Source organism: Drosophila kikkawai, chromosome X, assembly GCF_030179895.1.
Source record: "Drosophila kikkawai strain 14028-0561.14 chromosome X, DkikHiC1v2, whole genome shotgun sequence".
Classification (NCBI taxonomy): domain Eukaryota; kingdom Metazoa; phylum Arthropoda; class Insecta; order Diptera; family Drosophilidae; genus Drosophila; species Drosophila kikkawai.
Window position 1 is genome coordinate 6004027 of NC_091733.1, and position 118323 is coordinate 6122349.

The 118323-nt window shown below is 37.5% G+C and overlaps 5 protein-coding genes across 11 annotated transcripts; 3 read left to right on the forward strand and 2 right to left on the reverse strand.

The window, feature by feature from the left end:
- Nucleotides 1-3735: 3735 nt before the first annotated feature.
- On the reverse strand, nt 3736-54774 carry Sclp (leucine rich repeat containing protein 20 sclp). 4 transcript variants are annotated; one of them, XM_041775118.2, is made up of 4 exons: nt 54369-54774; nt 4349-4492; nt 4109-4276; nt 3736-4048 (listed from the first exon to the last, which is right to left on the reverse strand). In XM_041775118.2, exons 2-4 carry the CDS (start codon nt 4470-4472, stop codon nt 3897-3899), a joined length of 444 nt encoding a protein of 147 aa, XP_041631052.1. In that variant the 5' UTR covers nt 4473-4492; nt 54369-54774; the 3' UTR covers nt 3736-3896. The 4 variants fall into 4 exon arrangements, with proteins under 4 accessions (XP_041631052.1, XP_017026905.1, XP_017026928.1 ...); XM_017171416.3 differs by lacking the exon at nt 54369-54774 and adding an exon at nt 13830-14310; XM_017171439.3 differs by lacking the exon at nt 54369-54774 and adding an exon at nt 6801-6922.
- On the forward strand, nt 38732-50908 carry LOC108083566 (receptor-binding cancer antigen expressed on SiSo cells). Its single transcript, XM_041775119.2, has 3 exons — nt 38732-39127; nt 50376-50510; nt 50577-50908. Exons 1-3 carry the CDS (start codon nt 38789-38791, stop codon nt 50757-50759), a joined length of 657 nt encoding a protein of 218 aa, XP_041631053.1. The 5' UTR covers nt 38732-38788; the 3' UTR covers nt 50760-50908.
- Nucleotides 51041-52192, forward strand: LOC108083557 (uncharacterized). Its single transcript, XM_017179412.3, has one exon. The coding sequence runs from the start codon at nt 51045-51047 to the stop codon at nt 51846-51848; it is 804 nt and encodes a 267-aa protein (XP_017034901.1). The 5' UTR covers nt 51041-51044; the 3' UTR covers nt 51849-52192.
- A 145-nt stretch (nt 54775-54919) lies between the features above and the next one.
- Nucleotides 54920-85784, reverse strand: Vav (Vav guanine nucleotide exchange factor). 4 transcript variants are annotated; one of them, XM_041775117.2, is made up of 12 exons: nt 85689-85784; nt 84763-85377; nt 84514-84695; nt 78933-79007; nt 74936-75580; nt 69573-69681; nt 69309-69476; nt 61412-62241; nt 60572-60949; nt 60359-60511; nt 55421-55592; nt 54920-55364 (listed from the first exon to the last, which is right to left on the reverse strand). In XM_041775117.2, the coding sequence occupies exons 2-12, from the start codon at nt 85018-85020 to the stop codon at nt 55305-55307; spliced, it is 3030 nt and encodes a 1009-aa protein (XP_041631051.1). In that variant the 5' UTR covers nt 85021-85377; nt 85689-85784; the 3' UTR covers nt 54920-55304. The 4 variants fall into 4 exon arrangements, with proteins under 4 accessions (XP_041631051.1, XP_070144197.1, XP_070144198.1 ...); XM_070288096.1 differs by lacking the exon at nt 74936-75580 and having other exon boundaries at nt 85689-85703; XM_070288097.1 differs by lacking the exons at nt 74936-75580; nt 85689-85784 and having other exon boundaries at nt 84763-85113; nt 85232-85377.
- Nucleotides 85785-100078: 14294 nt separating this feature from the next.
- IntS4 (integrator complex subunit 4) lies at nt 100079-103658 on the forward strand. The gene is made up of 2 exons (XM_017168140.3): nt 100079-102261; nt 102390-103658. The coding sequence occupies exons 1-2, from the start codon at nt 100165-100167 to the stop codon at nt 103368-103370; spliced, it is 3078 nt and encodes a 1025-aa protein (XP_017023629.1). The 5' UTR covers nt 100079-100164; the 3' UTR covers nt 103371-103658.
- Nucleotides 103659-118323: the final 14665 nt, after the last annotated feature.

Consider the following 118323-nt stretch of genomic DNA (forward strand, 5'->3'; position numbering starts at 1 on the left):
AATTAAATTTAAAATGTGGCGCCAAAGCTACAAACATACCCAAAATAGTTGGTGTTGTTCTGTATATTCTTGACCCAAAATTTCACCAATTGTTACCATATAATATAAACCGCCCATCTGTACCTTATTTTAAAGATTTTGGATGCCTATACCACCTATAGACATTTTTCGGCGTTAGTTCAGCATTAAAATCTAACCACGGTTTGTTTGGCGATAGTTAGGCGATAGTTCTTCGGTGCAACTCTGATTCTTCTTCTTAATTTGCCAACACTACGAAAGTGTATACACACTTGGCGAGAAACAAATGAGATATGGAATTTAAAACGTGGCGCCAAAGCTACAAGCATGCCCAAAATAGATGTTGGCGTTTTTTCTGTATATTCTTGCTCCAATATGTCCCCAATTGTTACTATTTAATATAAACCGCCTACCTCTACCTTATTTTAAAGATTTTGGATGCCTATACCACCTATAGACACTCTTCGGGGAATTTGCTCTTTGTTAGAGAAAAATCATTAGAATAACAAAAATTCCTTGTCATTTAATTCTTTTAAATGTAGTGCGGATAAATTCTGACACAATCTGTGCCTTTTGCTGTTGTACAACAGCCAAAATAGTTGGTAAATGCTCCATTTCAAATTTGCAACTGCCAATTCGACAGCCTTTGTTTACGTTTTCATGAGCCACAGCTGATCGATCAGCTGTTCGGATGCTAAATGCGCTTTAATGTTGTGTGGGAACACGAGTTTCACATTTGTGAAAAATCCCAAACGTTCCTCACAAATGCGCTGTGTGGGAAGACAGTATTAAAGCGCATCCGCATCCGAACAGCTGATCGATGAGCTGTGGCTCATGAAAACGTTGCATATTTGAAATGGAGCATTTACCAATTTATTTTGGTTTTTGTACAACCGCAAAAGCAGAGATTGCGTCAGAATTTATCCGCTCTATATTTAAATGAATTAAATGACAAGGAATTTTAGTTTTTCTAATGATTTTTCTCTAACAAAGAGCAAATTCCCCGAAGAGTTTCTATAGGTGGTATAGGCATCCAAAATCTTTAAAATAAGGTAGTGGCAGGCGGGGGCTAGAATATACAGAAAAACACCAACAACTATTTTGGGTATGTTTGTAGCTTTGGCGCCACATTTTAAATTTCATTTTTCAATTGTTCCTGTCCAAGTGTGTATACGTTTTTCGTATCGTTGGTCAAATTTTCACTGTTAAGAAGAAGAAATCAGAGTTCCACCGAAAAACTATCGCCAAACAAACCGTGGCTAGATTTTAATGCGTTCTAAACGCGGTCCATTTGAGAAAATTCGGAACGGCAAAACCTTATGGGCAGTTAGTTCAACGGACGGTGAATGCGCTTTGACGGTGTGTGGGAAGACCCTATTACATGTGCTATAGCAGAATCGCCATATATTTTGCTCGGTAGCCAGTGTGACCAAAGAAATTAAGGAAAAGTCATAAAACGAGTTGAAAATGAACCTGTTCGTGGCGTTTAAGGGGGGGGGGGGTAAGGTATTTAATTTTTTTTTTCGTAATTTTTTTTTATTTTTTATTTTTAAGGCCTAATATCTTAAGAATATTGTGTCCAAGTTTTACATCGATCATGGGAAAATTGACGATGTTATGCAGAGTTGAACGAAGGTCGGTTGGTGTTCAATGCATGAGAATCACAAAGTTTAAAGGGCTCTCCTGAAAAATGCACTACTACTACTGGACCGATCGATTTGAAATTTGGCACACACATTCTTTAACTAATTCCTCAGGTATTCACGTCGGCCTTTTTTTAATTTTTAATTTTTATATATTTTTAAATTAAGAAATAACGTTTTTTTTTTAGTCAAAAATCGGGGTTTTGACTTCAAATTTTGATAAAAAATAGGGAAAAAATTTTAAAAATAAAAACGCTTCGTGAATACCTCGGGACACTTAGCCTTTAACGAATGAGGTATAATTTTTGTAGATCGGATGATCCTGTGGACTGTTAGGATGTACACCGCAAAACAACTTTTTTTGGAGGCGACTCGGGAGATTCCCTATAACTTCTCAACCTCTAAATATTTTTCAATACAAAATTTATCAAAAATTATTTAAATGTTGTGTTATTATATGGTATTTAATTCATTAAGCTAACTTTAGCCGTTCCGTGGCCTTTTTTGCACCGAATTAACCTTTGAAGCCAGGAGGAGTCATAAATTGCTGCAATTAAAAAAATATAGGCATCTAAGATGCAACATCTTTGGTCGGAGGGTCAATGTCATTCAAGGGGTTGCAAAGTTCGGACTACTCATATTTAAAAAAATGAATTCGACTTTAAACAGCTGTTTTCCACAAGAGCGAGCAGCCAAATTTTTCACAGTCTTAATTCCGGTGGTCTCAATTAAGTGATTGATCAATTTTAACCATTTAGGTAATCAAATTAAACAGCATTATTTGTAAACAACAACTTTGACATTCCTTTAAAGTCATTAATGTATTCTTTTATATTTTCTAAGTATTTTTAACTGGCTGTATCGTTTCACCAATAATATGGCAACCTTGGCTATAACTTTTTGCGATGAACTTACCGACCTATCGCCAAAAAGAGAAAACTTGTTGAACACGGCAAAAAATTTGTTGGTCAAATCTGAGGTGGGGTCAGAAATAATTTTTTATAAAATAACTACCTGCCAGAATGATGTTATGGTGGTGTGGAATAAACATCAATTGACCACTGAGTAAACTATTTTTTTCCTATTTTAAATAAGATCTGATTTCATATAAAAACAGTCATTTACTTTTCATTCCGGTAAAAAAAAGGTGCACGTTTTTCAAAACGAAAAAATTATTTGTTTTCGGAAACCGGAGCACCGATTTCTCGTCTCCCGTTTTCGATTACCGGAGAACTGAATATTTTTCCTTTGATTTTCCCCCTATTGGGCCTGTAAGAATAAATGAAATTAATTATTGTGATAGCACGATATCAGCTGTCTACTCTCTTAATCTGGCGACGCCATTAAATTTTCGCAGGTATCATTTTTGTCGTCACAGTACCCGCAAAAACGACAAGGGAATAAGTTTTTCTTCTTCCTTATTCACATCGTTTTTTTTTAAGCCTTGTACTCTGACGACGAAAATTCGCTGTAACACGTTTTATAGCGAAATCGCTCTTTATTTGGCTCGGTAACCAATGTGACCAAAAAATTAAGGAAAAGTCATGAAAATGTACCTTTTATGGCGTTTAAGGCTTTTCTTTGGTCACACTGGACAGCTGTTTGTAAACAAATATTCAACAAAAAATATTTAAAATATTGTTGTTGAGCCGGCTTAAGGTCAGGGAGGGGGTGGAGTACCAAAATAAATGAAAAGCTTTAATTCGGATATCGTCCGAAACAAAAACATATAAACAAAGGAAAGGTCGCCTAAAACCATAACTATTTAAAATATTAATAAAAATGGCATTAAAATGTCCTTTGTGGGTTAAATTCCATATTATGGGCTTCGCCTTGACAGCCCCTATCAATGCCACTTTATTCCTTCAACTTTCCCTCCATTAGGGGTGTTAGAATAAAAATGAAAAAATGAATTCTTTTTACAGCACGATATCAGCTGGCAACGACATTCAGTACTAGCAAAAACCGGGAGGTAAAAAGTTCTTCTTCTTCAATTTTCGACACCGTTTTTTTATATGGAGTTTGGCCGCTGTATTGCTAGGCTTTAGGTTAAACCCTATGGTGCCGTCAAATCTTTAATTCAAATTTTTTTATTGGAAATTAAATGACGGATAGTCGAAAATGTTATATAAACTAATGTATTTTTTTAAATATACAATTTTAGGAGCTATAAAAAAATTTCAAGAGCTGTATAGATTAGTTGATGTTCTTTGTTAATAGCTAGGCACACGCGTACTACCAGTCGTCTTCAACGTTGTTGGAAATCTCAAGGCGGAACGACGTTTGAAAGTCCTGCAGCTTTCGCCGAAAATTTCTGCTTAGTGGGTTATACCGAAGATCTACCAAAGCCAGGCAGGCACTGGAAATGGACTCTTCAGTATCGATCTCTGTGATGATTGAAAAACAAATCAATGCAAGGGATCGCGGTCAAACAGCATTTAGCTTACCTAATATAGCATTGTGTTGAGCATCCAAATGGGCAAGACTCTGTAGCTTAAACACTACCTGAGGTAAGACGATAAAGGAGTTGTGAGATATATTCAGCATAGTTAATCTCGTCAAATTGTTGAATTCCTCTGGTAGCCTCGTCAGTTTGTTATGTGAAAGATTAAGATCTAAAAAGAGCAATTGATTAGTATATATTAATTAATTCGTATTTTAATTTGGCAGGGCTAGAAGAGGCTCACCTGTAATCATACTGAACTTTTGCGAAAACTTCGGTGAGACACTCTTTAAAACGTTGCCACTAAGGTTGCAGGTTTGCAACTCTGTGTTTCGCATTAGGTGATAGACTGCATCTGGTATTTGCATTAGTTCACATTTAGAAAGATCTAAAATAGTAAGACCACATACATACATATTTAATATCTAAGTTGGAATGTAGATAACAATTATTAACAAGGAAAAACATTTTTTTTTTTATTTAATGAATATTTTTATCTGTGCACAAGAGTACAGCAACAAAAGTGACGGAGAACACTGTTAACGTCTCTAATATCGATATCCATATAAAAAAACAGATTTACTTTTCTTAAAAGCAAGCCAGTTCTTTTAATAAAATACTTCTAAAGGCTGGTACTAACATTAGACATGTTTAGTTTCGAAGTGCTCCAAACGAAATTGCTACATATTTCGGTCGTAAACCAGTGTGACCAAATTGTTTAATTTGAGGACTAAAATGTTGATGAATCATTGATGAATAGTCGGTAAAATGTTGATAAAACATTGATGAATATTGGGACTAAAGCCTAGTACTCTGACGACGAAAAGCCGCTGTGTAACGTAATACAGCGAAATCGCTGTTTATTTGGCTCGATGAAAATGTACCTTTTATGGCGTTTAAGGCTTTTCTTTGGTCACACTGGACAGCTGTTTGTAAACAAATATTCAAAAAACAAATTTTAAATATTAATAAATATGGCATTAAAATTTCCTTTGTGGGTTAAATTCCATATTATGGGCTTCGCCTTGACAGCCCCTATCAATGCCACTTTATTCCTTCAACTTTCCCTCCATTAGGGGTGTATGCATAAATCAAATGAATTCTTTTTACAGCACGATATCAGCTGTTTACTCTCTTGATCTGGCAACTCCATTCAATTTTCGTAGGTATCATTTTCGTCGTCAGAGTACTAGCAAAAACCGCGAGGCAAAAAGTTCTTCTTCCTTTTTCGTTTGTTTTTATATGGAGTTTGGCCGCTGTATTACGTTATACAGCGGATTTTCGTCGTCAGAGTACTAAGCTTTAACAGAAATGATTTCTAAAATTTTCAGGTTACCTCTTTGATGGAGGACAAATATAAAGAGTGCGCAGCTAAAATATAAAATTTAAACCTAAATTTTGTTCTGATTTGATTGAATATTATAAAAAAAAGCAACAGAAAGCAAAAATAAATATTGTTTTCTTTCATTTATTAATAAATATAAACTAAAAATTATAAAAATATAATTTAAGATCGTATTTAGGTTAATGTTTAGTGGTTATTGCTTATGCAGCTTTAAAAAAAATAATAATAAAACAAAAATATAAAAAATATCTGATATATACATAGATAGTTCTTTCTGATATATAAAATATCATTTTGATTTTGTGTTTCAATTAAAAATATCATCGATACGATATTTTTAAATATTTCGACATCCCTATTCATTGCGTTAAATTTTGATATCGATTGATTTGATCGATTTGATTTTTTTCGAAATTGAGATTTTAATGCAAAATTGTTAGGCACCAATGTATCACTACCCTGTGAAATAATATAACTGAAAACCCTATAGTTCCGATAAAAATTAAGTTTAAATTTTGGCGTATGTTCAGTGCTTCCAGTGCTTTCAGAGATTAAATAAAAAAAGCTTCTCCTGTAAAATTGGATTTTTCAACATACGATACATTCGCGGAAATGCGTCGATATGTGCGGGCCCTTCCCTTCTCTATAAAAAATCGGCGATATTTATCACAGGCCATTTGAAAATCGTGGGCCCGTGGGAAGCACGCCCGTCACACACACACACCCCCTTCTCTCTTGACTGGCCATACATGGACATACATACATACATATATACATATGTATGATTGCGCGTTTTACTTTGAAATGCTCAATATTATTCTTTATTTTTAACAATATCTACCCGACTTACCTAAAACTCCATTTTCGGTAGCAGCCTCACACTGCTCAATCACCTTTACTACCAAGTGCGCCATTTTTATCTCTCTACGTACATATGTATATACATATGTTCGATAAATTTGTTCTCTTATTATTCGAAGCTTATGTTGTCACACGAAGCGGTAAATAAATACTAAGAAAATGAATGAAAATATATTTTTACAATCTAAGCAAGGTACAGCGACCACGAATATGTATATATAGTATGTAGATATGTATGCACATATGAACATAAATACATACGATCGCAAGCTTTGCAGGAACGCAGAGTGTAAGAGCATGGACATTAAAAAGAGAACAAAAATGAACTAAGTATGCACATACATATGTACATATGTACATAGAGCAATTTTTTTATTTCCTACTGACGACTATACTGACAATAATAGGATTCTATTTACGATATTTTGAAGAAATATTTGAATAAAACAAAGTTTATTTTAGCAACACCAAACACTACATTTTTACATACCTCAGTAAAATTGATATACATATGTGCAAATTTTGTTTTCTTTATTACTGTCGTTTTAATAGCGATAGTTCTTTTTTGAGTACACACCATTTTTCTCTTATATATACCAATATTGTTGCATACATTGCTTTTTAGTCAGCTCCCAATTTGTAGTACCGTTAGCATAAAAAAGACAATGAAGAACTGTTTTTAATGGAAAGTTGATAAATGCTTAAGGGGGGATATACATGTAAGCGGTCAAAATTTGGTCATTTTTCGTGAATTTTTTTTATAAGAAATAGTCAAGCAATCGTCGTGAAACTTTGGATATAGTTAAAAGTAGAATCAGAGATGACAAAAAAAATTAGTTATAAACAATATTTTACAAAATGGCGGATTTACGGAACATATGCCGTAGCGCCTCGAGCTTTGAGTTGCCGTACTATGGACACGATAGGGGTCGTAATTCCTGTCCAAAACCCGTAAACCAAATTTGTTTGTATTCATTACACCTGTATCTTCTATTTGAACCTAAAAAACCCAAAAGAAATCAAGACAAAAAAATTAAATTTTGATTTGAAGAAAAAAATGCCATTTTCAGGTGATCAGTTTTCACTTCCCACCCTCTTAAAAAATAGTAATACTCAGTTTTATAACAACCATGTAGGTTCAAATAGAAGATAATTTGATGCTGATCATAATAAAATTTAATTCACTCCGATATGTTACGTAGTTTTTTCTGAATCGTGTCCATAGCATAGGCAGAAATGCAAAAATTAGAAGCTGAGAAAAAGACGTTTAAAGTTTTTTACGTGCCCACGGTAACACTTGTATACTTTGCTTGCATACTTAATTTGAGGCACTTAAAGTTGGAATTCGATGATGATACTTACACAGTATATTCTTTAAGTAATAAACTATTTTTTAAACAAAAAAAAAATTGCCAAAAAAAAATTTTGGTTTACATGTATATCCCCCCTTAAGGGGTTATATACAGTTGTGATGATAAAAAAATCGACTTTTTTTTATTTCATATTCTTCAAGTATATACTGTTGAGAATATTCTCACAAAAATGCATAACGATCGGAGCATTAGAACAGAAGTTGTAGCTATTTATAGTGCACGACCTGCACATCGGCTTGAACAAACTTGAAACTTTAAACGCGATTATCTCAGAAGCGTTTTTTTTCGAAGTTACCTTTGCGGTGGACACGATTACTAAAAAACTATTGATCCGATCAACACCGAATTTTGACCACTTATTTATTATAACAATAGATAGTCCTCTAACGAAGAATTTTTAATTTTTTTTGAAAAATTTTTTTTTTAAAGCATAAAAATCGAAAATGTTATACCTCGAAAAAGTAAATTTTTTGTTAAAACTGTCGCCATTTTTTTTTAATCAAAAGTTTTACAAATCCATGGTCTAGAGGACTAGGCAATACAATATACTAACGAAAATTTGTTTAATTTTTGATTTCGGATGAACCGTTCTCGGGATATGATGTCCACCGCAAGACACCTTCGAAAAAAAGACGATCTTGGAATTCGGCCATAACATTTTTAATATTTAATATTTTTTTATGAAAAAATTTTATAAAGTACCCAGAAATATGTACTAAACAACGTCGGCAAAACATTTTTAATAAATATTTTTTATGATGTCAAAAAAAAATCGGCAAAATTGCATTTTACCCCCTTACCCCTTAATTTACATTTGGAGGGCGACCCGATCATATTCTAATGGAACAAAGTGATTAAATTTGTGTTTTTATTTACAAAAAATTAATTATATTTTATATTGGGCTATTTTTAAAAGAGCTGGGTTAAACGGTACTCCATGATTAAAATCCCACAGAGAACCGAATTAACGGAAGAAGAGCAGGAGGTTAGAGTAAAAACTATGGCTGAATGTGGCGTCAAATTGAGTGTTATTGCTAAAACAAATAATGGGCATCGGAATACAATAACAAAATTCCTAAAACTTTCGCAATAATATGCTCAGAACCACCGAAAAGGTGCAATTCCTAAGGTTGATGGCAGGACTACGCGCCACATTAGAGCCTTGGCAACTGTAAAAAGTACGAGTTGAATTGAACTGTAAAAGTTGAATTTAGATGGGCCTGATGGAAATCAAAAGTATTGGCCAGATCCCAGGCATCCCCGGGTAACTTGCCACAGACACAACCACGGTGGTGGATCTCTAATGGTTTGGGCTGCTTTTAACTTCTTTGATAAATCTCCAATATGCTTTGTGCATTTTCGAATGAATGCCCAAATATGCTCGGATCTCTTGGAAAGTGAGCTGGTACCCCTTTCGGAAGAGTTCCATCACTAGAACTTTGTTTTTCAATAGGAGTACGCTCCTATACACGTTGCACCGTTTCTGAAATCCAAACAAATTTCCTTGATGCAGTGACCCGCTATAATTCCGGACTTAAATCCGATTGATGATCTTTGGGGCATCCTCTCACATAAAGTTTTCGGAGGTGGAAGGCAATTTGGGAACCTAAAGGACTTAAAGGAGGCAATCGTAAAGGAATGGGCCAATATTGATATAACCGTCCTCCAAAACTTAGTTAATTCAACGCCGAGGCAGTTGCAATTATTAGAGCAGCAAAGAGGAGACACTATTTCATATTAAAAACACATTTAAGCAATATTATAAATTTATATAATTCTATTTTTGCCAATAACTCATTTTTGCACATTTATCAATTTTCTACGAAAAATACTTTTAAGTTATTATCTTAAAAAGAAACAATGAGTTATTAAATATTTTCTAAGCTTATTCATTTTGTACATCTACTATCTATATAAAAAAAATTAATTTAAAAATGTCACATGGAGGAGTTAAAAAAAAAACAAGAAAGGAAACTAACTTCGGCACACCGAAGTTTGTATACCCTTGCAGATTGGTTGTCATATTTATATCATAAATTATAATGCCGAAAACAGACACTAAACAGAGTTTCATAACATTTACAGTTATACATTCCCAGCTTTACATTTTCTCTACATCTGCGGATCGCAGATCTAGATGTATGGCAGCTGTATGATATAGTTGTCCAATATTCATAATATTGTTACCAAAATTCTGAAATAATACTAAAAGCGCATGTCTCAAAGTAGATGAAAATACGTTGGAAAACAACGAAGTTATAATTTGTATACCCTTGCAGGGTATTATAATTTCAGTCAGAAGTTTGCAACGCAGTGAAGGAGACGTTTCCGACCCTATAAAGTATATATATTCTTGATCAGCATCAACAGCCGAGTTGATCTTGCCATGTCCGTCTGTCCGTCCGTCTGTCTGTCCGTCTGTCCGTTTCTACGCAAACTAGTCTCTCAGTTTTAAAGTTATCTGAATGAAACTTTGCATATAGTCTTGTATATACTCTCACTGCTATATATATCGGAACGGGCCGGATCGGACGACTATATCATATAGCTGTTATTCCATCATTTTTGAGAAATATAAAATATAAAATATAAAAACACGATGCACATATATCAATTTTACTGAGGTATGTATGTATGTATGTACATACATGTACATCTCTATTTATGTATGTATGTATGCGACTTTTACGATCTTGAATTTTTCGTGCCTGCTTCAGGCTTTCTTAAAAGAGTATATATATATTTAATTAAATTATATTGGTTAAAATTAATTGAAAAAGGAAGAAGTAGAACTTTTTGCCTCGTCGATTTTGCGGGTACACTGATGACGAAAATGATACCTGCGACAACTTAATGGCGTCGCCAGATCAAGAGAGAAAACAGCTGATATCGTGATATCACAATAATTCATTTCGTTTATTCTTACAGGCCCAATAGGGGGAAAGCCGAATGAAAAATATTATTGCAGGACCCAACAATTTTCTGCCCGCGAGGAGAAAGTGGCATTGATAAGTGCTGTCAAGGCGAAGCCCATAATATGGGATTTAACCACTAACCATACAACATATAGACTGGTCATTTCATACAACGAAAATGGAACCAAAAATTTCTTTGCGACAGGCCCCAGAGACTTCGTGTGTGCCCGAAGCGACAGGCCCCGTAGCTTCGTGTGCGCTCGGGTTTTTCGCTCTCTCATTCTTATGCTCGCACACTGGTTGCGTATGGTATAATAGCACATAATGAACATTTTCTTTAGTCATGGCTAAAATGTTTATGTTTGATATTTAAATCGAATTATGTGGATCAATTTACAAGGCATTGCTTTGGTCGGCTATACCCTGACACACGCAAGAGTTTTCGGTCTTCGGTAGTCCTTCTAATTCTCCTTGCATTTTGAGTTGACTGCTACTGCATTTAGAAGTGTTTTCCGTATTAGTTAAAGTTGCGTAAAAATTATATATTCAGTCCTGCTCCGATAATCGAAAACGAAACATTTTTTGTTTTTGAAAACGAAAATCGGTGCTCCAGTTTTCGAAACCGAAAGATTTTTTCGATTTGTAAAACGGGCACATTTGTCTGGCCGGAATGAAAAGTATTTGGCCTTTTTTATATGAAATCAGATCTAAAGCCTAGTACTCTGACGAGAAAAACCCGCTGTCTAAATTAGACAGCGGAATCGCTGTTTATTTCGCTACCGAGCTAGTGTGACCAAAAAAAATTAAGGAAAATCCTGAAATTCCATTAAAAAAGTACTTTTTATGGCGTTTAAGGATTTTCCTTGGTCACACTGGACAGCTGTTTGTAAACAAATATTCAAAAAAATATTAAAAATATTAATAAATATGGCATTAAAATCTCCTTTGTGGGTTAAATTCCATATTATGGGCTTCCCCTTGACAGCCCCTATCAATGCCACCTTTTTCCTTCAACTTTCCCTCCATGAGGGGTGTCTAAATAAATCAAATGAATTATTTAGACAGCGCGATATCAGCTGTTTACTATCTTGATCTGGCAACGCCATTCAATTTTCGCAGGCTTCATTTTCGTCGTCAAAGTACCGAAAAAAACGACGTGTCTAAAAGTTCTTCTTTTTTTTTCGACACCGTTTTTTTTATATGGAGTCTGGCCGCTGTCTAAATTTATACAGCGGCTTTTTCTCGTCAGAGTACTAGGCTTAATACACTAAAAAAAAATTGTTTACTCAGGGGTCGATTAATGTTTATTCCGGATCACCACAAGATCATTCTGGCAGGTAGTTATTTTATAAAAAATGTATTTCTGACCCCACCTCAGATTTGACAAAAAAAATGTTTGCGGTGTTCACCAAGTTTTCTCGTTTTGGCGATAGGTCGGTAAGTCCATCGCAAAAAGTTATCGCCAAGGTTGCCATATTGTTGGTGAAACGAAACAGCCAGTTAAAAATAATTTAAAAAATATAAATGAATTCATTAATAACTTTAAATGAGCGCAAAAATTGTTGTTTATCAATAATGCTATTTAATTTGATTACTGAAATGGTCAAAATTGACCAATGTGGCAGCATCTTAGATGCCTAGATTTGCCTAACTCCACCATTTTTTGCTTATAAAAAGTTTGAGCAGTAAAAAACGATGAGAAAACGAAACATTCCGATAGCAAAAATTTGTCGGAAATCGGAGAAGCTAAAAACAAAATCGTACGATTTCGCCCAAAACAAAATCAAAAAATTTTAAGGTTACCGATGTAGGCCTGTATGTAATAAGGTAAGTGGAAATTATTTGTATTCAATTAATAAATTAAATTGCAAAATTGATGTTAAACATGGATGCGACTAGACAGTGTGAATTAGTACTGGATCAAACATCGATGTTTCTAAAAAATCAGACAATTTAGATTCTAATTGGTGGTGTTGGCAGAATATAAACCGCCTACCTCTACCTTATTTTAAAGATTTTGGATGCCTATACCACCTATAGACACTCTTCGGGGAATTTGCTCTTTGTTAGAGAAAAATCATTAGAAAAACAAAAATACCTTGTCATTTAATTCATTTAAATTTAGTGCGGATAAATTCTGACGCAATCTGTGCCTAGTTGGTAAATGCTCCATTTCAAATTTGCAACTGCCAATTCGACAGTCTTTGTTTACGTTTTCATGAGCCACAGCTGATCGATCAGCTGTTCGGATGGTGAATGTGCTTTGACGGTGTGTGGGAACACGAGTTTCACATTTCTGAAAAAACCCAAACGTTCCTCACAAATGTGCTGTGTGGAAAGACAGTATAAGAAGAAGAAAACAGAGTTGCACCGAAAAACTATCGCCTAACTATCGCCAAACAAACGGTCGTTAGATTTTGATGCGCTTTGATGCCGGTCCATTTGGCAAAATTCGGAACGGCAAAACCTTATGGACCGTTTGTTCAACGGACGGTAGACTGGTTCGGTAACCAAACAGCGATTCTGCTGTCTTAATTTAGACAGCGGATTTTCGTCATCAGAGTACTAGGCTTTAGGTTATTGATGGACCCAGCAGCCGGCAGTAGAAGCCCGTAACATACACTTATGTATAGTTAATTTATCAGAAATATTTAATGCTACCAAAAATGTGCACATAAATCAAATTATGCGGTCCATATATAAATAAGGAATAAATAAATTCAGATTTTTACTAGGAAGATTTTTTTCAAGAAATTTCTTTCGGTTTTCATCTGGAATTCCTGAAAAATTCCGCTTTGAATTCCCCTTGAGATCCCTGTCGAAATTTATTTCCGGTCGGCTTTCGAAATTAGGAAAGTTCCGAAGAAATTTCCATAGAATTCCGACGGAACGTCGAACTCCTGATTTGCTACTCATGCTCTGAGCAAATTCCAGGCGAAATTCTGGAATAGTTCCGGGCGACAGTACTATAAATCCGGGGTAAATCGGGCGGTATTCCGAAGGGTTGGTACTGAAAGGTAGACCATAGGTATGGAAGGTCCCGTAACCTCCGACACTTGCTTGGGTAAGGTAGTGCGTAGTAGACCTCATTAGCTGTTGACTAATTGTTGTTTTCCTATACGAAAACATATAATATATTTGTATATATTATATGAATGTGCAATGGCGCATCAGCAAAGAATAAATCGTAAACTGTAAGAGATTGAGGGGTACGCTAAAAGGTGATCTTACCAAGCATGTGGTTCTCTTTGGCCTCTTCGCATCGCTGTACTACACGGATGACACCTTGGCCGGCGGTCGGCGGAAAGGTACCTATACCACCAATCCTAGCTATGTGCGGCGGAACTCGTGGATCCACATCTTGGTCGGAGCCTCCCTCGTCGCCTATATTTGAGCTTCTGTTGTCGTTGTTTCTGTTGCCATTACCATCGTTAGGATCGTTGTTATCGGCACTTCCAGCATTGTGTTGGATATTTGTGATATCGTTGCCAAAAGGGCGCATGCTTAAGCTGAACTTAACTTTGGGCGTTCGGAAAAACTAAACTCTTCCTACCTCACTTAAAAAAAATATGTTATAATTGGTTTTTTTTAGATTTTAAGTAACTTTTAGTTTATTTTAGTTATAATATTTTTCATTGCGATTATTTGAACGCGAGCTACTACACCTACAACCGTCCGAATGTGACTCTCTTGCGCAGTGGAATATGGAAAAAATGCTTTTTACTTTCGGTTTTTATAGCACGGAAGAATAAAGAAAAATTGCGCACAAGGCGATGAAAATGGCAAGAACAACAAAAATAATAACACAGTTTGGCTGATTCTATTCTATGTCGAACACCTAATGCTCTTTGTTTGGTTCGCTTATTTAAAAATTCAAAAAAATCTACGCTTACAAAGTAACAATTTATTTATACAAATGTTTTCTAAACATTATTTTGCACTATGTTCATTTTTAAATTTGTATTATTTACGAGTTTAAGTTAGTATTTAGTATTTGATCAAAAATGTCAGTGTCTGCGATAAATTATATTTGAAAATATGAAAATATTTTTGTTGTGAAGCCCTGGTTAAGAAAAATATAATATATGTACATACGCAGTTATACTAATGCAGTCTTATGTCTTATGTAGTTTTCCTAAATTAAAATTAACCTGACATTAAAGACAAAGTGCATTAGATATATTTAGTGTTCCACATAGTAAACTTATATGAAGAGTATAGCTGCATAATACGAAATGCCTTGTCATCTCAAGAGCAATAGCCTCTGATATAAACAGTCTTTCTTTCTGTATTCCATAAGCTCATTTTGGTAACGGAAAAGTCTAAAAGTTCAATGTTAAAAAGGAAGAAAAAATACATACATAGATCGGGAAGCGCAAGAAAGAACAAAACGATTCCAAAACGAAAAGCTCAAAATATAAGCAAATTCACATTAAAGTGGACCTGTATAATAAGAGATCGGTATGCAAACTTTAAATATCTGAAATGCATTAATATGCACAACACTTGCCAGAAAAATTATGTGTACAAACAAAATACATAGAAAATGTGTTTATAGTTTTTACAGAAAGTAGTAAATCTTACTAGCGTTAATGGTCTGTAACTTCTTAGTGTCTAGCTCTTTAACTTTAGATAATATAAGAAAATATAACAAATCAAAAATACGTTCAAAATTAAAGACCTTCAAATAAACTGTGATCAAAGTAAGAATTGATAACTGTAAACCAAAGCTTATTTAACATCTACTAATTACTTTTTCTTAATTTATCTCTGACAACACGTGCAACTGTGATGGAGAATAAATTTTAATACAAAAATTTTAGAATAATTATTATTTTTCAATTTTTTTATAATAGTTGAGTTATAACAGTTATTTTTAATTTTTTAAATAATACTTGAAAATGAAAATTATTCTCCAATTTTTATTTCTTAAAATTGAAAATAACAGTTACCTGTCAATTTTTATTTTCAATTTTTTAAATCGCAACAACTTTTCAACGGATCGGTATATCTTAAAGATTGGCATATATAATTAATCTACGTTTCAATACAAAGTATCACCAGTTAAACCCCCCAGATATAGGGGCATAGACTACATATCAGTTAAAAGAAAGCATACATATATATGAACAAAATATGCCCTCCTGGGCTGTGGAGTGCTACATTTTGCCTACTGGCAGCTTGAACCTCCATGGCCCCAGAGAAGCATATGCTACCTCCTCCCCAACTACACATATGCCCAAAACCTTCTCAACCAATTAAATTGCAAAAATACACCTGTAAACAGCCAAAAAAAACATCACCTGAAATTGTAACAATTCCAATTCGACCAAACAAGTAGAGCTGGAAAACAATCGATGTTTGGGACCATCGATGTTTTCGATGTTTTTGAAGAAACCATCGATGAAATATCGATGTTTTCAAATAAAACATAAAAATATCAATTAAGTAGTTTTTTTATTTGAGATCATAATTCTTATTTAAAAACATTAACTGATCAACAATGTTTGATTTTAATGCGCATCTCCTGTCAGATATAATTTGTCCAGCTTTGCTGAACGCTCGCTCTGAAGCGCAGGAAGATGCTGGCACGCATAAGACCTTTTTAGACAGCATTGCTAAGGCTGTTGTATCGTTTGTATGCGTCTAAAAAAACAGAGAACATTTTTGGTTATACGAAAACATTACATATTACATTGATTATTACCGTCCAATACTCAAGTTGATTCACTCCTTTTCCTTTATGTGCTACTTCAATACAATAAAAACAATCGATAGCGGCCCAAGAACCATCGATGTTTACAAAATTTAAGAAACATCGATGGTATCGATAGTGCCATCGATTGTTTTCCAGCTCTACAAACAAGTCAATATCATTTGTACAGAGGGTGCAGCGCTGTAGGAGAGGCTTATAGGGTCTTCTCACACAACGTCAAAGCACATTCACCGTCCGTTGAACAAACGGTCCATAAGGTTTTGCCGTTCCAAATTTTCCCAAATGGACCGCCGTTAGAACACATTAATATATAACCACGGTTTGTTTGGCGATAGTTAGGCGATAGTTTTTCGGTGCAACTCTGAAAATTTGACCATCACTACGAAAGTGTATACACTCTTGGCGAGGAACAAATAAGAAATGGAATTTAAAACGTGGCGCCAAGGCTACAAGCATGTCCAAAATAGTTGTTGCCGTTTTTTCTGTATATTCTTGCCCCAATTGTTACTATTTAATATAAACCGCCTACCTCTACCTTATTTTAAAGATTTTGGATGCCTATACCACCTATAGACACTCTTCGGGGAATTTTGCTCTTTGTTAGAGAAAAATCATTAGAAAACAAAAATTCCTTGTCATTTAATTCATTTAAATTTAGTGCGGATAAATTCTGACGCAATCTGTGCCTAGTTGGTAAATGCTCCATTTCAAATTGGCAACTGCCAATTCGACAGTCTTTGTTTACGTTTTCATGAGCCACAACTGATCGATCAGCTGTTCGGATGGTGAATGTGCTTTGACGGTGTGTGGGAACACGAGTTTCACATTTGTGAAAAATCCCTAACGTTCCTCACAAATGTGCTGTGTGGGAAGACAGTATTAAAATCTGTTAAGCCTCACCTACAGCGCTGTATCCCTCTCTCTTTCTTTACTAACAAGAAAGGAAGCTAACTTCGGCACGCCGAAGTTTGTATACCCTTGCAGATATTATTTCATTAAATTTTACCTATACCTATTATGTTTAGAGTTTGACAGTTACAGTTTTACATTCCCAGTTTTACATTTTCTCTACATCTACCGATCGGTTTATATGGCAGCTATATGATATAGTTGTCCGATTTTCATAAAATTTATACCAAAATTCTGAACTAATAAAATAAGCTTATATCTTAGAGTAGATAAAAATAGGTTGAAAAACACGGAAGTTATAATTTTTTTTTCTATTAATTTCCCGATCGTTCCTATGGCAGCTATAAGATATAGTCGTCCGATTTTCATGAAATTTTTATTCTGATGGCCATATCTAAAAAATGGTGCAAAAATGTTGGTAAACAGCCAAGTTATAATTTTTTGGGAGCTATATGATATAGTCGTCCGATCCGTCTCGTTCTGATATATATAGCAGTGAGAGTATATAGAAGACTATATGCAAAGTTTCATTCAGATAGCTTTAAAACTGAGGGACTAGTTTGCGTAGAAACGGACAGGTGGACAGACGGACATGGCTAGATCGACTCGGCTGTTGATGCTGATCAAGAATATATATACTTTATAGGGTCGGAAAGGTCTCCTTCACTGCGTTGCAAACTTCTGACTGAAATTATAATACCCTGCAAGGGTATAATAACATTGAAATGTTAAATTCTCTTACTGGCCCATGTTCTCTGATTGGGGCTCTTATGGACTAAGGTTGCATATGTAAATGTATGAATTTTTACAAAGCAATAAAATCAGCAGCCCTCTCCCTCGTGAAGGCATGCCTTATTTGAATGGACTCCTCTACTGCGCAGCTGGCTGCCGCAACCTTTGCAATTACAACTGGAACTACAGCTGACCCTGGTGCTACAACTGATGCCTACGCTAACCGAAATAATCCCCAATTTTGACTGCTGCTGCTTGGGACCCTATAGCCGCATTGATGCCAAACATCTCACCTGGCACAAATGAAAGACAGAGCAAAAGAAGCCAATAAACAAGTATAATAATACCCACATTCTGCCTCGGTAGTTTGAACCACTGTGGAGCTAGGGGGACATAAACTTGCTCGTCTCCATCTGAAAAGGTGCCTCTAACATATCCAGGGAAAACCCGAAAAAATCAGCTAATGAAAATAGGTTAAAAAACGCCTCTTGAATTGTTAAAAAATTCTAGTTAATGAGCATGAAATGTAAATTAACAGCATATGCTAAGCCTAACCTGCAGCGCAGTGTCTCTCGCTCTTACATTACTACTAAGACATTTAATGTCTTACTCTCTTAGCCTGTTAAGCATAATTTTGGGGCTCTTAAATGTAAAAACTATTGTATATGTGGTTGTGAGAAATACTACGAAACAATAAATACAGCTGCCCGCTCCCTTGGAAGCAAGCCTTATTGGTGCATGACAGCGTTCAGCACAAACAGAAATTCCCATCACTACAAAGCTGAAAATAAAATAAATTAAAACACTTCATCCTAAATCAAAAATTAAAAAAAATTTCGTTAGTATATTGTATTGCCTAGTCCTCTAGACCATGGATTTATTAAAATTTTGATTAAAAAAAAATGGCGACGGTTTTAACAAAAAATTCACTTTTTTAAGGTATAAGATTTTCGATTTTTATGCTCTAAAAAAAAAGTTTTCAAAAAAAAATACAAATTCTTCGTTAGAGGAGTAGCTGTTGTTATAATAAATAAGTGGTCAAAATGGTGTTGATCGGATTAATAGTTTTTTAGTAATCGTGTCTACCGCAAAGGTAATTTCGAAAAAACAAGGTTCTGAGATAATCGCGTTTAAAGTTTCAAGTTTGTTCAAGCCGATGTGCAGGTCGTGCACTATAAATAGCTACAGCTTCGGTTCTAATGCTCCGATCGTTATGAATTTTTGTGAGAATATTCTCAACAGTATATACTTGAAGAATATGCAATAAAAAAGTCGATTTTTTTTATCATCACAACTGTATATAACCCCTTAAAACTCTTAATTGTAAAAGAACCCACTACCACATGTTGATCTACCAAAAATCAGCAAATGAGCCGATTACAAATAAGGAACAAGACAAGATAAACAACCTAAGTGCGGAACACAGAAGAAAGACTATGTAACCTGAACGCTAAATATTCTTCCCTGTCAAAACAATATCTGTCGTACTACTTAGCAGCCTCCATAATAGAAGCAACTGACAACACAGCTATATGGGCGCGGCATAAACAGAAGACCGCAGCTAACGTCACCTGCGAATAATAGAAACCTCAACAACCTCCACGCGTTATATAGGAAACAACTCCAGCCTACAAAATCTCACATATGAAAACCTAACTGATACTCATCCCAATGGACAAACCTACCCGAAACGCACCAAAAACAACTAAACAAAATATAAACAAATATATAACACACCTTTAACATGGACACCAACCTCCTTCTGTGGACATGAAAACCAGCACCGAGGAAGTTGAAATGAGTAGTGGCTTGGATGAAAGCACGTACCTAGACACAACACCATTATTGGGAAGAAGGATGCTGCCTACATTAAAACCCACACCCACTGCCTTTAATAATATCAACAAGCAAACAACCAGAAAACGCCGAACTCTATACTTTGATGTCTATATTGCGGTTATTGCATATGCACAATTATGTACATGTACATAAGTGCATATAATAAAAAATTCACCGTTCCTCTCAGAGTGAGGGTGACGGAGGCTCCCTGATTAGCAAATACCTTAATTCATTCGACGAGCGCTCAGAAAATGAAGAATTCGAAAAAGAGCCTGAACTAAAATTGGCGGAAATGGAAATTAATGGATACTCTCCCAAGTCACTAGACCCAAATGCGAACATACATGGAGTATTTGGAGAGTAAAAAATACTCTTATTCATGCCTTTATGCTTTGGCTAAGGTTGTTCATTGTGTTCCTGCTACAGAGGTTTCTGTAGAAAGAGCATTTTCGGCACAGAAGATAGTGGTATCTGACTCAAGGTGCAAGCTTATTATTGCGATTCTATTTTTATTTTCAATTTTTAAAATAAAAATTGACAGGAAAATGTTATTTTTGAGATATACAAATTGGAGAATAATTTTAATTTTCAATTATTTTAAAAATTGAAAATAACTGTTATATAGTTATATAGTTGCCTCAATAAAATTCGGTATACGTCTTTTTACCGAAAATCGAGTACCATTGCAAAGTCGCGGTGGATTCAAATTACGCAATATCATAACAAGAAAGGAAGCTAACTTCGGCACGCCGAAGTTTGTATACCCTTGCGGATTGGTTTTGATGTTTATATTATAGATTTAAATGCTGAAAACACTCACAAAACAGAGTTTCAATACATTTTACCTATACTTATTATGTTTACAGTTTGACAGTTACAGCTTTACATATTATACATATTACATATTATATATATATCGGAGATAACCGTTATTTTTTTTTAACCGTAGTCGAGCCAGCGAGTTCTGTCCGCCTGCGCACTCAAAACGTATCTGTCATCACGTCACTTTTCCTTTAGCCTTTTCACATTTTCTTAATTTTCACTCAAACGTCAATCCTAGACAATCTCTAGCTGTCTCTTTCACTCCTTCCTATTGTTGCGACAGACGAACAGACCTCACTCAGTAACAGACAGTCTACTGTCCTTTTCCTGTTACCGACTCAACTGTCATTGCGCCTGCGCGCCAGCGACACCTACAGGCTACCAATACCTGAGCATGCCGAATAATTCTGTTGCCATAGCAACAAGCTTTCCAAATTTGCACTTAGCAACCAACTCGCCGACACGGCCATCATGACATTTCACGCGTCCTCGCGTGACGTGTCTTCTAATAGCTCTAAACATAACTGTCATTTTCATTTATCATTCTCTCTTGTTTCTCTCTTTGGTCTCAACTTAACATTTCATTTTATCTGTTTTATTCATGTCAAATAAGCTTTACTTTTATTTCTTCTCGCCACTTCATTCTCTTCTCGTAGCAAATCTGTATCTTCTTTCTCTACTCGTACCACAACTCTTACTCAACATCTCTTCATCAATTTATACAGGCTCTTGCTGCACACTTTGCAACGCTCACACGCACCTCTTGCGTCACGGTCTCTCTGGACCCTCATAGCCTTATAAATGATTCCACCAACGAGTGCCTCAGTCGGCGATCTCTCGCTTACACTTCTAGTGTCTTCAAATGTTAGTTTGGCGGGATAACCTTTCGAAACCATAGAGTACAAGCTCTCTTCCGCACAAACCCAACATCTTCAAATGTTAGTTTTGCAGGATAATCTTTCGAACCTATAGAGTACAAGCTCTCTTCATATTTCAAAAGGCTCCGCTTCACATATTCTGACCATAGGAATAAAGTAGGCCCTGTTTCATGTGATCCGACACGGCCTTCCTGACGAATCACACGTCCTCGTGTGTTAACTTTAAATCACAGTATTCTCAAATTTCGGTACTCGTTACATTTTATTGTTAACAAACATTTCATCATTTCATTAATTTTCTAAACATAAGTATTTAGGCATTTAGACAAAATAAGCATCTTGGTTTCATAATAACATGATAACATAACAAATTACATCTTCATTTTAATCATAATTTACAATTCAGACTTCTCTAATTACATAGCTTTATCAACTGGTGTATTTCCTTTTACACCCACATACTGACCCCCGCCATAACAATTCCTTCTGTTATGGTGCGGTCTCCACTGACCCCCGCCATAACAATTCCTTCTGTTATGGTGGGATTCCAAGGCATCAACCGTGCCATCCATATCATCATTCCCCACATGGGAATCAGACGCATCTCCACTTGAGTCGTCTAAATCTTTATCAACGTCAATGCTTATTTGACTATTTGGCAATGCCCTCAAAAACTCATGCGCATACTTATAAGTTCTTTTGCTTGTTAAGGATTTTAACATGTACCGATCTCCATCTTCATTTCTTTATCTCTTTCTTTCTCTTCTCTCTCATTCGTAGTAATTTCAATTTCCAATTTATCCATTTTAAGTTAATCTTGCCTTAACAAAATTTGTGCTCTTCCTTCCATAATTTTACCGAACCGGCATAACGTAACTTTAAATTTCTTTCTCTATACTTTTCTCTGTGTCATGTGGTGGTATCAAGCCCAAAGGGTGGGTCCGATTGGCATCTCTTAAGGGCTTGCATTGGTTGCACTACTAACTGTGCAGTTCGCCGCAAGTTGCACCCCGCCAAGAGCATCTTGCCATCACCTCTGCGGTCCTGGTATCCAGCCAGATGACTACTTTAAAACTTTACACATGATACAACCTTCAACAATCTTTAAACTTAGTCATTTCCAACAATATTGATAAATCTTGCTGAGTCTATTTTTTTTTTTCCACCCAAATACATAACGGATTTATAACCTTGATTAATAATCAACCAAATTTAAGGGACACTACTGGCAGATAACATTGCCTCACACCTCTCTGTATACTACAATACTCCTCTTCGTAACTCAATTTAATTTCAATTATCTTCAGTTGTTTATAAATTATATCAATAAATTCGGAATCCTGATGTTGATCAGTCATTCATTTGAGATTTCTATTCTAAGTTCACACGTTTTTCCGTCACTTTATTTTTATTTATCGGAGTTGAAATCAGTCACGTGAATTCTGCACACAAAAAGAATTCTACATTTGCCTTGCGCTTTCTCTTCCTCTACTCTATTTTAAAATCATACGATTTCAAGTATGTCCATCAATGTTCAGATAATTTTTTTTTTAAATGATTACATTTGCAATAAGTATAGACTAAAAACTCTCATCTGAATGAAATAATGCCAAAAATATCAGAATAATTGCACGCCAACCAATATTTCCAATTCATATAGAGATAGATATCAAGACACATAATTCTACCAATATATCCACAAGAGCTTATATCTGTTTCAAATTATATCGGATGTTGCCAACCAACAAATAACGATTACAGGCTCACTTGTAATAATATTAAAAACGTTCGTTCCAATTTCTGAATATCGTCATTTCACTTAAAGATACTTGAAGTCGAAGAATATGTCTCATGATCTGAGAAAATCGAGGCACACGTTTTTGAAAATAAGGCACCAATTCAATAAATGGTCTTACGACGGTCTCTTAATTGCACCGATTAAAAGGACGGACCTTTAACGTAAGGATTTTCTAGGAATTGGGTCTGATTTCTCCACCGCACACCTCATAGCTCAGATACTGCGTAGTAGGTTCAAGAAACCCACATTTGGTAACGTTAAATGACAACCCTGGTACAGTCAACACATTTAATACAACCTTCAGCCTTCGGAAAGCCTTTTCTTCTGAGTTTGCCATGATTAACACGTCATCTATGTAAACTATCGCAAATAAACATGATAAATTCCAAACGCCTTAATAATTGCATGATGAAGGTAGAAGATGCACTCCTCAAACCAAACGGCACGGCAGACCAAACAGACGGCAACTCGTAATTTTTTAAATTAATTATTTTTCAACAGAAATATTTTCCTTCACAGGGTCTGACATAAGCGGCAAAGGCCACTGTCCGAAACCATTTTCGAATATTGCTCCCGATAGTCTAAGCACAACCTATCGCATTGCACAACATTGCAATAAAACACTTCTCTATTCCCATCTTTAACCAACAACTTTATGTCCAAACCATGTGTGTGGGGACACTCTGCACTATTCATGTCTACTAGGCGAATTTCTAAAGCACCAGTATATAAGCACGCTAAATTTTGGAACTCGACACATGAAGCCATACACAAAACTGTTTAATATTTCCTTCAGCCAACATACAACTACAACATACAACTCGCTGTTATTGTTAATCACATATTCCAGCTTTCATTTCGTATTTTATTAATTACTTCAGCCCCTCAGAGAGCAAAGCGCTTGCTTGAATCAACCAGCCACTACTCGTAGGTAATCTTCAATAATTACATGAAATAGAATCCTCAAGCTGAATTTAGAAGTCTGTATTTTTGCCAACTTTTGCAAATTGCTCTCAACAGAATTCAGCTCCCAAATCAAAGAATATTTGGAAAGGGCTCACCCGATACTGTCAATGTTAAATCACACAAATCAACTCGCTTCTACATGCTGCTGCCGCTGCCGCTCGCAGCCGCCGATACCCATCTCGTGCACAGAGATGCAATGTGACCACTTTTATCACGCCTGAAGCGCGTCACTCCAGCTCTCCGCACTTCAGCCGCAGATCCGCCAGTGTTCTGTTGTTGTTGTCTTCCATTCTTCCCCAAATTTTCTGGCCGACAATGATGACACTTGCAACCGTCCGGCTCAACACGCGACCAGTGCATTTGACTGCCTATCACGGCTCCGGTGTCTTGCACCACGCGGCTGCGCAAGCTTTCGATGCGCCACTGCATTAAATATCGACCGAAAAATCACTTTACAGAATGCCCGCGAGGCTGTGGTGAATCCTACTTCTGATGTCGGAGATAACCGTTATTTTTTTTTAACCGTAGTCGAGCCAGCGAGTTCTGTCCGCCTGCGCACTGAAAACGTATCTGTCATCACGTCACTTTTCCTTTAGCCTTTTCACATTTTCTTAATTTTCACTCAAACGTCAATCCTAGACAATCTGTAGCTGTCTCTTTCACTCTTTCCTATTGTTGCGACAGACGAACAGACCTCACTCAGTAACAGACAGTCTACTGTCCTTTTCCTGTTACCGACTCAACTGTCATTGCGCCTGCGCGCCAGCGACACCTACAGGCTACCAATACCTGAGCATGCCGAATAATTCTGTTGCCATAGCAACAAGCTTTCCAAATTTGCACTTAGCAACCAACTCGCCGACATATATATATATGTGGGAGTGATTTCACATTATCACTTCCTACCACACGAATATTGACGACGCCCTGGACAACGAGAACGAGAAGACGACCCAAGGAAGAAAAACGGCAACGACGCAAAAAGACGACGACGACGATCGGCAGGGAGAGGCCCCGTGCCAGCAACGACGAACAGGGAGAGGCCCTGTCCCGCAGACGATTAACAGGGAGAGGCCCTGTCCCGCAGACGATTAACAGGGAGAGGCCCTGTCCCGCAGACGATTAACAGGGAGAGGCCCCGTCCTGAGCAACGACGAGCAGTACGAGAGGCCCCGTCCCAAGTGAAGACGGGCAGTACAAAAAGCCCTCTGCCGAGGGAGTGAGGGAGAGTTCTGCCAAAGTAAAGACGGAAGTAAGACGTATTTATCCAACGACGACAATTATTGAAGCTGAACAAATAAACTTTTGTGTTAACCTAAATTGAACTTAATATTAATCATATACTTCTAAATAAAACTATCACTATAAATAAAAACACCCCACATTTGGGAGCTCGACCGGAATATAAAAACCATTGAAAGTGAGACGTGTTTAAACGTGTACGACGACGAAAATTCACATAATTTTTCTTTAACGCACAATGAATAATGGCGTGTTTAAACGATCTAATACAGCATAATATAAAAAGCGCATCGAAGGCAGCAATTTGTGCATTGCATAAATTTATATTTGAAGAAGATGGAGACAGAAATAATCGCAAACGTCTGCGCGAATTTACTGGTTTCCTATATGACGAAAATGCCCCAGAATACAAACGCAAATGCACATACATACGCGAACATTTAAACGAACGAGACCTTATATCTATATGTGTAGTTTTGGGCATAAACCACGACGTAGAGAACACATCAGTGCAAATCTTTCGCAATTTGCTGTATGGCAACCTTCTTGCCGGCGACGAAGTTGGTGATATCGGGAGCGAAGGGTCAGAGGAGGAGGACAAAGATAACGACGAGAGTGAAGCAGACGTAGGAAGCCCAAACGCCGAAGTTCCTCATGGAAGACAAAGAAGGAGTGCACACGAAGATATGCCACGTTTTGCACTCAGTTTTCGGGACATAGAGGAATCAATCAAACAGTTCGATGGCGGTGACGAAACTCCAGTTGAGGTGTGGATAAGCGACTTCGAAGATCAAGCATTGCTCATGGGATGGAACGAACTCCAAAAACTAATTTTTGCCAAAAAATCGCTAAAGGGTGTCGCGAAACTCTTTGTGTTGAGTAAGAAGCAGTTGAACTCGTGGAGTGCATTAAAGAAGTCTCTCTTGAGTGAGTTTAAATCAACAGTGAGCAGCAAGCAGATACACAAACAACTCGGAGAGAGCAAACGACGCGCGAACGAGAACGCGCAGGAATATTTGTACAGGATGAAAGATATTGCATCACGCGGAAAGGTTGAAGAAGATGCACTTATTCAATATGTGATCGACGGTATTGACGAACTTTCTATAAATAAATCTGTTTTGTACGGTGCTAAAAACTTGTCGGAGTTTAAACGCAAACTAAAAGATTACCAAATCATAAGTGTCAAATCAAAATTTTCTGAGGGAAATAGTAAAGAAAAGAAATCACAGCCAGCGCACAGTGGTTTCAAGAGTACCAAAAAAGAGATTGTTTGCTACAACTGCGGTGAAAAGGGACATCTTTCTAGTGGCTGCAACAACAAAGAAAAAGGCAGAAAGTGCTTCAAGTGCAACAAATTTGGACACATTTCAAAAAATTGTCCACAAAGTGAGAAAACAGTCGAGGAAAATCAGCCAAACACACGAGTTTTTAAAGAAAACACTAATTTAACGAGCAAGATCGTGTCGATTCAAAATCAAAATTGCATCGCGTTGTTTGATACAGGCAGTAAGTTTAATATTCTGCGTGAAGACTTGTATGAAAAAATAGGTTTACCTAAGTTGAAGGAGTGCAGTGTTTATCTGATTGGATTTGGAAAAGATCGAAGTTCAAATAAAATAAAGCCGATTGGACAGTGCTACCAAAAAGTGTGGATAGATGAGAATAGTTACGACTTAATATTTTTCATAGTTCCTCTCGAGTGTATGGACACTCAAATGATCATCGGTGAACAATTATGCTTGCATGCAGAAATTTATTTTGGTCCGAACGGGTTGCGCGTACGAAAACTTTACAGTCCTGATGAAGAGCAACCGGAAGCAAACTTGATGAAAATTGACGCAGTGGTTAACAACGATGAACTTGACATAAACGAATCAGCCAGTGAAGATGCAAAAAACGAAGTGCGCGAATTGTTAGTAAACTATAAGCCGCGAAAGTCACAGTCAACAAACATTGAAATGAAGATTATTTTAAAAGACGAATCTCCAATTTTTTCACGTCCGCGCAGATTCGCTTTCGCTGAGACGCGCATGATTGAAGAACAAGTTGAACAGTGGCTAGCGAGTGGTATAATTGAGGAGTCAGACTCTGAATTTACCAGCCCTGTTGTACTCGCAAAGAAAAGTGATGGTTCACAACGACTCTGCATAGACTTCAGACGCATAAACAAGGTAATCATAAAAGACCATTTTCCACTGCCGCTAATAGATGACCAGCTCGATCGCCTTCAAGAAGCTATGGTGTTTAGCACAATTGACCTGAAGAACGGCTTTTTCCATGTGCCTGTAGCCAAAGCCAGCAAGAAATACACTTCATTTGTCACACAGAGTGGCCAGTACCAATTTTGTAGAGTTCCTTTTGGTCTGTCCAACTCGCCAGGAGTTTTTCAGAGACACATAAATGCTATTTTTCGAACTCTAACCCGAAGAGGAATTGCTCTGCCATATGTAGATGACATCATTATACCGGCAAAAGATGAACACGAGGCGGTATCAAATCTTAAAGAAGTAATAGCAGCTTGCAGCGAGTTTGGACTTGAGCTTAACATGAAAAAGTGTCATTTTCTACAGACCCGTATTCAGTTTTTAGGGCATATCATCGAGAATAAAACGATTTCGCCGACGCCTCAGAAGATTGATGCTGTATCCAAATTTAAGATTCCCAATAACTTGAAGCAGCTTGAGAGTTTTCTCGGTCTGACAGGATATTTTAGAAAATTCATAAATAAATATGCACTTATTTCAAAACCCTTGACTGATCTTACAACGCAATTGAAATTTTAAAAAAGTACTTGACATCAACCCCAGTATTGGCTATATATAATCCGAAGTATGAAACGGAGGTACATACTGACGCATCCATAGACGGGTTTGGAGCCGTGCTCCTACAAAAATCAGCAGATGACGGTCAATTCCACCCTGTGTACTATATGAGCAGGAAAACAACGGATGCGCAACGTAAATATTCAAGCTACGAGTTAGAGGTGCTTGCCATTATCGAAGCCATTACTAAGTTTAGGGTTTATTTGCATGGAATTCAATTTAAAATCGTTACGGATTGCGATGCGTTCACTAAAACTTTAGACAAACAAAACCTGTGCACTAGGGTCGCACGGTGGGTACTCTTGCTGCAGGAATATGATTACCGAGTAGAACATCGATCAGGCACACGCATGAAGCACGTAGATGCTTTGTCCAGATACCCAATCATGAGTATCGTAGATGATTCAATTACTGTTAGTTTTCGACAAGCTCAATCCAAAGACGAACATTTAAAGACGATCTGCAAAATCATTGAGGACTCTAACGCTGCCTACCAGGACTATTTTTTTAAAGCTGGTGTCCTTTACAAACTAGTTAAAGACTTAGAGTTAATTGTCGTTCCCAGAGACATGCAGAGACAGATCATTAGTAGAGCCCACGACAGAGGACATTTTGCTGTTAAGAAAACAAAAGAATTAATTAGCAAGGAATACTTCATAGATAATCTCGACGAAAAAATCCAGAAGTATATCGACTGTTGCATTCCGTGCATTTTAAGCAACCGCAAACAAGGCAAACAAGAGGGTTTACTACATCCATTGCAAAAAGTAGATTTTCCATTGCATACTTACCACATCGACTTTCTAGGTCCTTTAGACTCGACAAACAAAAATTATAAACACATCCTTGCCGTGGTGGACGCATTTACTAAATTCTGTTGGCTATACCCTACAAAGTCAACGACTGCCAATGAAGTCATAACAAAATTACGAGGACAAAGTAACATTTTTGGTAACCCAGCTTGCATCATATCCGACAGAGGTTCAGCTTTTACCTCTCAAGATTTTTTGCAATATTGCGAAGAAGAAAACATAAAAGTTGTAAAATCGACGACAGGCTTACCACGTGTAAATGGACAAGTTGAAAGAGTCAACGCAATTATTATACCTGTTCTTTCCAAGCTGAGTATAGATGATCCAACGAAATGGTACAGACACGTTGATCGAGTTCAGCAAGCTATCAACTCGACTTTCTCCAGAAGCATAAACACAACACCTTTTGAACTTCTTATAGGTACCAAAATGAGAGCCAAAGATGACCAACAACTCCATGACTTAATCAACAAAGAATCAATAGGTCTGTTTACGGACACACGCAACGATCTTCGTCTTAAAGCTAAAACCCAGATTTTAAAACTTCAAGCTGAAAACAAAAAGACGTATAATTTGCGACGAAAACCTGTAAGGAACTACAACGTTGGCGATCTGGTAGCCATAAAACGTACACAGTTTGGCGGCGGTCTCAAATTAAAGCCAAAATATTTGGGTCCGTATGAAATCGTCAAAGTCAAGCACAACAACGCTTACGATGTCCAAAAAGTCGGGAATTCAGACGGCCCGAAAAACTCATCGACTTGTGCTGAATATCTTAAACCGTGGTCCATCCACGATGCAAACGACAAAGAAGACGACGAAACATTCGAGGCGAATGTTTAGTCAGAATGGCCGAATGTGGGAGTGATTTCACATTATCACTTCCTACCACACGAATATTGACGACGCCCTGGACAACGAGAACGAGAAGACGACCCAAGGAAGAAAAACGGCAACGACGCAAAAAGACGACGACGACGATCGGCAGGGAGAGGCCCCGTGCCAGCAACGACGAACAGGGAGAGGCCCTGTCCCGCAGACGATTAACAGGGAGAGGCCCTGTCCCGCAGACGATTAACAGGGAGAGGCCCTGTCCCGCAGACGATTAACAGGGAGAGGCCCCGTCCTGAGCAACGACGAGCAGTACGAGAGGCCCCGTCCCAAGTGAAGACGGGCAGTACAAAAAGCCCTCTGCCGAGGGAGTGAGGGAGAGTTCTGCCAAAGTAAAGACGGAAGTAAGACGTATTTATCCAACGACGACAATTATTGAAGCTGAACAAATAAACTTTTGTGTTAACCTAAATTGAACTTAATATTAATCATATACTTCTAAATAAAACTATCACTATAAATAAAAACACCCCACATATATACCGATCGCTTCTATATGATATAGTTGTCCGATTTTTATGAAATTTATACCAAAATTCTAAAATAATAAAAAAAAGCTTATATCTCAGAGTTGATAAAAATACGTTGAATAACAACGAATCTAAAGTTTGTTTTCTATTAATTTCCCGATCGTTCCTATGGCAACTATAAAATATAGTAGTCCGATTTTCATAAAATTTTTATCGAAATTCTGAAATAATATAAAATAGCCATATCTAAAAAATGGTGCAAAAATGTTGAAAAACAGCCATGTTATATTTTTTTTTCTAAAACTTTATCGATCATGGGATATGGGAGCTATATTATCTAGTCGCCCGATCCGGCCCGTTCCGACATATATAGCAGTGAGAGTATATAAAAGACTATAGCAAAGTTTCATTTAGATAGCTTTAAAACTGAAGGACTAGTTTGCGTAGAAACGGACAGACGGACGGACAGACGGACATGGCTAGATCGACTCGGCTGTTGATGCTGATCAAGAATATATATACTTTATAGGGTCGGAAAGGTCTCCTTCACTGCGTTGCAAACTTCTGACTGAAATTATAATACCCTGCAAGGGTATAATAACTGTACCAACATTAAGTTGCAAGTTTTGTGGTGGAAAGCCTGGTAACTTCAGAGAGTTCAAAAACTCCGTTGTATAATTTAGTACATCATCGGGATCTGTCATGGAATCAACGGATTTGTATGTTACCAAATCACTAGCGAAATTATTCATTGCGGCAAGAATTGCTCTTAACCCAGCATAATTCTGATAATTCTCACTTATGTTTTGGGAAATGATTTCAAAAAGAGCTAATTAAGAGTCTACAAATCGGCAAGTCTTTGGTAAGAGTAAATAATCCAGATGTCGCTTCAACTGGGACTATTCCATTGTCAACAGCTAACAATTGTTTGGAAAATTGTGCAGCACTTTGATCATTCCGAAATTGAACTCCCATACGCCCATGCAAATTGATTTTGTTTTTTTACATGCACCGACGAATCGGACTCGAAGTGAGTTCGGGTTCCAGTAGCAGTCGGCAAAACGTCGATTCTGTCGTATCGGGTTGATGAATTGTTGATGATAGAGGCCTATTGATGACATGTGGTACTGCAGGGTTGTTATGCGCTGCAATTCATTGTGCTTGTGCGAGTGATTCGTTGTCTTTTGTGTCTTTTACCTTGAGAGCCGGCATGAATCCGCCTTCACGAATGATATTAGCTCCAAAGGAAGTCATGCGAAAGCAGTTATTGTATTCAAGGATTTGTTGAAGAAAATGGCTGGAATCTGGATCGCTTCCATCGAACTATGGTTTCAGTGACTGTGGTGGTGTAAGTAATGGATCCATTTTGACTTTTCCACTTGCGCAGCACAATCCAGCCGTTTCTCTTTTGAACTTATACGCATTGCAATATTGGCCTATAGTCGTCATTGGTCCAATATCTACATTTTCATTATCACTGGGGAATTTGAGCCTAATACTGTGACGACGAAAATCCGCTGTAACACGTGTTATAGCGGCCAAACTCCATATAAAAAAAAAAGGAAGAAGAAATTTGTGCCTCGTCGATTTTGCCGGTACTCTGACGACGAAAATGATGCCTGCGAAAATTGATTGGCGTTGCCAGATCAAATAAATAAATAGGTGGTATAGTGCTATAACAATAATTCAGCCTGGGAGGCTGTTGCCGCGGAGTTAAAAAAAGTTAAAAAAGTTCCTCCTAAGCAAGTAATCGTTTGTATGGGGGCGTCGACCAGTTTTCTTTTTCTCCTTCAGCTCTTTAGCGGCGAAATACATTAAGAAAACACCAAAATCCAATCCGTTTGAATTCATCTTTATTTGTTTACAAACAACAAACTGCTGTTCAGTATTACCCTTTTCATGACGTTTCGTGGCTTTTCCTTAATTTTTTGGTCGCACTGGTTATCGAGCCAAATAAACAGCGATTCCGCTATAACACGTGTTACAGCGGATTTTCGTCGTCAGAGTACTTAAAGGCTTAGAGGGTGAACAAAAGCGGACCAAAAACAGAGCCTTGCGGCACACCGCGTTTTGTAAAGGCAAAAGATGACGATACGTTTGACACTACGACAGATTGACGACGGTTTTGTAAATATGGTGTCATTACATTGACAGCAGATTTCCTATTACTTGTAGACTTGTAAAATCTCTTTTTATACAAAAACTAAAAAAAAATTTGTTCAAATTTTTTTTGCCAGCCTGTGTTAATCGATAGTATTTAATTCATTAATAGGGTCTTCTCACACACCTTCAAAGCGCATTCACCGTCCGTTGAACTAACTGCCCATAAGGTTTTGCCGTTCCGAATTTTCTCAAATGGACCGCGGTTAGGACGCATCTATATCTAACCACGGTTTGTTTGGCGATAGTTAGGCGATAGTTTTTCGGTGCAACTCTGATTTCTTCTTCTTAACAGTGAAAATTTGACCAACACTACGAAAAATGTATACACACTTGGCGAGGAACAATTGAAAAATGAAATTTAAAATGTGGCGCCAAAGCTACAAACATGCCCAATATAGTTGTCGGTGTTTTTTCTGTATATTCTTGCCCCATTATGTCCCCAATTGTTACTATTTAATATAAACCGCCTGCCTTTACCTTATTTTAAAGATTTTGGATGCCTATAAACACTCTTCGGGGAATTTGCTCTTTGTAAGAGAAAAATTATTAGAAAAACTAAAATTCCTTGTCATTTATTCATTTAAATTTAGTTGTACAAAATCCAAAATAAATTGGTAAATGCTTCATTTCAAATTTGCAACTGCCAATTCGACAGTCTTTGTTTACGTTTTCATGAGCCACAGCTGATCGATCAGCTGTTCGGATGGTGAATGCGCTTTGACGGTGTGTGGGAACTCATGTTTCACTTGTTTTAAAAATCCCAAACGTGCCTCACACAGCACATTTGTGAGGAACGTTTGGGATTTTTCACAAATGTGAAACTTGTGTTCCCACACAACATTAATAGGGTCTTCCCACACAACATTAAAGCACATACAACATCCGTTGAACAAACGCTCCATAAGGTTTTGCCGTTCCAAATTTTCCCAAATGGACCGGCGTTAGTTCAACATTAAAATCTAACCACGCTTTGGCGATTGTTAGGCGATAGTTTTTCGGTGCAACTCTGATTCTTCTTCTTAATTTGACCATTCACCACGAAAATGTAAACAAATTGGCGAGGAACAAATGAGATATGGAATTTAAAACGTGGCGCCAAAGCTACAAGCATGCCCAAAATAGTTCTTGGCGTTTTTTCTGTATATTCTTGCTCCAATATGTCCCCAATTGTTACTATTTAATATAAACCGCCTACCTCTACCTTATTTTAAAGATTTTGGATGCCTATACCACCTATAGACACTCTTCGGGGAATTTGCTGTTTGTTAGAGAAAACATTAGAAAAACAAAAATTCCTTGTCATTTAATTCATTTAAATTTATTGCGGATAAATTCTGACGCAATCTGTGCCTTTTGCTTTTGTAGAACAGCCAAAATAGTTGGTAAATGCTCCATTTCAAATTTGCAACTGCCAATTCGACAGCCTTTGTTTACGTTTTCATGAGTCACAGCTGATCGATCAGTTGTTCGGATGTTAAATGTGCTTTAATGTTGTGTGGGAACACGAGTTTCACATTTGTGAAAAATCCCAAACGTTCCTCACAAATGCGCTGTGTGGGAAGCCAGTATTAATGATTTGACAGACAAGAGGACTATATGGCACTCTAATGCTTTTGAATAATGCATTAGCTACTTCATTGCCGTGGAAATTGATAGATCTACATAAAATGTACTAGATACTCGATAACAAAATACGGTTTTATTGAAAGAAATTGTTATGCCCATATGATACTGTAATGCAGTTTTCATTAATTAGCTACTTCATTAAAACCTTGAAAGAGTCAACTATATTGTCATTTTGCTTGGATTATTTTGGTAATACGACTACGGTCACACCGCCCGTAAAAGGTAAACAAAAAAAACGGCCGCCATTCGTGGCGGTTTATTATGAAATTCTGAATTCGTCGTCGAAGTATTATTGCATAAATAGATGCAGAATCCTTTAAATTTATGTTTTTAACCTATAATGCTTAAATTTTTTTTAATTATTAAAAAAAAAATAATTTTAATTCATTTTACAGCGCAAGAACCTTGCTACCGCAAAACATATTATTTTTGCTAATTTTCTAATATATTTTCAGTTCAAAAACCAGCACAATGATATAAAAATAAACTTCTCATTGTGAGACCATACTGTCAATGAGCTGGCTAATACATTTTTCAATTACAATTTTCTTCATTAAACCCGTATTTTGTTATCGAGTATCTGGTATATTTTATGTAGATCTATCGATTATCGCGGCAATGAAGTAGCTAATGCATTATTCTAATGCATTAGAGCCCCATATAGTCGTCTTGCTCGCACTTGTGTAAAACGCTATAGCGCTGTCAAATCTTTAATGAAGTCTCTAATTAATGCGGCAGTGTCATGCCAGTATAATTGAAAGTGTATTAGCCAGTTCATTAGAGCGCGAAACTCAAAGTGGTCTCGCAATGAGAATTTTATTATACCCTTGCAGGGTATTATAATTTCAGTCAGAAGTTTGCAACGCAGTGAAGGAGACGTTTCCGACCCTATAAAGTATATATATTCTTGATCAGCATCAACAGCCGAGTCGATCTAGCCATGTCCGTCTGTCCGTCTGTCTGTCTGTCCGTCTGTCTGTCTGTCCGTCTGTCTGTCTGTCCGTCTGTCTGTCTGTCTGTTTCTACGCAAACTAGTCCCTCAGTTTTAAAGCTATCTGAATGAAACTTTGCATGTAGTCTTCTATATACTCTCACTGCTATGTCGGAACGGGCCGGATCGGACGACTATATAATATAGCTGCCATACAAATGTTCGATAAATTTTTAGAAAAAAAATTATAACTTTGCTGTTTTTCAACATTTTTGCACAATTTTTTAGATATTGCCATTTAATATTATTTCAGAATTTTTGTAAAATTTTTATGAAAATCGGACGACTATATGATATAGCTGCCATAGGAACGATCAAGAAATAAATAGGAAAAAAATTATAGCTTCGTTGTTTTTCAACGTATGTTTATCTACTCTGAGATATAAGCTTTTTTTATTATTCTAGAATTTTGGTATAAATTTCATTTCATCGGACATCTATATCTTATAGCTGCCATAGAAGCGATCGTAAATGTATAAAATATATAAAGTTGGGAATGTAAAACTGTAACTGTCAAACTGTAAACATAATAGGTATAGGTAAAATGTAATGAAACTCTGTTTTGTAAGCGTTTTCAGCATTTAAATCTATAATATAAACATCGAAACCATTCTGCAAGGGTATACAAACTTCGGCGTGCCGAAGTTAGCTTAATTTCTTGTTATACCCTTGCAGGGTATTATAATTTCAGTCAGAAGTTTGCAACGCAGTGAAGGAGACATTTCCGACCCTATAAAGTATATATATTCTTGATCAGCATCAACAGCCGAGTCGATCTAGCCATGTCCGTCTGTCCGTCTGTCCGTCTGTCCGTCTGTCCACCTGTCCGTTTCTACGCAAACTAGTCCCTCAGTTTAAAAGCTATCTGAATGAAACTTTGCATATAGTCTTCTATATACTCTCACTGCTATATATGTCGGAACGGGCCGGATCGGACGACTATATCATATAGCTGCCATACAAATGTCCGATAAATTTTTAGAAAAAAAATTATAACTTTGCTGTTTTTCAATATTTTTGCACCATTTTTTAGATATGGCCATTTTATATTATTTCTAAATTTTGGTAAAAATTTTATGAAAATCGGACGACTATATGATATAGCTGCCATAGGAACGATCGGGAAATTAATAGGAAAAAAATTATAGCTTCGTTGTTTTTCAACGTATTTGTATTTACTCTGAGATATAGGCTTTTTTTATTGTTCTAGAATTTTGGTATAAATTTCATAAAAATCGGACAACTATATCATACGGCTGCCATATAAACCGATCGGTAGATGTATACAAAATGTAAAGCTGGGAATGCAAAACTGTAACTGTCAAACTGTAAACATAATAAGTATAGGTAAAATGTAATGAAATAATATCTGCAAGGGTATACAAACTTCGGCGTGCCGAAGTTAGCTTCCTTTCTTGTTTTTATATCATTTCGCTGGTTTTTAAACTGACAAATATTAGAAAATTAGTAAAAATAATATTTTTTCGGTGGCAAGTTTCTTGCTCTGTAAAATTAACTTAAATATTTTTTTGGTAATCATTAAAAAACTTTTAGGTATTATAGGTTAAACAAGAAAGGAAGCTAACTTCGGCACGCCGAAGTTTGTATACCCTTGCAGATATTATTTCATTACATTTTACCTATACTTATTATGTTTACAGTTTGACAGTTACAGTTTTGCATTCCCAGCTTTACATTTTGTATACATCTACCGATCGGTTTATATGGCAGCTATATGATATAGTTGTCCGATTTTTTTGAAATTTATACCAAAATTCTAGAATAATAAAATAAGCTTATATCCCGGAGTAGATGAAAATACGTTGAAAAACAACGAATATATAATTTTTTTTCTATTAATTTCCCGATCGTTCCTATTTTCATAAAATTTTAAACAAAATTCAAAAATAATATAAAATGGTCATATCTAAAAAATGGTGCCAAAATGTTGAAAAACAACAAAGTTATAATTTTTTTTCTAAAAATATATCGAACATTTGTATGGCAGCTATATGATATAGTCGTCCGATCCGGCCCGTTCCGACATATATAGCAGTGAGAGTATATAGAAGACTATATGCAAAGTTTCATTGAGATAGCTTTAAAACTGAGGGACTAGTTTGCGTAGAAACGGACAGACGGACAGACGGACGGACAGACGGACATGGCTAGATCGACTCGGCTGTTGATGCTGATCAAGAATATATATACTTTATAGGGTCGGAAACGTCTCCTTCACTGCGTTGCAAACTTCTGACTGAAATTATAATACCCTGCAAGGGTATAAAAACTAAATTGAAAGGTTTCATTAATGCGTGAATACTTCGTCGTGGAACTCTGAAATTCATAGTAATACGCTGCGAATGTCGGCCGTTTTTATTGTTTAAGCCTAGTACTCTGACGACAAAAATCCGCTGTCTAAATTTAGACAGGTGTCTAAAAAGGAAGAAGTAGAACACCGTTTTTTTTATATGGAGTTTGGCCGCTGTCTAAATTTATACAGCGGTTTTTTCTCGTCAGAGTACTAGGCTTTAAGAAGAACAAATGAGAAATGCACCGAAAAACTATCGCCTAAAGCCTAGTATTCGGACGAGAAAAACCCGCTGTCTAAATTAGACAGCGGAATCGCTGTTTATTTCGCTACCGAGCTAGTGTGACCAAAAAAAATTATGGAAAATCCTGAACTGCCATGAAAGTGTACTTTTTATGGCGTTTAAGGATTTTCTTTGGTCACACTGGACAGCTGTTTGTAAACAAATATTCAAAAAAATATTAAAAATATTAATAAATATGGCATTAAAATGTCCTTTGTGGGTTAAATTCCATATTATGGGCTTCCCCTTGACAGTTCCTATCAATTCCACCTTTTTCTTTCAACTTTCCTTCCATTAGGGGTGTCTAAATAAATCAAATGAATTATTTAGACAGCGCGATATCAGCTGTTTACTATCTTGATCTGGCAACGCCATTCAATTTTCGCAGGCTTAATTTTCGTCGTCAGAGTACCGGAAAAAACGACGTGGCTAAAAGTTATTCTTCTTATTTTTTGGACACAGTTTTTTTTATATGGAGTTTGGCCGCTGGCTAAATTTATACAGCGGATTTTTCTCGTCAGAGTACTAGGCTTAACTATTGCCAACAGAAGGGAGTCAAATTTATATGCACAACGGAGGTGGTACAAAATGAGAAATTTTGGAAGGACAAAACATTATCTTATTTAAATATGTGATGGAACTCCAGTTAGATGTCAATTATGAGAACAGGCTGTTTTATTAAATTAATTAATAAAACCTGCATTATTGTTGGTTTTTTTTTTGTTTCATCATGTTTTCTTGTCTTATTTATAAATAACTTTGATGTGAATTAGCTATTAAAACAGATCACATCAAGTGAAGAATCAACATTAAACGAAAATATATCGAATATTTTAAAAACCAACCATATCGATAGTGCAATCGTTTTTGTAGCTCTACGTTAATACAACTATTAATTTGTAAATAATATTTTAGAATGCTACAGCAAATCAAGATGCTGGTTTTAGGCATCATCACGTTGTGCCGGCGTGCCTTGTGTTGCTTCTCTAGACACCGCAAGATGAGCCACAGAAGCTCTTTTAATGCCAGCGACCAGTTGACAGCGGTGAATGTGGTCGTTGAGCGAGACGACTTAACGACTGCCTATCCAAGTGGACGCACGGAGGCCAGATCACTGACGGGTCCGCGAGAGCGCGACTGGAACTCCTGGGATGAAAGTCCGCGCACCGTGGAGGAGCACATTGAGCAGTACCGCCAACGTATGGCACAACCGCCAACACCACCAAAGGAGGAACCGGAGCCTGACTTCTTCAGTGTGAGTTTGTGGTTTTACAGCTGTATATTGACCCATCGGTATCTTCTAAGCATTTAATTAATGCTAAGAACTTAATATACAAACTCATTTATTAAATTTGTCCGCCTCCTCTGTCCGTCTCAATCTTCCTTGGTGACTCTTGGCCGACTCCCTCATTTCTCATTTGGTTATACAGTGGCTCACGGCTTATTTCAACCAGACCCAATCAACAACTTTAAGAGCCCGTTATACACTAACCAAAGGGTTTAAAAAAAAACTTTAAGCACAATGCTTGTCTTAGGTTCAAACTTAATATTTATTAACTTCACGTATTTGTAATTTTTTAATATATATATTTTTTTTATTTAAAACGAAAAAAATGCCACAGCTTATTTCATCCAGGTTTATACCTCAAACTATACTTAGTGCTTATTGACTAAAAATAATGTAGTTAGTGTTTTGTATGACAACCTTTATTGTCCACAACCATTTCAAGTCCTTTTGGCCACCACCTCGTAACTGGTTTCTGGGGCTATGTTTGGCACTCCTCGGCCAACGGCTCTTTCAAGTCCTTTTTGTTGGGTATTTTCCGGTTTAGGATGTTTTTATTCAAAATTCCCCACAAATTGTCAATGACACCCACTCACTCGGGATCACGTTACGTGCGGGCAGTTCCAATAAAGCCAAGCTTGCACAATGCCTGTTTTCGGTCATTGTCCTGACAGTAACTGAAGTCTTTACAAATGCCCAGGCGTTTTCGAGCACATTTTTTTTTTCTAAATCTCGACGTATTCAGTTTTCTCCATCGTTGCACAGTACCACCTTTTCTCTTTGCGTTGCAAAAATCATAGCTTTTGAACCAAAAAAGATAATCAAATAATTTAAACGTCATTTGACAGGTAATTGTTGAAAATTTATATATGTACTGCACATTGTGCCACGCCCACAAATATATAAGTGAAAAATTTAATTTTTTCCTATGAAAACGAATTTTTAAAAATAAAAGTTTATTAATTTTTATACCCTTGCAGGGTATTATAATTTCAGTCAGAAGTTTGCAACGCAGTGAAGGAGACCCTCCGACCCTATAAAGTATATATATTCTTGATCAGCATCAACAACCGAGTCGATCTAGCCATGTCCGTTTCTACGCAAACTAGTCCCTCAGTTTTAAAGCTACACTTGCTCTCATATCTCTGCGTACAGGACAATAAAACATCATAACATTGACTTTAATGTCAAATAACTCTGCAAATATTTTGCATTGCGAATCAAAAATTGGTTCAATCTATTAGTCATTCAATTGACGTCGCCTCTTTATTTTTGCAGAATTATGAGCCTAGATGTTTTCTTATAATGACCATTTTGCCCAAACCCCTTTAAAAATAGCAGTCTCAAAAGTTTGCGTACAGCAAAGAAGATCTCTTTATTTAATGTCCAATGCAATTCTATTTTTGTTTAAAGTTCGCTTTGATTCTTTGATTAATCAATTATTAATGGGTAATATATGCATTTGTCACTATGGTGTCTAAGGGAAAGCAGATATGCGCTTACGAAAGAAAAATCATACTTAAACTGCATCTTAAAGGCAAAAGCTACAGGAAGATTGGAAAAACCATTAGCAGATCGCACTCATCTGTTCAAAGAGTTATTACCAATTACGCAAAGTCGGGATCTATCTTATCAGCGCCCAGATCTGGCCGTCCAAGCAAGTTAATGAAAAGAGAAAAATCAAAAATTCTCCAACTAGTCCAGAACAATACAAAATTAACAGCGCACAAGCTTAAACTGGAAGGTGAGGAATGGTTTTCCAAAACCGTATCAGATAATACCATACGACGGGCAATAAAAAAAGGTGGCCGCGTGGCCAGAAGGAAACTATTTATTTCCAAAACTAATAAGAAAAAGCGATTGGATTTTTCAAATGACCACATAACAAAGCCCTGTACGCAGAGATATGAGAGCAAGTGTATCTGAATGAAACTTTGCATATACAGGCCTGCTCTGGTAATCGTAAAATTTTTTCGTTTTTAGCTGCTCTGGTTTTCGAAAAATTTTTGCTATCGGAATGTTTCGTTTTCTCATCGTTTCTTATTGCTCAAGCACTTTACTTGTTCTTTTGGTAAAAAGCAAACAACGTGATGAACTGCCTTTTATATTTGCAATTGCTTATTTTGAAGTCGGGAAAAGGCAAACAATTATGGAGTTAATTAAATTTAGGCATTAAAGATGCCACATTTTTCAGTTTTAATTCCAGTGGTTTCAATTAATTATTTGGTCAAATTTGACCATTTAAGCAATCAAATTAAATAGCATTATTTATAAACAACAATTTTGACTCTCCTTTAAAGTTATTAATGTATTCAATTATATTTTATACGTATTTTTAACTGGCTGCTTCATTCCACCGACAATATGGTAACCATGGCGATAACTCTTTGCGATGGACTTGTTGAACAGGGCGAAAATTGTGTTGTCAAATCTGAGGTGGGGTCAGAAATAAATTTTGTATATAATAAATACCCATAATGATATTGTGGTGGTGTGGAATAAACATCAATAGACCACTGAGTAAACAATTTTTTTCTTTTTGTAAATAAGATCTGATTTCATATAAAAAAGCCATTTACTTTTCATTCCGGCCAGAAAAAGGTGCTCTTTTTTCAAATCGAAAAAATCGTTCGCTTTCGATTACCGGAGCAGGCCTGATAGTCTTCTATATACTCTTACTGCTATATGTATATGTATGTCAGAACGGGCCGGATCGGACGACTATATAATATAGCTGCCATACAAATGATCGATACATTTTTAGAAAAAAAATATAACTTTTCTGTTTTTCAAAATGTTTGCATAATTTTTCAGATATGACCATTTTATATCATTTCAGAATTTCGGTTTTAATTTTATGAAAATCGGACCACTATATCATATAGAGTAAATAGTAAATGTAGAGAAAATGTAAAGCTGGGAATGTAAAACTGTAACTGTCAAACTGTAAACATAATAAGTATAGGTAAAATGTAATGAAATAATATCTGCAAGGGTATACAAACTTCGGCGTGCCGAAGTTAGCTTCCTTTCTTGTTATACACTTGCAACGCAGTGAAGGAGACGTTTCAGACCCTATAAAGTATATATATTCTTGATCAGCATCAACAGCCGAGTCGATCTAGCCATGTCCGTCTGTCCGTCCGTCTGTCCGTTTCTACGCAAACTAGTCCCTCAGTTTTAAAGCTATCTGAATGAAACTTTGAATATAGTCTTCTATATACTCTCACTGCTATATATTTCGGAACGGGCCGGATCGGACGACTATATCATATAGCTGCCATACAAATGTTCGATAAATTTTTAGAAAAAAAATTATAACTTGACTGTTTTTCAATATAATTGCATCATTTTTGAAATATAGCCATTTTATATTATTCCAGAATTTTGGTAAAAATTTTATGAAAATCGGACCACTATATCTTATAGCTGCCATAGGAACGATCGGGAAATTAATTGAAAAAAATATATAACTTCGTTGTTTTTCAAAGTATTTTCATCTACTTTGAGACATGAGCTTCTGGTATTCGTTCAGAATTTTGGTAAAAATTTTATAAAAATCGGACGACTATATCTTATAGCTGCCATAGGAAGTAGAGCTGGGAAAAAATCGATTCTCAGCGAATCGATTTTTTTCGATTTTTTTGAAAATAAAATCGATTAAATCGAAAAGAAACCTTTTTTATTTTTTACTTCAAATATATTCAGAAAAAACCAAAACTTAAATTTATTTACATATTCATTCTTAAACAATAAACCCAAAATGTATTCATAATAAATCAAATGAATTTTTCTGGCCATAACCAGTGATTAATTGATTTTGATTTTTTTTTTTTAAGGGGTTATCCGGGTTTTGAAATTTCAAAAAATGCATTTTTTTCAAACTTTTTTATATAATAGTACAAAGTGTCAGGAATGTTGTCCGAAAATTTCAAGTCGATCGAAGCAAAACTGTAGGAATGGGAGAAATATAAAGCCCAGCGCGTCGTATGAGTCACAACTGGCAATTAAAACTTTAAACGCGTTTTTCTCAAAACCACTTTCTTGAAGTCGGTAGTCAAGATTTCTCGAAAACTACAGGACCGATCGACTTCAGATTTTCCACACTTCTTTTAGACAAGTTTTTCTTGTCTCTGAACGAAGGATTTTTTATATCTTCAATTAGAACCGATTTTATAACCCAAAATATGGCCAAAATTGACGTAAAAAGTGTCATTTTTCATGAAAAACGCTCCCAAAAATGCAATTTTTAAGTTTTTAAAAAATCCTTCGTTCAGAGACAAGCCAGACACATAAGCTAACAGGAAAATTTTGGTTTTTTGATTTCAAATAAAAATTGACGGAGAAATCCTGGCTACCGCAAGGACATCATTTTTTTTTTTGGTTAAGTTCAACCCTCCCTCAACGGCTCATTTGTGAATATTTTTTGTTCAAAATTTTACAGAATTTAGTTCAAACCTTATGTATTAATGTAGAATAAATGAAATTTGCAAAATTGTCATAGGATCTTTTAAAAAAATTCTGGAAAAGAGGCCTTTTTTTGTGGTTCTAAACCCGGATAACCCCTTCAGGAAATATTTTGTTTCTTATTTTATGAATCCTTATTTTAAATAAAATTATTTATTTTAAATAAAATTATTCAAAGCCTTTATTTTAAATAAAGTAACCTAGTTTAACTAAAAATATTTTAAATAAAGGTTCATAAAATAAGAAACAAAATATTTTCATATTATAAAAACAAAAAATCAAAATCAATTATTTACTGGTTATTTCCAGAAAAATTAAATTAAATTAAATGAGATCAATTCAATGAGATCACAAAAAACAAAAGAAAATATTTTCAAATTATAAAAATGAAAATAAATATAAAAATTCTAGACTAGCCACTGGTTTTTGTTGGCAAAAACGAGCTTATTTAAAGTTTTGGGTTTTAAAGCGGAACGTCTATCGGTTATAATACATCCAGCCTTACTAAATACTCGCTCTGCTTCTGTTGAGCTAGCTGAAACGCACAGATAGCGCAAAGCATGGTCGATTAATCGATTCTTTCTAAACCGAATCGATGCATCGACCAAAAAGAAAGAATCGATTTAATCGATGTTGACATCGATTTTTTCCCAGCTCTAATAGGAACGATAGGGAAAGTAATAGAAAAAATTAAACCTACGTTGTTTTCCAACGTATTTTCATCAACTTTGAGACATGAGCTTTTAGTATTATTTCAGAATTTTGGTAACAATATTATGAAAATCGGACAACTATATCATATAGCTGCCATAGAAGCGATCCGTAGATGTAGAGAAAATGTAAAGCTGGGAATGTAATACCTGTAACTGTCAAACAGTAAACATAATAAGTATAGGTAAAATGTTATGAAACTCTGTTTAGTGTCTGTTTTTGGCATTACAATTTATAATATAAATATGAAAACCGATCTGCAAGGGTATACAAACTTTGGCGTGTCGAAGTTAGCTTTCTTTCTTGTTTTGTTTTATTTATGATCAAAAAAAATATTTTGAGCACTGAAAGAAAATTTCATTTTTTTAATATATTAAACCTCGCACGCAAGATAAAGAAGAAAGCCTTATCCACGAGGGAATGAAGGCCAAGGCGCAATACAAGGCTGCCCCTACATTTAGAATCGGCTCCAGGAAAAAGCCACCCTATCCCCAGAGGAGAAGGTAAAGCTTACATGGGAGGAGAAGGTCGCTGAGGGGAGGCTACACTCTCCCACATGAGATCGACGGGCAAATTAGCCAACAAGGTGGAGGAGACGCTTGCCAACAAAAGGCAACGCTCAGCCGAGAGCGCCTGTATGGACGCACCGGGGAGCAAGCGGCAACGCGGGCCTAAGGAGGCAGACCCTCCCCAAATGGCAAAAAAACCCAAAAATACCGCAAAAGTAAAAAAAAAGTGACCAAATGACATTTGATCGTGGCACTCATTGACAGAAGCGATGAAGCCGGCAAGATGACCGAGGCGCGGTGGAAGATGGTGCATGCGCGGCTCGTTGAGTCATTGTATGCACGGATGGAGGAAGATCCCGAAGCTCCCAGGACCACCTTTGATGGTGCGCTGAGTGGCTAAATGGGATCAAAATCCTGAAGTGCATGGATGACCCGACGAGAAAGTGGCTGACGCAAGCGGTCTGCCAGTTGGAGGCGCTGTGGGAGGGGGCCAAGCTGGGTGTGGTGGACCGGTAGCTAATCCCATCCATTCCGAAGGCGAAGGTACTCTTACCCATCGCAATCCAAGAAGACCGGGCGTCAGAATCCGGATATTCAGGCAATGCCATCGTCGGACTAAAGTCCACAATTTACAATTTTCTCCATCCACCAATAGAATAGAACCGCCGTACTCGATCGGATGGGTCTACATGCTAACATTGTCTCACTACAGCTCTGATGACCTGATCGTGGTGATGCCATAGAGCGGAAAAAAGCGCCTTTTGGTAGCTTCCTGCTACATGGCACACGACAGGACGGCACCACCAGAAGAACTCATGAGCCTGGTAGAAGCCAGCCCGAAGGACCAGCAACTGCTCGTGGGTGCAGACGCCAACGCGCACCACTGCGTTTGCGGGAGCCCCGACATAAACGACAGAGGTAAGTCACTCTTAGATTTTATACTCTCAAGCAACCTAAGTATAGCAAACGTGGGGGAAGAACACACCTTTTGTAGGTCCCACCTCCTCAGACGTGCTAGATCTTACTCTTGTAAGGGGACAAGGTACTTTGGTATCAGAATGGAGAGTCCTTGAGAGACCATCCTTCTCAGATCATAAGTACATACGGTTCTAATACGCATTCGAACACTCTCCAAAACAATCAGTCTTCAGGAACCCCCGGAATACTAACTGGGGAAAGTTCAAGGAGATTATCGCGACACGGCTCGCGACCTTTTCGGGTATAGTAAAGTCCGCGGAACATATAGAAAAGTCCCTAGAGACCCTCTCCAAAGAACTGCTAGATGCGTACCACGCATCATGCCTATATCGGACACAAGAAAGTGGACCAGGCCATCCTGGTGGAATAAGGACCTTTTTCAACTACGAAAAAAACTCAAAGAATTCTTCAAAATCGCCAAACAGGCGAAAGATGATATCATCAATGAGGAATACAAAGTCTTACTAAGGGACTACAAGAAGGAAATACGCGAGGTGCAGAGAAACTCGTGGAGAAACTTCTGCTCCAATATAGAGACTGCCCCAGAAACGATTAGACTCCGGAAGCTGCTATCGAAGCAGTCAACCATACAGAGTCAGCTCAAACGCGACGACGGACAGTGGACTGAGGGCAGCGAAGAGGCCCTAACAGCACTAATGCATGCACATTTCCCAGGATGCTCTGAGGTACCCGATGCGAATAGGAACCAGGACCTAGCAACTGGAGAAGAGCATCTCCCAAAAGATCTGATATCGTTTAGTAGAACCCACTGGGCTATAGACTCCTTTGCGAGGATCAAAGCACCAGGACTAGATGGAATATTACGAGCCATGCTGCAGGTGACCAAAGAAGTGATAATCCCATGGCTCTACGCAATATATACAGCTTGTTTAAGCACGGGCTATATCCCTATCCAATGGAGGACCTCTTGGATTGTCTTCCTGCCCAAAGCAGGTAAGTGCAGCCATGTGAGCCTCAATGATTACAGACCGATAAGCCGTGAGGCTTATCTAACTGGGGAATACTCATTTCTACTCGAAAAGCTGCAGGACTTATATCAACCAACCAGCATGCCTATACAAAGGGGAAATCGGTGGAGACGGCACTACATTCGTGAGAAAGCCCTATACAAAAAGGAATATGCACTCGGAGCATTCGTGGACATATACAGGGGAATTCATCACGGACGCAATAATGGATCGCCTAGAAGCGACCAACCGCCTCCGCTATCAACTTGTGGATAAGAAATTGTTTGAGTTGCCGGTGGGTACAATCAGATTGGGGCACTGCTTCCATGGTGAGAGGAGCGCACAGAGGCACGCCGCAAGGTGGGGCCCAATCGCCCCTCCTATGGAATCTGGTGGTAGACGACCTAATTAAGAGATTCGAGAGGAAAGCAGCAAAGATAACAGCTTATGCGGATGACATAAGAATAATTATCACGGGAGTCTGTCCATCGACTCTCAGCTCGATCAGGGAGATATGTGAGTGGAACGCTCAGGGAGATATGTGAGTGGGCGGAGAAGGTAGGACTCAATATCAATGCGGATAAGACGGACCTTATTCTGTTCACCAAGAGTTACAAGGTGCCGCAATGGATCCCCCCGAAAATTAACAAAACTAGGCTGACCCCGAAAACAAAAGTCAAATACCTCGGCATTGTACTTGACAGCAAGCTGACGTGGAAGGCCAATGTAGTAGAGAGGGTAAAAAAGGCCACCATAGCGCTATATGCATCCAAGATGCTTAGCAGCACATGGGGCCTCTCACCCGCTCTAAGGCATTGGGTCTACATATCGGTGGTGCGTCCGACTCTGCTGTATGGAGTCTTAGTGTGGTGGCAAGCCATAGAGAAGAAAACGTATAATAAGCTTATGGAGTGAACCCAGCGGCAGGCACTGCTCTGCATATCAGGGGCGCTGAGGTCAACCCCCACCAAAGCACTCGAAACCATAATCGGTATATATCCCCTAGATATCCAAGCGCAACTGATAGCAGGAAAGGCGGCACAACGTCTGGTTGCAGCAGGAAACTGGTCGCTACAAGGTTTTTATGCACAGTTCAATTGGTCGAGACATGAGCAGTACATCTGACTACATGATACCCAGAACGTGCCCGGATGTAAACACAACAGTATTCATGGGACCAAATGACTGGAAGTCAGGCCAGGACCATGCTCAATACCTCAATATATACACCGACGGCTCCAAGATGGAAGGAGGAGTTGGAGCGGGCATATACTATTCAGACCCTGAAATGAGGCTGTCGTATAAGCTACCAAGCTACTGCAGGCGCAAGTATTCGCCATCAGGAAAGCAGCAGAGCTTGCGCAGAGCATAAACCGTCCACATGAGGCGGTCAATTTGTTCGTAGACAGTCAAGCGGCGATAAGATCCACGCAATCATCAGCGGTCAGTTCCAAAAATGTACTGGCAAGCAGGGAGTCGCTAGATAGCCTGAGCACGACAAAGTCACTAAGGATCTATTGAGTTCCCGGCCACCAACGCATAGACGGTAACGAGACCGCAGACGAACTTGGAAAGGAAAGCGTCGGACTGGCGTGTGAAAGAACAGAAAACGTCCCTATCTCCCTAAGAACGCTCCAAAGCGAGCTAGAGAGACGGGCTGACGCAAGCGCAAAAAGCAGGTGGAGGAGTAATTCCGCAACCTGCAGAATATCAAAAATCATGTGCAAAGAGCACAACGAGAAACTGACCTACTACGCGCTGCATCTTCCGCGAAGGACTGCAGAAGGTTAGCGGGTATTCTAACAGGTCACTGCCTGTCTGCTGCACATGCAGTCAAGCTGGGTATTACCGACAACGCCAAATGCCGGAAATGTGATGAATCCGAGGCAATCGAAACCTTGGAGCATCATTTGCAAATGTCCGGCCCTAACGAGGGCAAGAATGAGATACCTAGGCTCTCCAGTTATTCATATATTTTCTTAAATTTCTAAATCTGTTTTTCACCACAAGCTTTGCAATATTGAAAAAATTCTACACTACCATAGTCAGGCCTTATTTAGCTTCCACTCGGAAGTGAATTGGATAACATTTGCGAATTTCTTAAATTTCTAAATCTGTTCTTCACCACAAGCTTTGCAATATTGAGAAAATTCTACACTACCATAGTCAGGCCTGATTTAGCTTCCACTCGGAAGTGAATTGGATAACATTTGCGAATTTCCCATTAACAAAGGTGAATTTCCTTGGTGTTTTAAGGAAATTTTGTTAAATTTCCCTTAAATTCCCAAATAATTTCAGCTGGGCGCTCTCAACAAAAGAGTTTGCTTTGCCTAAGATTTACTAATAAGGGGCTGATCAAATTTTAGCCCGCTGTAGTCTCCAACTCATAGATAGTAATGAAACACTAATTTAATTAATAAAATCTAAGGAACATTTTGAAATATTTTTAATTGCAATAAGCTGTTCTGGTGGCAAAATGTTCGAGAGTAGAGTTGCCGAGGTTGAATAAAAAAAAAACCCTTCGCATAACATTTAGTTCAGTTTTTAGATTGAATTGGCTGGTATTTTAAACAAAAACACTTTTTCATATACTTTAAACTAATAGCCGATCCTTTAATTGTAAAACAACATAAAAAGTAATTGTTTGAAATTCATCTTAGATATATGCCTTTTTTGGAACGCTGACAACCCTTAAATGGTCCCTTTCAAATACGATTCAGGGGCGGCGGATTTGCAATAATGTTGAAGGTTAGAATCGAACCGATTTCAAGGTGCAACCACAAAATAATTATTTAAAAATCAAGTATATTAACTTTAGGTAATGCAGGTATGCAATAATCTTCCTAAGACCTCAAAGAATAAAATACAATTAACATTTGCCATTTACATGATCGCATTGCATTTTAAAATAATTAATTTCCGGTCTTGCGGATCTGATTCCGCCAGCCAAGTGTCAGTCGGAAAGTTTCCGAGCGGTTTCGCTGGGAAACTTCCCAGAGACGAATCCGTAAGGATTTTTCGGAAGTGAAACATGTCAGAGGAATCCGAATCCGAGTAGATCTTGCGGAAGTGGAAACTAGAACAGGCCTGATAGTGTCAGTAAGCACCTATTCGAATGGATCGCTAAACTAAACTGAATTATTTTGTTTTTATTAGCATCGACCTATATTTGTTAGCATTCGTAATTGCAGACTTGAGGTCAAAGCTAAAGCCGAGCCTTTGATTTTTATAAAATCGAAGCCGGCTATGACCTCAAGTCTGCAATTACGAATGCTAAACTGAATTATTTTATTTATTAGAGACAAAAGAAAACATATTGCCTTTGCAAATAAAAAAAAAGTATAAACAAATGAAAAAATAAATCAATGCAATAATAGGAAATCACTAATATTAAGGGCGAGTCTTAAGGGGGTTGACCCACAAAAAGAAAAAAAAAACTAAAGGTTAGCTTCCTTTTCGAAAAAAAGATGCCCTGATGTAGCTCATAAAATTAACCGCAATTGTGACAAGAAATATATTATTTTGGGCTTAACATTCGTATTTGGATAACTTCGGTAATTCATAGTATTATTTTGACTATTTTAGGGATTGGCGCCAACTATTAGGCCCCAAGTAAAATACTACCTCGACAACGGCTGCAGCTCAAGTGCAACTGGCAGCCTTCACCCAACTGACTTTTCAAGACTTCAGGCCCAGGACCTGGTTCCCATTAGTAATAACGTAAGAGTGCCACACCCAAAAAAACCAATGTATATTTATATTTATTTATGTGTTCTCCCTGTGCAGGCTGATCTCGAAGATTGGGTGGATGACAGTGTCGGTGGGTGGGAGGAGCTGGACACCTCCCAGACAAAGCAGATCCTGCGCGAGAAGCGGCGGGAGTTGCGCCATCAGCGACAACCTGTCAACCGCCCTGCCCCCCTCACCGTAGGCGCGCAGCGGTTGAGTGATGTGCAACGCGTGGCGTAGTTGTTGCTCCACTACCTCATAACCCTCGCCCACCACCAACTTAAGCCCCTTTTTCATTTGACCATTCCAACTCGTTCCTTATCTCATTTTGTTCGGTTTTAGTTTGATTTAGTTGATTGACCGCGCAAAATAAACTATGCCTTCCCTCACTCGCATTTCCCTTCGATCTCGGCTAAACCACATTTCCTGATGGGTCTGTGGTCGGACAGGCTTCACTGGTCTTGGCTTCTGAGACGGGGTCTATAAAAGACACGATCGACAGAGTCGATCAATACTTTCAGTACGATGTTGCTGTCGGAGCTGCTGCTGGTCGGCTTGGTCGTTTCATTCGCGAACAGCTACGACCGCAGAGTTAACTACTGGGACGCCTTCAGTTCTGGCAAGCTCCTTGAGCGCTTGAACGCTCTTACTGACGTGAATCAGTCAAAAGTGGACAAGTTGCCTGAGATTATGCAGGTCTCGACAGCCACTCGAGCACAAGCCAAGACGGATAAGTATTTGGACGAGGATGTGAATGGGGACGCCGATGCGGTAAACGAACAAGTCGATAGTACAAGTGCGGAAAGCAGTCATGGATTATATTCTGGTGAGGCGTACGAACGCAACTACGAAGACTTTGTAAAGCAATACTTTGATCGGGACGCGACTGGGGCTAATATTGAGGACATCCTGGAACTGAAGGAGGAAACTCGAGCTGAGGAACCCACTACCATCAAAGACCATCGTTGCCGACGCGTGAACCGAAAGGATGGCAAGCTGTGCGAGATATGTCTGCAGCTTAAGAACAACGAAGTGTCCGAGACGTGCACCTACTCCCATGAAAACCAACCGGAACAGTACGCCTACGGCAGTGACACCCAGTACAAGCGCTATCGCACCGATCGGCAAAAAAGAAAGGAAGACAACCAGAAGCTGAACCTTGTGGCCCCTAGCAGCCTGTGTGTGCGCCACAAGCAGGAAGACAGGGTCTGCTATGAGTGTAAGGATAGCAAAGACCACAATATCAGACGCTGCTACAATGTGCAGGCCAGGAAGGCGAACAACAAGACCAGTAATAAGAGGGAACACTCTCGCCAACGCAAGCCGTGATCCCAGTCGTAGCAGGAGCAGAACATTTACAAGCGCACCAAGAACGGTCGCAGGCAGACACGGCTCGGTAAAAACGTGAAAGAGAAGGGGGCTATTTTTATGTCTCCAACCTCTTTACTCAGTAACTTATCTGAACATTCTGCAATGTAACAGTTAATAAGAAAATGGTGCGTATTTGTGTACGTGGGATAAAAATTAAAAGAATAACTCTTGAACACAAAATCGAAACCTTAGGTTAGTAGTTAGTGATAAATGATTTTTGTACATGCAATATATTAGAATGTATTTGTAAAAAAGAGTTTTGTTTTATCGAAATAAAATAGATTGTTTAATTACAGACGAAACGGCTTGTATTTTTGTATTTAACAAAATGTTGGGCTTCGCCTTGACAGCATTTATCAATGCCAATTCCTTCTCGCGGGCAGAACATTTTTCGGTCCCACAATTATTTTTGTCCTTTTCCTTTTTTTCCTGTACGAATAAATTAAATGAATTATTGTGATAGCACGATATCAGCTGTTTACTCTTGATCTGGCTTCTTCCTTTTTTCACAGCGTTTTTTATATGGAGTTTGGCCGCTATTACAAAACAGTGTACTCAATGCTATATTTATGTTTATTCCACACCACCACAAAATCAATCTAGCACGCAGTTATTTTATAAATGCATTTCTGACCCCACCTCGGATTTGACAAAAAAATGTTTTCGTGTTCAAAAATAAATTTCGATTTGGCGAATGGTCGATAAGTCCATCGCCAGAAAGTTATCGCCAAGGCTGCCATACTGTTGGTAAAACGAAACAGACACGTAAAAATACTTATAAAATATAAATGAATATATTAATAATATGGAAACCTTGGCGATAACTTTTTGCGATGGACTTATCGACCTATCGCCAAAACGAAAAATCTTGTTGAGCACGGCAAAAATTTGTTGGTCAAATCTGAGGTGGGGTCAGAAATAATTTTTTTATAAAATAACTAACTGCCAGAAAGATGTTATGGTGGTGTGGAATAAACATCAATAGACCACTGAGTAAACTATTTTTTTCCTTTTGTAAATAAGTCTGATTTCAATTAAAAAAATGTCATTTACTTTTCATTTCGGACAGAAAAAGGCGCCCGTTTTTCAAATCGAAAAAATCTTTCGTTTTCGATTACCGGTGCACCAATTTCTCGTTTTCAAAAACGAAAACGACAAAAAAATCTTGCCGTTTTCGATTACCGGAGCAGGTCTGATTATATTAACATTTTTGTTTTATTATCTTAGAAATTCGTTTTTAATTTAATGAAATGGTGTAGCACCGATCGATAGATGTAGGGAAAAGGTAAAGCTAAAAATGTACATTTTTATACCCTTGCAGGGTATTATAATTTCAGTCAGAAGTTTGCAACGCAGTGAAGGAGACCTTTCCGACCCTATAAGTATATATATTCTTGATCAGCATCAACAGCCGAGTCGATCTAGCCATGTCCGTCTGTCCACCTGTCCGTTTCTACGCAAACTAGTCCCTCAGTTTTAAAGCTATCTGAATGAAACTTTGCATATAGTCTTCTATATACTCTTACTGCTATATATGTCGGAACGGGCCGGATTGGACGACTATATCATATAGCTGCCATACAAATGTTCGATAAATTTTTAGAAAAAAATTATAACTTGGCTGTCTTTCAAAATTTTTGCATCATTTTTGGGATATGGCCATTTTATATTATTCCAGAATTTTGGTAGAAATTATTAATTATATTATTAGCAGTAAGCTAGCTCAGAACACAATGGGTGTCGGTACTACACCTACTCTTGCAGGAAGATGTTCAGAAAGAAATGGAGTATTCAACCCAAGAAACAAGATAATAATGTGACTCTACACAGCAGTTGTAAGATCTAAACTAACATGAGGAGCACTTGTATAGTGGCCAGCACTGACTAGGGCATACAACATTCAGAAACAAACAAGAATACAGAGATCGGCCACGGGAGCATTAAGGTCATGTATCGCGGCAGGGCTGAATGCCAGTCTAAACATAATCGCAATGGAAAATTTCATCAAGAACACAGCACTCCAAAGCGCGGTGTGACTGAATGTAAGTAAAAGATGCAAGATCTACAGCACCGGGCACACTGATCCTGGAGGAAATAAACCATCGGATGAGAAAACGTAAAGAGACACAAAATGAACTCTCAGAAGAATACCGGGGACAAAAAGATTGGGTACCCGGATACAATCACATCCCCGGAAACGGGGAAGCTGGCGGCTTTCTAGGAAAGGATCAGAGGGAAGCGCAAATACTGAAGACACTCTAGATTCTCCGACCGCAGTCCAGTCGGAAATTCACGACCATTTCAAATTACTAACCAGCAAGGAATGGTTGATGAACAAGGAGCACAGCAGATTAAAACTATGTTGGCCAGAGTACAATAGAACACAGAGGACAGAGCTGATCTTCAAGAGTACAAAAAATCCCGGCCCCTGGCCAATAGGCACGCGCTCCAATAAGATGGTTCTACCTTTAAACTTACCCTCCTGTGTCGTCACTGCCCAGCACTTAACCAGCTCAGGACGCGTCACTTTGGAGCTCACCAGCTGGGTCACTAGCAGAAGTGGGAAGAGGGTCAGTGACTGCCATCCTCCTTGTAAATGTGACACAGATCGATATTGCGGAATCGTTTTTTTTGCTTTTCAATAATTTCTATATATTTTTTTTTGTTCGAACAAATTGTGGCTGCTTTGCTTTTTGTTTACTTAAAATGTACGATTCAACTAGAGTTTAGTCCAGCACACCAACAATATGGTGGTAAACATTCAATATACGGTATATTCTTTGTATGTTATATTTTGTGGTTTGTATATGGAAATATTTAAAGCATTGTATGGAAAAACGCGCATGGTATTGTGTGTAGATTTCAACGTCTTTAAAGACGTTGCTTAAGCAAGCTGCGCGTATAGTAAAAGAAAACACTTCTTGCGTCGAAAACATTACCATAGACTGAAGCTTAAAATAAGTATAAGCAACTGAAGGTTGACAAAGCAAACATAAGTGTGTGCGTTTCAAATATATAAGTCAAGCCCGTTGAAACCTTAAAGGTAATTTATTATTTTTTTTTCGTCTTCTGTAAATTTTCTTTTTTGTTTTGATTTGGATCTTTGAATTGTCGAAGGATTGGCACAAGATTCTTGAGCTAACAAAAAAAAAAAAAAAAAAATGTTACAAAAAAACCAAAAAACAACGAAAATTAAAAAAAACCTTAATGACAAATAATACAATTTTTGTTAATTCTCATATAGATATTTAACTAGGATGCAATATAGCTCCGGTTGTTGATACTGGTCACCCCCTCCTTAAGAATCCCTCCTTAAACAGATTCGGATTTAGGTCCTTCTTGTGGTAAGTCGGCAATGGCTGCCTTTGTGGGCTTGATGGCTTTGGGTGCAAAGTAGACCTCGTAGTTGTAGTATCAAAGTTCCTCGCTGGCCGGTTTCTGCTCCTGGACGTAGTCCTTTGGAAAGTAACCCACCTGAAATGACAGTCTGGCGTACAATTTCCCCAGAATCGAAAGCCTTGTGTGCTTACCGTGTCGCCGATTTTCCCGCGCCACCAACCCTTGCTGTCGCCATCCTTCCCTATGACCAGAACCTGGCAGTCGGTGCGCAGTTGCAGTTGATTGCTACCGGCCCTCGGTTCGAAGTCATATAAAGCAGTCGCAATTACCTCCTTGTAGGGCCACTGCAGCGACTGATTGAGTCTGAAAAACGGATAATAATTAGGCCTTGCGGTTAGATGTTTAGATATAATGTGAAAGCCCCATAAAAAGTTTATTTTACAAAAGTGTGACAAAAAGTGCAGCAATCCTATTTTTAGGATGAATTGCATTTTCCCAAGTGGTACATTTTCCACATAGATCCTAGCCAATCCACAAAATACGAAACGGTCTGCTTCTCCATCCCAAAGATCCTTTTAAAAGACTCAAGGTTGTTGGCCGGAACATTATTTTTCCAAAATGTTCCAAATCGTTTCCAATGTAATGTAAAAGCGCCTTGTGACCACTTTTTACACACATTAACCGATATCAGTATGCTAGTTTTTAAGATTAAAGAAAGGCGGGCGCTTCATTTTGAGAATTAAGAAAATATGATCGTGTAAAATTAAGAGAAAATAAAAATTAAACAACTCATTTTATTTTTATATTTAATCCACACACTTCGTGGCATTTGCTCTTATGTATATATTGTAATTTCTAGGATGGCGAACGGTACATTCGTGCGGCATAAAGTGCAAAAAAATATGACTAAATCTAGCATTTTTATACCCTTGCAGGGTAATATAATTTCAGTCAGTTTCTACGCAAACTAGTCCCTCAGTTTTCAAGCTATCTGAATGAAACTTTGCATGTAGTCTTCTATATACTCTTACTGCTATATATGTCGGATCGGACGACTATATCATATAGCTGCCATACAAGCGATTGGTAAATGTAGAGAAAATGTAAAGCTTGGAATTTAAAACTGTAACTGTCAAACTGTAAACATAATAAGTATAGGTAAAATGTAATGAAACTCTGTTTTGTGTGTGTTTTCAGCATTTTATTTATGTTATGTATAAATATAGAGCTTTTATATATTTTCTTTTTAATTTCTTAGCCAGAATGGCCCGATTCTTAATGATTCAATTGCAATCTGCAAGGGTATACAAACTTCGGCGTGCCGAAGTTTGCTTCCCTTCTTGTTTAAAAGGTTTTTAATTTTACCAGTACTATTTGCATTTTAAAACAAGAAAGGAAGCTAACTTCGGCACGCCGAAGTTTGTATACCCTTGCAGATATTATTTCATTACATTTTACCTATACTTATTATGTTTACAGTTTGACAGTTACAGTTTTGCATTCCCAGCTTTACATTTTCTCTACAGCTACCGATCGTTTCTATGGCAGCTATAAGATATAGTCGTCCGATTTTCATAAAATTAAAACCGAAATTCTGCAATAATATAAAATGGCCATATCTCAAAAATTTTGCAAAAATCTTGAAAATAACCAAGGTATATTTTTTTTCTAAAAATGTATCGAACATTTGTATGGCAGCTATGATATAGTCGTCCGATCCGGCCCGTTCCGACATAGCAGTGAGAGTATATAGAAGACTACATGCAAAGTTTCATTCAGATAGCTTTAAAACTGAGGGACTAGTTTGCGTAGAAACGTACAGACGGACGGACAGACATGGCTAAATCGACTCGTCTGTTGATGCTGATAAAGAATATATATACTTTGTAGGGTTAGAAAGGTCTCCTTCACTGCGTTGCAAACTTCTGACTGAAATTATAATACCCTGCAAGGGTATAAAAATGCATGCTTTGTTTATACAACAACCTCTAAAACAGAGGGATTATGCTTTGAATTCTGCTTTCACTCTAAGAATGCAAGAGTAGAAATCAAATGCTTATATGTTTTGTAATTTAACTAAAAAGTACAAATTAATATAAGAAGTACGGCGGAAAAAATGTCGCGTGCGACAAGGATTAAAATTTAATTAAAAAAAAACTGCTAAATTTTTTTAAGTTAAGCCAAATGCATTACTAAGATCAATCTATGCATAATATAAACTCATTGCGCTTTAACATCTTCTATCACGTATCGCCTAAATCAGTGCTTATACTGACTTCCCACTCAGAGCATTTGTGAGGAACGGTTGGGATTTTTCACAAATGCGAAACTCGCGTTCCCACAGAGCTGCGTGATAGTTGTGACGCGCAGACGCGCACAAATATATACGTAAGATATAAAATAAGGATGATAATGGATTATACAATAGAAAACTATGAATATAAAAAAATGGAATAGATTTGAATTAAATGCGCGCGCGCGCCATAATCGCGCCCAAAGGGTCACACTGGCCCGAGGAGGGTCTGGCCACACTATTATGGCAAATTTCTTCGGGTGTGACAGCCACACTCAACCGCGCCAGAGCGCTATATAAGGCGGGCCTCAGCCCTTGGAAGGGATTCAGTTTTCGGCCAGCGATCGGCCAAGTCCTCTACAGGAGCAAGGGTAAGCCAACAGGAAGGAGCCGCCTAAGGAGCAAGGACAAGTAAGGTATACTGGTAATAGTAATGGTAATAGTCGGACCCCGACCATACCTTACATCTATAACTTGGAAGACCTTAGGGCCTCTCTGTACGCCTCAATATTGGAAGACCTAAGGGCCTCCGTATAAGTCTCTATATATCTCGGTAGACCTTAGGGCCTCCGTGCACGTCTCAAACTTAGAAGACCTGAGGGCCTCTAAAACCATCTCTCTTTTAGAAGGCCTTAGGGCCTCTAACAACTTCTCAATCTTAGAAGACCTAAGGGCCTCTAGCAACTTCTCAATCTTAGAAGACCTGAGGGCCTCTAACAACTTCTCAATCTTAGAAGACCTGAGGGCCTCTAACAACTTCTCAATCTTAGAAGACCTTAGGGCCTCTAACAACCTCTCATCTTAGAAGACCTTAGGGCCTCTACAAACTTCTCATCTTTGAAGACCTTAGGGCCTCTACAAACTTCTCATCTTAGAAGACCTTAGGGCCTCTACAAACTTCTCATCTTAGAAGACCTTAGGGCCTCTACAAACTTCTCCATCTTAGAAGACCTTAGGGCCTCTACAAACTTCTAAAGATTGGAAGACCTTAGGGACTCCACAAATCTGCTCGCTAACTGGAAGATCTCAGGGTCTCCGCTAACAAGTTATTCCACTAACTGGCAGACCTGAGGGCCTCCACCAGTTATTCTCACTCTAGGAGATCTGAGGGGCATCCGCGCATCGGCGTTTCACCGACACCGTCGACCCGAGCGGGAAGAATGTACCTGGCCCTGAAGTGCGGCGTTCCAGAGCGACTACCCGTGGCAGCAGACTAAATCCAATCTTTTTAACAGTTGTAATGTTCGAGGCAATAAACATATAATAATAGTTACGGTATATTTCTCGGCGTTCTACTCTGGGACCGGGTCGGCATCTCTTTCAGCAACCACCTCATCCAACAAATAAATTTCTGAGACGAACCCTGGCCATCCTTGAGCCACCGGAATGACCAAACCGTCACAAAGTGCACTGCATCCGATTACAGCTGATCGATCAGCTGTGGCTCATGAAAACGTAAACAAAGACGGCTGAAGCGGCCGATGTAGGAGTAAAATGAATAGTGTCTGGTTATGCAGCCCGCACCTGATGACCCAGCGGCCAAACAACAGCAACAATAGATTTGCTCTGCGTAGCAAAGCTTTGCCTCTCCGCCTGCCTTCTGCATAACATAAACTTTATCACTCTCTCGCTCTAGTCCGTAACTTTGCATAGCTGCCCTTGGCCGTCCGCTAACTGCAGCAAAAATTCTTTTCTCAGTTCGTCTTCGCCTACGCTTGAAGGCGATCAGCTTAACTATTTGCCTATAACTATTTTTCGGACCAATTCGGGTCATAAATATCCGCAGCGGCAATTCGGCTCGCCTTCGCTGATAAACAATAGAAAACTTCGTGGCTTAATAAATATTTCATTTAATTTATAACGTTTAAACCAAGTGCGTATTTTTTGGGCCAAAAAGAAATTGGACAATTCGACAGCTATTGAAAAAGCTCAGTAGCTCAACAAATAGTTTATCAACCATTTAGGCTGTTTAACAACAGCAAAAGCACAAATTGAGTCAGATTTTATCCGCACTAAATTAAAATGAATTAGATGACGAGGAATGTGAGTTTCTGTAATGATTTTTCTCAAACAAAAAGCAAATGCCCCAAAGAGTGTATATTGGTGGTATAGGCATCCAAAATCTATAAAATAAGGTAGTGGTAAGCGGTTAATATTAAATAGTAGCAGTTGGGGACATTTTGGGGCAAGAATATACAGAAAAACACCAACAACTGTTATGGGTATGTTTGTAGCTTTGGCGCCGCATTTTAAATTCCATATTTCAATTCCTCGCTATCTTTGTTTACATTTTCGTGGTAAATGGTAAAATTTTCACTGTTAAGAAGAAGAAAGCAGAGTTGCACCGAAAAACTATTGCCTAACTATCGATAACAAACGGTGGTTAAATTTAAATGCACTCTGATGCCGGTCTAAAATGAGAAAATTCGGAACGGCAAAACCTTATAGGCAGTTTGTTAAACGGACGGTGGATGCGCTTTGACGCTCTGTGGGAAGACCCTATTAAACTCCACCATTTCTTGACGGGTGGGTACAATGACTGGCGAATTGGTAAGTGTTTTTTCTTAGAGTGAATTTTAAAATAAAACTGGGGCGAAGCCTTATTTCTTTGGTACATGCACTGCCATAAGGTAAACTTGAGCAACCCCATATTAAACAGGTCGAGCTAAAATACTTTTGTTTCACTGCTTTTTGGAGAGCCCGGTCTTTTAGCAGAAAGGTAAGTTAAAAGAAAATACCTATATATAATAGGCTCAACATTTAAATGCAATCTACCTCAAGAATTTTGATAAAGCTTTAATTAGAAGTAGATTTTTTGATTAGCTCTTTAGCTTACCCCGCAAAGTTCTCTCCAAGATCGTTGCGTTCGTAGTAGGAAACTAGCTCAACAATGGTCTTAAAGTGCCGTCGCGAGGACAGGCAGTAGAGCAATGATTCGCCAGAGTTCTCCTGGTTGATTTTCATATGCTTGATTACATGATCATCGGTTCTACGGAGAATGAATAGAGGTTGCAATAGAAGATTCATTAATAAAAGTCCGAATACTCACTTTAGGCTGAGAGCATACATCGTCTCGTGGGCAGTTGACGGGCCCTGCGGACGGACGCGCAGCAAATAGGTACCGATGCGCCGATTCTCCAGCCGATGTGCTGCCGTCTCTCGGTCCATGTTATCCGCGAACCAGTTAAACGCTGATAGCTGCCTGTCGCATACGGGCGGCGGCACGCTTACAAGATTCTGCTGGCAGCGCCCCGTTGACGAGATACAGCCCTTGTGTACACTGATTTGGCATACTTTGCACCGGTAGCCTTGGTGAATGCGACCCTTGAGAAACTTGCAGCAGTGCCGACACGTAGTTGGCTGATCAAAAGTAAATATCTCCATTTTGTGATCTGTGCTTCGACAGCCGAACGGTTCAAGACTTTCCCTATAAGCAGAGATAATCCGTTTATGGGAAAGTAATTAAATCAAGAAATTAGTCCAGTGCTCCAAGAATACAATGGCCGTAAAACATAGTCTACGTTAGGGTAGTCACAAAATGAAAATGAAAAGTTGGGACTTTCGACTATAGATTATAAAAGATTTAGGTAAAATCAATATCGAGGATCATTTATAAGAATAGATGTCATATGTAGGATATAATTATTTATATACAGCCATTCTTTTTTTTTCAAAAAAAAAATCCTATTTAGTTTAGCTTCAATGTAGTGACAAAACAGTTTGTTCCTATGCTATGTGACTAAGTTATGTAGAAAGCGAGTAAGCCAGACTTTATTCTTGAAAGTAAAATCCAAAACATAATTTATAAAAACTAGCTTTTTTTGATCGTAGGGGGTATAATAAAAAGAGTTCGTCTATTAAAAGATTTTAGCAGCAGTGGAATACTTACATGGCCTCGGTAAGGGCTTTCCGCCACTTATCCCGCTCAGGTTCCGTTTTAAGGTACAGAGTGAAAGCTGTTTTTCCCGATTTGCGGGCTAGCAGGAGTTGATACTTGAAGCGGGTATCGCGCCCGAGCAATCGGCGAGAGGGCCCCTGTTCCACTCGGTAGTCGGCTAAATTGTGCGAGTCACGATAGGTGTATTGCATATCGCCCGTTTTAATGTGGAGGGCCTTCACCATTATAAGGATCTTGTCGAAGACAAAAGCATAGCGCAGCTTAACTTTCTGGTCCTCATGAGCTTTAATGTTAAGTTCACCGTCGAGGAGCAGGCGCCCAAATTGCAGCAGATCGCAACCATTTCCATTCTGCAGTAGGTGAAGGTCGAAGATGCTATCCTTCACCTTTTGAATAATAACCAAGTGATCGGAATCACGCTTCACTTCGTTGATGTACTGCGACACATCGATCATGGCCTCCTTGGCACGCTCTAGCGACCGGTAGTCTTCATGCTGCGGCGACGTCTCCTTCACCAACTTGTCCAGCAATAGGTGATATTTAAGAATGCGCTGCATAGGCACCGACAGAATGTCGCGCAGCTGCAGCTTTCCCACGTTGTAGTCACGCTCGCACTTCTGCACCAGCTGATCGACGATCTGGTTTTTCTTGCACACATCCGCAAGGAAGTCTATAGCGCCAAGCAGGCAGGAACAGTATTCGCCGTAAATAAGGAACGGTTCGCGAAATTCGAGAAAAACCAGGGCCATCTTCTTTTTTGCATTCGGTATTAACGACTCTCTGAGCTTATCTAGGAAACTTGTATGGATGTCAGAAAGTTCCTGCAGAAGTTTCGGATAAAAATAAAAGGCAAAATTTCAGTTTAATTTTAAGTCATAATTCCTTTTTTTTTAATTATTACGAAGGTGTCGATTGGCCATGCTTGAACTAGTTCGTGTATCGGTACCGTTAACTGACCCTAAGAGATGGTTACCTCGTTGACTAACCCTATAGTAATCAAACGTTGATGTGCTCCTCCCCATTTGGTAAACAAACGACGATCCCTGGGTATATGGGTACTATAGTATCCTATAGTAATCGAACAAGGAGCCACCTACCACATGGGCACTCCCTTGACTACGTTAGTTAAGGTAAGTATGATAGGTAAACGCCACAGTAAACTCTTTAGAATAATACAAATTTGAAGACGGAATGATATATTTTCTATGGATTTCGAATTATGTACAAACAAAATATTTGCAACTTAAATTATAAAATAATAAACAGTCTTAACATTTAATAATTAATAAAATACAATAAGCTTGGTAGCTTGCATGTAAAATATGGTAGGACGTGCTAAGCAGGCCTTCCGCCTTAAAGAAATTCCGCTAGATGGCACTTTCTCAAAATTTACCACGTCCTACCATATTTTACATATGCATAACAACAGCCAATAGCGCCATCTGTATATCATATCACTATTTCTTGAAATTTTGAGGTACGATTCGGATTTATTGGTTCAGTTATTCCAGATTCGGGATTAAAATAACGAAATAATCGCAAACTCTTAAGTAAAAAATTATATATATTTAGCTCAGAGAGAGAGAGAAATTCACATTTTTGCTTCTCCTTTGGAATTGTTTAAATTTATGTTCCTGACAGTAGATTTTGATTTGTCTCAGTGGCCTGACCTGGTAAGCAGGTAGTTTATGAATTCTGATACATGGGTTTGAATCCCAGCCGAAATACAAGAAATGTAAGTTATCTTGCTCTCTCTCTTTCTCTCTCGATGTCTGAGTTTTACGGCGGATTTCTTATTCCTTCAATTCTTTATAAAACTTAAATATATTTTACCGTTAGACTAAACTTGGCAATAAAGTGAAATTATATTATGCGTTGAATACACTCACTTACACACACACACACAAGCGTTATAGTCGGTACTGCTGAGGGTTATGGGAAAATGGAAGGGCTTGTTAACATATCTATATATATAAAAATGGAGACAAAAAATGTTAGCGATCAAATCACAAGAGAACGGCTGGGCCGATTTGGCTCAATTTTTTTTCAGTTTTTTGTAATTGCCAGAAGAAGGTTATAACATAAGAAAATTTTGGGAAGTCCTTCCGGAAAGGTCGATAGCGGCTCAACAGATGGACACACTGTTGTATGTAAAATTCTGAAACACCCTACAAAGATCATAGCTGCGTTGAAATTGTGTATCAATGAACTCGGTAAAAAAATATTTAAACAAAAAAATCGAGCTAACGAAGCATTACCAAAGTGAGCTTAAACAATTGGAAGTAATGCCTGCTGTTAGACGATCAAATCTTGGGCGGCGTTCACGCAGTGCAATAAATAATCAGAATTTCCGTAATAGTCGGACGCAAGAGGAACGTACAGAAATAAATGCATCGATACGTGCCCAAATGGCACAGCTTCGCGCTGCACAAAGACCACCTCAAGCCCGACAAAATAATAGAGGAAGACGAGCCGCAAATGAAAACTTGAATCGCGCTGCATTCGCATACAATCCTGAAACATCCTACAAGGATCTTACGTGCGTTGTTATTGGTTCATTATCTGTTGTATGTCAGCATTGTAATGCATTGAAGTTTCGGTTGGAAACCCCCGGCTTATGCTGTGCAGGTGGCAAAATTAAATTGCCCGTTTTGGCTCATCCACCAGAGCCTTTGTACTCGCTACTATATGGAAACTCAGCCCAATCAAACAGTTTCCTGAAGCTTGCACAAAAATATAACGGATGCTTTCAAATGACGTCTTTTGGAGCCGAGGTTGTTCAACAATCAGGCTACAATCCAAGTTATAAGGTAATGGCGTCTCTTTATTATCACATTTTTTCAAAATTGAATCCCAACATTCAGATTCAAGGGGCGCTTTGTTACCACCACAAAACAAAGATCATAAATTCCTTCAGATCTATTTCATTGGTGATTCGGAAGTTGAACTAAATCACCGCTGTGCAATTTTTACTGCAACTAAACGTGAAATTATCGAACAATTGCAAAATCTTCTCCATGAGAATGAACTGCATTGAATATAATGCATTATTACGAACACAAAAATCATTATCAGCGCTGACAAAAAAGACCCACTGCACTATGGTCCAGAATCCGTTTTTTTTGGCATAAAGTCGATTTTTTTATGTTAATATATCGTTGTTTTCTTATTTTAATCTTAAAGTAAATTCATCATACGTTATAAAAATGTTAACTAAATGCTTTAAATGTGCCACCAAAGCCTATTGAGAGCTTTTAAAAATGCGATTGCGATCAGCTCATTTCCGAATAGAAATTCGCGCCAAAATATTTAGTTACTTTATGTTGTGTCAGACGTGTTATTTTGGTTCAAAAAAATCAACTAAAATATGGAAAATAATCTTCAAGGTATGCACTATTTAATGTACATTGTAATTTTTTGTGTAGTTCTACGTATTTAGTGTTGTGTAATGTCAAATTTATGTGTATGTTTTTAGAAAACTATCATGCGTTCTCCATGTTTCGTGGAGTATAACTAATAAGCTTCTCCATGCTGACAGCAACTAATTGGTCCAGATTGTACTCCTGGATGTTGTCTTTAACCACAAACAAAAAACTCATCCCCGTTCGTCCCCCTTTTCTAATATTTTGGTAATATACATAGTTTATTCACAGCGAACTTTTTAAATTATGGAGCAGCAACAATCGAAAAATTCAATCTGTATCGAAGTGACTATGCACCAAAATTAATAAAGACACTGTGAAATACAAGAAAATGAAGGAAATAGATTAAAAATGCAGTAATTTTTATAGTGATATTCATAAATATCTTCCCAAATGTAAATACGTTCTTGAACGGTTAATTTCTTCCAATAATTCTAATTATAAATTCGGAAAAATATCTCTCTTTTTTTTAACAACTTTTTCATTATATATGCGTTAATTATGTATATAATAAATGGTAATTATGTACATATATAAAAATTATAAATTAAATATCAATCAGTTTGCAAGGGCGGCAAGAGTGGGCGTGGTCGTACTGGCCCAATTTTTTGTACACAAGTTGTTAATGCCACAACAATAAAATCTGCGAAGTTTAAACCCTGTAGCTCCATTTTTCGACTTTATGCCAAAAAAAACGGATTCTGGACCATAGTGCACTGGTAGCCATGCAAGACAATTTAATGCTCCCACTATCAATGAAGTCGCAGTGGTGATTGTTGGCGAGAATGTTGAATCACGCGATATTGTTCTTAAGCGTCGGGATAATGGCCAAGTGCAGCGAGTTTATGAGACTCATCGGTCTTATGATGCTCTTCAATACCCGTTGATGTTCTGTCGTGGAGAAGATGGGTATCACTTCAACATAAAGATGGTCAATCCAACGACAGGTTTGTTTAAAAGTCATCACGTCTTTTTAATTCTACAACTGAGTTTGAATTCAAAATTTAGGAGAAGAAACGAATAAGAAGGTTAGTTGTATGAATTATTATGCGTATCGATTGATGATTCGACTTAATGTTGACAATCATCTGTTAAGATACCGCCGTTTGTTTCAACAGTACTGTGTCGACATGTACGTCAAAGTAGAAACGGAACGTCTCAATTTCATTCGTTTTAATCAGTCGAAGTTGCGCTCAGACGAGTACATCCACTTGCGTGACGCCATCGCTACTGAAGGACACGCGGCCAACATCGGTTTTTTGACCATTCTCCCAGCTACTTATGTTGGAAGCCCGCGCCATATGCATGAGTATGCTCAAGATGCGATGACGTATGTCCGGAATTACGGACGCCCGGATTTATTCATCACCTTCACATGCAATCCGAAATGGCCCGAAATTACCAATTTGTTGCTTTCAGGACAAACATCCAGCGATCGACCTGACATCACTGCACGAGTATTCAAGCAAAAGATCACAGTTTCAATAGTAGTGTTTCGACATGTACGTCAAAGTAGAAACGGAACGTCTCAATTTAATTTGTTTTAATCAGTCGAAGTTGGGGCGAGATAAAGTTCGCCGGGTCCGCTAGTATATATATAAAACTGAAAACTGAATATCATTTTGTGAGGGTATTATCGTATTGGGCCTATTTGGGGAAAACCACATAAAATAAAAACACGCCGTTTTCGTTACCTCCGGGTGATGTGGAAATGGGGATTAATTAGACGTGAAAAGGGTATCAGTTTGTATTTGGAAATATTGAGATGTAATAAGTACTTGGAGTCGTACTAAAATTATTAAGATCCAATTGTAAGTTTGACTAGCGTGAGCGTTTAAGGGTCGCTGCAGGCATAGTTTAACATCGTCAGCGGACATAAGTAATCTAGAGTTGGTTGGAACAAGGTTAAAACCAGTAGACCAGGAGGCTGCTAAACAAAACTTTTTGGGTCCCCTCATTTTAATAACTCACAATTCATTGAAGATCAAAAGAAAACTCCATTTAGTCGAGCTTTGTTACAAGAAGAAAAAGTATTAACAAAGTAATAAGCTTACTAAAGTCCATGTAAGTCGCATCACATCACAAATGATGTAAGTTCCAAATGATTAAAAATAAATGTTAAGATGGGGAAATGGAAGGTGTTGCCAGTGACGAGTGATTATATTCTCAGAGTTTTGCGATAACCGACGACTTAGAGATTCCCCTATAGTTACTGGTGTCTGATTTGCTACCTTTTTGTTGAGAGGAATGACAAATAATTCCTTACAAATAAGGGTAAATTCAGAGGTTTCAAAAGATGTGGTAAACAATTTTTGCAGGGGGTCACACAGAGCCTCTGTACCATACCACCGCACGCAGCCCGGTATTCCGTCGGGACCCGGTGAATATACTAGTTTTACACGTTAAAGCCTAGTACTCTGACGAGAAATATTTTTTTTAATATTTGTTTACAAACAGCTGTCCAGTGTGACCAAAAAAATCCTTAAACGCCATAAAAAGTACATTTTCATGGCATTTCAGGATTTTCCTTAATTTTTTTTGGTCACACTAGCTCGGTAGCGAAATAAACAGCGATCCCGCTGTCTAATTTAGACATAAATATGGCATTAAAATGTCCTTTGTGGGTTAAATTCCATATTATGGGCTTCCCCTTGACAGCCCCTATCAATGCCACCTTTTTCCTTCAACTTTCCCTCCAAATCAAATGAATTATTTAGACAGCGCGATATCAGCTGTTTACTATCTTGATCTGGCAACGCCATTCAATTTTCGCAGGCATCATTTTCGTCGTCAGAGTACCGGAAAAATCGACGTGGCTAAAAGTTCTTCTTCTTCTTTTTTCGACACCGTTTTTTTTATATGGAGTTTGGCCGCTGTCTAAATTTATACAGCGGATATTTCTCGTCAGAGTACTAGGCTTAAAGATCCAGACTTAGGCAGCTTTTGTTTAAAATGAGACTAAATATTAAATATTCTAAAAAGAATACGAATAAAGCAATAACAAAAACTAGTAGTATCATGAATTAAAAATCTTAAATTAAGATTTTGGTTATTCTTAATATTACAGAAGTGTGGATACTACTGTTGTCTCAAAAATGGAAATCATAATGTCGTCTCGCTCTTACGACCATTCTTAAAAAATCTATTATTAGCTCAGAGAAAGAGATACACTTTTTGTGTTTGATTTGCCTCATGGGTTTGAATCCCGGCCGGGGATTAAGAAATGTAAGTTGCTTTTAATAAGATTAATACTAATTACTAATTGAAGTGATTTATTAACCATTTGTAGCTCTATAATTACAGATTAAACTAATTCTTTCTCATCAATGTTTAATTTAATAATGTTAGCAAAGAAGCGAGAACATCTGCGAGAGAACCCCTTTTTAGACTATTTCTCTCTCCGAAAGAATTTGACTGATTAAAACGGTTGACCGTTTTGTGCGAGTGCCCTTTATTCTGTAGCAGTCTACATGACTGCTAGTTAGGAATTATTGTACGATTTGATACACTTTTTTTGGTCTCATAAGGGAGAAGATTTAAAAAATAAAACCAAAGCATAATAAAAAAAATAAAATAAAACAAAATTTTAAAAAATGTACTTAAGAAGAACAAAGATCCCAACATAAAATCAGGGATCGCATATAAGAGTTATGTAAAAGTACAAATTTACATATAACTTTTATTTTAAAATTTGAAAATAAAAATTGACAAAAACGTTTATTTTAAAAATGGAAAATAAAAATTGAATTGCAATAACAATAACTGAGCGACCTATTTTAAGGATTGGCATATATAATTAATCTAACTTTCTATACCTTTCGTTTGATGTATTTATTAATTTATGAATTTGACTTATGACTTCGGAATGTGCGTTTGAATAAAATGCATATGCAAAAAAACATGCAAAATATATGAAAACATACAAAGAATGCATAATATATGCAAATATGTAAAGTAAACACATATTACAACATTTAATAAAAGAGATGCTTACGGTGGTAAATAGGTTAAAATTGAATCTGGATCCTAAAAATGCAAATATGCAATTTCCAAGAATCACTACATACATCAAAAGAAAGGTATTGAAAAATAAATATTAATTATTGTCAATTTTTATTATAACTGGACACTTCAATTGTAATATATCAATATCCACATACGGGACCCTTGCATGGGTTGTCAAAACAACGAGGCTTCAAGAGAGACTAAGGTACGGATCTACTTGACTGTCAAATTCCTGCCAGCCGTGAACGTCAATTGCAAAAAGTCCTTGATAGTTTTGCTAAGCACAAATAATCTGGGTGCCGGGATATAATAACCCCCCGGGAAATAAATATAAAAAAAACGGGCCTGGCAGGATAAAAACGATAAAAATAGAAGAAAGCAATTAGCTCATGTAACCAATTTGTAAGAATTTAATTTAAAGTTGAAGTGACGATTTGATCACTAAGATCATTTCTACATACTCTGATGCGCGGGAAGATAATACGCAGCTCTTCCTGACTGAGATGACGCTCCAGTGGAGTCATGAACTTGGTTTTCAGCGCGTTGAGTACGTCTAGATAGTTGGACTCTGTGTCTATCAGCTCCCGAATGACGTAGTCGCGTTGCTCCAAGCTCGTCGGAGAGGTGGTCTGCGGAGGAAGACGGGTATATAGCGATTAGGGTGGTCAATGGCCAGGGGACTGATCAGCAGAGTGTCCACGCACGGACAGGCAGCTCAATTCTACCTGGCTTTTACTCGTCCTGTGCAGTGCGCACAGGTCTTGGTACACCTCCTCTTCTTTGGTGTTGGTGTGGTCGTAACCGGTTCCATTGCATGCAATATTGTCGGTGGTACTAATCAAAAATGAAGGGAAAAGAAAAACCAAAGAAAAGATAAACAATAATGAAAATGTACGATGAAAAATATAAATTAGAAAAAAAAATCTATATAAGTGTACTGAGGATTGTCGATGCTCAGTTTTCTAAAATGAAATGTAATGAAAATGAACAAACATTCGTTTTTTGTCTCTTATGCCACATTAATGATGAGTTTATTTCAGGAACCGTAACCATAAGTGAAAAAATAAAAATTAATGTTTAATGGTTATATATTGATTTTAATATGTTTTTCCTACTAATAATAATTCTATTTTTATACCTTTTTAATCGCTCAAAGAATATTTTGTATTCATTTGGTCAAAAGAATAACACTAAAAAATAATCCTTATATTTTAAGCGTTCGTTTTCGCTTGAAATATCTCTTAAATTGTAATATCCTCTATCTAAAACGTTTCTTCGGAAAAACGTTTACATGATCATCCTATAAAGCCAAAAGAGACAAACCCAAAAAACAAATTTTTTTCAGAAAAAATGTATTATATTAATTCGGAGAATTTTTGTTTGAGAAATGTGAACTTCATTGTACATAGGTTTCACTGTTGTATTCTAGCAGTCCTGGGCCACCATCAAGTTCGGAAAGAGCAGTCCAAAGTCTACACCCCTCGAGGAAAAGCCGGTTCACTTTTTTGTGAGCTCCTTAATTTTATGGAGTAGCATCAGGTGACGAAGACGCAACCATAGAGACAGCCATAGTGAACTTATTGAGGCTGCTCAGCTGTCGTCAATCGCTGACAACTGCAGCCCAAAGCCATTTTACGTGAATATCAATATTATGGAATATTCGGTTCTTAATTTAGTGTAGTAGAAACAAGGCTTTTTTTTGGTCGCCTGTTCTCGATTCAAAGGATCTTAAAATAATAATAATAATAATTATTCTGGTTCTTTGAGCGATTGGGGTAATATATAAAGATCTAGATTTAAGCAATCATTGCGTATCTTGAAATTGTAGTAATTAGTTTTTAATGCGGCTTTTCCAAGTGCATGATTTCTTGATTTAAAGAAAATATTGATAATCAATTCTCACGGTCCCTAGCCTTTTTCTTTTTATTCCATTCCCCCTTAACATATTCATTTTTCAGACCAACTTACAAAAAACGTTAATGGGATCTAAGCAGGCTTAAGGGTTATTTAAATAAAACTTTTTAACTTTCAATAAAAAAAAGAAAAGCATAAAGTTTCTCGTTTAAAAGAATGTTAACTCTACAATGAAAAACAATAACTTAAACTGATACAAGCAAAATAGGTTGCAGGTTGTAGCTCACTGATGAGTGCTTTTTTCGGCGTTTTGGCGCCATGGAAATTTTTTAAAGTAAAATTGCCTCTTCAATTGTGTTATCCTTTTTAAGGATTTTAAGACACCTAACTATTTTCAAACTCAAACTATTTCAAAAGTAAGAGCACTTTTCTCAAAGATATAGCAAGAGATAAGAGGACTTGGAAAACGTTTATACTATTCCATCAATATTATCGGTTTTTGTTTTAACTCTGATAACAGTAGATGAGTGTAACTTTAATAACTGCAACTTTGGCCGCTTGTTATTAAATTTATAAAATTTATATTGTAATTTCTTTTAAGCAATGCTAACTTGTGGTCTGATGATTTGGGTAGCGCCAAAGAAACGATCGTAACCACAGCTGCTACTTGTCTATTGACAAGTTGTTTTTGGCTAGTCAAGCCATTGATTTTTATAAAATCGAAGCCGACTAGACCTCGAATCTGAAGAACTTTGCAAATACAAGAACATATATGTATCAATTCAGCCATTTAATCAATAAATACTGTAAAACGCTTAAATTCTAATAACAAAACAATATTTCTGATATTTCCCATGTAGACGATATTTTAATGGGGTCACTAGTTTGAATAGTAACGGACTCGTGTGTTGATGCCAATAAAAAATTTATGATTTTAGAAATTATATATTCCTAATCAGTATGAACAGGAAATTCGACTTAGTCATGTTTATCTGTCCGTTTATACGCAAACTAGCAGGCCTGAATGTATCATTAAAGAAATCAATATTGACAAACATTTCTCAGTATCAATTTTTTATCTGGTCATTTTAAGAACTTGTGGGAAATTTTTCGTATTCATTAATAATTGCCATATTTGAAGCTTGATCGACGATTTATCGAAACTGTTTTGGTTTATTTTTAAGACAGAATCGGACCGATATGATATGGGCTGATAAGGCCCATTCAAATATGTATATATTATACCACATTCAATATATCCATCTATCTATCTATCTCAAGTTTCATACAGATAGCTTTAATACTGAGAGGCTAGTTTACATAGAAACTGGCAGTAAATCATCTCGACTGTTGTTGCAGATCAAAAATATATATGCTTTATGCTGCTCTGCCAACATCTGACTAAAAAGTTAATATATTTTCTTTATTTTAGATTCATGTTAATTTTGTGACTCAAAAATGTAATCTATTGAAAGGTCTATCGGAATTTGGGAAATATCACGAGCGCTCTATAATTTCATCAGTGATGAATAAACTTTTTAAATCTTTTGCGAACTTTATGCTAGAAATACAAATCACTTAACGGGTTATAAATTTATTTTAACCAATGTCTCGGCCCTAGTGTCACAATGGTTTGCATATCAATATTTCGTTTCTCCATAGCTTCCAGATATTCATACAAACACTCTGAACATAATGCAAGCATGTGTAAAGCAAGAGTCTTACAATACTACTGAAGGTAAAAATGCACAAAATAATAAATTAATCAATTATGTTATTATTAGCTACATTAAACATACAGTACAGGCCGACAGCTTTATAGAACCAAAAACCGTAATGTACAATTCCGAAAGTTTTAGATCCGCTGAACTCGAATCTGGTCTCAGAGAATCGTCTATATTTAAGTTATTCATTATATTTTAACTCAAAAGTGCTATATTAGGGTATATTTAAAATTTTTTTCCAAACGATTGTTACAGCATCTTAAAGTACTGTTTTTGCTTTTCTAAAATTAATTTTTAAAATTTGGTTTCGGTATGGCATATGCCATAAAAGATGTCTTTATGGCAGAGCTTGCAAAAAACTGTCGACAGTTTCTAGTTGTCTGCATATATGTGTCTCTCTCTCACTCTTTACGAAAAGACTCAAAGAGCACCCGTTCATGAGTTCTTGGAATGAGCTCGCGCGCGTTCAGAGCGAACTCGTTTTTTTCTATTCTGTTTTGTTTCGGTTGTCCCATGAACCGTGGTCAGTGAACAAAAGTCTTTTGCGTTTGTATTGGTATACATTCACACGCATAGGCTCGCAACGAGAGCACAGGAAAAACCGCGTCGACAGTTATTTGCAAGCTCTGCTTTATTGAATTAAATTCGTTTGTCTTTCGGAACTTGCCCTCTGTCATCGGTAATTCATCAGGTGAATCATGTATGACAACTTATTTTTGGAACTGTAGGGAATGCAAAGAGAATAGAAACGTAAAAAGAGACTTTAAACATTTTTAACCTCTAAATATTTTTACGCAGATCAAGTCTGATATCCATTGGATCTGATTTGTCTTCAAGCTTCGAAAAAAAATTAACCATCAAGCCCCTAGTACGTAGAAGCGCCAAAACTCACTATCTATCGATTGGGAGATAGTATAACAAGGACTTATACTGTATTCCCACACAGCGCATTTGTGAGGAACGGTTGGGATTTAAAAAAAAAGTGAAACTCGTGTTCCCACAGAGCTGCGTTAAAGTGCATCCGCATCCGAACAGCTGTTCGATCAGCTGTGGCTCATGAAAACGTAAACAATGATGGCTGAAGCGGCCGATGTGGGAGTAAAATGAATAGTTTAAAAACCATTTCGGCTGTTAAAGAACAGCAATTGCGTCAGAATTTATCCGTACTAAATTTAAATGAATTAAATGACAAGGAATTTTAGTTTCTCTAATGATTTTTCTCTAACAAAGAGCCAATTCCCCGAAGAGTGTCTATAGGTGGCCTATACCACCAATCTTTAAAATAAGGTACAGATAGGCGGTTTATATTAAATGGTAACAATTGGTGAAATTTTCGCCAACTTTGTTTGCATTTTTCGTGGTCAAATTTGCACTGTTAAGAAGAAGAAATCAGAGTTGCACCGAAAAAACTATCGCCTAACTATCGCCAAACAAACTGTGGTTAGATTTTAATGCGTTCTATTTCAGAAAATTCGGAACGGCTAAACCTTATGGGCAGTTAGTTCAACGGACGGTGGATGGGTAGACCCTATTAGGGTATTCTTCCAAAACACGTAAGTTATAGTCATACTAAGGGGTCAGTTATGTTCTACTTTCCAATATTTTGGGTCAACATCCTAGTTTTTTTTTTGGTGCAGTAGAGTGCGTAGGGTGTGAAAATTTCGCCATTTTTCTTCTTATTTGTTTCCATTTGACATCTTATTGTTAAATATTTAAATATCTTGTATTCTTTTGTTTTGTCACGATCCGCTAATATTAAAATCCTATTTATAAATCCCATTTATTAAAACTAAATTTAGTTTTAAGTAAATTGTTGTATTCTTTTTTTTTTTTTGTCACGATACCCTATTATTGGAACATATTTGATTTAATATATTACATTAACGTTTTCCTCGCTCGATAAAGCCGCAATACGGCTTTGCTTCCCACAGCAAATCGCCATTTTAACAGGCGGGTATGGTAAAATGTTTTCCTTTCGCCTGCCCTTATCGAAAATTCAATTGACTGAAAAAGGACAAAGGCGTGTGTTCATACCTAGCTCTCTTGCGTACTGAATTGCAAAAGGAGAACCTACTTACTCATGCATTTGCAAAGTGTTAGCTTAAAAAAAAAAGAATAGACTAAAATAACGGTGGTTTTATTACATTTGGAAAGAATTTTAAGACTCGATGAAAACCTAAGGACTATATCCTGCGTCTACGAAGTTATATTAAAAGTGCCAGTGTATATCAACTTAGCTCTACAAAGCCAGCTTGCGTTTGAGCTCACCAATAACTGAAAGCGAAAAAGAACATTTAATTGCAGACATACAAAATAAAGTGAAAATGGAGTACAAGATAAGATTAAATTAGGCGCAATCTAAATTGACAGCTAAAAAAAAATATATAAAAAAATGTTTTGAATTGAATTTTGTATTGTTGCATCGAAATTTTGTGATTCCTCTATCTTGTTGGTTCAGAAATATAGCTTGGTCCCACCCTGCTGAACACAGAGAAAATTAATAGGGGCACACCTCAGGTTTCGCTATCGTCTGGAAGGTGACATAGCAGAGATCCTCGTAGACCTTGTCGTCGTCCTCGCTGTAAATGTAGGCGTACTCGTGCTCCGTGGATGTCATCGAGGAGCGGTAATTGTAAACAGCGGCGGCAGCCTGCTGCAGTCGTTGGCTCTCGCTGACAAACAGAGATGTGGAAGACGAAGAGCTGGATATGAGGCGCTCCATTGATGAGTCGGGAGCATTGAAATCGGAGTTGAAAGCAGGCGAGGCGGCAGCGTCACTTGGGATGAGTGACTTATTTTTTTGGTCAAAAGATTCCGGCGTGGGCGTGACCGCTGCAGAGGCTGAGTCCAAGGTGGAGCTAACTGCACCCAGGGCGAAATCGTACGTAAGGCCTTGAGAATTACTGCCCTGAGTGGCTGCCAGCGGGCCTTTATCCATATTCATTCCATACCCATCAGGATCGATGGTCGAGTCGCACATGTTGGAGAGCGAGTCTTCGATGTAATCGTCAATATCCTCGGTACCGTTCTCGATGGTGATGTCGCTGTTCTCGTCCTCCACCGACAACGATCCGCTCTGCGAGGTGAGGTCGTAGTATTCTGTCGAGGACGAGCCGGAGGCGTCGATGCTGCTTGCCTTCCGCATGTTAAGGTCGCTGCAGGATCGAGGCATCCCCCATAGCAAGACCACACACCAGCAACAAAGCAATCACACATCAGGCATACACGTTTGAGTTCATTCATACAAAGTCGGTCGGCAAAGTAAAGAAAGAGACAGAGAGGTAGAGACAGAGAGAAAATAGAGTGTGTTAGACAGTGTTAGCTGGACACAGAAATTTCTTAGATACAAGGACTCCTCTTTCGTCTTCCGATGCCAAAATACCTTTAACATATTTATAAAATTCGGGAAGATATATCGGAAATAGTTTGTGTACACTGAAGAAAAGAACGCTAACACGAGTTGAATGTTTTCGCGTTTCGTTGGATATTTATTTTACGGTTTATCACAAAAAGGTTAAGTTGTTTAATAAGCTGAAAACAAACTTAGAAAGAAATCCAATGTTGCAGTTTTACACTGTATCCACTTATACATTTTTGTATTTCTTGACGCAATATGCATACTATAAGAGCAGCGATACATCTACATATAAGAGTGCTTTAAGGCCGTCACATGGGTCAACCCCTCAAGCCTTTAATGCTCAATTGTCACAAATTATAAGATAAACAAAAAACGATGCTAACTTCGGCAAGCCGAAGTTTGTATACCTTTGAAGTTTGCAATTGGATCGTAAGAATAATCTTTGGTTTACTCTGACATGTTCGGATTTCTTTGTGAATCTTGTCCGTATCATAGCTGTTGTTTGATGTGTATACTTCGCTCGGTTTAAACTGTAAAGCACTTAATGTTCAAATATAAACAGCTGATTCCCCAAATAATAGACAAATCAAACAATACGTGTTATAAAAAATAATTTACAAAATGGCGGACCTATGGAGTATATGCCGCAGCGCCTCGAGCTTTGAGCTTCCCGGCTATGGACACTATAGAACTCGTAGTTTGTGTCGGAAATGCGCAAACATTTTTTGTTCTCATTACACTTTTATCTTATATTTGAAAAAACAAATAAGAATTATAAAAATAAAAAAATAGCAATACTGAACTTTATTATTAACATTTGGGTTCAAATAGAAGATCATTTCATGCTAATCATAATAATTTATGATTCACTCCGATAAGTTACATGGTTTTTTTGTGAATCGTGTCCAAAGCATGGTAAAAATGCAAAAACTAAGAAAAAGACGTTAAGGTTTTTGATGCGCCCACGTTAGTACTTGTATGCCTTGCGTGCATACTTGTTTTGAGGCACTTAAAGTTGGAATTCCATAATGAAACTTACACAGTATATTTTTTAAGTAATAAACTATTTTTTAAACAAAAAAAAATTTACCAAAAAAGCTTCGGTTTACATGTACATACATACAATGAGTCACAAAAGTATTCGTTGCAAAGGAGGTCTTGAGGAAAATGTCAATTGTCACTAGCTAAAAGCTTCAAAATGTGAAAAAATGGATTACTATCCCAAAGATGTATATTTTGTTTAGCATATGACAAAAAAAAACTTAGAGAAAACCTTTTCAATAACAAGCTACAGACAAATATATAAAACTAAATCGATTTTTATGCTCACAAAAGTATTCGTTTCTGAGATTTTTTTTTTATTATTTTTTCTTTTTTTCGTGGGTTAGTGCAACTTTTTCAGTATTCTGGTTGGGAATACATTTTAAATTTAATTCATGGAAAAACACAACATTTAAGCGCCATTGTGGCTCGTAATCAGTTACAAAATGCCGAATAGTACAGAGTCAAAACATTTTCCAGAAGAAAATTACTTTACACCTACACAATGAGGGTTGATCCTTTAAATATATTTCTGGTATGTTTGATAATAGTCCTCTTACCATAATAGGCGTGGTTTTTCTACTGAAATCAAGAAATTTCCTGGAAAATAAGCCGCGTTTTGGCCGAACATAGAAATTGAAAATCAGAGAAGATAGGACAATTCTTAAAAAAAAAACAGGAAAGGCATACATTTATAGACTGCAAAAATTAACACCGCCATGACCACATCCTAAGGAACAAATGTAACCACTTAAACTATCGGAACAGTTCCTAGAAGCCATGATAAGCATGGTAGAAGCTCTAAAATAAAATCCATGTTTTCACCTATCAATATGCCGAAGCTATTTTTTAATATAACGTATTTGAACCAAACTTTAGAGTATTCAGGGCAAGTAATATTGAGCAAAAAAGCTTTTCAATGTTTAGGGGTCGGATTGAGAAGGGATAGTTTGCCACAAGCCCGGAAAAGCCCTCAAGTTAAAAAATTATACAGCACCAGTAAAGCACATCAGAGGTTCTGTTCTATGTAGTTTGGGCTGTCTGTCTGCCCCAGGGGCTGGAAATATGGTTTTCTTTAGACAGGATAATAATTGCTGATATATATATAAATTTATTAAGGTGTAATTAACTCTCCAGTGGCACCCTAATGTGTCCAGAACCCGACAAGTTCAATTTCCACCAGTACAATAGAGCCGAACAAACGACTTTTAAAGTCAAGATGTGGGTGTTGTACTATTGAAACCAGACTAAAACTCCTTCACAGAGCCCAGACGTTAGCCCTACTGAAAATCTATGACACCATCTTAAGCTAAAATTCCAGGAACAGCGGATTTCTGCCGAAAAAGAAACATAAAGATATAATGCGGAAGAAATGGTCGAATATATCCTGAAAGAGGTGCCCAAAATGGGTAGAGCCAATGCAAGGACGATTATAAGCTATTAAATATAACAAAGGATTGCACATAAGATATAACAAAATAAAAAAATAATAAATATTTAATGGCGAAACAAAAAAACGAACACTTTTGTGACATAAAATTTTGTAGTTCAAATGAATTTCTAAGAAAAAACAGCAATGAAGCTAGTTTTTTAACAACTTTTTGTTGTTTTCCTATTGTTTAATATCTGAGTAACATAAAATAAAAACTAAAGTGATCAATTTGATACTTAATCATTAAAAAAATAACATAATTATTCGTCGGGAACCTTGCAACGAATACTTTTGTGACTTACTGTATGTATATCCCCCCCTTAAGAGAAGTAAAAATAGGAATGACCATCTAGGGTTAAAGAAAAATAGAGTTTTACAGAATAGTATATTCACTATATACTATATTTGCCATTTTGATTATAATTATTAGTTTAATAGTAATATATATTAAACTTGAAGCTATTTGATATGTAAACACCGAGTTCGAACAATTTGATTTGACAAGGTTTAGTTCGCTTCTAGCCGCGTACATCAAGGGCAGAGACTGAGATGAGTTTTGAAATGGCCGCAATTTATAGGAAAGTGTAGGTATTTAAAGGCCCCAGGGGCAGCGGGTCAAGTGGGGAGCCCTTAATATGATTATGACATAGTAAGCTGAAAGCTTACGGATACTCACGTGGAATGCAGGTCCTTGTAGATGGCTTCGTCTGAATGGGAACGCTCGCTTGGCGACACTAGTAGGTTAAAGCCACTGAAATGTATATTTTACATTGGTTTATCAAAACATTCCGTGTGAATTAAAACAATAGGTTATTCATTTATCAATTCGAGTACAGCTAACAGTTGAACATTAAGAGCACCAGCCACTAAGGCCTACTGGCTGGCTGATAGTATTTACATACATATTTACTGTGACTCACAGCTTTTTTCGTGCAGAGATAAACTTGAAATTCAAACTTTTATAGCTGACAAACTATACGAGATATAAACAAAATTAAATGCAGTTATGTTGAGTAAGATTTAAGCATTTTTCGATTGTAAAAGAAAATGACGTGCTGTTTTTATTATATTATAATTTTAGTCAGAAGATTACAATGCAGTGGAGACATTTCCCACCTTATAAAGTATATATATATTCTTGATCAGCATCAACAGCCGAGTCGATCTAGCCATGTCTGTCTGTCCGTACGCTTGTCCGTCGGTCTGCCTGTGTGTCCATCCCAGTCTTTCAGTTTGTAAACTATCTGAATGAAACTTTGCAGGTAATCTTTTGACTTCTCTCACCGCTATATAAGTCGAAACGGGTCGGATTGGACGACTATATCATATAGCTCCAATAGAAATTATGGACAGATTTTTAGAAAACAAATGATTTCTTCGCTGTTATTTAACATATGAGATAAGAGACATGAGATTTGAGATATGGTTATTTTGTACTTTTTCAGAATTTCGGTTTTAATTTTATGAAAATTACTATATCATATAGCTGTTGCACTATGGGCAGTAAAAACAAGTGGACCTTGCAACACCAAGCACGTCCTTGTTCGTGTTAGGTGTTAGTAGGCGCAAAGGAAATAAATAGAAAACAAGAAAGGAAGCTAACTTCGGCACGCCGAAGTTTGCATACCCTTGCAGATTGGTTTTGATGTTTATATTATTATATTATATATGAATGATGAAAACACTCACAAAACAGAGTTTCATTACATTTTACCTATACTTATTATGTTTACAGTTTGACAGTTACAGTTTTACATTCCCAGCTTTACATATTTTATTCATTTACCGATCGGTTTATATGGCAGCTATATGATATAGTTGCCCGATTTTTATGAAATTTATACCAAAATTCTAAAATAATAAAAAAAACGTATATCTCAGAGTAGATAAAAATACGTTGAAAAACAACGAAGCTATAATTTTTTTCCTATTAATTTCCCGATCGTTCCTATGGCAGCTATATCATATAGTCGTCCGATTTTCATAAAATTTTTACCAAAATTCTGAAATAATATAAAATGGCCATATCTAAAAAATGGTGCAAAAATGTTGAAAAACAGCAAAGTTATAATTTTTTTCTAAAAATTTATCGAACATTTGTATGACAGCTATATGATATAGTCGTCCGATCCGGCCCGTTCCGACATATATAGCAGTGAGAGTATATAGAAGACTATATGCAAAGTTTCATTCAGATAGCTTTAAAACTGAGGGACTAGTTTGCGTAGAAACAGACAGACGGACAGATGGACAGACGGACAGACGGACAGACGAACAGACGGACATGGCTATATCGACTCGGCTGTTGATGCTGATCAAGAATATATATACTTTATAGGGTCGGAAATGTCTCCTTCACTGCGTTGCAAACTTCTGACTGAAATTATAATACCCTGCAAGGGTATAATGATACGAGGAAACTACTACTGGCGTGCTCCCGGATTGGTTGCTTGCATGCGTACTTAGTGGGTTAATATTCAAGTTTTTAGTTTCGGAAGGCTATCTACATTAGATGTTATGTTGTACAGGGTGCGCCATCTTTTATGTCGGTATGTAAACATTGAATATCTTTGAAAATAAACAACCGATTTTCAAGTATGAGATATTTTTATTTAATTTGGTTCTGTAGAATTTCTACATACTAATTTTTATACCTTTGCAGGGTATTATAATTTCAGTCAGAACTTTGCAACGCAGTGAAGGAGACCTTTCCGACCCTATAAAGTAGGGGAGAGTGGGGATAGGTGAACCAGTTTTTTTTTTTATTAACATTATGTCTGAACAATTTGACGTAAAAGAACCCACATTCCTTGGAATATTAAGTATATATTCTCTACATATATTCTTGATCAGCATCCACAGGCGAGTCGATCTAGCCATGTCCGTCTGTCTGTCCGTCCGTCTGTCCGTTTCTACGCAAACTAGTCCCTCAGTTTTAAAGCTATCTAAATATATTTGTTTATTTGTTTATTTATTTATTTATTTATTTATTTATTTATTTATTTATTTATATAGTTATATATTTTCATTATACTCTCATTATTTTGCATGCGTTTTTATTTATTTATATATTTATAGTATATTATATTTATATTGTATTATATTTTGTACTCTCCTAATGTTTCCTCGTTCCTTTTCGTCTTTCCTTCTAACGCGTCTATCCAGTTCGCGATTCGTGCCGTACGTCACACGGCTGCGGCCCTCGGTCGGCGGGAGGTGGAAGCGGGACCCCGCCATTTTATATTATTTCAAATTTTCGATTTTAATTTTATGAAAGCGGATGACTATATCTTATAGCTGCCATACGAACGATCGGAAAAAAATAGAAAAAAAACTATAACTTCGTTGTTTTTCAACGTATTTTCATCTACATTGAGATATAGAGAATTTTTTATGATTTCAGAATTTTGGTATACATTTTATTAAAATCGGACAACTATATCATATAGCTGCTATAGAAACGATCGGTAGATGTAAAGAATATATAAAGCTGGGAATGTAAAACTGTAACAGCCAAACTGTAAACATAATAAAAATAGGTAATAATAATAAATAAAATAGGTATGAAACTCTGTTTTGTGTGTGTTGTCAGCATTTAAATCTATAATATAAACATCAAAACCAATCTGCAAGGGTATACAAACTTCGGTGTGCCGAAGTTAGCTTCCTTTCTTGTTTAAGTTTATATTCGTTATTTGCAAAAAGGAAAAAAAGAAAATTCATTATGAAACCATTTAAAAATTGTTATGAAAAATTCACAGGGATTAATTTGTCAAAATAATAGTGCCAACTAGTGTACACAAAATTTTTTTTTTTGTTTTTTTTTTTTGTTTTTAGTATTGTCTTACTTTTAAGGGGGGACATCTGAGTAACTTTTTTTTAAAATCGAAATTTTTTTTTTTGTTTAAAAAATACTTTAGGGTCTTAAAAATAACATATCAAAAGATAGAGTCCGGCAAAAGTTTCTAAGTGTCGAAATTTTCCATTCTGCGGCGATGCCTCACATGTAATCAAACTTTAAACGCGTTTATCTCAAAACCACTTTTTTTTGAGTTGGCCGGAAACCTAACTCGAACAAATCTTAACCGATCGATCTGAAATTTCGACAGTATATTCAAAATACCTATGGCTATCGACACACGTAGGATTTTTTTTTTTTTTTTTTGTTTACTTTTTTTTTATCAACAATTTTGTGACGTTTTTTTCTCATGAAAATTGAAAATTTTATTTAATCACTCACCATTTTGCTAAAAATCAAAATATCGAAAAAATCCTACGTGTGTCGATAGCGGTTGAGATATAGAATCTAACAAAATTTGATTTTTTGTTCTAGATCAAAAATTAAGGACGTTAGGTTTCCGGCCATGGACCCCTTTCAAAAAAATAGGGCCTACGAAGAAATGCTGCACAGCCGCCATTTTGTTTTCGATTTATTAAAAAAAAAATGTATTTTGTACTTCACATATAACATTATCAAACCTACTTAAAAATTTTTCGATTTGCTTTTTCATTTGGCCAAAAAAAAATTCTTGAAAATCGCTTTTTTTTCGGCCAGTTACTCAGATGTCCCCCCTTAAATTGAATTTTGTTTTTATTTTTTCTTATAAAAGCTCAATATTTTAACCCTCTAGGTCCTAAAAGTGCCTTGAGGCACTTATTCACAATTCCAAAAACAAGAAAGGAAGCTAACTTCGGCACGCCGAAGTTTGTATACCCTTGCAGATTGGTTTTGATGTTTATATTATAGATATAAATGTTGAAAACACTCACAAAACAGAGTTTCATTACAGTTTACCTATGTATACTTATTATGTTTACAGTTTGACAGTTACAGTTTTACATTCCCAGCTTTACATATTTTATACAATTACCGATCGCTTCTATGGCAGCTATATGATATATTTGTCCGATTTTTATGAAATTAATACCAAAATTCTAGAATAATAAAAAAGCCTATATCTCAGAGTAGATAAAAATACGCTGAAAAACAACTAAGCTATAATTTTTTTCCTATTAATTTCCCGATCGTTCCTAAGGCAGCTATATCATAAAGTCGTCCGATTTTCATAAAATTTTTACCAAAAGTCAGAAATAATATAAAATGGCCATATCTAAAAAATGGTGCAAAAATGTTGAAAAACAGACAAGTTATAATTATTTTTCTAAAAATTTATCGAACATTTGTATGGCAGCTATACGATATAGTCGTCCGATCCGGCCCGTTCCTACATATATAGCAGTGAGAAAATATAGAAGACTATATGCAAAGTTTCATTCAGATAGCTTTAAAACTGAGGGACTAGTTTGCGTAGAAACGGACAGGTGGACAGACGGACATGGCTAGATCGACTCGGCTGTTGATGCTGATCAAGAATATATATACTTTTTAGGGTCCTTCACTGCGTTGCAAACTTCTGACTGAAATTATAATACCCTGCAAGGGTATAATAATACAAGCATTTACTACGTTTAAACAGTTTTTTTGCTGTTCAGAATATATGCTTAATTATGTATAGAAGCGTTAAAACTCTCAGAAGCTTTAAACGGTTCTTTTTATTTATACTTGCACAGAAAATTAGGGAAATTTCCCCCCCCCCCCCCCCCCCCCCCCCCCCCCCCTTGCAACCTAAAAATGTTACTATCTGGCATGATTATCCTATATAATACTGTACAATTGGCACTATTGAGTATGAAAACACTCAACGCATGGTGACTTTTCATTTAAATCCGTTTATCTCGCCAAAAACGCCTCAACTTGACTGTCCAATAGAATAATTTTCTGTCAATAAGTTCAATTTCCCCCCCCAAGAATCGTCTCTGGATCCGCCACTGCGGTGTACATGATAACACAAAATGACCAACTGGTTTGACATTTGGAACATAACTTTTATAACCAATTTTACAGGAAATTTTGTAATTTTTTATATCATTATTTTTTTTTTTATTTAACAAACGAACTTAAATTTTCGGGATTTCGGCATCCAATATCGATAAGAAATCAGGAAAAATTCGTTAACAACTTCATTATTTTTTTTTTATATCGGATCCTAGACCTCTAATTATTTTTCATTAGATTATTTAACACAAAATGTTGTGTTATTATGTGGTACTTAATTCATTAAGCTAACTTTAGCTGTTTTGCCACAAAAATTGTTTGTAAAGTGTCCCGTTTTGCACCGAATTAACCTTATGATACTAAGCGGGATATTTATCTAATCTGACTTTTTCTTGATACTTCCCTGCTTCGGGGCACTTACACAAGATCCGGGTGCATCAGCTGCACCTTACGGCACTGTGACAACTTTGAAAGCGTGATGAGCACACGATGGAAGTTCGTCAGGTCATACAGCATTGTCGGCTCAAAAAGGTCGGCGTCCCGGATCCCGAAGACGTTGCGGCACACGTCAAGGAACAATTTGATATTCTTGCTGCACAAAAACTGCAATGTGGAAGCGCTCTGTTAGTTATGTTCCGCAAAGAATGCACCACTTTAACTTTTAATTTACCTGTGCCATTTGGGGCTTGCGATGCAGCTCACGTGAATCCATGCTATTAGGTTCCAGATACATGACTAGGTTGCATAGCAGCACACCGTCGCGTAACGTCATCGCCAGACTCCGGATCTCGGCGTCCGACTGAGCAGCTTTGTGGTCGCTCGGGATGACCTTACACCTGATCAGCCATCCAACGCACTCGCGCCACAGATCCGAGTTTACACATGCCACGCCTCCACCAACGGCACTGTTAAAGCTATTGCTTGCCATTGCGGAGAAGAATAATGAAGCTGTAGCCGGAGCTGATGATATGGGCGTGTGTTGTGGATCAGTAGAGTAACTGGAAGCTGACCAGAAGGGAGGCTGGGCGACGAGTAGACAAAACACAGGATGGAGGGGACGGGGGATTTTCGTTCGTTAATGAAAACAATAGAGACTCATCAGTTGGCTGTTGGGTAAACAGCAAGGAAGCAGTGCATACATAAAACACTATAACAGGCACACTGCAAATTTCGGAAAGATTTGTTTCTTGAGATGCACCGCACTGCACTTCTTGATATTTTTTTCTTGCTTGTCGCTGAAACCCGCAACCGAGGGGATGGGGGTCGCTTACATTTAACTGTAAGGCTAGAAACAAACATAACATATGTTACGATTAGGGAATACGAATCGAATGAAAACTAATCGAATTCATGTCGATAAAGTGTTATGTCTCGTTTTTACTGGAACTGCATATGGCTTTTTGACATTTTGCCAAATGCAGTGTTCTGTAAAATCTTTTGCGAAACCAGAATCGAAAAACAAGGAATAGTAACAATTATAGTTTGTATAAATATAATTTATATATAATTTGTATAAAAGTAGGTCTTTTCATTTATATAAACAAAAATTTCAAACTAATTATAATTACTAAATTTTAATATAAATAGCTGTAGTACCATTATTAATTTTCCATTGTCATATAAAAGTTGAGTAACAACTTTGATTTATATGTTTTAGAATAATATTGGAAAATAAACATCTTTAGAGTGTACGTTTTCGTAGTGATTAGTCAGAGTTGCACAGGAAAGAGATGTAGAAAAACATATACCGACATTGATATACAGACCTGCTCCGGTAATCGAAAACTAAAAATGTTTTCGTTTTCGATTTTGATATAAAAAAATCGGTGCTCCGGGTTTCGAATTCGTAAGATTTTGTTCGATTTAACGGGCACCTTTGTCTGGCCGAAATGAAAAGTAAATTACTTTTTTATATGAAATCAGATCTTATTTACTAAAGGCAAAAAATAGTTTACTCCAGACCACTATAAGATCATTCTGGCACGTAGTTATTTTATAAAAAATGTATTTCTGATCCCATCTCAGATTTGTCAAGAAAAGTTGACGTGTTCAACAAATAATTTCGATCTGGCGAGCAGTCTATAAGTCCATCGCAAAAAATTATCGCCAAGGCTGACATACTAATGGTGAAACGAAACAGCCTGGTTAAAATTCTTATAAAATATGAAAGTATATATTAATAACTTTAAAGAAGGTCCAAAAATGTTTCACCTAACTACTTAAATGGTCAAAATTCACCCAAAAAGTAATTGAGACCACCGGAATTAAAACTGTGAAATATGTGACAACTCTAAGATCCCTAGTTTTTCTCAAATTCAGCTATTTCTGCCTCCACCTGGCTTCGAAACATGCAAATGCAAATATAAAGTGCAGTTCTTCATGTAGATTGCTGTTTACCAAACAAAAAAGTCGGCTGTTTGAAAGGTAAAAAATTATGAGAAAGAAAATCATTCCGATAGCAAAAATTAAACAATAACCGGAGCAGCTAAAAACTAAATCGAACGACTTCGCCGAAATCAAAAAAATATTATTATATATATTACCGGAGCAGACCGGATTGGTCAATTTAAGTTTTTACAATTTATTTTTTTAAAACATTGAAGTTTCAAAGATGTTATTTTTAATCATCAATGTCTACTCACATCGATGTTTCTCCACGTTTGTTTTGCATAAATCACACGGCTCATTGTGTGAATTCTGTTCATAATGCCCATATGATACACTAATGCAGTTTTCATTAATTAGCTACTTCATTAGAACCTTGAAAGAGACCACTATATGTGTAATTTTGATGTCCGTAAAATTAGCGTCGGTGAGTTAGCGTCGAAATGGAACGGTGGGAAAATGGAACACTGAGGGATTTTTTATTTTTTATTTATTTCGTTAATAAGGCACTAATTTGAACAAAATAAAGTTTATAAATGCTTAAAAATGAATTTACTAATGATTTTTACTAGGTTTGGGGGGTTTGACCTTTGGGTCTATTAAAAAAAGCATTTGAAAAATCGTGCTTTCGCAATTTTGATTATATCTCGGCTCACAGAGGATATGCAGCAATACCCGATATGCCAGGATATTTATTGTAGTTTTACTCTGCAAAGTTTCATTTTCTTTTGACCGTCAGTTTTTGAGAAAATCGCATAACAGTTAACTAACCTTGGGTCGGCTCCATACAAAATATGGCAGAACATTTTTAAAGTCTTATAACTCCAGTTTAAGAGGATATGCCAACATGCACGGTATATGGGCTTGTTAGGAGAAGTTTAAAGAATATTTGGTGAAAATTTCAATAGATTTTAACCGGCAGATTTCGAGAAAATCGAATTGCAGTGGGTGGTGTAGTTGGGCTGATAACATAGGCGCGAAGTATGAAAATGGAACCAGCTGTGAACTGGGAACTGTGAGCAGAGAACTAGTTGCTGATCCAAGGCACGGAACCATGTTAAAAAAATACTAGATTTAAAAACGTTACCCATTTAAGCAATTTAAAATTAAATAAAGTGACTGCCCAATAAACAACATCGGCATTTTGAGCATTTTGGTACATGTTTTATTAAAATCTGTTCAGTCGATCAAGAGAAAACGGCCATTTTCCATTTATTTCCATATATGTATGTTTCAGCAAAGAAAACCAACGATCGCCAAACGTGTGACGTCACACAACCCATGTTTTTAACCAATTGAATGCGCCAACCATGTTTTCGACGCTAAGTTTCAACAAATTATTTCTAGCTTAAATGAGGATATGCAGATTTGCACGGTATATCAAAAGAAAGGGAATTCTATTCTTAAATTTCTATAAAAATCTTAGGTCGATCTGACCGACAGATTTTGAGAAATTCCTATTTTCCTTTTCCAACTTCATTATTAACACTGGTTCCACATTGACCCTAACGCCACGTGCTCCATACCATGTTTTCGATGCTAACTTTCAACCAAATATTTCTAGCTAAAATGAGGATATGCAGATATGCACGGTATATCAAACGAAATGGAGTTCTATTCTCTAATTTCGAATTAAATCTTATTGAGTTCTAACCGGCAGATTTTGAGAAAGTCAAGTTTTTCTCTTTTCCGACCTCATTAATAATACTGGTTTGATATCGATAGGAGCGGCTCCCACGCCCTATCGATGAGTCCCCGCCAGCTTAAATTCTATTGACAATTTGAAAACTTCTACAAAATTGCATAACTCATAACCGGCATCGCCTTTTGAAGTAATTTGGTAGATGTTATATCAAAATTCGTTCAGTAGTTCAAGAGAAAACCTCATTCTTTCGTTTATTTCCATAATACTGTCTTCCCACACAGCGCATTTGTGAGGAACGTTTGGGATTTTTCACATATGTGAAACTCGTGTTCCCACACAACATTAAAGCGCATTTAGCATCCGAACAGCTGATCGATCAGCTGTGGCTCATGAAAACGTAAACAAAGGCTGTCGAATTGGCAGTTGCAAATTTGAAATGGAGCATTTACCAACTATTTTGGCTGTTGTACAACAGCAAAATGCACAGATTGCGTCACAATTTATCCGCACTAAATTTAAATGAATTAAATGACAAGGAATTTTAGTTTTTCTAATGATTTTTCTCTAACAAAGAGCAAATTCCCCGAAGAGTGTCTATAGGTGGTATAGGCATCCAAAATCTTTAAAATAAGGTAGAGGTAGGCGGTTTATATTAAATAGTAACAATTGGGGCAAGAATATACAGAAAAAAACGCCAACAACTATTTGGGGCATGCTTGTAGCTTTGGCGCCACGTTTTAAATTCCAGTTTTCATTTGTTCCTGCCAAGTTTGTTTTCATTTTCGTGGTGAATGGTCAAATTAAGAAGAAGAATCAGAGTTGCACCGAAGAACTATCGCCTAACTATCGCCAAACAAACCGTGGTTAGATTTTAACGCTGAACTAACGCCGGTCCATTTGGGAAAATTCGGAACGGCAAAACCTTATGGAGCATTTGTTCAACGGATGCTAAATGCGCTTTAATGTTGAGTGGGAAGACCCTATAAATGTACTAAGCGAGAAATATACATACATGCATGCATATGTACGTGTTTAAATACGTATGGAAATAAATAAAAGAATGAGGTTTTCTCTTGAGTACTAGGCTCGTCAGAGTACTAGGCTTAAAATCTAACCACGGTTTGTTTGGCGATAGTTAGGCGATAGTTTTTCGGTGCAACTCTGATTCATCTTCTTAATTTTACCATTCACCACGAAAATGTAAACAAACTTGGCGAGGAACAAATGAGATATGGAATTTAAAACGTGGCGCCAAAGCTACAAGAATGCCCAAAATAGTTGTTGGCGTTTTTTCTGTATATTCTTGCCCCAATACGTCCCCAATTGTTACTATTTAATATAAACCGCCTACCTCTACCTTATTTTAAAGATTTTGGATGCCTATACCACCTATAGACACTCTTCGGGGAATTTGCTCTTTGTTAGAGAAAAATCATTAGAAAAACTAAAATTCCTTGTCATTTAATTCATTTAAATTTAGTGCGGATAAATTGTGACGCAATCTGTGCATTTTGCTGTTGTACAACAGCCAAAATAGTTGGTAAATGCTCCATTTCAAATTTGCAACTGCCAATTCGACAGCCTTTGTTTACGTTTTCATGAGCCACAGCTGATCGATCAGCTGTTCGGATGTTGAATGTGCTTTAATGTTGTGTGGGAACACGAGTTTCACATTTGTGAAAAAACCCAAACGTTCCTCACAAATGTGCTGTGTGGGAAGACAGTATTAGCGATGAAAACGAAAACAATCGTTTGACGCGACTGTGCGTGGGTGTGAGGTTAGAATATCGACTAAGTAAGCAACACACATAAGATGGCGCACCAAATCATGACAGAAGGTGAAATATTTGTAGTGGTTCATCTATCCCCGTGGTTCACCTATCCCCACTCTCCCCTAATATTAAAAAAGGCGCATATCTTAAAGTAGATGAAAATACGTTGAAAAACAACGAAGTTATAGTTTTTGTCTATTAATTTCACGATCGTTCCTATGGCAGCCATAAGATATTGTCGTCCGATTTTCATAAAACAGAAATTCTGAAATATTATAAAATGATCATACCACAAAAAGGATAAAATAAGTTGAAAAACAGAAAATTATAATTTTGTTTGCTGCCATGTCCACCACGCCCGCCACGTCCACCACGCTTGCCATAACCGCCACCGCCATGTCCGCCATGTCGGTCTTGTCCGCCTCGTAAGCCACGTCCACGACGTCCTCCGCCAGTCCCGTCAATAACATGTAAGAACATAATATATAATAAAAGAAAACCATTGTCGACAATGGTCAGTAACAATGTACTTACGTTGTTTTATTCCAAGATGTTGTATAAAAACTCTGCTTATTTTGCTACGCTGTTTTGTCGCTTTCGCAGAATTAACAATTACAGGAATAGCGGGCTTTTCGATAATTTGGTGCTGCCAGACTCGGATAAATCGATAGGGCGGGTTAATCGATATGGGATTAATCGATATGCAGCCAGTGCACAGTGGTTCCGTCAGAGGCCAAAAATCAAAAAAACCAATTTGAAAATATTACAATTAAATTTACACAGTTTGTCTCTAAAATGTCCAATCTACCAAGTTGCAAACCGCTTTTCGCTGGAAACCCAACGGTACATTCTAAAAATAGAATCAAAAGCATGAACACGTGTTCATTTCAACAGCGCATCGGAGCTGTGGTGAAATATTTCGAAGCAAAAGCGCACTTTAAATCTGTCTGGTAACGGTTCAAGTCGATAAATTAATATTATTTAAAATGGATTTTGAAGCTCAAGGTATTTATTTTACTTTATGAAATTAATTTATACTAACTTGATATGAAATTAACAAAATCTAACTTGATATGTGAAACCTATTTGTTTGTACCTGTTTTGTGTGTCTTAAATTTGTTTACCTAAAGTTTTAGTTGTGATCCCCCACGATTCCCAGAAAGGATTTTATTTTTTTAAATTTATTAGAGTTTTAAGATGTTAAATTCGTTAAAGTTAGGTGCGGAAAGTTGCGGATGTAGTTGTAATCGTTAATATTCTAACACGACTTCTTATTTTTTTCAAGGTCAAATTTTGCCAGCGCCAATAATCCGGGTTGATAAAAAATCGGGAAAAAATGTTAAAAATAAAAACGTCATCTGAGTACCTCGGGGCACGTATTCTTTAGTGAATACAATATATTTTTTTGATATCGGATGTTTTTGTGGACAGTTAGGATAGGATGTACACCGAAAATAAACTTTTTTTGTGGGGGCTCAGGAGATTCACTATTACTCGTAAGCATGAAAATATTTTTTAATACAAAAATTAAAAAAAAAAATGTTCAAATGTTGTGTTATTATATGGTATTTAATTCATTAAGCTAATTTTAGCCGTTTCGTCACAACATTTTTTTGAAAAGTAGTGAGTTTTGCACCCAATTAACCTTACCCCCCCTTAATTTAATAAAAATTTTGTATGGGAGCTATACGATATAGAGATCTGATTTTAACCAAAGTTGGTAGGAATATATAAACCTGTACCAAACATATAATCTGTAAAATTGGTTAAGATATTTTGAAAAACAAAAAAGTTTTTCATACTAAATGTTGATTTTTAACAAATTGTTTCTATGGCAGCTATATGATATAGTCGAGCAATATGGCCAATTTTTTGTGGATATACTTAAAACATTTTTCTAGATTTTTGGTGAAAGTTTCATAGCGATAGCACATCTAGAAGTAATTATGGCCGCAGCTCCATACAAGCCGAACCACTGTGCAGTGTTTGTTAATAATAAAGCCTAGTACTCTGACGAGAAAAACCCGCTGTCTAAATTAGACAGCGGAATCGCTGTTTATTTCGCTACCGAGCTAGTGTGACCAAACAAAATTAAGGAAAATCCTGAAATGCCATGAAAATGTACTTTTTATGGCGTTTAAGGATTTTCTTTGGTCACACTGGACAGCTGTTTGTAAACAAATATTCAAAAATAATATTAAAAATATTAATAAATATGGCATTAATGTCCTTTGTGGGTTAAATTCCATATTATGGGCTTCCCCTTGACAGCCCCAACCCTATCAATGCCACCTTTTTTCTTCAACTTTCCCTCCATTAGGGGTGTCTAAATAAAAGCCTAGTACTCTGACGAGAAAAAACCGCTGTATAAATTTAGACAGCGCGCTGTCTAAATTAAAGAAATGAATTCCCTTTCGTTTGATATACCGTGCATATCTGCATATCCTCATTTAAGCTGGAAATAATTTGTTGAAAGTTAGCGTCGAAATTTTCCTACAGCGCATTCAATTGGTTAGAAACACGGCTCGTGTGACGTTACACGTCTGGCGGTCGGTGGGTTTCTTTGCTGGTACATATAAGTATATAAATGAAAAATTGCCGATTTCTCTTAATCGACTTAACCGATTTTGATGAAACAGCTACCAAATTGCTCAAAATGCTGATGTCGTTTAATAGACAGTTATTTTATTTAATTTTAAATTGCTTAACCCTCTAGTGCCCAATTTTTTTTTTTTGTTTAAAAAATTTTTTTTGGATTCAGAATGTATTAAAAGTGAATGTTTGTTTTGGAAAAAATTTTACTTTTGCTCGGATCGAGTTTTATATGACTAAAACCTTGGACCGCATGAAGGCGGTTCTGGGAAGATAGGCCAACAAAAAATTAGGTAAACAATTTTTTTTGTTTAAATGTTTATTATAAATGTCATTGAGACTGTCAGCAACACTGTATAATTTATTTTCCTATTTTTCTTCAGATTAAAAAAAAAGTATTTATATGTTGCATTTCCTACAAAATAATTATTTTGTCAGAGTTGCACAAATTTTCAACTTCAAATGAATACAGCAGCTTTCGCTAGCTCTAGATTGTATTCCAAACGCAACGAAATTAATTTTGGCTAACGTTTTTAAATCTAGTATTTTTTTAACATGGTTCCGTTCTTTGGATCAGCAACTAGTTCTCTGCTCACAGTTCCCAGTTCACAGCTGGTTCCATTTTCATACTTCGCGCCTCTGTTATCAGCCCAACTACACCACCCACTGCAATTCAATTTTCTCGAAATCTGCCGGTTAAAATCTATTGAAATTTTCACCAAATATTCTTTAAACTTCTCCTAACAAGCCCATATACCGTGCATGTTGACATATCCTCTTAAACTGGAGTTATAAGACTTTAAAAATTTTCTGCCATATTTTGTATGGAGCCGACCCAAGGTTAGTTAACTGTTATGCGATTTTCTCAAAAACTGACGGTCAAAAGAAAATGAAACTTTGCAGAGTAAAACTACAATAAATATCCTGGCATATCGGGTATTGCTGCATATCCTCTGTGAGCCGAGATATAATCAAAATTGCGAAAGCACGATTTTTCAAATGCTTTTTTTAATAGACCCAAAGGTCAAACCCCCCAAACCTAGTAAAAATCATTAGTAAATTCATTTTTAAGCATTTATAAACTTTATTTTGTTCAAATTAGTGCCTTATTAACGAAATAAATAAAAAATAAAAAATCCCTCAGTGTTCCATTTTCCCACCGTTCCATTTCGACGCTAACTCACCGACGCTAATTTGACGCACATGTAATTTTGTGTAATTTGGCTTGGATTATTTTGGTAATACGACTACGGTCACACCGACCGTAAAATGTAAACAAAAAAACGGCCGCCATTCGCGGCGTATTACTATGAATTTCTGAATTCCTCGTCGAAGTATTCTTGCATAAATAAATGCAGAATCCTTTAAATTTATGTTTTTAACCTATAATGCTTAATTTTTTTTTTAATTATAACAAAAACATTTTTTAAATTTAATTTTACAATTTCACGCAAGAACCTTGCCACCGCAAAACATATTATTTTTGCTAATTTTCTAATATATTTTCAGTTCAAAAAACCAGCGAAATTATATAAAAATAAAATTCTCATTGTGAGACCATACTGTCAATGAGCTGGCTAATACATTTTTCAATTACAATTTTCTTTATTAAACCCATATTTTGTTATCGAGTATCTAGTATACATATAATATGTAGATCTATCGATTATCGCGGCAATGAAGTAGCTAATGCATTAGAGCGCCATATAGTCGTCTTGCTCGCACTTGTGTAAAACGCTATAGCGCTGTCAAATCTTTATTGAAGTCTCTAATTAATGCGCCAGTGTCATGCCCGTATAAGCCTAGTACTCTGACGATGAAAATCCGCTGCCTAAATTTAGACAGACTAAATTTTCGTCGTCAGAGTACTAGGCTGTATCCTCAGTATGAATATAAGCATGTCATTATATATTTTTGGGGTAGGTATTAAAGATGGAAATATAATCAATTCCAGAATCGATTAATCAATTTTTTCATTTATAAATATACATTTTCAGAATTGATTTAATCGAAAAAGTTGTATACGTATGTAAACTTGTGGAAATTGTAAGTGAAAAGTTTGACATTTTTTATTTTTTAGTTTTAACTATAATTGTTTTAGGAATCCAGAAATTCCGGAATTTGGTATTCTGGATTCCAATGGCTAACCCAATGAAAAGTCAATATTTTATAATTTAATAAATTGTATATTTCCGATGTCATATAAAACGTGAATGACACTAAAAAGCTTAATAAATAAATAAATAATACTAAATTGATTTTTAACGATAACGTGAACAGCGATAAATATTGATGCGTTGGCGCTTTGGACAATTGGTAAACCAATCAAGCCAACACAAACTTTAATCGAAACTCCGTTCAACGGATGGTTGATGGTGGCTTAATCCCTATTAATTGGAACATTGAAAAAGGCTGGTGTGAACCAGTAATTAAATTAAACAAATCTATCAGGCCTGCTCCGGTAATCGTAAAATTTTTTCGATTTCGTTTTGGGCGAAAACGAACCGTTTTCGTTTTTAGCTGCTCCGGTTTTCGGCAAAGTTCTGCTATCGGAATGTTTCGTTTTCTAATCGTTTCTCACTGCTCAAGCAGCTAACTTGTGTTTTTGGTAATAAGCAAACAACATAAAGTACTGCCTATTATATTTACAATTGCCCTTTTTATAAGCCAGAAAAAGGCAAAAATTGGTAGAGTTAAGCAAATCTAGGCACCTAAGATGCTGCCACACTTTTCACAGTTTTAATTCCGGTGGTCTCAAATAATTATTTGGTTTATTTGGACTATTTAAGTAATCACATTAAATAGCATTAATTATAAACAACCATTTTGGCGGTCCTTTAAAGTTATAAATGTATTCATTTAAATTTTATAAGTATTTTTAACTGGCTGTTTCGTTCCACCAACAATATGGCAACCTTGGCGATAACTTTTTGCGGTGAACTTATCGACCTATCGCCAAAACGAGAAAACTGGTTGAACACGGCAAAAATTTTGTTGTCAAATCTGAGGTGGGGTCAGAAATAAATTTTTTTTTAAATAACTACGTGCCAGAATAATCTTGTGGTGGTGTGGAATAAACATCAATAGACCACTGAGTAAACTATTTTTTTCCTTTTGTAAATAAGATCTGATTTCATATAAAAAAAGCCATTTACTTTTAATTCCGGCCAGAAATAGGTGCCCGTTTTTCAAATCGAAAAAATCTTTCGTTTTCGATTACCGGAGCACCAATTTCTCGTTTTCAAAAACGAAAACGAAAAAATCTTGCCGTTTTCGATTACCGGAGCAGGCCTGTATAATCTAGTGTCATAGCCGTAAGCTCTGAATCGAGAGGGTAAAACTGTTTCGCAGCGGAAAAATATTTAGTATTTTTTTTTTTTTGAGGATAAAGCCTAGTACTCTGACGAGAAAAACCCGCTGTCTAAATTAGACAGCAGAATTGCTGTTTATTTCGCTACCGAGCTAGTGTGACCAAAAAAATTAAGGAAATTCCATGAAAATGTACTTTTTATGGCGTTTAAGGATTTTCCTTGGTCACACTGGACAGCTGTTTGTAAACAAATATTCAAAAAAAATATTAAAAATATTAATAAATATGGCATTAAAATGTCCTTTGTGGGTTAAATTCCATATTATGGGCTTCCCCTTGACAGCCCCTATCAATGCCACCTTTTTCCTTCAACTTTCCCTCCATTGGGGGTGTCTAAATTATTTAGACAGCGCGATATCAGCTGTTTACTATCTTGATCTGGCAACGCCATTCAATTTTCGCAGGCTTCATTTTCGTCGTCAGAGTACCGAAAAAAACGACGTGTCTAAAAGTTCTTCTTCTTTTTTTTCGTTTTTTTATATGGAGTTTGGCCGCTGTCTAAATTTATACAGCGGTTTTTTCTCGTCAGAGTACTAGGCTTAAATGACGCGGTCATACATTGTTTACAACCTCCTATTTGAAAACAAGTCCCGGTATGCTTTGTTTTGGAATAATATTTGTCAATCAGCGACTGCCAAGCATCCCTGAGGCGGTAGCCGTGTTAAATAATTCCCAGTCGCCTCAAGGTGACAGCGATGAAGAACCAGGATAAGGGACTCGGATGATTGGATATGAGTTCTACATATAGGCAGTGGTGGATCAGTATCCGCTTCCAGAAGGAACGTGCGAGGACTAGTGGTACACTCCATGAATTCCATCAACGAACCCAGCCACGGATAAACCTGGCAATCAGAAACTAATGCAATCCAACATGAGTCCACGAAGGCGAATTGGACATGCCTGAAAGTTGAACAACCTGAGCCAGGTGCATCGAGATGTTTGAGATTGGCAAGGCAATAAACGTACTGTGGAGCTCTCCCACATTATCCATGATGGCCTACAGCATCCTCATTTATATTTTTACTATTTCCCTCATTTGTCCAATTCCCAAAATATTATACAGTGGCTCCAAGCTTATTTCGTGCAAGAATTTACAACAACTTCAAATTAGCACTGCCGCTAAACTAATAAGGATATTTAAAAAATTTAAACGCAGTATGTTAGAGAAAGTATTTGTTTATTTAATTAACATAAAATTATTTTTCTAATAATTAAAACAAATAATAAAATCATATAAATAGGAAAAAGAGTGCAATTCTCACACCCAAGCTTATTTCGTGCAGTTCAGAAAATATAAAATAACGTTTTTATTTTTAGATTTTACTATATTTTTTTTTACCTTTCTTTATTCTTTAACAACTTTCAAAATATTATATACGAAAAACAAAATTTATTTATATATGTATGTTTCTACTAGACTATAAAGCCATTATTTCCTTATAGCACTTTTGAGTTAATATTTATTTTATCTCTTTTTTTATAATGACTGAGTCTACTTTTTGATTAAAATTTGTAGTAACACTTCAAAATGTTGATTTTTGTAATGTTTTTTATAAATTTTGTTCGTTTCCAGACGAGCCACGCCCTCACAAAGCCTGCCGAGCACGTATGATCTAAGTCTGATATTACCAAAAACGACCCCGTAGGCGCAGTTCTTCTGCCATTTTAAGCAAATTTTTCTTTAATTTTTAAGGAAACATATCGCCATTTATTATTTCATTGAAAAAAAATTGTTTCGTCACGCCAATTGACGCCATACAAGCCCAACAATGGAATGAATCCGGCTTGCTTCACAAATGCATTGAGGTGGTTATTTTACAGTCCGGAATTCAGTCACCACAGCACATATTTTAGTCTATCCAAAACTAAATTGGCTAATTTTATACTTATATGTAAGGATAAAATCATTCCGAAAGAAAATCGAGTGAATTATAACCTTCTATGCAGATTTTAGACGATCCTTGCTGTAATGTTTGCTTATAAATGGCTGTTTTGATACTACTTGACCTCTTAATATGTGATCCTGCAACATAGGGCGCACCTAATTCACACTACATTTGTTACACATTTCGTGCTCAATATAATGCATCTAATTTGGGAACTGAAAGTATCTCCTGTTCCTTTATTATAAGGATAATACACCACAGCTCACTGAAAAATTTATAAGTATTTGTCTATCTCGACCCCAATCTGCCACCAAATTCCTACAAACAAATGATTTAATTATGTAATGGAATGCAGTGGGGGTAAGGAAACCATATCGGAAAAATCACGATGATATTTGTCACTTTTAAAGTGATTTTGGAGTAATTTCCTTTGATCACTCATGGTACATGGTACTGCCACAAAGAATTTCGTATATATCCTTAAATATGTAGGGCCAGCATCTAAAACCTATAAAATATGTATTGACTAGTACTTAAAAAAGTAATATAGAAAAAAAATTTTGATTTTAAAGTCTAAAATAGCTGTTTTTTGTTTTTAAAATATTTGCACGAAATAAGCTTGGGTGTGAGAATTGTCACATTTTTTCTATTTATTTAATTTTTTAATTTACTTTAAAGATTAGGAAAATAAAATTTTGTTAGTTAAATAAACAAAGTGTTTCTCCATAATACTGCGTTTAAATTTTAGAGATATCTTTGTTAGTTATCCGCCAGGGCCGATTTAAAATTGTTAATAATTCTTGCACGAAATAAGCTTGGAGCCACTGTATATGCTTCTAGCAATTGACAAGACAGAGCGAGAGGGTAATACATTTGCCTCTCGCTCTCTTTCACTTCTATGAAGCGCTGTTTTACCCTAACGTAAATCTATTTTCTGCAAAACATTTAAATTGAATAACCTAGCTGCAGCAAAAAAATAAAAAACAAAAAAAAAATTATTTGAAATAACCTTTTTTTTATTAAATGTAATAATTTGAAACAATTGAAACCAATTTAAAAACCCCCATTTAGCAATAATTTAGTATGCTGCCAATTGTATAAAATTTTCTGTAATACACAAATAAAAAACTATATAATAATAAAAAAAAATTATTTAATTTAAAGATTAAAAAATAAACAACAAATTGTGTAAGATATTCAGTTATTTATGTATTTTAATAATATATACATATTTATGTAATATTATCGATTAAATAATATTATTGAATATAAATTAAAGAAAATCTTAAAATCGTCCGTAATATTATTGCTTACAAAATAAAACAAGAAAGGAAACTAACTTCGGCACGCCGAAGTTTGTATACCCTTGCAGATTGGTTTTGATGTTTATATTATAGATTTAAATGCTGAAAACACTCACAAAACAGAGTTTCATTACATTTTACCAATACTTATTATGTTTACAGTTTGACAGTTACAGTTTTACATTCCCAGCTTTATATATTTCATACATTTACCGATCGCTCCTATGGCAGCTATAAGATATATTTGTCCGATTTTTATGAAATTTATACCAAAATTCTAGAACAATAAAAAAAGCCTATATCTCAGAGTAAATAAAAATACGTTGAAAAACAACGAAGCTATAATTTTTTTTCCTTTTAATTTCCCGATCGTTCCTATGGCACCTATATCATATAGTCGCCCGATTTTCATAAAATTTTTAGCAAAATTCAGAATTAATATAAAATGGCCATATGGTGCAAAAATATTAAAAAACAGCAAAGTTATGATTTTTTTTCTAAAAATTTATCGAACATTTGTATGGCAGCTATATGATATCGTCGTCCGATCCGGCCGTTTCGACATATATAGCAGTGAGAGTATATAGAAGACTATATGCAAAGTTTCATTCAGATAGCTTTAAAACTGAGGGACAAGTTTGCGTAGAAACGGACAGGTGGACAGACGGACAGACGGACATGGCTAGATCGACTCGGCTGTTGATGCTGATCAAGAATATATATACTTTATAGGGTCGGAAACGTCTCCTTCACTGCGTTGCAAACTTCTGACTGAAATTATAATACCCTGCAAGGGTATAAAAAGTATATATTATCCGTTCGTTGGAAATTTGATTTGCATCATTTTGAATTATACGTACACCAATAATATACCTGCCTTTGTTGACAAAAACTTGTCAATTGTTTCTATAATTTTAATTTTTAATTTCTTTTTTGCACAACGCGATATATCGATGGTGGAAAAAAAATCAAGGGATCGCTCAGCACAGCTACAATCGATACTATCGATATTACTATCGAGGTTTGTACAGCTCTACCGTATAAACGGTTCTGGATTTGCACCTGGTAGATTTTATTTCACAAGTTTCACTGCAAAGAGTGCACTACGTTTCAGGATAATGGCTGTGGCCATCAAGAAGACGTTCGGCTCCTATTTGGAAACAGTGGACAGTGGGCCAGTGAAGAAGTTGCGACTGCAGACATTTGTCGCGGATGCAAAGACTAGTAAAGGTGGAAAAACTGCGATTGCAGATCGGAAGCTGCAGGCTCTGTCTCAGCTAGACGCATACATGGGCAATGCGCCGCCTGCGACAGGCCTTGCTCTGCGCCCTGGAGCGCAGCCGCCGCCGCCAGTCGCAGCGACGTCGGCCTGTAGCAATGCACCCGCTCCAAGCGCTACCTCCAATGTGGCGGTCACAAACAGCAGAGAACTGCTGGACATCTTAGTAAAGATAACCGACGAGATATCCTACCAGGACGTGGATCTGTCAGAACTAAAGGAGGCCGCTGCCAAGATAATGCAGCTATATCAGCTGCAGGAGCGCGACAGCGACACCTCAATTCGGGTGAAGCTGCTGGAGCTACTGTCGGGGCTGGGTTGTGAAGGCGCCACCGAGCAAGCGGTTACCCTCATCATCGACCACTTCATTTACCTGCTTCGCAGGGAAAGCTCCCAAAAGGTGTTGGCCCAGGGCATGATGTGCCTGTACAGAATCGGCCAGAGGCGCAAGAGCATGGTCCCCACGGCTTACAACACCCAGGTGGCGCATTTGGCCAAGGAGCAGTTGCGCTCGGGCTCCACGCACACGCAAAAGAACGCCATGCTGGTCATTGGTCGGTTCGCCACGAAAATGGAGGGCGAACGCCACTATGTATGGAAATTGGCTTTTTATATCGATTCGCAAGACTCGGGAGTGCGCGCCCAGGCCCTGCACGCCCTGTTGTCCCTCGGTGAGCGCGGTTCGCAGCTGCCGGCCGTGCTCTACAAGCGCGCCGTCGAGGCAATGAAGGATGACTACGAGTGCGTGCGAAAGGAGGCTCTGCGGCTGGTCTTCATGCTGGGGAACCGGCATCCAGACTACATAATCCCCTCAGATCGGCAGCAAGAGGACCTGCGCATGATAGACGCCGCATTCAGCAAGGTGTGCGAGGCCTTGTGCGATCTTTCGCTGCAGATCCGGGTGCTGGCAGCCGAGCTACTGGGCGGCATGACCGCCGTCAGCAGGGAGTTTCTGCACCAAACGCTCGACAAGAAACTAATGAGCAACCTGCGAAGGAAGCGCACGGCGCACGAGAGAGGCGCCCGTCTGGTGACCAGTGGCGAGTGGTCCTCGGGCAAGCGATGGGCGGACGACGCCCCGCAAGAACACTTGGACGCCAGGAGCATCTCCATTATTGCAAGCGGAGCCTGTGGCGCCCTAATTCACGGCCTCGAGGATGAGTTTCTGGAAGTGCGGACTGCAGCCGTGACCTCCATGTGCAAGCTGGCTCTGTCGCGGCCGGACTTTGCAGTAACCAGCCTGGACTTCCTCGTAGATATGTTCAACGACGAAATCGAGGACGTGCGCCTGAAAGCCATCTACAGCCTGACGGCCATTGCCAGGCACATAGTGCTAAGGGAGGATCAGCTGGAAATAATGCTAAGCTCGCTAGAGGACTACTCAGTAGACGTCCGTGAGGGGCTGCATCTGATGCTTGGCGCCTGCCGTGTTTCCACCCAAACTTGCCTTTTGATGGTTGTGCAGAAGCTGCTAGACGTGCTTGCCAAGTATCCGCAGGACCGACACTCTACGTATGCTTGCATGCGCAAAATTGGGCAAAAGCATCCGCACTTGGTCATGGCAGTGGCCGTGCATCTGCTGTACGTGCATCCGTTTTTCGAGACGCCGGAGCGCGACGTGGAGGACCCAGCTTACCTGTGCGTCCTCATTCTGGTCTTCAATGCGGCGGAGCACCTAGTGCCCATCATTAGTCTTCTGCCTACGGCCACACACCGCCACTATGCGTACCTGCGCGACTCCATGCCGCATCTGGTGCCCCAGTTGCCTATCGAGGGTGCCTCATCGGCAAGTGCCACACACAGGATCGACTTGGCCATGCGCCAGGCAGGCAGCTCGGCGGAGTACCTTCAAATGATTCTTAGCCACATCGAGGAGATCTTTATGATGACCGATGAGCGCGTAGAACTGCTGAAGACCGCCCAGTTCAATCTGCAGGTGATTACGATAGCTTTTGATTATACATAAGGGGACTAGACGCAGTTCCCATGTTCACCAGTTCATTAAATTATATTATATTATTATATTATTATAATAATAATAAGTAACAATAAAATGTTTTTTAGCGCCTTGGAGCCATCGATGCTGACATGTACGGCACCTCGAATTTCCTGGAGACATTTTTGGCCGCCCAAATCCAAATCGAGCAGATGCAGCGCTGCGCTAGCACGCAACGAAGCCGAATTCCACTAAAGGAATCCCTTGCGGCGCTCATCCGGAACTGTCTTAAGTTGCAGCACACATTCTCTGGTCTCAATTATGGCGACATACTGCAGGTGAAGCAGCTAAGGTTGCGGGCGAGCGCCCTCCACCTGGTCCTGGTCGTCAGAGATCGATCGCAAAGTGCCTTGGGTCCCTGCCAGATGCTGCTGCAAACTGCCAGCGACATCGGCGAGTTTATTAATGCGAATTCGAAAGACGAGGAGGAGCTGTCGTTGGGAGTGCCAATACCCTTGACGGAGGGCGAGAAATTAGAGACAGAGGCGTCTAAGCGGGATGCCCTACCGGACTGCTTCACGCTCCAGTTGCTAAGCAAGCTTGATGCGATATCGGATCCCAAGCCCGGTCGCGTCTTCCGCGAAATCCTGCCGTTGGTCCAACAAGCGCCTCCCTTGGCATTGCCGCCTGCCAATGAGAACATCCGCCGCTGTGTGGCCAACATCCTGGAACCGTGTCCGCTTCAGTCGCAGGATAATGTGATCAAGGTAACGGCGGGCCTGATAGCGGCAGTGCCCTTTGTGGCAGAGATCGATAACCTGCTGGAGTCTCAGAAGGCGGATATGCGGATCAAGATTAAGTATCCCGATCAACACATACACACGGTGGTGCCAAAGAGGAGTGACTTTAAGCCCATAATGACGGAGCAGGGCGAGCACGAGACGAACGTGCGCCTGCGAACAACCATTCTGCTCTCGCACAGCGTTTGGACGGAAGCCTCGCTAGTAGAGATCCAGCTCTGCCTGGCCGTTCGTCCCGGTAGTGAACTCGAGCTGTGCAAGCCAGCCAAGGTCCTGTTTGCCCCAAAGCCCGTCAGACGAGGTATTTAGCCTGACGACGAGACGTTTGAGACCACGGTCCCAGATGCGGACGGTGAAGCCAACGATACCGATCGGTGCGACGGGAACGGCATCGCGAGTGGACGACAACGGCGGCGCAAGAGCGGCGTGAGGAGCTGACAAGGACACTCAGCCGTTGGGGAAATGGCTCCCAATGGATGAGCACCACCACCATATACTATTTTCTACTTTGAAAAACATAAAATTGTGTGCAAAAAGCAGCGATCTTTATTAATAATTTAGTGGTATAATTACACATTACAGAAACTGCGATTATTACTTAAACCTGCAACCTGGTTTATCATTTCACCTTTTACAGTCAGGGGTGCTAAAAATTTAATTTTTAGTTAGTTTTACTGGAAATGTATACAGTGGATCACAGCTTATTCAACCTTCCTTCTTTTCCCTCTTTTTTATATGTCATCCTTAAGCGAGTCACAACCAACAACAAAACAATATTTAAGAAGTTTACTTGTTAATGTTGGACCATTTTCTTAAGGGGGTCTTCTCATTCAAAAGCCGTTTTTTGGACCCTTTTTAAAAAAATTCTTATTTGAAAACGCAAAGAATAATTGAAAACTTTTTTTATTTATTGTATTCAAAAATGTTCAAAGTAACTAAAAAAGTTGTTCTTGCCTCGATACGAGGGTTGTTCAAAGAGTAATGAGACTTCAAACTTGGTGGTCGAAAAAAAAGGCGCCGTCCTGGCGGCCACGATTCAGGGTCTCCAGAACGTCCGAAATGAAAAATAAAAACGGGGTTATAATCAGAATAGATGTCATTTTCGGCTGACGGAACAGATTTTTTTAAAAAATTTTTAAAACAAAATGGCGGCCATTCAAAAAAAAAAATTCGATTTCGGGCGTTTTTTTTTGTAGTTTAGTGTAAAAAAAAAATTTAAAAAAAAATCTGTTCCGTCAGCCGAAAATGACATCAATTCTGCGTCGATTCCATTTTGTTTCATGAAAATCGGTTCAGTTGAACTGGAGATATCATGGCCGCCAGTTCGAAAAATGTGGTTTCGAGATAAACGCGTTTGAAGTTTGAAAAAAGGCTCATTTTGCATAGATCTTGCTTCACAAAAAAGGCTGTATCTTCTAAAGTATTTCGAATTTCTAAAAATCCTTTTGGAGACATATACACACCATCCCAAGCTAAAAATAAATGCAAAAAAAAAAAAAACCAAAAAAAAAAGTTGCCCAATGAGAAGACCCCCTTAAGCAAAACTGCTTTAAGCAAGGGTAAGGTTAATTCGGTGCAAAACTACCCACTTAAAAAAAAAAATGTTGCGGCGAACCGGCTAAAGTTAGCTTAATGAATTATATATATATAGAATACCATATAATCACACAACATTTAAAGAATTTTTTTTTTAATTTTTGTATAAAAATATACGACTAATAGCGAATCTTCTGAGTCCCTACAGAAAGAGTTGGTTTTCGGTGGACATCCACAAAAACATCTGATATCAAACAATTTTATTGCATTCGTTTAAGGATAAGTGTTCCGAGGTACTCACGTTTTTATTTTTTAATTTGTTTCCCTATTTTTTTTTTTGTCAAAATCGGAAGTCGAAACCCCGATTTTGACTACAAAATTAAGTTTATTGCTTAAATCAAAAATATAATAACATTTAAAATTTTAAAAAATCTCGACGTGAGTACTTGTAGAAGAAAAAAGTTATGTTCCAAATTCCAAAACGATTGGTTTAGTAGATTTTGAGTTATCGTGTACACTGACTTTTAAAATGGCACTTTACAAGAGAGCGATTTAAACTTTTTGATTCTTATACATTGATCACCAAACGACCTTCTTTCAACTCTGCATAACTTCGTCAATTTAGCTATGATCTGCTTTAAGGGGGGACATCTGAGTAACTGGCAAAAAAAAAGCCCATTTTCTAGAATTTTTTTTGGCCAAATGAAAAAGCCAATCGAAAATTTTAAAAGTAGGTTTGATAATGTTAGATGTGAAGAACAAAATACATTTTTTTGTTAATAAATCGAAAACAAAATGGCGGCTGTGCAGCATGTCTTCGTAGGCCCTATTTTTTTGAAAGGGGTCCATGGCCGAAAACCTAACTCCTTAGTTTTTGATCTAGAACAAAAAATCAAATTTTGTTAGTTTCTATATCTCAACCGCTATCGACGCACGTATGATTTTTTCGATATTTTGATTTTTTGCAAAATGGTGAGTGATTAAATAAAAAGTTCAATTTTCATGAAAAAAAAGTCACAAAATTGTTGATAAAAAAAAAAGTAAGAAAAAAAAAAAATCCTACGTACGTCGATAGCCATAGGTATTTTGGATATACTGTCAAAATTTCAGATCGATCGGTTAAGATTTGTTCGAGTTATGTTTTCGGCCAACTCAGAAAAAGTGGTTTTGAGAAAAACGCGTTTAAAGTTTTAAAATCGTATATGATTACATGTGAGGCATCGCCGCAGAATGGAAAATTTCGACACTTAGAAACTTTTGCCGGACTCTATCTTTTGATATGTTATTTTTAAGACCCTAAAGTATTTATTAAGCAAAAACAAAAATTTTTCGATTTTTAAAAAAAGTTACTCAGATGTCCCCCCTTAAGCAAACAAATTTGAAATACCGTCCACGTATTACCGTTAGCAACGGAGTGTGCTAGACAACTACACTGCAGTACTATTCATCACTTCGGCGTTGTTGATTAATTCGATCGATGAATTTTTATTCATTGATGATTCATCATTTTAGACCAGGAACTATAACGGTTATAATTAAAAAAGCAAAAAATTTCAAAATAAAAGTTATTTTTTTAACTTTTACGAAAAAAATTGATTTTTAATAAAATTAAATATCAATTTTTATATAAAAATTACGCAATAACTTTTATTTTCAATTTTTATACCCTTGCAGGGTATTATAATTTCAGTCAGAAGTTTGCAACGCAGTGAAGGAGTCGTTTCCGACCCTATAAAGTATATATATTCTTGATCAGCATCAACAGCCGAATCGATATAGCCATGTCCGTCTGTCCGTCTGTCTGTCTGTCCGTCTGTCTGTCTGTCTGTTTCTACGCAAACTAGTCCCTCAGTTTTAAAGCTATCTGAATGAAACTTTGCATATAGTCTTCTATATGCTCTCACTGCTATATATGTCGGAACGGGCCGGATCGGACGACTATATAAAAATGTTCGATATATTATATATATATATATAAATGTTCGATATATTTGTAGAAAAAAAATTATAACTTTGCTGTTTTTCAACATTTTTGCACCATTTTTTAGATATTGCCATTTTATATTATTTCAGAATTTGAATAAAAATTTTATGAAAATCGGACGACTATGTGATATAGCTGCCATAGGAACGATCAGGAAATTAATAGGAAAAAAAATTATAGCTTCGTTGTTTTTCAACGTATGTTTATCTACTCTGAGATATATGCTTTTTTTATTATTCTAGAATTATGGTATAAATTTTATAAAAATCGGACAACTATATCATATAGCTGCCATAAAAGCGATCGGTAGATGTAGAGAAAATGTAAGGCTGGGAATGTAAAACTGTAACTGTCAAACTGTAAACATAATAAGTATAGGTAAAATGTAATGAAGCTCTGTTTTGTGAGTGTTTTCAGCATTTAAATCTATAATATAAACATCGAAACCAATCTGGAAGGGTATACAAACTTCGGCGTGCCGAAGTTAGCTTCCTTTTTTGTTATTATATAAATTTAAAAATAAGAATTATTCGATAACTTTTATTTTAAAAATTGAAAATAAAGATTGAATCTATTTATCTTTTGATCCGTAGAAGCCAGATCCAATATATATGTATATATATGATCTACACATCAATACCTTTCAGATGGTATATAAGGTTGTCAAAAAAGTCCTGCGGTATTTTCGCTAGGTGTCTTTGCAAGCGCGTAGTTCTAGTTTTATTCGTCGCACCGGTTTACATTAGACCTTTTTGGAAAGCTCTTTTCAGGCGCTAACATTTGTTTGATTTATGGTTGTTTGTTTTTAGTCGTTCGTGAGTTATAGCGCCGCAAACATTGAGCAAAATAAAGAGAAAATAGGCATATTTTACAGTACTACTACGATATAGGCAAAAATGCATCTCATGCTGCCAATAAAATTTGTGCAGTTTATGGACTCGATACAGTTTCCATTTCCACCGCACAACGATGGTTTCAACGTTTTCGTTCTGGTGCAGAGGTGGTCGAAGATGCGCCACGCTCCAGAAGGCCTGTCGTCGAAAATTGCGATAAAATCGCTGAATTGATCGAAAGAGACCGGCATTGTAGCAGCCGTAGCATCGGCCAAGAGCTGGGCATGAGTTATCAAACCGTTATAAACCATTTGAAGAAGTTTGGATTCAAAAAGAAGCTCGACGTATGGGTGCCACACGACTCGACGCAAAGAAACATTTTTGACCGAATGGATGCATGCGAATCGCTTTTGAATCGCAACAAAATCGACCCTTTTTGAAGCGGATAGTGACTGGCGATGAAAAGTGAGTCCCTTACGACAACGTGAAGCACAAACAGTCGTGGTCGAAAAGCGGTGAAGCTGCCCAGACGGTGGCCAAGCCTGGATTGACGGCCAGGAAGGTTCTTTTGTGTGTTTGGTAGAATTGGCAGGAAATCATCCACTATGAGCTGCTCCCCTATGGTCAAACGCTCAATCCGGACCTGTACTACCAACAACTGGACCGCTTGAATGCAGCACTCAAGCAAAATCGGCCATCTTTGATCAACAGAAGCCGAATTGTCTTCCATCAGGACAACGCTAGGCTACAGACGTCTTTGGTGACGCGCCAGAAGCTTCCGAAGCTCGGGTGGGAGGTTCTTTTGCATCCACCGTATAGTCCGGATCTTGCACCAAGTGATTACCACCTATTTCGGTCCATGGCGAACGAGCTTGGTAATCGGAAGTTGGACACAAGAGAGTCCTTTGAAAATTGGCTCTTCGAGATTTTTGCCAATAGGGAAGCGAGCTTCTATAAGAGGAGCGTTATGAAGTTGGCATCTCGTTGGGAATTCGTCATCGAACAAAACGGCGCATATTTGACTTAAATCGCACTATTATAACCAATTTTATGAACAATTGAAAATTCAATGAAAATACCGCAAGACTTTTTTGACAACCTTATATAATAAGTATGTATATATATATATATATATGTATATGTTTATCCGCTTATGTGCCTGTGTAGTATTGGCAGTATTCATAAATAGCCCAACTTTTGTTGCGGCGGCTGAGAAAGAGTAGTTCATTAAATTATAATTTATCTATTATATAAAAATAAGTAGAGTTTTCTGCGGGGATCAAATAACTCCAGAACGCACGAACCGATTTCCACGATTTTGCATTCGTTGGAAAGGTCTCGGAATTTGTGATTTTTTGCAGTAAACAAAATTCAGGAAAAATTGCAACAGAAAGCGGGAAAATCACTTTTGCATAAAGCGCCAACACTGACACATAGCATGCCATAATTCTTTACTCAGTTTATTTTATGACAAATCGAAATTGTGTTCAATTTTGAGTAAAATAAGTTATTCGTTTCATATCAGTGCAATTGCAAACCAGCATTTGTATTTAGGGTGGTAAGTTGAACTGTATAAATTATGTGGATTAGAGGTTAAATTAACCGCTCTACCTATAGTCGAAAATGCCTATAGCACGACGTGTGAACATCGGTCTCCGCACAAGGCATGCAATCCAGCAACAAGTGTATTCACAGAACTTAAGCGAGGAGAGACGAAATATAGTAAGGGAAAATGCCCGATTGAGACAACGCGTGGGCACACGAAGATCAACTGGTGTGCAGCATCTAAGCGGATCCCAACCAGCGTGGCAGGCTCCTAACAGCAGCCTTCCTCTACATAGCCATCGACCTCAGGACAAATTTCAAGAATCCTGAGATAGAGTGCTAGAAAAAATTCGTTATCCGAAGGTGTCGCGGGTGAGACCGTGCCCCCGGTGCTGCCCATATCCGTTTTGTCCACTGGAGGGTCCCAACAGTTGTCCTCTCAGAGCCCCAGTTCCCTACCAGGGTGTCAGGCCCGACTACCGTCCGAAATTGGTAAGGCGGATAATCAGCTTACCTTGAAAAAACCCCTTATGGCAATACCACCAACGAGACAGTTTCATCTTTCCTCCATTGTCGGAACTTCCTATTTATTGAAACCATCTTTCCGCTATTCAGTTGGTCTCTAAAAGACTTTCGGATAGGGACCACTTAGTTAGTAGTTCTTGGTGATTTTAACATCCCAGGGGCTATTTGGTCCCTAGATAATTCCATTAACCACAATACATCACAAAAAATGTGGTTTACCAAAGAACACTTCAATTAAACGGATAATTTGCCGAAGGTGGCGTAACGGAGTTCGCCTGGCTTACTAGTATTATATATAAAAAGATACGTATTTACTCGCATTCTATAGGTTGCCTTGACTTAATTGAAATTTGACAGCAAATAGGAGTAGATAATAAAATTAAAAAAGCGGTTTTATTCGTTTAATAAATCCAATAAAATGTCCTCATGAAAACGCTTTAAACCGAAATTAAAGAATACAATGAACAATAGATAGATTTAAATTAGATTTAAAATTAGTTCCATATAAGATTTAATTCTCAGAATTGTTTTTTCATCACAGAAATGTTGAAAATTTTGGGAGTTTCAACTTTGGCGTCGAATTCCAAAGACATGGGCAATGGTTCACGATTGGGACTGTGATGTATTGAGAGTAGGTCCTACCGAAAATAATAAAGGTAAGTTCAATTATATAGGCCACATAATTCAAAATGTCGGCAAACATCGGTTTTTTGTATTCTTAAGCCTAGTACTCTGACGAGAAAAATCCGCTGTATAAATTTAGACAGCGGCCAAACTCCATATAAAAAAAAACGGTGTCGAAAAAAAAAGAAGAAGAACTTTTAGACACGTCGTTTTTTTCGGTACTCTGACGACGAAAATGAAGCCTGCGAAAATTGAATGGCGTTGCCAGATCAATATAGTAAACAGCTGATATCGCGCTGTCTAAATAATTCATTTGATTTATTTAGACACCCCCAATGGAGGGAAAGTTGAAGGAAAAAGGTGGCATTGATAGGGGCTGTCAAGGGGAAGCACATAATATGGAATTTAACCCACAAAGGACATTTTAATGCCATATTTATTAATATTATTAATATATTTTTTGAATATTTTTTTACAAACAGCTGTCCAGTGTGACCTTAAACGCCATAAAAAGTACATTTTCATGGAATTTCAAGATTTTCCTTAATTTTTTTTGGTCACACTAGCTCGGTAGCGAAATAAATAGCGATTCCGCTGTATAATTTAGACACCGGGTTTTTCTCGTCAGAGTACTAGGCTTTAGATATACCGCGGAACCTGTAGGTGATGGAAAATAATTTTGTATGGGACTTTTACTCAGGAGCACCCAAATATCATGGAAAACTTGAAATGGTTCGTGGAAATTTCACAAAGTTTAATTTTGTGTTCCTGTGTTATTAATCGAGATTAAAGCCTAGTACTCTGACGAGAAAAAACCGCTGTATAAATTTAGACAGCGGCCAAACTCCATATAAAAAAAACGGTGTCGAAAAAAAAAGAAGAAGAACTTTTAGACACGTCGTTTTTTTCGGTACTCTGACGACGAAAATGAAGCCTGCGAAAATTGAATGGCGTTGCCAGATCAAGATAGTAAACAGCTGATATCGCGCTGTCTAAATAATTCATTTGATTTATTTAGACACCCCTAATGGAGGGAAAGTTGAAGGAAAAAGGTGGCATTGATAGGGGCTGTCAAGAGGAAGCCCATAATATGGAATTTAACCCACAAAGGACATTTTAATGCCATATTTATTAATATTTTTAATATTTTTTTAAATATTTGTTTACAAACAGCTGTCCAGTGTGACCAAGGAAAATCCTTAAACGCCATAAAAAGTATATTTTCATGGAATTTCCTTAATTTTTTTGGTCACACTAGCTCGGTAGCGAAATAAACAGCGATTCCGCTGTCTAATTTAGACAGCGGGTTTTTCTCGTCAGAGTACTAGGCTTTAAGCCTATCGATATCAGCTGTTTACTATCTTGATCTGGCAACGCCATTCAATTTTCGCAGGCTTCATTTTCGTCGTCAGAGTACCGAAAAAAACGACGTGTCTAAAAGTTCTTCTTCTTTTTTTTTCGACACCGTTTTTTTTATATGGAGTTTGGCCGCTGTCTAAATTTATACAGCGGTTTTTTCTCGTCAGAGTACTAGGCTTAAATTACAAAAATTTATTAGTTTTTAATATATAAATGGCTAATTATTTAATTTCAAGAATATTAACTTTTGCACTGATTCTTCGGCAAGGTTGCATCTTAGATCAGTAATTACTAATTTAAGGGCCGAAAATTCCCTTTCAACCGATACCTGCGTAGCAGGCACAGCATGTACTACCTGAGTCAGACTGTACAAGCGTGGATACGTGAATTTTTTCGACTCCCAATAGCTAATGATATTCACACTTGGATCTATGGGCTTTTCCACAGGCTCACTGCTCTGCTGGCTTAACTCAGATCAGTAAGCTTCAGCATGCCGGTCTAAAATTTAGACAAATTAAATCAATTGATCATAACAGTTGGTACTTAAAAGCTTTGACTGCTGTGGCCTACTAATATTAACATATTTACATGTTTACTTGTAAAAATATTTGGATAAGTAGTAGACTTAGATACTAAGTGGGAGAAGGATTTGATCCTGGGTTGCTAAAGTGAAGTGCAATCTACTAGTACACTGCCGCGCACTTAGATAGCGCATTTGTTTGTATTATCATTTCGCGATCGATATAAAGTGGGAAAGTCGAACAAGAATTATTATTTGAATAAAGTTGAATAATATAAAATCAAAGATATTCAAAACTACGAAAAATGGGACGTGCAAAACCTTTGAACGACGAAGAAAAAATAAAAATCATGCAATGATTAGGGAAAAATCCGGTTTGAAGGCTCGCTTGGCCACAGTTAAACGCGTTTTTCTAAAGCAGAACATTTAAAGCGTGGTAAAATAAAAAAATAAAATAAAAAAACACCGCTAAACGTAACTCAAAGGGCCCAACGCCTTGTCTTTTACCGAGTGAACATGACTCTCAATCGAGAGTGGTATCAAATCGTTTCTTCGGACGAACAAAACCTTGAGGGGTGCGATGAATATAACTTTTATTTCCATGATTTGCGTAAAGATGAAAAAATTCACTGTCGAGAAGGTGGTGTAATGGTATGGGGAGCGATTTTCTACTATGGCACACTCCAATTGCAATTTTTAACATGAAAAATGAATGTAAAAGCTTATAAAGGAATTCTAGAGAAAGTCCTTCAAAAAAAAACTAGCTTTAAAGCCTGGAATGCAAGTTTCAGAAAGACAATGCCTGGCTTCTTGGCTTGATAAGGAATACGTGTCAATATTATATTGGTCACCTTATTCGCCCTTCTTAAATATAATCGAAAATGTTTGGGGATGGTTAGCAAGAAAGGTAAGCAGTATGATAATAAGTATGATCTCATTCATGCCATCCAAGCGGCCTGATCAAAAATTTCTGTGGACTACCTTTAGAGTTTGTACGACTCTTTACCCAGCAGGATATTTGAAGTCATCCATAGTCGTGATGGATCCACTCATTATTAGTTTTAAGAAAATATTTCAAGAAAGTTTAGAATTCTTTAATTACATTATAAATATAATTAATACTTTCGAAAAAATAGTCAGAATATGAAGTTCCTATGTGCTATTCAAGTAAGCAAAATTTTCAGGAAACCGTTTTTTTTTTGGCTGTCAAATGCATCGCTGCTTGCTCCGTCTGCGATAATACAGTGTCTAGCAAAGGCTACGGTTCAATATCTTCTGCTCAAAAAGACGGAGGAAATGAACCACTAGCCATGGCTGAAGGTGCCTGGCGGCAGACATAAAACGCACGTGGGTGGTTCCCCCGAAAAATACACAATTCTGGAGGGTTCAAAGAATGAAACCAGGGCTGGGATACTACCGCAAGAACGAAGCAGGGGAAGTTAAGCCACTCACGTGCCATAGTCGATACAGACTCGGACCTTGACCAAGGAGGAGGAGGAAAGCCTTCTCCGCTCGCCGAAACCTGGCACCAGCTCCCAGCACAGGGACGGGCCAAAGCGGTCAAGCGAGGGGATGAAGACTAAGGCACAGTACAAGGCTGCCTTCCGCACGCAAAATCGGCTCCAGGAAAAAGGCCCCCTATCCCCAGAGGAGAAGGTACAGCTTACCTGGGCCGAGGAGAAGAGACTTCATTTCGCCAAACTCCCCCACATGAGATCGACGGGCGGATTCGCCAACAAGGTGAAGGAGACGCTTGCCAACAAAAGACAACGCTCAGCCAAAAGCGTCTGTAAGAACGCACCGGGGACCAAGCGGCATCGCGGGCCTAAGGAGGCAGGCCATCTCCAAAATGACGAAAAAGACCAACAAGACCGCAATAGTCAGTGAGGTGACCAAACCACATTTGATCATAGCCCTCATTGACAGAAGCGATGAAGCCGGCAAGATGACCGAGGCGCGGTGGAAGATGGTGCATGCGCGGATCGTTTAGTCATTGTATGCACGGCTGGAGGAAGATCAGCAAGCTCCCATTCCCACCTTTGATGGTGCTGGGTGGCTAAAAGGGGTCAGAATCCTAAAGTGCATAGATGACCCGACGAGAAAGTGGCTGACGCAAGCGGTCTGCCAGTTAGAGGCGCTGTGGAAGGGGGCCAAGCTGGAGGTGGTGAACGGGAGCTTATCCCATCCATTCCAAAGACGAAGGTACTCTTTCCCATCGCAATCCAAGGGGACCGGGCGCTGAAGCTGCTGCAGCGTCAAAATCAGGATATACCAACCGCGGACTGGAAGGTTCTGCACGTTGCGACCCCAACACCCAAGAAAGGCGGCCAAAATGCAGTCCTCCAGATAAACAAGGAGGCAGAGGACATCCTCTTTCCCAGATACGGGAAGATGGCGAGAGGCATGGGTAGCGTATACCTGCGTCTCAAAAAGCGCCACCCCGGGGGTAAGGATGCTCACACCCTGAAGGCAGATGTGGTGGAGAAGCACCTAGGTCTGGAAACCATCGTGGATGCCGACCGGGAAACGACGCTGGATGAGTCCGATGAAGGAGAGGACGGTGATCTGACCATACTAATCAAACCGTCGTATGGAGGTGAGCCCAGTACCCATGAAACTCCAGGTGCTGCAGCTTTATCTCCATAAGAGCAATAGCGCGTCGGCGGAACTCCTCATAGCCATGGAGCAAGGATCCGCCGACATAGCTTTGGTCCAGGAGCCATGGATCGCCTCAGGCAATGCCATCGCCGGACTGAAGTCCGCAAATTACAATTTGCTCCATCCACCAACGGTATGCAGGAATAGAACCGCCGTACTTGTACGGAAGGGTCTACACGCTAACCTTATGTCTCTACCTTTGTAGGTCTCACCTTCTCAAACGTGCTAGATCTAACTCTTATAAGGGGACGGGGTACTTTGGTATCAGAATAGAGAGTTATTGAGAGACCATCCTTCTCAGACCATAAGTATATACGGTTTCAATACGGATTCGCACACTCTCCAAAACAATCAGCCTTCAGGAACCCGCGGAATACTAACTGGGGAAAGTTCAAGGAGACTATCACGACACGGCTCGCGACCTCTCCGGGCATAGTAGAATCCGCGGAAGATATATAGAAAAGTCCCTAGAGACCGACTCCAACTGCCAGATGCGTACCACGCATCATGCCCCATATCGGACACGAGAAAGGGGACCACCCTGGTGGAATAAAAACCTTTCACTCCGACGCAACAAACTGAAAAAATTCTTCAAAATCGCCATGCAGGCGAAAGATAATATGATCAATGAGGAATACAAAGTCCTACTAAAGGACTACAAGAAGGAAATACGCACGGCGCAGAGAAACTCATGGAGAAACTTCTGCTCCAATATAGAGACTGCCTCGGAAACGGCTAGACTCCGGAAGCTGCTATCGAAGCAGCCCTAACAGCACTAATGAAGGCGCATTTCCCGGGGTGCACTGAGCTACCCGATGGGAATAAGCACCAGGACCTAGCAACTGGAGAAGAGCATTTCCCAAAAGATCTAATATCCTCTAGAAGAATCCACTGGGCTATAGGGTCCTTTGTAAGGATAAAAGCACCAGGACTAGCTGGAATATTCCCAGCCACGCTGCAGGTGATAAAAAAAAAATGAACACCTCATGGCTCTACGCAATATATACAGCTTGTTTAAGCACGGGCTATATCCCTATCCAATGGATGACCTCTCGGATTGTCTTCCTGTCCAAAGCAGGGAAGTGCTGCCATGTGAGCCACAAGGATTACAGACCGATAGCTTCACCTCACTTCTACTTAAAACGCTGAAAAAGATGCTAGACCTATACATTAGGAACGATGTAGGGAGACTACTGTCGACCAACCAGCATGCCTACACGATGGGGAAATCAGTGGAGCCCTATCCAATAAGGAATATGCACTCGGAATGTTCGTTGATATATCCGGGGCATTCAAAAACCTTAACACGGACGCAATAATGGATCGCCTAGAAGCGACCAACCACCCCGCTAGCAACTTGTGGATAAAAAAATCTTTTGAGTTGCCGGCGGGTACAATCAGATTGGGGTACCGCTTCCATGGTGAGAGGAGCGCACAGAGGCACGCGGCAAGGTGGGGTCCTATCGCCCCTTCTATGGAATCTGGTGGTAGACGACGTAATCAAGACATTTGAGAGGAAAGCACCAAAGATAACAGCTTATTCGGATGACATAAGCATAATTATCACGGGAGTCAGTCCATCGACCCTCATCTCGATCATGGAAACAACACTCAGGGAGATATGTGAGTGGGCGGAGAAGGTAGGACTCAATATCAGTATGGATAAGACGGACCTCATTCTCTTCACCAAGAGATACAAGGTGTCGCAATAGATCCCCCCAAAAACCAGGCTGACCCGGAAAACATATGTCAAATACCTCGGCGTTGTACTTGACAGCAAGCTGACGTGGAAGGCCAATGTAGTACAGAGAGTGCAGCGCTATATGCATCCAAGAAGATGCTTATACGGGCATGACACTGCCGCATTAATTAGAGACTTCATTAAAGATTTGACAGCGCTATAGCGTTTTACACAAGTGCGAGCAAGACGACTATATGGCGCTCTAATGCATTAGAATAATGCATTATCTACTTCATTGCCGCGATAATCGATAGATCTACATATTATATGTATACTAGATACTCGATAACAAAATATGGGTTTAATGAAGAAAATTGTAATTGAAAAATGTATTAGCCAGCTCATTGACAGTATGGTCTCACAATGAGAATTTTATTTTTATATCATTTCGCTTGTATTTTGAACTGAAAATATATTAGAAAATTAGCAAAAATAATATGTTTTGCGGTAGCAAGGTTCTTGCGCTGTAAAATTAATTAAAATTATTTTTTTGTAATAATTAAAAAAATTTTAAGCATTATAGGTTAAAAACGTAAATTTAAAGGATTCTGCATTTATTTATGCAATAATACTTCGACGAGGAATTCAGAAATTTATAATAATATGCCGCGAATGGCGGTCGTTTTTTTTGTTTAAGCCTAGTACTCTAACGAGAAAAATCCGCTGTCTAAATTAAGACAGCGGAATCGCTGTTTAATTCGTTACCGAGCTAGTGTGACCAAAAAAAATTAAGAAAAATCCATAAAACTTTAAACGCGTTGGAAAACTAAATTTTTCGAGCTGGCGACCGTCATATCTCAGTGAATTTTTAACGAATCTTATAGGGTCTTCCCACACACCGTCAAAGCGCATTCACCGTCCGTTGAACTAACTGCCCATAAGGTTTTGCCGTTCCGAATTTTCCCAAATGGACCGGCATCAAAGCGCATCAAAATCTAACGACCGTTTGTTTGGCGATAGTTAGGCGATAGTTTTTCGGTGCAACTCTGATTTCTACTTCTTAACAGTGAAAACTTTACCAACACTACGAAAGTGTTGGCACTTGGCGAGGAACAAATTAAATATGAAATTTAAAATGTGGCGCCAAAGCTGAAAGCATGCGGTTTTTTTTTTGTATATTCTTGCCCCAAATTGTCCCCAATTGCTACTATTTAATATAAAACGCCTACTTCTTTAATTATAGATTTGGGAAGCCTATACACACTCGTCGGGGATTTTGCTCTTTGTTAGAGAAAAATCATTAGAGAAACTCAAATTCCTCGTCATTTAATTCATTTTAAGTTAGTGCGGATAAAATTTTATGCAATCTGGGCTTTTGCTGTTGTACAACAGCCAAAATAGTTGGTAAATGCTCCATTTCAAATTAGCAACAGCCAATTCGACAGCCTTTGTTTACGTTTTCATGAGCCACAGCTGATTGATCAGCTGTTTGGATGCAGAAGCACTTTGATGCAGCTCTGTGGGAACACGAGTTTCGCATCTGCGAAAAATCCCAAACGTTCCTCACAGATGTGCTGTGTGGGAAGACCATATTAGGGTGCAACCACACAATAATTATTTAAAAATCAAGTATATTTGCTTTAGGTAATTCAGGTATGCAATAATGTTCCTAAGACCTCAAAGAATAAAATACAATTACCATTTGCCATTTACATGATCGCATTGTATTTTAAAATAATTAATTTCCGGTTTTGCCAATCTGAATCCGACAGCCAAGTGGCAGTCGGAAAGTTTCCGAGCGGTTTCGCTGGGAAGTTAACAGAGACGAATCCGTAAGGATTTTTCGAAATTGAAAACTAAAACATGTCAGGGGAATCCGAATCCGAGCAGGACTTGCAGATCTTGATTATCTGTTGATGAATATAATGAATTGTTGATGAATAAGATTGTGGATTTTTAAAGGGAGATGTTCGACATACATACGTAAAAAATCATTA

Excerpts from the sequence above, each read along its gene's own strand:
- Sclp (XM_017171416.3), bottom strand. The coding sequence starts at position 14,100 with ATGCGCCCTTTTGGCAACGATATCACAAATATCCAACACAATGCTGGA. Across the intron at positions 4,493-13,829 it reads CAAAGAGAACCACATGCTTG|ATCTTTCTAAATGTGAACTA; the intron begins GTAAGATCACCT and ends TTACTATTTTAG. Across the intron at positions 4,049-4,108 it reads TCAACACAATGCTATATTAG|AGATCGATACTGAAGAGTCC; the intron begins GTAAGCTAAATG and ends CAATCATCACAG.
- LOC108083566 (XM_041775119.2), top strand. The coding sequence starts at position 38,789 with ATGCTACAGCAAATCAAGATGCTGGTTTTAGGCATCATCACGTTGTGC. Across the intron at positions 39,128-50,375 it reads CGGAGCCTGACTTCTTCAGT|GGATTGGCGCCAACTATTAG; the intron begins GTGAGTTTGTGG and ends TGACTATTTTAG. Across the intron at positions 50,511-50,576 it reads TGGTTCCCATTAGTAATAAC|GCTGATCTCGAAGATTGGGT; the intron begins GTAAGAGTGCCA and ends CTCCCTGTGCAG.
- LOC108083557 (XM_017179412.3), top strand. The coding sequence starts at position 51,045 with ATGTTGCTGTCGGAGCTGCTGCTGGTCGGCTTGGTCGTTTCATTCGCG.
- Vav (XM_041775117.2), bottom strand. The coding sequence starts at position 85,020 with ATGGCAAGCAATAGCTTTAACAGTGCCGTTGGTGGAGGCGTGGCATGT. Across the intron at positions 60,512-60,571 it reads ATGTATGCTCTCAGCCTAAA|AACCGATGATCATGTAATCA; the intron begins GTGAGTATTCGG and ends CATTCTCCGTAG. Across the intron at positions 55,365-55,420 it reads GCGGGAAAATCGGCGACACG|GTGGGTTACTTTCCAAAGGA; the intron begins GTAAGCACACAA and ends CTGTCATTTCAG.
- IntS4 (XM_017168140.3), top strand. The coding sequence starts at position 100,165 with ATGGCTGTGGCCATCAAGAAGACGTTCGGCTCCTATTTGGAAACAGTG. Across the intron at positions 102,262-102,389 it reads CCGCCCAGTTCAATCTGCAG|CGCCTTGGAGCCATCGATGC; the intron begins GTGATTACGATA and ends AATGTTTTTTAG.